Here is a 144,179-nt window from a genome sequence, read left to right on the forward strand (position 1 = left end):
TTGGGCAAAATAGGCAAACGTTAAGGGCATCGTGGCCTGCAGGGGGCGCTATAACATCAAGGGGAAAAACTTCACCTTGATTATAATTGTCATTCTATTTATTCATGTACGTCCAGCTGCAAATTGAATGTGGTCTTCATTATCTTTCAAACATAGTGACACATAATGCTAACCTCTCTACCCAAGTGACTTCATTGATATGGAATGACAGATAATGGCAATAGAATTAAGGATATGTAAAAACTATGCCCTTAATTCTAGTTTCAGGTAGATAACGTTTAAAGGGGCCAGAGGCCGTGTTTGGGCCGACCCTGACGGGCCAGGGGGTGAGGTCCCGGCCAACACTGCTTGCAGCTTAAATTTAAGTTGTAATTTGTTTGTAGAACCTGCCTGGTATAGCTCCCTTTGCACCTTAAGGACTACTCTCCGTTTTTTTGTTTGTTTGTTTGAATAATTCCTCATTCAAAAAGTCCATTCAAGCAACAAGTTTTTCCTCATGTTTTTGAGAATACACTGCTGGGATGGGAAGCAGCAGCTGGCTACTAGTGTGGACTGAATGGGTGGCAACAATAGAGAAATGCCAGTATTCTGAGGGTCATAGCTCAAAGCTGCATAAAAAAGAACTATGAACTAGTTCATTTTTGGAACTGTGAATTTAGAACTATGAACTGAACTAGTTCATTTTAAATTTTGTGAACTGAACTTTGAACTAGTTCATGTAGAAACTGAACTTTCCCAACAGTGAATGCATACATACATAAATACCAATCAATAAATGAACAAATAAATAAAATAAACACAGACAAAAACATAATCTTCACCTCAACTTTTGTTGGTGAAGGTAATAGATATATGTTAAAACAGCTTGACTTGACTTACCAAAGAAAGAAGACTTGACATGAGTGACTTGTCTGGTACTTGGTATCCTGCTGCTTATCGTTTGAGATCAATAACCACTAAAGCTGTGGTGAAGTTACTGACTAAGTGGGGTTCGCCTTAACCCTTGGCTCAGCCACTGAAGAGGAGTGGACCAACATTCCACAGGCCACAATCAACAATCTGATCAACACGAGGAGATGTTTTGCACCGCGGGAGGCAAATGGTGCTCACACCAGATACTGACAGGCTTTCTGACCCCCCCCCCAGTACGGTAAAACTGCACATTATAGAGTGCCAGTCCAGTGTGAGGCTCACCTGGTCAATAATCCTACTGTCTACTCAGCATCTTGAACTGCGGGGTGGAGGGATCATCTCAGGAAAAGAGAAGTGCTCACTAACGCAGATTTAGACAAATTTGTGAACACTATTTGAGAGAAGTCGTCCTTTAGTGTAAATAGAAAAAGTCTTAGATCTTTGAGTTAAGCTCATGTAAAAAACTAAAGTGCTGTCTTTATATTTTGTTCAGTGTTTATTTGTACTTATTTAAATTCCTTTCATTTCAATTCAAGAAACAAATTATTTACACTGGCAGACTGTCATACTCTTTCCTACTCAGGCAGTTTACAGGAAGCAGGAGCCTATTGTTAGTGTAACCTGTACCGGGCGGGTTGAGTCAGCCTATGAGGAGAATTAATACTACTGCTGCTGCTGTAATGTCCTCTACCTCCATCGCCTTGCTGGAGTCCACTGTCAGGTTTAAACTCAGAAATGCTGACACAATGAACCTTCCACATTAATCAATGGCCCCGTTTCCACGGTGCCCCTTGGTGCCGGTACGGGTCAGGTCGGAACCGGTTGTTGTGCGTTTCCACTGACTCAGAACCGTTACCAACCGGTACCATTGGTAACCATTTCTCGCTACCCCTCCACTTGGGGTACCAGGCACAATGTGCCGGATATGAGGGGGAGGAGCTTCAACACTGCCGTCTGCTCATTGGTCCGTGACAACCGCTGTTCTCCCAGCAAGCAGCCATTTCCAATCAGTTCTGCAGCAATCAGGAAACTTTTTTGAAAATGTCCTCCCGTTATGGTGTCGTTATCCTGCATGATTACGCAACCGTTCATAACCCCGCCTACATTTCAAACCGTTCCCCGTGTAATGGAAACGCGGCACTGATACGGGACTGGTTACGAATAGTCAACCCCAACCCGACCGGCACCGGTACCAAGGGGCACTGTGGAAACGGGGCTAATGTGGTAGCCACAACATAAAGTTTGCAAAAAAAGCAAACTTTGAATCAAGTTCCATTTTACACAAACAATTCCCCGAATGCCTTTAAAGAAGCAAACTATGCAAGAGAACAGCAACGTCATCAATAGAGGACAACCGTCACTAGATGGCGCTAAAGGGTGAATTTATATTAAACACCCCCAACTCAATAAAATACATTGATGACAGAACACCTACCCTTGATTATACTACTACTACTACTACTACTATCATAAATAATCCTAATATCATAATCATCATAATAACGATACTATACAATAAAAACTTGTGAAATATTTGCCACTGAGCAGGTGAGTTTCAGGGTTTGAAGGTGTGTGCTGATGTTAACATCTGGTCGTCGTTCCAGAGTGGAAGGGCAGAGCAGCTCAAAGATCTCAATCCCATGATGGACAGATGTGGAAACAACCTGATGAGAAGTAAAACCTTTGACTCGTCGTAGAGCTGCTGAAGTGTCTTTATTCTTTTGCCGGAGAGTGAGAAGTGTGACAGAGTTCTGCTTTCTGTGATTCAAACGCCACATAGTCAAACACTGCTTTTTAACTTTGAACTGTGTAAATCATCTCCCTCGCAGCAACTGGGGTCACCTTATATAATCATGAAGTCACTCAGGATATTTCATTTCCTGGTATGGAGGCAGGATTATAAAGTCAAGAGTTCACTACGTTGTAATTCAGACATCTCAGTCATCTTCTGATACAACAGAGAGGCAGCGTCAGTGGAGAGGAGGACCTGAAGGGAACCATGAAGAGCTTTGATCAGCTGCCCGTCATCTTATTGCAACACTCATGCAGGATAGTGTTTCATTGTTCAAGGTGCCATGTGACAAGAGAAATGATCAGTATTGAAATACTGTTGAGAAAGTGATGGAAGGAGGCAGTGGGTATTCTGTGTGGAAGTATGTCAACTGGATGATGTTATTAATGTGTGTGTAAAATCAGAGGGTGAGGAGACATAGTGACCTTTGTAGAGCATGACCTGTAATCATGGAGTCATGAAAAGCTGTGAGGGTGGCTGCTTGATGCATTAAATAGGGTCCAAGCACGGAAAGTGCCAAAGGATCCTATTGAAATTGTAAAGATTATTATTATTATTATTATTATTATTATTATTATTATTATTATTATTATTATTATTATTATTAACTCTTATACTTTTTTCTAGGGATGTCTCGATCCGATCGGTAGATATCGGATTGGGGCCGATATTGGTGATTTGTGAGTGATCGGGATTCGGCTATTCCTGCCGATCAACCCGCCGATCTAAAAAAAAAAAAAACCGCGGTCCGCAACGTCCCCTAATAACCACAACAATCAGGGACTACAAGCTCCGGTTGAGCTGCAGAAGCTAGAAGAAGGCAGAGCGGGGCCATAGACCTATAAACTAGAGTTAAACAGAGTGGTTTATGTGTTTATGTGAAGAAGTCTTGTCTTCTTCTGCTTTTTTATTGTGTTTGGTGAGTCACAGCGCCCCTAAAGGCCTGGCATGTGTACTACATGTCCTGAAGCCTCGTGTTGAGCCGTGTTCATAGTGAGGTGTGGACGGTTTTTTGGGAGAAGGCCAGGGAGGAAATAGATAGTTTTTTCGTCGTGTGGATGTACACTCAGTTTACAACAACTACAGAGAAAGAGAAGAATTTTGATTCAATAAGTGAGTTTTACAATAATTTCTAGCTAAACAAAGCCCAACAACACATATGTTGTTTACATATGCCGATTTGCACTCACTGCTTGTTTCATTAACTGGGTTTATTGAAACGCCGACGTGCTCCACAACGTCGCGCTTTTCAACGAGGTGCAGACGCTCCTCTCAGTAGCAGGAGAGGAGGAGATTCAGCAGGAGCTGGACGCTGCTGTTCACCATGACAAATTTAAGTTGCGTCACGGAGAACGAGGCTGAAGGATTTACTCGGACGGCCGTTCACTGCCAGCCGCTTCCTCGTTTTTCGCCTGACACATACCCTCTCGTCACTCACAACCCGCCTACATTTTAACCGTACTATCTGCGGTGGGACAGCGCGACATGATTGTGTCTGGGTGCGCTTTGCCGTACCGTACCGTCCCTCATCGCCCTGCTCAGGCACGTACTGCGGTGGGACCACAGCTGTACAGAGAGCAGTACACATATGTCGACTGACATTCTCGGTCGGAGTCCCGCAAGAAGCGAGGACCCGTTCAAGGCTGCTTGCAGCTTTAATTCAAATTTTACATAGATTTTTTTGTTTTAGAACAAAAATGACCCAAGGGGACCCAAGAAGTGTCTAAACTCCTCACATATACAATCCAGCATATAAAGCAGTGTAAATCAGAAACACAAGAAAAGGTTCTCTTGATTTTAATTAGGTCAACATTAGGTTAAGACACATTCAGAAGGTCTCTCACAAGGTTGCCACTGTTCTTAATGGTTACCTGGTTAAATAAAGATTATATAAAAGAAAAGACAAAAGACGATTTAAATGAAATAATAAATGAATCCTGGCCTGGTTCATCGAGACGGCTGAAGGTGTTTTATTTAGCAATCATTGCGTGAATAATTACTGTTGTTCGTTTCTGTTGTTTCACTGTTTATGATTCAGGTCCTGTTCCTCTCTGTTCCTCACATGATTATTCTTGTCACTTGATCAGACTAATGAAACTGTAATAAAGGCTCCATTCTGTATTTTCCCTCCAGGCTCTGGCTCAGACAGAAGCAGGCTGCGTTGCTCAGGTTTTACCGCAGTGTGAATGTCATGTGTTCTTCACAGAGGACTGTAACACAGCAGCAGCGTGAACCAGAGGAACATGAAGTTCACCTTTAAGAGAGAAAGCGTCTGCTAGCGGCACTGCAGATGGACTCCAGCACACTCAGCTCCTCGTCAGCATCCTCACTCCTTCTTCATCCCGCCACCCCCTCCATCCAGGCCCCCCCCTTCATCCCTCCTCCCCCCTCTCTCTATCCTCCCCCCTTTCTTCACTAGCTCCCCCTCCTCTCCATCCTTCTCTCTCTCCATCCTCCCCTGCACCCTGCGGTCGCTGCGTTGCACCGCCACAGACGCGTCCTTGACGACAGAAGCCTCCTGATTTATTTGTCCCGGAAAACCTCATCAGGTCGTTTTTTTTTCCCCGGCTGCGGAGAAGAGAATGAAGCGCGTTTTTGTCACAGCACTGCGGGACAAAGCCATCAAACCGTGGCTGCTGCTGGCGCTGCTCGGGCTCTGGTAAGTGTCTGTGGATGAGAATGAAAAGCTGCTGGTCATGATGATGCTGATGATGATGACAGAGGGTTGGTGTGAAAACATGCAGATGTTTTTTTTAACCTTCAGTCATAACGGCTGCGTCGTATTAATTTAGGCTGCACGTTTTCATCAAGGCCACAGGTCATTTAATAAGGATAATATATCCTCCGTCTGATCAATGCACGTGTGTGTGAGTTTGCTTTGTGATGGACTGGATACCTGTCTGGGGAAATCTAGTGTTTCAGGGGCTGATCTTTGCCATGAGACACATGAAGCCAGGCAGTGTATTCAGTGATGAACATTTTTGAATGGCAGCAACTATTTGACCACGAGATGACTCTCAACCAAAAGTATGAAAAAAAATATATAAATTTGGCATCATAACTTTTGGGTAATCAGCCTTTTATTTTTTTCAAATTTAATATTTTCATTGCGAATAACCAAACTATTAAAGAATAGAATATGATAGAAAATATTAAACGATAACACAAAATAGTACAATAAGATTGCCCGAGTTTATACAGTAACAAACAGCTGTTACCAGCTGTCATCTTGCATTAAGATTAATAATAATCAATCAGCATCATCGGTAAAATTTTGATGTTGACTGATTAAAAGTGCCCTTTCTTGCAAAATTTAAGACAGACAGACAGACTTCATTGTCTGCCCCAAATGATGACAGACATTCCTCTTTGACAAGGTTACGCAATCAAAACACAACACATATTTAAAACACATTTCTGACACAAGCTTACAAGTACAGACATTCAAACGAAATGTTAGACGGAGGCAGGAAACAGCAGTTGGAAAAAAAAAGTGGGGCTTGGATCAACATACATGTAATAAGCTTACATTTCACCCTGCCAGATTATTTCAACATGAATATTTTTGTAGATGAATACATTCCATTATAGTTAGTATAGCATCTGGTAAACGTGTGGATCACTGAGTGTGCTCTGTTTCCACAGTTCAGCTTTTGGGCCCAGTAAACAGGAAGACGAGGATTATGAAGATGTGCCCATAAACAAAACTTGGGTTCTATCGCCAAAGGTCATTGAGAGTGATGTGACACTGATCCTGAACAAGTTGCTGCAAGGCTACGACAACAAACTGCGACCTGACATCGGAGGTAACTCAAGCATGCAGGAGTGTGTGTGTGTGTGCGTGCGTGTGTGTGTGTGCGCGCGTGCGTGCGTGCGTGCGTGCGTGTGTGTGTGTGTGCGCGTGCGTGCGTGCGTGCGTGCGTGCGTGCGTGCGTGCGTGCGTGCGTGCGTGCGTGCGTGTGTGAGATGATGATGAAAGGACATACAGTAAACGAGACGTAAGTGAAAACTTTGGTTCAGTTGAAGCAGTGCGAGTTCTCCTCTCCAACTCAACACAGGAGGCTGCATGCTGCGCTGCCGTGCAACAAACAGTAAAAGCTGGGGAACCTTTAAAGATGGCTCTCTGCCATTAACAATTAACCAAAACAATTATACATCTGGTGCAAAGATAAAGCTGCAGAGCAAATAAACCTGGTGCCACTTTCAGATGACACAGGGTCACAAAGAACAGGGGCAGTAGCAATTGATTTTATTGAAGGCCTGATGGATTTATTATCTGCTGTATGATGAACTAGGCAGCCAACATATCAAGTTCCTCAACATACAGAAGTCAGATGGTTATTCAAAGATAAAGTGTTAAGAGTTACAGAGAGCTGCAGCTCTTCCCAAAGGACACACATTTTCATAGTTTTGATACTCTTTGGCTCTGTTATGTAACGATTTGTCATCTTCACACCTTTTTCTCAAGACGGCGGTGAGTTTTCTGAGATGTTTCTCATCAATACAAGAAAGTTATTTACGGTGAAAGATGACTATATCGTCTGCTCCTCAAGGAGGAAACAATGCACTGGCTGCAGCCAAGTGATTGTGAAGCCGGAGAGGCAGAGGAAGGCCCAGTATGTACGTATTCCCAAGGAGCCAAAGACTTCCAGAGGAATGAATTTCAAAACTAGAAAGTGACAATTTTTCATTATCTATCAATCAATCAATCAATCAATCAAGCAAGCAAGCAAGCAAGCAAGCAATCAATCAATACAACAATTAATCAATACATCAATCAATCAGTACATCAATCAACCAATCAATCAGGGAATCATCAATGCCTCCTGAATCAGCTCGGAGAGGTAGGGTGGGGCAAGGCGGTTGACTTTAAAATGGATCCTAAAACGTGCAGTCAGCTAAAACTGGGGAGATATGTTCATGTTTATACGCTCCAGTTAAAAGACGTGCAGCGGCGTTCTGACCCATCTGGAGGTGACCGATGGAAGCCACACTCACCCCCACATAGAGTGCAACGCAATGGTCCAGCCGACTAATAATAAAAGTGTGGACCCCCGTTTCAAGGTGTTGCTGTGCAACCAGAGGCTTTATTTTGGCCGCCGGAAGTGGAAAAAGATGGTCTTTACAATGGCACTGATCTGGGTGTCCAGTTTTAGGTCCGGATCCCGAACTTTCACACATATAAAACCATAAAACAGAACCAGACAAAGAAGCTCCAGGAGAATTTACATTGGAATATGTGTCTCTCTTAAAACTCCAGTAACTCATATTGATATAATCTCTTATAAATAAACTGCTACAACAAGAAAATGGTGTGACACTCGGTAGGGAATATGACCTTATTTATTTCTGACTTCAAATTCAAAATAAATCTTCCATTAAACATTCGTCATGGAATTATAATTTAATTATTATATTCAAATAATAAAGTTATTGTTGCCAGACATGTCATGCAGATCGAGAATAAAATATGGGTTAATTTAAATTATTTTATCCTTCAATTGCGTTTTACATTTTTGGTGAAATTATTTAAAATTATGTTTTGTATGAAAAGAAAACCTTTAGTGTGGTGTCCAAGAAAAAAAAATAGAAAGGTTATGCTATATTGTACCACAATGCTGTGGGACGAACTAAATACAACATATAACTATTGTGGTAAATTTACCTATGAAAAACTTTCTCATAAAGGACCATGGTAATTCAAACGCCAATAACTACGTGAGTTAATAATGTTCTTTTATACCTCGTGTCGCTTTCGGACTTTAGTCACACTTGAATCGACCAGAACCAGAGGACTTTCACAAACAAACAGCTGCTCTTCTAGGAAACTCTGTTTCATTGTTTGGTGACTGGGAAACAGTGTGAATTATGTTGTCAACAATTCACAGACAAAGTCTTAAAAACCTTTCTGTTGACTTATGTGGTTTATTCCATTATTAACCAAAATGTTCTGGATACCAACAAGTTTGATTCTGTTATAATTCAATGCAATAAGTCTCCCTTTATGTTTGCAGTGAGGCCGACAGTCATTGAAACAGCAGTGTATGTCAACAGCATTGGACCAGTCGACCCCATCAACATGGTGAGATTTACTTTGCCGATCCGTTTGATCTGATATACCAGAAAAACATTTTGTTGTCTGTTTGTCTGCTGTTTGTGATCGTGAGCTTCAGCTTTCGTAGTTTTAAGAAGTAAGTAGTATTCATTTACCAGGACTTTTCTGATGTCAAAGGTTGAATGTGTTTCTGAATTAGACTTTTTTAAAACGTTGTTTTCGTAACTTCTATATTTCCGTTCCAGGAATACACCATCGATATATTCTTTGCCCAGACGTGGTACGACAGCCGGCTGAAGTTCAACAGCTCAATGAAACAGCTCATGCTAAACAGTAACATGGTAGGCAAAATCTGGATCCCTGATACATTCTTCAGGAACTCCCGAAAGTCTGACGCTCACTGGATTACGACTCCCAACCGCCTCCTGAGGCTGTGGAGCAACGGCAGAGTCATGTACACACTGAGGTAGGACAGCCATGCCCATTGGCTGCTCACAAAGCTCTCGGCCCTGTAACAAAACCTCTGTGGTCCATGTATTTGCATGTTTGTGTTATGTAGTTACTTTTTAAGGTCCCACAGGTTGACGAAGCGTTGTCACATGATCAAAGTTTTATCAGAATGACCCGTAACTGTCTTCAGTCACATGTGGCAGGGTGTAAAAAAAACAATGCTGAGACTTGATTTTTGTCATGATTCTGTTTTTGTCAGGTTGACTATTAATGCGGAGTGTTACCTTAAGCTGCATAACTTTCCAATGGATGAGCACTCGTGTCCGCTGGAGTTTTCAAGCTGTAGGTGGTTAAATGTATTCCCCATTCATCTTTTGAACCCGTCATCTTGACTTCAACTTCCATAGCTTGCCAGAGAGAGGGGCTCCTATGCCTGCTAGCATAGTGGCTGAAACCTTTCCTTCCATCCTCGCCGTAAGGCTCATCTGCTTGAGGTCGCCCTCACTAAGCCACGATCACTGCTCCACCAGCAGTAAAGTCACATAGTCCCATTGTTTCTGAGAGAGTTAGTGAAGTGTGTATGCCTTACCCGTTTGGTTCATACACTGAGTGCTGTCGTCCATTTGCATTGTGCCTTTACCAACTCATTCTAATCATGGTCGGACAAATGTGGAACATAAAAATCCAATTCAATGGGACAGACTTCAGATACAGTGGAGTCACAACTGGGGATGGGAGTTGAAAACCAGTTGATAGTGACAACCGGTTCTCAGTGTTTCAATTCCTTGGAATCAAATTTTGCAAACGATTTCCTGATCGATTCCAATGGGGCGAATGAGGCCACCACGCACATTACATTGCTTACACAAGCTACGCAAAGTGTATTGCAACGTCACTCACCAGTGCAGCCAGCAGGAAAGATGGCATCCAAGCAGCACAAATGCTAGGAAGCTTGGTTACGTTTCAGGATAAAGGACGACAACAGGGAAACTTGCAATACTTTCAAAGTGGATATTTCATCAAAGGGAGAAAATACGACCAATATGCAGAAACATTTGCACACACAGCAGCAGTAACTCTGAATAAATGTGACATTTTTGATCCGCTCCGGAGTGAATCTCAGCCCAGCAGCAACGTTAGCACGTCCTCTGCTGTTCATACTGCAAGATAACTCCAGATCTTTCTCCAAATAAGAATCGATACAGACCGAATCGTTAAGCAGAATCGAAAATGGAATCTGAATCGTGAAAATCTGATCAATTCCCATCTCTGGTCACAATAAAATCAAATCAGCAAATTCAAAAACAATGTTTTCCTAGTGGGATCAATCCATTGTGCCTCATAAAATAATTCTGCCTTCTAACATAGTAAGTGATGAAAAATATGTAAATGACAACAACTTTGAATGTTTGGCAGTAAATCTTAAATCTTATCCATGTCTGCAAAGTTTTCATCAAAGTGGTTTCATATGCTGAAACGTCTCTCCAAACTTCAGCACACCTCAATCTAATGGTGATGTCATCATCAAGCTTGTAAAAAAGCCCAATAACGAGTCCCTTATTGCATTCAGGGGTGTTGTAACCTGGAGAGGCCTAAAACATGCAGGACACCGGCCCTCAAGGCCCAGAATTGAATACCCCTGAGGTAATATCTAAAAACACCACCTCGTCAAGATAAGGAACGTCTGTCTCCAAATGAGGTCATAAAGCTCATTTGAAAAGAAATCATGACACCAGGTGGTTCACCTACATTCTGATATGATTCTGTTTCGAGTGCCTTGCTTTGTGCGTTGAATGATGAATGTGAGGTTTAGGGTGGACTTCTTCTAATGTGCCTGTTATGTACCTGTGCTGTTGTCGCCGGATGGTTTTCAGATGGTTATCCCAAGAATGAGATCCTGTATCGGTGGCAGCGACGGGCAGTGGAGGTGGCGGACCAGCGCTATTGGAGACTCTACCAATTTGCCTTCATTGGCTTAAGAAACTCCACGGACGTGGCACACACTCAATCAGGTCAGATACTGTTGAAAGTCTGCTGACAGTTTTACACCAATAATCCATCAACTACTGGATTGTGTTCTGTGGAGATTTTAATTCCCGATTATATTGGTTGAACCCTTCAGGAGAATATGTCATCATGACCATCTTTTTTGACCTGAGTCGGAGGATGGGTTACTTCACGATACAGACCTACATTCCGTGTAGCATGATCGTGGTCCTGTCCTGGGTTTCCTTCTGGATCAACAAGGACGCCGTTCCAGCCCGCACATCTTTAGGTTTGATACGTTCCTTCTTTTTCTTGACATATTTCGTCTCAGCGTCCAATTGGTTGTTTTGTGAATCATTTCATTGTTGGTCATTTTTTAAAAACGTTCAATGTTGCTCTGCTTTGGGGGAAAAATCCATCTTTACCAAAGTGGAAGAGGAAATACCCAAAAGTGTTCAGTTATATTTTGGTCTCTTATCCATGTATATAAAGAATTACTGAGATAAGGTAGTAATTCTATTGAAAATACTCCCAAAAAGTACTTCAAAATGGACTGAAATAAAATGTAACGACGGAAACTGTGTGAGTTTGCAGACACGCAGTTAATTAGCTGTGATCAAGTCTGTCGTCAGACACTCAGCTCATTTACACATTCAGCACCGTTTGTTCATCAACACACTGCGAGGAATATTGCTCCACAAAGATTGATCAGAGTATCATTACTTGCTGAATCTATCCAAACTATGGATCGATGCCGTTTCCACAGCAGTCAGATTCAAATGGATGTAGTTGGTACTCTGTTGTGTGGGAACTCTCTCCACTTCCATTTCATCAGAGCTTTTCTCCTCCGAATGATGCTGTCAGTACTAGACAGTAAACAAGGAGACGGCTCACAAAGAGATAAAGGAAATGTCTTCGAAGTCGGTACAAATGTCTACGACTTCACATCAAGTAACAAAAACAACAGTTAGTCTGTGTCGGCCTCCCGCTCTCTTCTTTCCAAACAAATGTATTTATAACAGCTGAGCGGTTCCTAAAATAACACGTCAGCTAGAACAGACTTTAAGGGTCTTGAGTTTAAAACATTTTATCATCACATATAAGCCAGTATATTCCACAAACATTTCGCTCAGGAAGAAACCTCCTAAAGGAGCATCTATTGATTTAAATGAATTCTACTTGTGAACTATTAACTGAAACAAAAGTGAATTGCTTCAGAAAGCCTTTCTGTCACGTGTTCAGGACTTGGTGAAGAACAATCATCTCTATTGTTGCCATTGGAGTGTTGGACTGAAAGGGAATGACGATGACTTCTTGGTGTAGTGACCTTCAATTCATTGTGCTGGAGAGACTCAACGACTGAGCAGCTCAACAAACTTCTTCACTGTGGATTGACATCTTCCTCTCTGGGCCTCTTCTAAAGACAAACATCTCTCTGGCCTGCTGACCCTGACAGAACAACACACGGTGGCGCAGTGGTTAATTGCTCTTGCTCTGAGTAACACCCTCGGATCCCACCAGCTCCCCCCTGAGCGCTGCTTTGTGTCACTGCTACCGATAGGTCTATGAGCCTTGGTTCCCCGATATGACCCAGACTGGCCGGAGATGGGTTGGATCAGTGGGTAGAAAAAATTAGATGACAGGGCAGCTTGAGGGGTCCACAAAATAGTGCATTAGAGGATATAGGAGCGACGCTTCTCCAGCAGCAGAACAGAGAATGATGGTAACAGGCGGCTTAAATACATTCTACCCAGTTGGATCAAACCATTATAAAGTACAGAGCTGATATCAACAACATTAGCTTTGTTAAAACTAAGTTCAAATCCTCAATTACAAAACCACGACCATGTGTTAATGAAAAGAAAACCCATAATAACAAATACACCTGAAAACTAAACACCTAAATTATAAACTAAATTATAAACCCCGCTAAAATAAAATGCAACACCCCCTGCTCCCTCCTCCTCTTGGTTCAGCCCGGAACCATCATTAGCAGTGTCTGTTCCAGGGGAAATCTTTTGCTGAGACACAGGCCTGAACACAAGAGGAGAAGGTGAGTTTAAACCTTCCACTTGTACACTGCAAAACACTCTCACCCACACCTTAAAACATTCTGCACATGTGCATCAACACCAACAGGAAAAAGCTACTCTCATATCACATATATTGCAGCACGCTCAAATAAATTAGTCACGTTGACTTCACATATGGGCCGCCTGACTGGTGATGCCCCCTAACCAGACCTATGGCAACAACAAAAGTTTCCAATAAATACTTTAAAAATGACAACCATGTGCAATCTCTTCATATGTGCAAAATGTAGCATTATCCTTAAAATGCTGTGTGCTCCAGTGCTTTGTGAATAACTAAAGTGCTGGTTGTAAGGAGCTGTGATCCCATCGGTAACAAATTGGCTGTTTGTTAAACTACCCCCTCCCTCCCCAAGGCGAAGCCTCCATCTTCCGCGCTCCTGGAGAGACAGTCCACAACCAAATTGGACTTGCTGGGCCGGTATTGGGCTGTGAAGCCGTATGGCTGCAGGAATAAGTACCATCCAGCGACGTGATTGGTGGCATCCATCTTGTGCTGGAACTGAAGAGCACAGTGGTCCATCTCCATCTCCCATCTCGTCAGTTGCGGTCACCACATCTGCCCGGTCGGCCTCAGTCGCTATGTCCGCCTGGTCCTCCATCCTTGGTCGCTTTGTCCGCCCAGTGGGCCTTGGTCGCTTTGTCCACCCACCCAGTAGGCCTTGGTCGCTGTGTGCACCTGCCTGGTGGGCTTTGGTCTCTAGCCTTCTGGTTTTCAATCAGTGACTTAACCAGGGCTGTCAGATCCTCCACTTTGTCTGTTGGACCATGAGTACCTTTGTTCGAGCCAGGCGCTGCAGCAATCCCCTCATCTGGCTCCTCTGGTCTCTTGCTTGCTCTTGCAGTCATGTTGCTCTTCTACTCAGTGAGGCAGGGCTGGACTTCTGACACCAAATGTTAGCCTCGGGTTCCCCGATGTGGCCCAGACTGGCCGGAGAGCGGTTGGATCAGTGAGTAGTCAAAAAGAGATGACCTTGTTGTTGATGAGCTTGTTGGGTGGGCCACATCACCCACGTCTGGGCCACATCGGGGAACCCAAGGCGAACAGGTCATTCGGTCAATATTGCCCCAAGGGGATCAATACAGTTGTTAAAATAAATGAAATCAACACTTTACAGGTTACACCTCAAATTAAAAGTTTCAGAGAAAGTCTTGCACTGCGTGACTATCCAAGATCATCCCCTAAGATCATCCAATTCTAGTGTCTATAACAAGCAGCCATGTGTAACTTTGTAAAATACTCTTCTACTTCTGAGGAATTAATGCATTTCTTCCAATCCAATCAGGTATAACCACAGTGCTGACCATGACGACCCTCAGCACCATCTCCAGGAAGTCGTTGCCTAAAGTTTCCTATGTGACTGCGATGGACTTGTTCGTCTCCGTCTGCTTCATCTTCACCTTTGCTGCTCTCATGGAGTACGGCACGTTGCACTACTTCACCAGCAACAGACAGACCAAGAAATCTAAAGCTAACAATAACACGCAGGTACAGGACCCCTCTTCTCCCTTTCTTTTTTAAAATTGTCTTCATTTGCAGCCACGTATAGTGAATATTACCATTCTGAAGTAACTGTGTGTGATATTCCCTCCACAGCAGAAAGTGACCAGCCTGGTGAATATCCGGCCTGGCACGTCCCTCTTACAGATGAATAATATTGTGTCCTATCATGAGGAAGATGACTATGCGTATGAGTGTTTAGATGGAAAAGACTGCGCAAGCTTCTTCTGCTGCTTCGATGACTGTCGTTCTGGCGCCTGGCGTGAAAACAGGATGCATGTGCGAGTTTCCAAGATTGACTCTTATTCACGGATCTTCTTTCCCACTGCATTCGGACTTTTTAATCTGGTGTATTGGATAGGTTATCTGTATTTGTAACATCAACACCTCAAATAGAGATAATAGACGTTTGATAAGTGCAAGTGTTTTACAGAGAAATTGATACCTTCAGAAAAACTTATCATTCACTCCTTTTCAAACTGGCCATAAAGAAAATGCCTGATTACAAATTGTCATACTTCTCTGTACATAGTTGGAGGGTTTGAGGCAGCATGGCGGCTGCAGTGAGGAACAGCAGTTTATTGACGGCGGTCACTGAAGCCTGCAGATGTGAGGAAATAGGATCAAAAGTAAGAAATGCTGGTAACTTTACCTGCAAATGGATTTCATTTATTTTGCGCTTTCCCACCATTTGATAGGTGACTCTGTTAATCACATCCGCACTCAAGGACACTTCAACACGTGTACAGGGTGAGATGGGGAATCAAACCAACAACCTTCTCATTGAGAGCTGACCACTCTACCAACCGAGCCACATGTACCCACAGCTGTGCACACACCTGATCACTCACAATGTTTGCACAGCACTCCAGTCCACAGTAAAAGTCCAAAGCTTTTGACACTTGAACCGAGGAAAGTTTGTATCTGAGATTCTGGAATTCATTTTCTGTCTTAGAGAAACGTAGATTCCTTGGAGTTTATTGAAGGGCCAGTTGCCTTTATGACGTAAACCAAACTGAGTTGTAGTGATTTGAAAACAATCGTGAAGGATGGTAACCTCAGTACTAACATTTCTTTAAACAACTCAATGGTTTCTATTTTTCTAGGGAACACTTCACCGCCGTATGATTTGTCAGGTTGAACTGGTCCAGTCACTGCTCAGTGTCCGGCACGGCTCTGCTGTTTTTATAGCGGCGAGGTTTTTATACTCACATCTATCATAAGTGATCCAGTCGTTATTGATAAAATAACTGAAGTTGTGAAATGACTTTCACAACTCTGAAACATACCGTTCGGTTCTGACAAGGTGATGAGCTGTGATGAAGATGATTTATTTGTTAAAACGTCCACCTATCCACTGTCTTTTTCATTGAACAGCGTGGCTCAAATGTGCAAAAATACATAGAGGAAATGCAATTTAAATTGTCTCACTCCGCACAATATCTGTCGATACCATATGACAACAGTTCAATTCGTACAGTGTATGTACACTCACCAGCGACTTCATCATGTTTTTCAACAGCGACGCTCCCGCTCTGATCTGCTCGAGGTTTCGTCCTGGTGAAAGTGACTTTTTCTTTCCACTCACATGGATTTGATGGGTTTTTCTCTACACTTGAAAATGAAGTGCCATGAGATGGTTGATCTGTTTCCAGAGGCACTGAGTAAAAACTGAAAATTAAATTGAATTGAATTGCTTGGCTTGAAATTGTCGAGGGGTTTTAATTTTGCTGCAGAATTGCGTTCACTCCTGGAGTGAGTGTTGAACTCTCTGACTCCATCATGTCGTTTTAAATATGTTTGCCACCTTGTTAACAGACTTGAAGGTCAGTAGAAACACATCTGGTTTACTCTGAAAACCTCAACCTTTAAAAACGAAGACATGATTAAAGACTGTCCTTGTGATCTGAAGCAAAACTGAAGGAAATATTTTTGTCACTGATAAGACCACAGTACATCACAAGTTGGACTACTGAAGTGTATGGGTTCAGCATCAGTATCCCACAATGCACTGCGGCGGAATTCCGTCACGTCATCGTCATTATAGTCCATGGCTAAAGTCTATTTGCGGGAGACGAGCAATTTAAGCTCCTATTTAACATTCTACTAATTTGACCAGACATAGGCCCCGATTACATGACAACGTGTCATGTGACAAAAACCGAATCCGTTTTTAAAAGAGTGTTGCGTTTACGCTGCAGCAGCAGCGCAACTGACAACGATGTAGTTACGATGCCGGGCCAATGGAGGGCACTGATGCTTGTTTTTGTAATGAAACCACACAGACATGTGTGCAGAGAACTATACGCTATGAACGTGCACAAAATCGATCGCGGGATCGCGCCCGTAAAGAAAAGTTCCCACTTGGGAGCCGGTATAAAAAAAATGGATGCACTCGTTTTCGTTGCCATGGAAACGGTAGACACAACATACAGTGTTTCACTTTGATGAACCTGAACGACGTGACAACATGAAAACACATTAAATACAAGAACATTGAAGGATTCTATATGGTCATACCAGGAACACGGTTACAACAGTCCTCAGAAACATGACTGGAAACAAAGTGAATCCACTACATAAGGAAGATAGAAAACATGACATCATGGCCATAGTGAAAACATAGATGAGAAGAGAGATTTTACAAAAGATTAGAAGCTGAAATTAGTTTTTCAATGCAGTAAAACAAATTTAAAAAATCACAAAATTATCCAGACCAAGATTTGTTAAATCAACTCCAGTTTTTTGGGAATCTCGAAACATTGAAGCATGAAGGCTAAACTAACCACGTCCAAATAAACTTATTGTGCACTTTGAGTCATCTGAAGCATTTAATGTAAATAGTAAGGAAATATTAAGCTTAGAGAACTTTTAGAATATACTAGTCAAACAGCAAACTGTGCATCCATATAGATCATTCTACATGTGTATTTTGAAGTAAAAGACAGGTGAATACTGCTTCAGATTATTTTATTTAGGTACTAAAATGTCTGTGTCCCTTCAAAATCCATAGATAAAGATTTCTTTCAGAACACCAAAGAAGTTGTTTAGTGTATTTTATTGCATATTCAGCATCAGTCGATTCTCATGTAACACCAATAGATAAATAATAGTTGTCATTCTAGTAAAGAGACTTTCAAGTTCCCAGTAACATATATTCTCCTCACGTAGCTGTTTAAGTATAATAAATATTTCACATTTCGGTAAAATGCCGCCTGTTCATTCAGGAGCTGATGTAGGAAAAGAGAGACACAATCTATGCAAACATGAGCGCTGTCATTATTTCTCTTCAACGGGTAACGTCATTTCATCTTTAAAATCAAACAAACTATTCTAGAAGCAAATAGTATTTTCCAAGTATGCTTTGGAAAATGTGAGTTATGAAAGTTCAAATTAAAAGTTCAAATGAATTTTTTTTACTAAATAGGAGGATTCGTGTCATATTTAACAGAAATATTGACGCTGTACCTTGTAGCTATTGGCGAGGACTTTCTACTTCCTGAAACTAATTACTATTACTATAATTGAAAAACTTAAATTAGTCTTTGTTTCACTTTGCAAGGTGCTGAACATTTTCAGGGAATAATCAACATTTATTTGTGTCTTTATCTTCTCAAAATTCGAGCTGAGAATTGAATGATCAAATATTTAAATTCAAAACACACTCGTATTACGAAGTCAAAAGATTAAACGGGGTGTTTATAGTGCAGATTGCTCATGTATGAACATGTTAACCGGAGAATACACGTCCTCGAGGCGCTCCGAGGAGTCGCTCCCCTTCAATCAGAACAACCGAACAAATACTTTCGTCTTTAACCGACACAGAAACATCTGAGCTGGGACTTTCATGCATTTTTTTTAAAAGGTTGCATCAATTTTTTGAAAGTAATATTTTCATGATTTACTTCATTCATACGTGAGAGAAACCACCACATTTTTCACATTTTCTTTGTTTATGATCAGCTAAATGAATCCAAACCAAGTTCTCTATTTGCTCTGGACGATTACATCCAAGATCTGAAAACTGTTCACTGGTGGAACAAGACACTTGTTACTGAAGCTTATTACGATTTATCAAATACAACATTTCAAATTGAACACTACAGTGCTTTGATCAAGACCAGCATAGTAGTAGTTACGTCCTGTGCATTGATAGGAAACTTGCTTAAAAGAACAATGATCAACGATGATCTCCTTTGTGTTGTTGACGTCTATTCTAAGGTTGTTTCCGCCACAGCAGCTGATGAGCTGCTTCACCGTCTCCTATAGGCCAGGTCGTCGTCGTCAAGTACAACCTTGTCAGATCCTCGCCGCGGTGGATGACGTGGCGACGAGTCGTGGACCTGGGAGCTCCGTCATCCAGGTGAAGCTCAGGATGTAGCCCTGAGACATTTTCCTGCTCACACTAACAGATCCAGAGACAGACACGGGCGCCAAAGCTCAGAAGTGCAAGTTTGCTTTGCAGATGTTTCAAATGGTTGTATCAGTGCTAAGTTAGAGTCGACGGACAGCATTCCTCTTCTGCGGCTGGCGTAAGCTCGGGTGGAGAACACAGGAGATGGAGGCTTCTGTGGAGCAGCTGGGGTAGGAAGCAAACTGGCACGAGGAGGAGGGTAGTTTTGAGGTTGTGCTCTGCTGCTTTAAGAGCATCTTGAGGTGAAGAACTGGACAGAAAGCATCACAACAGGCTGGTTTTGTGGAGGATTGGGATGATTGTGGCTCTAACGTCATGAAGGAACCTGATGGAGAGACGAGTGGAGAATGTGTGGGGCCGGCTGGGGTGCACGTGCTCCATCCAGGCTGTGCTGCCATTCAGACTATGATTTACAGTGTCTTGCTGTGGGGATGAACTCCTGCTCTTGAGGGGAACTGCCTCCCTCACTCATGTTATTCAGTGCCTCGAACCCGCCAAAATGCCTGCTCACTTATTGTCGGATGTTGGTGTCATAGTTGCAGGGCGCCTCGGTGACCTTCTAGTTGGTCCTAATCCCAACGCCCCGTCACACGTTCTGGTTATGAGTTGGTTATATGTTTCCGTAGGCATGTTGTCCTTCCTCGTCATCACCTGCTCATTGGCTCCAGCAGCCATAACAAACCCAGACGGTCACACTTAAAGACAGTGTTTCATCCTTCAGTGTGGCCCGTGGTCATCCAGGGTGTGGACTGATGACCACTGGATGTCTCCTGGCACAGATGTGGCGTCACTGTCCATACTGTTGTATGTTAATGCTGCTGGACATGTCCCACCCTGTATATTGTGTCGCTCCGCACCCTCACGGCTCTAACAGATGCAAAGTCAGCAGTTTCTCAGTTGTCATTGCACCGGCAACCCATTGACTCGCAGCTTCTGTGAAGTTTCCCGTCCCTCCAGGACAGTGTCGCCGTGGTGAGTTTCTGTCAGCAGTCTGTGTTTCTGGCGAGCAGGATCAATGGAAGGAGTGTTGTGGGGTCAAGCGCTCCACTTTGCCTTCAGGCCTCCGTGTCAGCGATGCTTTCACGTCCTTCTCCACTGGATGGGCGATCCAGCGCAGTGGTCAGGTCGTGTATCTGCTCCACTGTAGTCTTATTGTTCAAAGATAATTCCAGTAAAGCCCAAAGGACCAAACGTTGACCTCCGGCAATGCTAGTAGAATATTCTAAACTACTTTATTGGACAGTAAATTCACACACACATCCTAATTAAAACAGAAACGCTTTTGTTTTTATTCACATTTATATCAAAGCTGTATTATTATTATTGTCTGGAGACACATCTTGTATTGTCTCCTGCAGTGTTAGTGTACTTTGTGTCGTGTACCAGAGGTAAAAAGATGAATGCTTCGTGATCCCTGTAACCAAGCAGAATATATCATAACTCCATTACTCTGTTGTCTTAATAAATGAGTCGTAATGTGCATGTCCCCCACGTCAGCTTTATGATTACCGACCAGTGGCGTTCCTGTTGTGGACACTAAAGGCTTTTTACTGGAGAATTAACTCACACTGCTTTTTCTATGCAGTTGTTTTTGGAGACCTCAAACAGTTTAATCTACAGTAATCATGCACACGTAGCTTTGAGCTTTATTGACAGTATTTTAATCAACACAGGCTCTCCAACTAACGTTTAACTGTAGTGCATTAAGCTGCATAAAGAAAAATAATAGTACATTTGATTTGTTTGGTTTGTTTGGATGCGCTCAGTTTTACCTAACAACCAAACTGAGTATTTCCAGGACTTTTAGACGTGTTCGCACACATAGCAAGGCCTTTTATATCAAAACTGTATATGGTTTTCACCTCGTTCCAAGTCTCTACAACCAAAGCGACATCTTACCGGTTTTTTTTCCTTCTGCAGCGATTCAACACATCCAGCCAGTTTTATCGTCACATCGGTCAACTGCTGACAAAACCATGAATCTAATGTAGCATTTATAGCGAAACATTTGACTGTGCCAAAAGGAAACCCTGTAGATACTCGGGTTGCACAATGCACGATTTGATCATAGTCGAAATCACATATCAATAAAGTCCTGATGAAAGAATAATCCTCAGACAAGGTTTCTGTCCACTGCTTGTGTCTGTTTAGACTTGGAATCAGTGTTACAGATATTTTCTGAACCTCTGGCTATTCACAGCACAACTGATACAAGACCAGGTGGTTTATCTGCTGAAGTATCTGAGGTATATTAGTGGCCAATATTAACTACAAGTGTAGAACTTCAACCACTTTGTGTTTTTTGAGCTCTGCTACTTCAGGTTCCATCGTTTGTCTCAGGTTTAATTTTACTGTTGTGTTTATGCTTGTTGAAGACAGTTGTTGATTTTTGTCAACTATTTGTTGAAATGGATATGACCATTTATTTAGAACCATTCTTTTTCCAGACAGGATGTACCATAACTTCTTTGTAAGTAGCTGAAGAAGTCGAGATGTAATGCAGTATTTGTTGAACAAACACAGGACACACTGTATATTTACTGTATTACTGATGGGCACGGAGCATTAAACTCAAGCCATATGAACACATCTACCATCAAAGTGTGCGGCGTCATTCTCTGTAAATGTACTTCATATTGTATTGTGACGACTAACTCAATACACTGTGACAAAATAAAGCAGTGCCTGAAAACCTGACTGGTGTTGGAAGTCTTCATGGAACACAAAGAAAGAACTTCAAATGTCTTCAGTCATCATAAGGAGCTGATGTGGCGCAGCAGGAGAGACCGTGGAGTCAAACAGACACGGTCTACAGAAAGCTTGAATTTTGATAAGCTTGGGTTGGCGACTGTTGAATGTCTCCGAGCTGAAGAGAAGAAAGCCGCTGCTCCTGAAACGCCTCCGGACAGACAGACATGCCAAATGTCCACAGCCGCTCATCTCACTAGTTTATATCCTCCATCAGTTAATACTGATGTTGACGCTCTGCACCTTTGGGTTTGGAGAACTTTCAAAGCATCGCTCCCTGCACCTGACTTTATTTATACCCACTTGCAACACAGCGGAGTCGCTGGGAACTTTCACCTGGATGCGACTCGGTAGTTTTAAGGTTGAACGCAAATAAGTTTGAATGTTTATCTTTGTCTCACTGAATCAGTTAAACCGGGCAGCAGTTTTCCCTTTCCTCCTCCAGTGAATCCTCTCGGACCATTCAGGTAACGTCCCTCTGCCATCAGCGCAGCCAAAACGCAGAACAAAGAACTGTTTTAATGCTACATGTGTGATTGGTTTATTTTTTCATGGAAACTGGGGGGGGGGGAAACTTCTCTCGTCTCATCTTCGCTGGTCTAAAATACCAACTGTTGGTGCTCGCATGCTCATTGGTTTGCTTGAGTGAATCCCACTTTATTACAATCATCACCCGTCATCAGCAGTTCCTGTGCCTGAGCTGCGTTCATCAAGACCACCGGAGGAAAATGTCTTCCCATGTTCATTAAAGATCATGATTACGGTAGAAATGAAGCTGACTTGACCTGAATTAATCAAACATTTATTGAACACAGAAACGGTGCAATGCAGAATAAAAAGACGAAGGTTTATTTAAAATTAATTACAGAAAACAAAGTCATCAGGATTACATCTGGAAAACTCAAAGTCTCTCCAACAAATTTGATCTTCATTTTGTGGGGGGGGGGGGGGGGGGGTCCACAATGTTTCCATCATTTCAACTGTAACACCACCTGAGACACCAAAATAAATACAGATTAAACACATCAGCATGTTGTGTCTGATATATAAAATTAACCATCATAACAAATATAACAACATGGGAACAGAATCGTCGATCCACTTGTGAGTGAACCCTCAAAACTCACAGTGGTTCAATCTTCACGTATATTACGTTAAAATGACTGTATAATGTGAAATGTGTCACTTATACTAATATTTTTCTTCAGTTTCCTCGGTTCTTTCAGTATGTGCAGATTCTACTTTAGATATCTGTAAACGAGCTTTCTCATGTTGAATTGAGTTCGGCCACAAAACGAACGCTTTCAACCTGTGTTTGACTGATTTTATGATTTTAACATTAAACTTTCAACCACATGTGAATGTTTAATGACTATTTGAAGAGAAATGAGTCTGGAGCGATCACAGTAATCACAGTAACACATGTAATCTCTCTTTAAAAAAGAAGGAATTTCCAAAATGTGAACTCTGCGGCTGTGCTTAGTTTGATTACCTTATTCGCAGCCTCTAAGGAACTGATGAGAACGGCCAACTCCTCTTTGTTCATCTCGACATCGACAGAGCGCAGGACTCCGTTCTCTTTAACATCCAGACTGAGGCTGAGCAGCGGAGAGTGCAAGGACGAAATCTTATCACTGGACAGAGCCAACTGGCGAAAGAGCGAGAGAGAACCACGATTACAACATGTAACATTCAATAAGGCCAATTTTTTTAGAAAGTGATGTTTTCTTTTTGTTTGGTTTCTTTATGTGTGGGTGTAGTAAACCAATTGATCCACAAGGGGGTGTAACTGCATTGTGGGTCATCGGTAGTGGCGAGAGGTAAGAACCTTTAGCCTCGGTCCCACTACACAGTATGTCCCGCAGCGGGGCGGGGCGGGCCGGACGGTACGGTAAGGCGAAGCGCACCCAGACCCAAATCTGTTGTGCGGTCCCACCATATGTGTTTGTAAACAACAATCGGAGGGCTTACAGCAGATGAGATAATTAAATATTGCGGGCTTGTCGAGAGTGAGGATCGTCACTACTAATCGGCAGACGGCTGCGTTGTTGCTTCTTCATATGGGAACCGTTCCTTAGTGCTCGGTACCTCAATGGAGGGGTGAAGAAAAATTGTAACCGTTAAGTTACGGTTCCATCCACAACTTTTGTCAATGGGGACGCATGACAACGTGTCCCGTCTCGCCCCGGCACATAGGGTGCGGTGGGGCCGTGGCTTTGGTCACATCAGGTGTTGATTGACGGAGCACAAATATTTTCTGAAGCAGCGAATCCACGACATCCGGCAATTTCCTGCATCGCATTCATTGTCTATGTGAAAGGCATCGCAGTGCATGCTGGGTGCAGCGCCTGTCGAGCGGCGTTGGGTTGCGTCCTCTCGGAGCTGCCCACAGACACTGGCCTCATCGTCTTGATGGACCAGGCAGCATTTAGCTGGACCAGCGACCGGTGGGCCTCAGTGCTGTTCTCTGATGAAAGTTCATTCACGTTGAACAGAAAAGATGTTGGAGACGCGAAGGAGACGATCTGCATCGGCCACCGTTGTCACCAGATAGACCTCTGGTGGTGGTGTTACGACGTGGGCAGGTGTGTCCAGTCCACGGTGGGAATTCCTGGTCCTGGAGGACCACAAGTCCTGCAGGTTTTCAATGTTGCCCTGCTCCAACACGCTTGAATTTAATAAATGTGTGTTGATGAAGCTCTGCAGAAAGCCTGAGAATGATCCACTCGTGACCATCAGGTGTGTTGAAGTGAGGACAGATTGAAACATGAATTTTTTTTAAGAGTGTTAAATATGTCAGCGAGTCACACAGCGAAGCTGTCCACGGCTGTGAGTCAAGAGATTAGTGGATAAACCGACACAGTGTCTATAATTAAAAAAAAGTTACCCCAAGCTGCCAGTCAAAGTCCTGCAGGGTGGCGGCGGAGATGAAGTGTGTTCTGTCCCGCAGAGCTCGGTGAATCTCCTCCTGTCGGCCTCTCAGCACTCCCAGCACGGCTTCGCCACGACCGCCGCCTGCGTCGCACAACCGGGCCAACACCTGGACACAACCGGCAGACGTCATCGACTGCTCCAGAGTCGCAGGTTACCACACTTATCAAATCTCTTTCCGCGCTGCCACAATGTGATGTCACAGCTTTAGTGTAACGCTTCGGACGTCAACATGCACTCTCTCACGGCCTCTGTTCTATGTTAAAAAGGTCACTCCATCCAGAGAGCACCGTCCTGGCCCACTTCACCGGCTCACCGTCTCATCTGAGAGTTTATTTCCCACTGCTTCGCGGAACAGGGTGGTCAGGGAGTCCAGCAGTTCCAGCCACTGGTGTAGAGTCCAGGCGCTGCCGTAGTCGTCCCTACGAGGAGGCTGCTGTCCACACACACCGTCGACCACCCTGTGGCACAACTGCACATCACACAACACTGTGAGGAAACATGACACGTCTCAGCACTTTAAAAAAAAAATAAAAAGAAGTGGGAATTCAAGCTTGTGGGTAAGTAACTAACTTTGGCTCGATACTCCAAATGATTGTTCATTAGATATTATTAATGACACAAATCTGCATCCTATGGTTTGCAGTTGGGCTGCGTAACATAAGGCAAAGGGAGGTTTAGAAATCCATGAAACTGATTTCAATTATTACAATTATTACTATTATTATTACGATTAATATTAACTATTTTTTTAACGACACGTAGATGCAGGAAAGATTTTACCTTTACCTAATATACGTGTCTAGAACAACAAAATGAACACAATTAAAATTATTTTCTTTTAAATGTATTTATTAAAGTATCATCTGCTTGAGGATCCTGTTATTTTTTATATTAGTAAAAAATAAAAAACAATAATGGATGTATTGTTAAAGTTGTATTTGTTCAGAAGGTTATTTAATATTATTTTGTTTATCAATTTATCGAGAAAAGATTGAGAAGGGCTGTAGTATTAATTTACAGCATCGATAGAAAGAACATCTGAGAAGACAGAATCTGAATCTTTGCTTCGATTTTTTTAATCCATAATGAGGGGATATGATATACATCTTCTACAGCATCTTTCAGTAAACGTTGCAATTCACAGTGCTTTACAACCAAATGTAAAAGAATCTTTTATACAAAGCATTTAAGAAATGCATGAAAAGGAGCACAAATAAGGTAAAAAATGTTATTAAGATAAAGATAATAAATTAAATAGAAGCTATTGTTTATCAGAAAGCCTCAGCAAAAGGCCTTATTAAAGAAGAGCGCGTGTCAGCAGTCCTCTGGTGTTCAGGAAGTTTGTTCCACAAGTGAAGAGGTCGGAACTAAAAGGTATTTCTGACCCTGAGAACATAAACTTCTTCCTGAGGACCTCGGGTCTGGATTTTTTCCCATTTTACAAGTCGATCTTAGATGTATTTAAAGCTTTCCTGAGCAGATTCTGAAGATGATTCTTCGGCACACAGGCAGCCAGTGCCGAGATTGAAGCTCAGGTAGAATGTGCAGCACCCTGAGTGTTGGAGAGACTGGAGCTCAGGTGTGACGGTCTCGAGTCCAGGTGAGGACTGGGGGAAACTGATCACACCGATACAATAATAATACAATAATCCAGCCCGCTCGAAGTAAACGTCCCCGTGGAGAGACACCCCCTCCCGCCCACTCATATGAAGTTAAAGTGTGAAGAGGAAACGTTACCTTCACACAGTCTGGGAGCGGCAGGGCGCCGAGCAGAGCCGCCGCCATGTTTTCTTTTTTTTTCCTGTCAGCTGGTCCAGTCAGCTGACCGCCGTCACGTGACGCGGTGTTTACTTCCTGTGTTGAGGAGAACCAAAGCGGCTCTCTCTCCGCTCTCTCTCTCTGTCTCTCTCTCAGCTTCAGATGAGAAGGAGAGTTCCTCCACCAGCATCGGACGGCTGGACCAGCATGTCCAGTAAGTGTCTGAGATTTTCTACTCAAGTGAGGCCTCACATCCAAGAGTTCAATAATTCACTCACCAGCTTTACTCACACCGACTGGTCTGTGGGCAGCAGTAGATTGTATATCTGCCTTGTAACTGGTGCTGATGTCCAACTGAAGCTCCATTAAGCTTTTGTTAGGCTCAATCGTTCATTCACAAGAGTTCACTGACACTTGCTAGAGGTAGACTGTCACGTCAATGTACTTCAATGTATCATTCATTCATCAGAATACCAATTAATTTGATAGTAAAAGCATATATTGATATAACTATTTAACTAATTTTGTTATGGTCCGGCATTGCAGTGTTAAATAAAAAAAAAATTCTGTAAAAACTCACCCCCCAAAGCCAGTGGGTGGATCCTTACACCTGATTGGTTCCCCTTCATGTCAAGTTAAGACGGATCGCATTGAAAGGGGTGTTTGGTTTTTGTGTTGGCTAAACTTCAAGCAAAGAAGTCACATTCTTTAAAACATTAGATGGGGAAGAGGAGGTGCGGGAACCGCTGGACAGATCACAGATCGACGGCCTGAAAGGTCCTGGGGGCCTCATTTATAAAGGTCGCTTACGCACAAAACGTGTCCTGAAAGATGCGTACGCCACTTCCCACGCAAAGCTCGTGATCTAAAAAAATAAACTTTGCGGGACAATGTGCGTACCGGTACGCAAACTTTGAACCTTGCACACGCACATTTTGGAGACTGGGGAGCCTGGCAGCGCTGATTGTGAGGTGGAGAATTGAAGCCAGATTCATCTCATACGTTTAATATCTTCATATATCAGACTTACAGATCCACGTAATCATAAACAGCCAAGCTGCAGTGGTATAGATGTTTCTTTACTGGGACATTACTACTGGATCAGCAGCTCCATGTTCATATGTCAAACTTTCATCTTCAAATGATCCAGAGCGGTGGATAGAACTGATTGATCCAGAGCGGTGGATAGAACTGATTGATCCAGAGCGGTGGATAGAACTGATTGATTATCAACTGTGACAAAGTGTGTAACAATCAGTCTAATTTCAGAGTAAACACATAAATAGTGTGGTGACAGCCGTGTGTAAAGCTGCACTGTGGATGAACCGGTGTTGTGCAAAAACTGATTCCCGTCCACGAGAGCTCAGACTGACTGGCTGTCGATGGGACGTCTGTTCTGTTCCAGCTACTTTTATTAGGATTTACAGCTATAAACACCCAGACCTACACCTATAACGTACAAATATACTAAACTGTATGTACACAGTAACAACTAAAGTGAGTCTCTGGGAAAGTCTCGTGCAAAAAAAAACTGCAATTGAGATGATTGACCAATGGGTTACATGTAAAATAAAGAAATTATAGATTTTATATTGCTTATTTTATTATCATACATTTGTGAAACATTATACGGTTTAGTATATTTTTACGTTATGACTGTAAATCCTGATAAAAGCTGCTTGGGGTACGGTCCTGCGCTCGGGACGCACTGCTGCTGCAGACAGACGACCTCCTCCACCCTCCGCCTCCACCTCTCTAGCGACTGAGGATAAAACACAAAGTCCACTGAGCCTTTTTACAGTCCCTGTTCAAATATTTAATTCATACATTAAATAAACAGATATAACAGAACTTTATGGGTCATTTTCTGCTTTTGGGCGCACGTACATATTTAGTTGGAATCCTACGGAATGTTTTATAAGTGGGGCCCCAGAACAGTGGTCTTACTCCGGTTCTAATAATCTCTGGCGAGAGGGCAGGGGGGGTGGAGACTGAGAGGGGTATCAAGGGAGGAGGTGACAGCCGGGAGAATGGCAGGGGAAAAAGAGGAAGAAGAGTAAGGATAGTATTGACCTTGTTGACCGAAATGAGAAGCGCTGCCTTAATGCATCGTTTTGTCACCTAACTTCCTTTTCAGGGTGGAGGAAGAGCTTTTGACACCGTGTCTGTGCTTAACAGGGCGGAGTGTCGTTTACCGCTTACAATACGGAGCAATCAGGAGGTCTTTGCTTTGCCTGGATCGGTGCTCTGTGGCTCACCAGCTGTGTGTGGCGTTGCATGTTCCGTGGTGAAGCCACAACAGCTGGAAAAAGAGGAGAAAGCAGCTGAAACAACCAACGTTCTGAAGATAAAGCAGAGACTCGGGAATGTTGTAGAGCAGCATACGACCTGTGCAGCCCTGTGTGACGCTCAAAGAAATCTAATCTCTGATGTAGAAGATTAGTAAGACTGCAGAGTTGTGCTGCTCATCTGTCCACTTGTCTTACAGTGTAAACTCATGATCGTGATAAAGAATAACAAGTTTGCAAGGATTTCCTCTTGGTCTCTTTCATATATTGTGAGTTGAATTCGTGAAACATGATGTCTTCTTGGGTTGCAAAGGATGTGCATTTTCAACCCGCCTGAAACTGATCGGACAGCTGAGGCCGCATGTGCTTGAAATAAAAGGCTTTAACATACACCTCTGGCGGGTGTTGGTGCCATCATGGACAACACATAGTGAGGATGAAGGTAGTTTTATTGTAGTTTTATAAACGAGGTAAAAACAGCAATGTGCTGTTTACCAGAAGCTACTTTATCCATGAGCAGAAGTCAAAAGACAAAATACGGAAGTCGTTGAGAATTGAAAGTGGATGGGGCGGAATTAGGTCAATAGACAGGGAGTCGGGCAGTGATAGTGTAGGAAGTGGCAGTTAGAGTGAGAGTGTGTGTGTGTTGGGAGCTGGTGGTGAGTTGTTGTGGGTATTGAGTGTCATCATCATGGTGAAGTGTCCATGCAGTTTGTCCCTTTGTCCAGTTGGCGCTCAGCTACTTAGCACTCAAGCTAGCGGACGGGCTCACCGGCAGGATGACGTCACTAGAGAGGTTAAAACATGTTTTTCTTTCTTTTCAGAAAAAAACGTTAACTTTTGAATGATGGGAGAGCAACGCCTGAGCCACCGCATCTTCAGCAATGGAAGGGAGAGGAAAATGTTTGTAGTTTCCAAACTGAATGGTACAAAAGGAAGGATTGGCTCTGTGGGTGTATGACCCCGAAGCAGCTGACTGGAGGACTTTTTCTGCCTTAAAACCCACAAAATCCTACAGCCGCAACAGAACAGACTGAGGAAGACTTCCATCAATGCTGTGATCAACAACTTTGTCAAGAAGGACAGACAAATGGACTTCTTCTTCAAATAAAGTAAGTCTAAATGCTCTTTCCGTCTCTCACATGATGGCAGCATCCATTGTGTAAGCTATTGAATGATTGTTTGTTTTTTTTTGTTACCATCATGATTTTGTTAGATTGAGCAAACCTCTCCACATATTGTCATGGGTGTGTCCGGTGGCGTTTCTAGATGTAAATACTTTCATTTAGGTCGAGTGACACTTTGAATTTCAAAGCAAAGTGTGTGCACATCCTTTAAGCCCCAACATTATAACAACCATATAGGAGTTGATCCAGTAAAAATGTTGAGCCTTGGATATAGCCGATCAAAAAAAAGATATTCAATTTAAAAAAAAAAAAAAAATCAATGATGGGGTATTCGAACCCAACGTTTCTTGCTGTGAGGCGAGCCCGCCACCCACTGCGCTGATTCCTCGACACATTTGAGTAAATTCCATGACATATGCAAATAGACGCCTCTTCGATCGCTGGAGCGCCTTCAGTCTGGCCATCATCTGGGATAAGGACCTGCCGTTTCTCCAGCATAGTTCATAGTAATATTTGGTGGTATATTAAATAACTTCACAGGATGACCAAGTGTACGAGCAGCCGTGAGTCATTTATTATTTGTCAAAAATTGAATCATGTGATACCGGAAGTGATATTTGTCTTCCACATCCAGTTACCTTTCACAATAAAAGAGCAGTAACACTATAACAATACTCTTCAAATCCCTTCTAATAAGAGATGGGGTCTCCCACAATTAAAAGTGTCTGGTACAGAGCTGTGTTGTGACATCCATCCATCCATCCATCCATCCATCCATCCATCCATCCATCCATCCATCCATCCATCCATCCATCCATCCATCCATCCAGCTAAAATAACCTGGGGCCTCATTTAAAGGTTGCTTACGCACAAAACGTGTCCTGAAAGATGCGTACGCCACTTCCCACGTAAAGTTTGTGATCTATAAAAATGAACTTTGCAGGAGAATGTGCGTACCGGTATGTAAACTTTGAACCTTGCGCACGCACACTTTGTAGACGGGGGAACCTGGCAGCGCTGATTGTGAGGTGGAGAATTGAAGCCAGATTCATCTCATACGTTTAATATCTTCAAATATCAGACTTACAGATCCACGTAATCATAAACAGCCAAGCTGCAGTGGTATAGATGTTTCTTTAGTGGAACATTACTACTGAATCAGCAGCTCCATGTTCATATGTCAAACCTTCATCTTCAAATGATCCAGAGCGGTGGATAGAACTGATTGATCCAGAGCGGTGGATAGAACTGATTGATCCAGAGCGGTGGATAGAACTGATTGATCCAGAGCGGTGGATAGAACTGATTGATTATCAATTGTGACAAAGTGTGTAACAATCAGTCTAATCTCAGAGTAAACTGTTGCCAGATTGACTGTCGCCAGTCGATGGGACGTCTGTTCTGTTCCAGCTGCTTTTATTAGGATTTACAGCTATAATGTACAAATATACTAAACTGTATGTACACAGTAACAGCTAAAGTGAGTGTCTGGGAAAGTCTCATGCAAAAAATTGAGATGATTTACCAATGGGTTACATGTAAAATAAAGAAATTATAGATTTTAGATTGCTTATTTTATTATTATACATACGTGATATGTAATACAGTTTAGTATATTTTTACGTTATGGCTGTAAATCTTGATAAAAGCCTCTCGCTGTACGATCCTGCGCTCGGGACGCACTGCTGCTGCAGACAGACGACCTCCTCCACCCTCCACCCTCCACCTCCAACTCTCAAGTGACTGAGAATAAAACACAAAGTCCACTGAGCCTTTTTACAGTCCCTGTTCAAATATTTAATTCATACATTAAATAACCAGATAAAACTGAACTTTTCCACCGTTAACTGAGCTAAGTGAGACTCACTGATTTCACCAATTTCGCACTGCCAGCGCTCATACAGGAACCAGGAGACGGACTGTATTCATCTGTTTGGTCCGGTATTCATTGGTATTGGTATTCATTGTGAATTTCTGCTCCTTCCACTTTATTTCTGGACGTGTCTGAATCAAATGCTTCAACATCGGAGGACTGGAGGTGTAGAATGATAGAACGAAGCTCCACAGTCGTTTCCAATGACAACCTACGTAAACACAGGCTGATTAAAGTTCTCTTTTACATGAAGCCATTAAAAGGCTCATTTTATGGCAAAAAAGATCCAAGCTTTCATTTAAAGTAGTATGTAGTTTGTTTTTTAGTTGCTGATGAACCAAAAGTATCGCTTCATTATAAAGACGTTCTGTGGGTAGAAAATAATATTTTAGCATCTCGTAGCGGAGCCAGCGTACCGACTGACAGGAGGAGCTCTGCAGCACTCTCGAGAACCGTGGCTCCGCGATCACGGATTAAATTATCTCGTTCCCTCGTATTATTAACTTCAGGGAGCGACTTTTTATATCATCCCCACGTTTTATTTTTTAATTCTTTCTCTATAACCACTCTGGGGCTCCATGTTCGCTGTAGATTTCAGAAAGCCGGTTCAGCATCTCCTCCGCCTTTTAGGTAGTGATAACTCCGCCCCCACCTGATGACGTGTCAGACCCCGCTCTGGTCCAGCAACAAAGTGGGGCCAGCGAAGCACCTGTTTAGCCCCTGATAGGCCGGGGCTCTATTGCCTGTCAGGAAGCTCCACGTCTCTTCTCTGCCACACACAAACCAAACACTCACATGATGATACCATGAAGCGGTGGAAAGACAAAGGACTGGTGCTAAATCTGGCCCTGGACCAGAACTAGCCCCTGGTTCTTTCCAGTGAAAAAGACCCCTCTGTGACTCTCACACTGTTTCCAGCGGTGACGATGAGCTGCCAATCGTTTGTTTTTTCTTTTACTAGTGAAGACACAACTGTGACACCAAATAATATCTTTTTCCTGGCCTCTATCTCCTCCATGACTATTTTGCTCTCGGTGAAATTCCTTTTCTTCGTCTTTTCTGTCAGGATTTAGCATCAAATGCCGGCGATCAACAGACTGATTGAGATGCCAACATTTTGGCGAGGCTCTTTGCATTGGCTATTTATGGTAGAAAGTGGGCATGTTGGATGCTGGATATGAGCTGCGCAACCTTCCAGGTAGACTGAGATCTGTAAAAGGAAAGTGCGTGCAGATCTGTGTACTCACGGTTTTATTGATCCGAATTTTTTTGGGCACATGTACATTTTTATTAGGAATCCTACGCAATGTTTTATAAATGAGGCCCCGTAGTGTTACTATATTCTTAAACTATTTTAATTTAAACAGCCGCTATTCATTACGTATTAATGTATTCCTGTTGTTTCATGTCTCCCGCCATGCCCAAAATGCGTTAACTGCACTGAGATCTGTATATTTTAATTGTATAAAGTCTTAGACAAACAGAAAAAAGAGGGTCCTCGTCCAAGATGGCGACTGTGCTTATGCAGCGAGCCCTCGGACGCCATCGTGGATAGGGCACTCGTGCGTCCCAAGTGCCTACTGTCTCCTGAGTTATTATAGTGTCTAAAGAAGAAGGTGTATGCCCAACTGCAATAATCAGTACTCCAAGAATTTGCACACATTAAAAGTACGTTCTTTCATACTAATAATTTGTTTTATGCTCTTTATCCTATTCCTGTAGTCTGTTTAACAAAGGTTGTATACAAGGTCACGTGATTTTTCAGTGAAACGCTTCGTGTGACACGCCCCGGGGAATGTGTGTGCGTGTGTGTGCGTGTGTGTGTGTGTGTGTGTGTGTGTGTGTGTGTGTGTGTGTGTGTGTGCGTGCGTGCGTGCGTGCGTGCGTGCGTGTCGCGCCAAGCGGGACATGACGGGCATGTAACGCGGATTGACACAGGTGACAGACACCAGTACAGGTGAGCCCAGTCGGACCTTTGACTCTGGTCTGGAAGTCTCCCGGAGAATGTTCTGAGGTGAGCTTTACCTTCTGTTTGCCATTGAGCTGCTGATCAGTTCTGCCGCCTCGTGCGGGAGGAGCGTGGCGAGGGTCCAGGCAGGGAGCACGTTGCTTTGTCTTTTTCAGAATGCGCAAAGCCGGAAGTCGCCAAATACCACATGCACTGCTGTAAATGGAGAGATTATAGCCCCCGTTATAACCATTTTATAGACCAATTTAAGATGTTCTACTCCTCATTGAAACTGATTAAAACCGCCTATGCCAACATGTGCTTCAGTGACACAACTCCTTTTTTTGAATTATTGTTATTATTGTCTGTGCTTCATCTTGCGTTCCATCATATTTGCTTTGTAAGTCTATAACCCTTAGGTTATGTTAATATCAATTTTTGCATTTTGTATAAACCTACAAGATTGTGTATTTGATTGTCTATTTAAAAGAAATGTGTGTGGTCGCTTCTGCAGGGTGTGGCTTCAGGCGGTAATGCAGGTCACTTCCCCCATAAATCTTCTTTGCTGTGGTTATACAATCAGAAGATTTGATTTAATATGACCACACAGATGACAGAAATGTTCATTGATGATTTTTATAGATAACTTCTGTAACTGTAAGTTATCATGATTTTCATGATTTTTATTTGTCACCAAACAGTACAATGTGACTTCAAAACTTTTCCAATAAGGTTAAAAAAAAAAGAATTTAGGGATAATATATCTGTAATTACAGAAGAGTTTTAGGGCCACTGAAGAAAAAAAAAAATTCGGAGGCTTAAAAAAAAAAAAACCTTCGTGGCCTCAAAAAAAGTCGAAAGTCAAAGTCGAGATTTATTTTTTTCACGGTGGAAAAAAAAAAGTCGGTCCATCCACATGCCAGCACGTGTGACTGCTTCCTCAAAATGCTTATCAGGCGGTTTAATGAAGTGATGAAAAGATGCTTCAGGACAGAATGTAGCTCATAAACACGGTGCAGTTATCATCAGTATCAGGACCAGAAGAGACAGAGCAGCCTGCTGCCTGGTTCTGGAGAGGAACACAGTTATCATCAGTATCAGGACCAGAAGAGACAGAGCAGCCTGCTGCCTGGTTCTGGAGAGGAACACAGTTATCATCAGTATCAGGACCAGAAGAGTCAGAGCAGCCTGCTGCCTGGTTCTGGAGAGGAACACAGTTATCATCAGTATCAGGACCAGAAGAGTCAGAGCAGCCTGCTGCCTGGTTCTGGAGAGGAACACAGTTATCATCAGTATCAGGACCAGAAGAGTCAGAGCAGCCTGCTGCCTGGTTCTGGAGAGGAACACAGTTATCATCAGTATCAGGACCAGAAGAGACAGAGCAGCCTGCTGCCTGGTTCCGTTGCGGCAGATTTGTCGAGTACGAAGGACAAAGGCTCGCATCCCGGGCTGCTTATTTAAATGTTCTTATTAATCAAGGAAATCCTGTGTAAAATCACATGTCCATAAGCAGTAAGCAACCCGATATAGTCAGAATTAAGTGATTTAATGTGAATTCACATCTACGGGCAAATGATGAGGGATGGACAGACGTCTCTCCGTGAAAAAAAAAAAATCTGGACTTTGATTTTCGACTTTTTTTGGGGCCACAAAGGTTTTTGTTTTTTTAGCCTCCGAATTTTTTTTTTTCTTCAGTGGCCCTAATACTCTTCCATACTGTAATAATTGAATCCACAGTCCCTGTAATGCCCCGTCCTCGCCACACGCTTCTGGTCTTTGCGTTCAACTGCGCAGTACAATCTCCATGATAGACCTGTAAAGGTGGACCATCAGTGTCAGCGGGAGGTGGGTCTTCCTCAGCTTCCTGATGAAGAACAGTTGTTTGAGGTGTTCGAAGAGCAGATGAGAGGCTGGACTACTTGACTCCGATGTCTCGTTTACACCGAGCAAAAACTGTGATATTTCAATGCGTTTGTCTTTCATTTACAAGTAAATGAAGCTATAATCTACCAAAAATGATTATATATGAAAACTTTGGCCAAAGTGGAGATTTGGAAAAACTCTGTCTATAGGTTTGCATGTCGCCCAAGGGAGACGGGCCATTTTGTGATTGTGAGCACATTGAAATCTAAAGCCTTTGAGGAGCTTCATCATAAAGCTGTCTGTAAACCGTTTGTTTGTTTTTTGTTTGTTTTTTTTTAAGAAAAAACAAGTTTTAAATCAGGCTTCCATGGTGGGACGGTGGACAGGAGGGAGAGAGGGAGGGTGAGCGGGCAAGTGAATTACTGCAAAAATACTCAAACACTGAGGGTTTTTTCTCTGTGGATAAAGTACTCGTTGATTGTGATTCCGAGAGAGATTTTTCGTCCGAGAAGAACGTTGCTCAGCCACGGAGCCCAGCAGGGCGGCGTTACGTGATGCACATGAAGCGTGTGAAATAAGACTTATAGTCCGGAAATTACCAAAAGTTCCGGTACGCGCCGTACGCTAGAAAAAACTCCCAGTAGGCTGAGGGGTAAAATTTAAACGTGCCGGTACCGGTGCATACCGGTTCAATTAAAGCACTGGTTATGGTTGTATTGGTACCATCCACTACTTTTGTCTGTGCGGACGCACGGAAACCCGTCCCGTCCCGTCCCGTCCGGGTGCTGTGGGGGACTGATGATGGTGGAGCTCTTCAGTGTGTAGGCCAGGAGGCTCCAGTCCTGGAGAGTCTACGTCATGCATGTTTTAGACGTCACCCTACTTGATGGTGTCATCGTCTGGCTTATATAAAAGCCCAATATGGAGCACCTCATTGCAATCAGGTGTGTTACAACTGTTGAGAGACCACAACACAGGCAGGACCTCCAGGACCAAGACTTGACACCCCTGGTGGAGCCAATGAGTTTTTTTGAGTGACTGACGTCAGGCATGTTGAACCCATGGTTTTGGTGAGATTTCAGGAGAGGAACTCCTGCTGCCCAAGTTCTGATGGGATCATATTGGTGACAAAACACAGCGAGGTAAGCAAAGGTCAAGTAACCTGGTGACCAGGTGATCTGCTCCTCGTGGATCGGCAGGAGCTCCGATCAGCGGCATTCTGCTGAATTCCCAACAATCTGCTCCCTAGTCAGGTTCATATGGGTAACTTCCATGTGCACATTGGAAGGACGTTTTGACAATTGAACTGGGTCAACAACTTCCTTGTCCACTGTTTGCACAAGTTCATGCACTCACACGCCGGTCTGAAGATCAGCTGCTGCTTGCCGGCCACGCCCCGGTCGGTCAACGTGTTATGAGAAGATAACACGTCTCATCACCACAATGCTCAAGCATCTGCTTCGTTTATTGATGCTTTACAGACTTCAGGAAGTTTTCAGGAAGATGTTGAGTCTGTTGAGACAGGCTGCTGGGAAGCTAAGTGCTAAATGCTAACCTCCAGAGTACTACAAAATGCAAAGAGCCTCCAACTTGAGCAGACTTTAGAATGTGACACAGAGGCTGAAGAATATCCTTCCGGGATTTATAAAAGTATTTCTGATCCTTTCAAAGTTGTGATTAAAGGCTTCAAATACATGTTGATATACACAGTGTATCTCGGGGCCAATGTTTAAAACGCTTGAATATAAATTGTGCTGAATGCTGACTTATTCTGAACTTCTTTTAGATTTAGTTGACTCTTAATTAAAAGCTTCGATTAGTCGACAGAAATGACTTGCCAGGAACTTCCCTAGTTTACAGTGTGCAACTCAACATAAGAGACCGTGGGGGAAGGGGAGGGAGGGAAGGAGATTGATTTGTTGACGAGGCACATTTGCAGACGTAATAATACAGATAACTGGTGCATAACAACTCTGCGTAACCAAGGCAACAGTGTGTGCCAACTGTTAGCCACCCCTCCCTGCCTGCTTTACGTGGCAGTGCACGGACGTCTGTATCGGTGCACTAAAAACACATTTATAGCTGATCAAGATAGCAGTGTGCCATTACCCAGCAACACATCATTTTAAGACCCCTTGTAAAGACATTTTTTTTCATCATCTCTAATCGTAACTAGAACTTTGCTGATTGCCTAGTTTGCACATAGGTTTTTCAAATATTGCACAACAGTGTCATTGTTGTTTTCAAGCATGACTACATGTGTGATGTGAACACTTGTCGGGACCAGCAAGCTCAGTCACACACACACACACAGCACAACCTGTAGAGGCAGACAGCGCCAGGCTGCAGTGTTTGTACAGCCGCTGTACATTTCTATGACACACAGAAGAAGTGATCCCGTCAGCCAATCAGCAACAAGGTTATAAATAGTAAAATCCCTTTCATATAGGATGAATTGAAAGACAAGTTGTGTGTATGTTAATAAATACTGTCTCAAGGTCAATCCTCTAACATGAAGTTTAACCTCAAAGAGGCACATTCGGTCTGGGATGTATCAATGTCTTTATATCGATCTGATCATTACTAGTGTGTGACGTCAAAGAGTGTTTCGTGAGCATCATGATGGAGGAAGACAGGAGAGGAACATATGCAAAAACAAGGACAGAGGCCTGTACTACGAAGCAGCTTATCATACTCGGGATATCTCATCTGGCTTGACACACCCAGAATTCTTGAATCCTTGATTGAGGATCCTTGATAGTGATCAGTGCACGTTCACATTAAAGGTAGGAGTGTGCCACCTTAGGGACCTTTCGATTAGATCATTAAACGATTATCACGAGCATCGTTTTTCGGATATAGGATTTCTTTTAAACGAGATATATTAGTCAGCATCCATTAAATGAACTAAACAAACCAATTTACCGCCATTATTTTTTATTCATATCAAACCAAACGATCCAAGACATTTCCCACAACAGAAAGCTGCTCCTATTCCATAAAGTGTAATACATAAATGAGATTTCTTTCAATCCAAAATTCTCTGCTGTTTTTACAGATTTTGGTACTAGCAAGTTTAAATCCATCACAAATACGTTATTTTATTTATTGTTTGTGACTTTTTTTATTGTATGTTCTTATCCTGTTTTTTATTTCAGAGACTGCTTTTATCCCTCTAATGTTTTTATTGTCTTTTATTGTGGTTTGTTTTTGTCTGTCTTGATTTGATTTATTTTGATCTTGTCTTGGTGAATAGTTCGGGTTGTGGCTCGACCAAGTATCTGCCTGTCTGGTTGATTGTGTGTTTTTTGTTTGTTCAAATACAATCACATATCTGCAGAAGAAAACTACCCACGGGTACGAATAAAGTAACCTTGAATCTTGAGAAATAATAAAGACAAAATCTTTGACAAATAATGTATTTTAACTAAAATCTTGAGCTTTTTGCATATTTTGCTTATTCAATCTGATCTTTTTATTTACTTTGAGATTCTTGTCGCCGTGTCAGAACAGAGAGGAAGATTTCTGAATCCTTCCTCAGTTGTTTGCTGGTTCGTGGCAGCGTGTTGTCCTGCTCCTCTAACTCGGGGTGGAAACACTTGAGGTGCCGTCTCGTGCTCGTCGTGTGCCCGCTGTACCTGATTCTTGTTTTATGCGCGTTACACATGGAGGAGATTTTGTCAATGCTCTTTCTGTCTTTGTGTTCATACAAACCAAAATGCCACCACATGCTGGATTTCAACCCTGAAGAGTGAACCTCGCGCTCGGTGAGAGTAGCCAGCGAGTGAGACTGTTACAAGTCTGTCCCTTTAAACTGTCCTCGTGGCTTTTTCAGTTAAAATCTGTGTAAATCTGCATTTTTAGTTTGTTAAGGGAGTGGGAAGAAGTATAACTTATTGAATCCCATCGTTTCTCCATAAGTAAATATACAGTATGTAAGCGCTATTATATAAAGACAAATGATCTATTGAAAAGGTATGAACACATTACTTTAAAAAAAATAATATAATTATATAGCACATATAATATACATAATAATGTACAGTCTTGATTATGGAATCACTATTTGAAATACAACAAATGAATATGGATACATGTATTTTATTACTATAGACTAAATTCTTGAATACATTCTAGACCTGTATATACACATACAGTACCCACTTACAGAAACAGTCACATCTGCTACACTACTGAACTGCCATTGACCTCTTCATCTTAGGTTATCTCTTGAAGTGCAGCGATTTAAACAATTATCAAACTCCAATGTCTATAAATTGATTAATAGAAATCCAACAGCTTTAGAACATTTTACTGCTCAGACATCTGACACAGAGTTTTTCTCTCCTTCTGAAAAGGAGGCGCATTATGACAGATAATGTCTGAACTGAATCTGTGCATGGCAGCCACGGTTAAATCCGGGTTGTTTGCATTTTGTCTTCTGGTGAAAAGCCAAATCATTTCCACAACGAGGGATGTGGAGTTTCTTTTCCGGACCAACTTCCTGTTTCGCTTTTAGCCACGCCTCCTCACTACATAACCAAAGCAGACATGCTCGTAATTCGCTGATTAGTTGGTCAGGCGCATGGGAAACTTCTGATGCGTGCATCAGCATAGAATTGCAACATGGAGAATGTGCTCTACAGACGATTCTACAATCTCTCAGCTTTGTCAGACAGTCAACACGTTCTAATCCTTTACGATCTAAAATGGTCATATCGCACACCTCACCTCCAGACCCAGGCCTCGATCATATGTGGTACCATATCATATACATATCTGATGTATATGATATGGTACCACATATGATCGAGGCCTGGGTCTGGAGGTATGTGGTACCATATCATATACATATCTGATGTCTTTCAATGTGACTGCCATCTGGACGGTCAAGTCACATGTATGTGACTTCCACATCATTGACGTGAGACTGAGTCATGAACCTGCACCAGAGGAATCACCAGAATGTTAAAAGCTGTGCTCGTTTTCTTTCTCAGTCTTCTTCTTTTTCCTCTTGTCATTTCGTCTGGATTTCGTCGGCTCCTTTTGCACAACCATCTGTTGAGCATCAGTTATCATTTATTGCAGCCCAGTCAATCTATTGCTCTATGAATATTGTGAATGTTGATATTGCGACGAGCAGCCCGACCTGAGAGTTCATTTCGATGTCATTTTCTGTCTTTAGGATGAGGACATTGTGAAGCAGAAGGCTACGGCGAAGGGGCCCCGATGGAGCGCCTTCACTGGGTGCGCCATCGCTGTCGACAGCTGCTGGGAGCAGACTCAGTGCGGGGATGGTACACGCCCCATGAGTCCCACAAAAGCCCCTCAGACACAAACTGCTCCCCACGGAGAGTGAAAGAAAAGCGAAGAACTGTGTTCGCTTGCCATGGGTCCAACCAAAAAGAGTTTGACGCCGTGTCTAAAAACTACAAAGGCAACGTCATACGCACCACCAAGTACAGCTTGTTATCCTTCATTCCCATGAACCTTTTTCAGCAGTTTCACAGGTCAGACTCACTTTTTTGTTTTCACTTCTTATTATAAGACCATCAACATGAGGATTTAATATCGGATTGAAAAAACAGTTTTATGATACAGAAAAATAAATAACCTGAAGAAGAAGCACATAAATCCGGGTGAAAGATTACATTTGAATTTAGAGTGTTCATTTGTGATTTGACTGTTCAGTGATTGTTTGAAAGACTAATTTACTGCTCTGATCTTGGTTTTGCAGAGCTGCTAACCTCTACTTCCTCTTCCTTGCATTGCTGAATTGGGTCCCAGTTGTTGAAGCCTTTCAGAGGGAAATTACCATGATTCCACTAGTTGTAGTTCTCTCTGTTATTGCCATCAAAGATGCTCTGGAGGACTACAGGCGCTACTTGTTCGATAAGAAGGTCAACAACAATGTAGTCCAAGTGTATTGTGGGTGAGTAGACACAAGACTTTCAGCCTCTAAAGTTGTTTCATTTATGATGGGAATGTCACAGTTCGTTAATAATAACGTCTATATGTATGTGACAGTTTTTCGTCAAACTGTTTGTCTAACTGATCTCAGAACAATTCAGACTTCAACTCAGTCCACATGAAACTGCTCAGAGACCAGAGGGTGGCGTTGTCAGAGGTTTTTGATCTGGACTTATTTATACCATCACTAAATATGGAGGCTTATCTTTGGTGTCCCTGACATGTGGCATTTAATCCAGTCCCAGAGGTTGACTTTCTTTGGTTCACGTTTCCCTTTATTCTCCAAAAAGTCCATAACATACAATATTTCTCTCATTTCCCTCTGCCAATGTGGTAGTGTGCGGCTGTCGCTGCGTGTCGGTGGCGGCGCAGCTACAAGAACCGTGTTGTTCCCACCTTCCACACCTTGTCCTCACCTTTGCTCACCATTACCTTTAGCCTAAGGGCCAGTCCACACCAGAACACCATTTCATGTAACTGCATAGTTTTAGGAGCCCAAAAACTGGTTGTTTTGAAAAGTATTACAGAGATTACAGAGTGGGGACATTTTAAAACGCCACCTCAGCTTCGAGGTGTGGATGAGCAAGATGCACATTTTCTGAAAATGATGATGTCATCTCCCCACCTCTCGACCTACAACAATGGCGGACTACATGATCCAGAATGTGCTGCAGAAAATACTACTGCTATTTGGATTAATAAGACTTTGGATTTATTGAATACGAGGATTATTTTCATGCTCCGTGTCTTCTTATTCTCTGTTATCGGTGTAATTATGTTTCAGAGTTACAGCGCCACCTGAATGCCTGGCATATGTACAACATTTTTTTTGAGCCGTGTTCATGACGATGTGTGGATGGAAAAACGACAGGGAGAAAAAAGGTCATTTTGGCTTGTGTGGACAGTGCCTAAAACCCATGTAATATGTGACACCACAGTGCAATACACCCCCAAGTGGCCAAAATACTAATAAACAAGATAAAATAAACACACTAAAGCTGTGGCTATAAATAGCTCCTACACTGAAGTTACTGCACGGTGCTAATGTTACAGCAAAGGACATGTGTGGTAACTGAGGTATTGTCAATAATCAGAACTTATAGTAGTAAATAATTTTATTTCAAACCTGCACACAATACAGCTTACATATCATAAACAAGTGAATGGTTTGAAAAGGGGATGGATGAAGCAAACGCTTATACGATTCCAATCCCCCCACTCACCCTCACAAGACACAACATCACAATATACAGTAAAACACAAAATCGTCACAACAAGACAACGACCAGCCCGAACACTCTCTGACCCCACACCCCTCTCCCTTAATGCTCACAGCTGAGGGCATCAGTCTCTCTCTTCCAAATATTTTATCGTCACATTTCTTTTAAACATTTTTTGAAATTGGATAATGGTAGAGCAAACTCTGAGCTCCTGGGCCAAACCATTCCACAAGAGAACTCCCCGCACTGAGATGTGCTCGGCATTTGCTTAGCAAATGTTCGAATCTCTTGGCAGCTTGGCTTTGATGTGAGAATACAGTTGGCTCACCACTGCATCTTGACCCTGAATGCTCGTGTTCAGTACGTTCAGATGTCGGGTTATGTCAACTAAAAATCCCAAATCAGCAAGCCAAACAGTATCGGATAGTTCTGGCGTCTGTTGTCCATTTTCTTCCAAGAATTCTCTGATTTCCTCTCTAAGAGAGTAAAAGCGCTGCAGTACAGACCCCCGACTGAGCCATCTTACGTCGTTGTGATACACAACAGCTCCGTATTTAGCCTGGATTATCACCGGTTTCATCACATGATCATATTTCAGATGTTTGGCACAGAGAACTTGTTGGTGAATAAGACAGTGGAGTTTGACAGCTTTGCCTCCTTCATCACTGACTTTGTTACAGACGACGGTTGCTAATCCACTTGGATCGCCAGCCAGGGCAGGTGCACCATCTGTAGTAATCCCCGTGACTTTATTCCACGGTAGTTTCATTTAATTTACGGCGTAACAAACAAACAAATAAATGTGTTCCTCTTGTTTGGTCCTTAAGGCTCTGGAGGTCAAGCCGCTCTTCACTGACGTTAATTTTATTGTCCATCCTCTCACAGAAATCAGTAACTGAGCGGTGTCAGATGCGTCTGTACTTTAGTCGCAGGCTAACGTAAAAAAAAGTGAAACTCCACTCCTTTTAACTCTAATTCTCTCTTAATGTCGGATTAAACAGCTTCAATCCTCCGTACCACAGTGTTACGAGCCAGGCAAACATTAGCAAACTCTTATTTCTTCTCAGGGCAAATTTCCTTCACAGTTTTCATCACGCAGTCTTTAATGAATTCAGCCTCAGTAAAGGGTTTGCTGTGTTTGGCAATCAGCGCTGCCGCCTCATAACTTGCCTTTGTGGCTTTTTCAATGTTAAAAAACACTGCTGTGCCGTTAAAGCAGCTTCCAGTTGCTTCAATTTTACGCCACGTTCGTTCCCAGCTAGCTTGTCGTAGTTCGCGTGTTTCGTCTGGTAGTGCCTCTTGACATTGAACTCCTTGTAAACAGCCACAGTCTCCTGGCAAATTAGGCAGACACAGTTGTTTCGTATTTTGGTGAAAAAATACTCCAATTTCCACTTGTCTTGAAAGCGCCGCTGTCAGCTTTCCTTTTTTTTTTTTTAGTTTCAGTCGCCATTTTTGAAATGTGCTGGAAAGGCTCACACAATGGTCTTTGACCCTTGTGACGAGTGTCAAAGTTTCCTGCAGTGAGAGTGTGTCTACTGACATCTTATGGTGAAATATAAAATAGCGTTTTGTACACTGTATTTTATACTGTGGTCAACAGTTATTGACTTTATGACAGAGGCTGCGGGCCGCTGGAAATTAGAACACGGGCTGCATTTGGCCCGCGGATCGGACTTTGGTGAAAATTCCTACGAAATCCATGTAGGAGTTTTGACGTGATCTTGCTAACAGACATACACACAGATAAATATACGCTGAAGATTTTATTACATCCTTGGCAGACGTAATTACATGATAAAGTACTCCTTCCCACTTCTGGCTCTGAAACAGAGGGGAAAGAGTTGGAATATGCAGATTGCTTTTTCCCATTTTACTGGTCTGAGCCATTTGAAATCAAAATTGGCTGTATGTGTCCTTGTAATAATATGCATTTGTACATAACTCAATGGAAAACAGTTGTTTTATTGGTCTGTTGAAACCTCAGTACTTGATTATGTTAGTATGAATGATGATTTTTTTTCTATTTTTATTCATATTGTCCGATAGCACACAGAGAGCTTATACAGACCATCGCTGGAAGGATGTGCGGGTTGGAGACTTTGTTCGTTTGTCCTGTAATGAAATCATCCCTGCTGACATGCTGTTGCTGTATTCCTCTGACCCTCGCGGGATTTGTTATATCGAAACAGCCAACCTGGATGGTGAAACCAACCTCAAACAGAGAGATGCGGTTTTTGACCTTCCACTGCAGGTATGACACAAAATGGTTGGATGTCTCAATTCGCATTCTAACATTTGATGTGTGTTGCACGTGGGCGTGCGTGCGGTGTTTTACAGGACTCGGACTTAACCCCGGAGAGCTTTCACAGTCGCATTGAATGTGAGCAGCCCAACAATGACCTGAGGAGCTTCAGGGGTTACATGTGAGTTTGTTTTCATCTTATGACGCTGATGCAAAATTACCGTGCCTCTTTTTACCTCTGATTTCATTGTGTGAGCCTGTTGGTGGCATCAGGACGTGAAGACAGGCACACATATCAGTGAATTACTTCACAATATGGCTAAAGAGCATTTGCCCACAAACGTTTGGCAGCACAATACACTGTGGACCTGACTGGAGAACTGACTGGACTCCTGGCTGGACACCTGACTGGAGAACTGACTGGAGAACTGACTGGAAACCTGACTTGGACACCTGACTGGGCACCTGACTGGACACCTGACTGGAGACCTGACTGGAGACCTGACTGGAGACCTGACTGGACACCTGACTGGAGAACTGACTGGAAACCTGACTTGGACACCTGACTGGGCACCTGACTGGACACCTGACTGGAGACCTGACTGGACACCTGACTGGACACCTGACTGGACACCTGACTGGGCACCTGACTGGACACCTGACTGGGCACCTGACTGGAGAACTGACTGGAGACCTGACTGGAGACCTGACTGGAGACCTGACTGGAGAACTGACTGGAGAACTGACTGGAGACCTGACTGGAGACCTGACTGGAGACCTGACTGGAGAACTGACTGGAGAACTGACTGGAGACCTGGCAGTACTCCCTATAAAGGAGGAGGAGTTCGAGTTCCTGTCCAGCTTTGGGCAACTAACTTAACTTTGCAAAACATGGCAGCTTCTGTCAGACATCGAAGCGGCTATCATGACTTGATATGGAAGTAATCACATAAGCAGTGTGTGTTTGTTTCATGTAACCGATCGTTCAGTCCTGATGACTGTAGTAGTGATCCATTAGTAATCAGACTACTGGGCTCTGACCCCCACACTGAGAGAGTGGGTGTGGGATTTCTATTAGGAAGTGAACAGCCCAAAGACCAGTTAAAAAAATCTGCTCCCATGGATAAAACAAATCATGATAAATTATAGCTCGCTCATCACAAGTTAAAATCAAATGACACGTGGGTTTTCTGCAACACTTCATCTGTGTTGATAATCAATAGTTGTGTCTTGTTCCATAGAGAACATTCCAGTGGGCACCGTGTCGGCCTCCATAACACCAACCTCCTGCTGAGGAGCTGCACCATCCGCAACACTGAAATGGTGATAGGCATCGTCATCTATGCTGGTGAGTTCAGACATGAGATACCTTTTAGCAGTATTTACATCCAAATGCAAATTCTTGGGGTATTCTTCTCTCAGTTTTGTCTTCAGCTAGTGAAATGCAGGCTGGATTTTGGTCTGGTGATTGACTTGGGCATTGCTTTGAGCCGGCTGTGGCTTGGTTAGTAGAACCTGGAACCCAATCGAAGGTTCCAGGTTCAGTTCCCCGTCTTCCTCTGTCAACATATCGCACTGAAAATGATAGATTGTGTTGAATAGCAGCCACATCCATCATTGTGTGTGTGTGTGTGTGTGTGTGTGTGTGTGTGTGTGTGTGTGTGTGTGTGTGTGTGTGTGTGTGTGTGTGTGTGTGTGTGTGTGTGTGTGTGTGTGTGTGTGTGTGTGTGTGTGTGTGTGTGTGTGTGGTTTGTCCACTGGGTGTGGCCGGAACTGTTGTGGGGGGACCCGTTATCAATGAAAACAAGAGAAGTACGTCGATAGGCATGGCAGCCTATTACCAAACTACACTACCACCTTACTACATTACTACATTATACTACCACACTACATTACCACATTATCACATTTCCACATCGACATATATACTGTATGTGGCTCACAAGCTCCTTTTATTTCAGAGTGGTTTATTACTCCGTGTATCCCAGTGCTGCTTCACGTCAAAGTGAAGATGGTATTTGTATTCTTCTGTTGACGTTACCCAGGCCACGAGACTAAAGCCATGATGAATAACTCTGGACCGAGGTATAAGCGGAGCAGCCTGGAGAGACGTCTGAATACACACATCCTGTGGTGTGTGCTGCTTCTGCTCATCATGTGTTTGACTGCTGCCATAGGTGTGTATTCAGTCACTCCACAGCTCATTCCACTGCATATCCAGTGTGTCCATGGAGTTAGTTCTGTCGAATGTTGTTAAACGGCTCAAAAAAGATATTGAGAAATCCAGTTACTATCGAAAGCTGTGGAATTCAAACCATCCTTAGGTGGTTTTGAGTGGTTGTTTTTGAATGCTGGGGTTTTGTTTAATTCATGGTTTTGTGATTCTTAGGTCACGGACTCTGGCTGAAGAACCTTCGAGACCCTCTGTTCCAGGTGGATGGAGAGATCTCTCCTGCGCTGGGTGGATTCTATGTATTCTGGACGATGATCATTGTACTGCAGGTTAGCTATTTTCTCAGCTTCAGTTCAATCGCAGTATTTATTTCGGAGCACCAGTGACCAGTCTCTTTGAAATGAATAAGAGCAGCAGATGGCTGAAATGTTGAATCCGGTTCAACCACTGCCCTTGCTCCAATCATGGTGTCATTTCAAACCTCGGCAGAAAGTCTGCTAATGAGCCAAAGTCTACAGGAGTGTCACTGTCAAGTGTATAATAGCAGGCGTCACATTTAATAACAGACGATCTGAGTCCACCTCTTCATACCTGTAACCATGGTGTTAATGTGCAGATCTACATGTATCAGACGGCTTTAGTGTTCCTCTTCAGACTGAGAAGTTCTACCATTTTTTAATGTGTATAGAGGGACCTTTTAGATTACCCATTGAGTTCAGATTTTCTTCTCATCTCTTCCTTCATCACAACAATGCTAATTTTTCTACACACACACACACACACACACACACACACACACACACACACACACACACACACACATAAACTTTGGTTCTTTCTCTTGGATCTTGAAGTATAACAACATTTAGTTTGTGGTGAAATTTTATTTATTTGATATTTTATAACTCACATCCAGTTTTCTCGTCTCTCTTGCAGGTGCTGATTCCTATTTCTCTATACGTGTCCATTGAGGTTGTTAAATTGGGTCAGATCTACTTTATACACAATGACTTAGCTCTGTACAACGAGCAGCTGGACTCCAGGATCCAATGCCGGGCCCTGAACATCACTGAGGACCTAGGTCGGATCCAGTACCTCTTCTCTGATAAGACCGGAACCTTAACAGAGAACAAGATGGTGTTTCTTCGCTGTAGTATCTTTGGGGTTGAATATCCTCATGAGGAAAACGGTGAGACATGAAGACTGCAACATTTCTGTCTCATTTATCTGTTGTGGTGAGAACTCCAGTGTATACTCACTCCACCCTGTGACTGTGCTGTTGTCAGCTCGCAGGCTACAGATGTATGAGGCAGAGGAGATTGATGGTGTTGGTCAGACCACAACTCTTAAATCAGGCTGCAGTAGAAAATCCCTGAGCTGTCGCTCCCTCAGCTGCAACCGCAGCTCGGTGTCTCTACACACTCTGACTGCCGAGTCTGCTGAGGACGACCAACTGTCCAACAGGCACAACACCTTCTGTAGCCACACGGTTAGCACACACACGCACGCATGCACGCACACACGCACACACACACACACACACACACGCACGCACACATACAAACAGCTAGGTATTCCTGTTTTATCTTTATGTCTGCTGCAGTTGTTATCATCTGTGTGTCCAGGAGAAGGATGTGGTGACTGACCCTGAGCTGGAGAGGAAGTTGAATTCTTCCGTGCTGCCTGACGACTCGACTGATAATCCGTCCAACGCAGAGCTCACCTACATCACTGACTTCTTCTTAGCTTTGGCCCTCTGTAACAGTGTGGTGGTCTCCTCACCCAGCCGGGATCCACAGCAGGTCAGTCCATATTATTTATTACAATACAATCAACTTTCCCCACCATAGTTATTGTTGAATGTACTCAAACAGAAATGTGTTCAGGTTTGTTAATGTTCTAATAATCTCTAATAAGTCCTCCATTACCTGTCCATCATTATCCACCCTCTCACTCCCCCTCACTGTTGTGCACATTAAAATCCCCACACCAAATGATGTTACTGTCTTCATGTCCCTCAACTCTTTCAAGCTCACTTATTTGTAATCTTTTCCACGGGTTATAATGAATGATAACGATCAACTTTTTATTATTTCCACACGCTTCTATTACGGTATACTCTCGCTCTGTCCCAGCCCGTAGCACCCTGTAAGGTATCCCCTGTTTAACAAACGAGTCACGTCCTCCACCTACACCCTCCCTCCTATCTCCTGTCCCCTTCAAACTCGACATAACTTAACACTTCGGGGCATTCCATATATGACCCCCTTGCTTCTGCCTTTCTGCTCACCTTCACCACTTTTACTACTTTCACCCTTAGCCCTCCTCACCTGGTCTTCACCGGCGCAGCCAATCAACAGGTTTCCATCCCGAAGCACTCGAGTATTCTTTACCTCTCTGACCTGCACCATCAGTGTTTTTGTCAATTTCAAGGGGTCCAGTTTCTTTACGCCTTCCTGTCCCTCAAACCCCACCACCACATTCATCACATCAGTCTTTCTCCTCCGCTCTCTCTCGCTCTCTTACTAGTTCCCACGCTGTCACTGCCCACCTCCCCGCCTATAGTATCCTTACTCTTCTTTTACCTGCCATCCTACTGGCTCTTTCCCTCACACCTCCGCTCCGTCACTATCCCTCTCACTATCCATTCTACCTCCCTCTCTGGAGATTATTGGCACCAGAGTACAAACCACCGTTCCGAACCTTACCGGCCGTCGGTCGGTGATCCGTCGAGCAGTGCCCACACCTCCTCCTCCCTGTCTTCTATCTCCTTTCCTAGTATACATGATTTGTTTGCTTGAGGATTCTCTTCAACTGCCACTGACGCTATAACCTTGTCTTCCACTGCTGCCGGTCACTGTGTCCCTCTCTCCGTCTTTCTGTCGCTTCTATGCCAGCAGGTCCTGGGAAACTTGTCGCTTCTCGCTCCTCCTGAAGCTGTTTGCTCCTTGTCGCTCCTTGTCGCTTCTGTCTTTTCTTATTTTGCTAGTTAAAGTTAATTTATGGAAGTTCTCACCTTCTCAACTTTTTCCGCTAGATGGCACCAGATTCAGCACAATTGCCGAAATTCTTCAGGCGATAAATGCTTTGTCATTGTTGTTAAGCAATGAAAATAAATTCTAATCTGAGCAATGATTCCAGGACGAGGTTCAATCAGTGACATCTGTGGATTAGACCGTAAAATAATAACAGGTAGACCCTGTTCTCATGCAGCTTCACTTAACTCATAGTTGGGTAGAGTATCTTTCCGAATAGTAATGATGTCCATGTCGGAGTAGCTCCAGCTCTGCATCATTCTTATAGATATCGGCGTTCAGCTGTAAACACAAGAACACATTAGCTAGAAGCAGCCTTGAACGGGTCCTCGCTACTTGCGGGACTCCGACCCAGAATGTCAGTCAGCATGTGTGTACTGCTCTGTGTATGTGTTGTACTGCCGCAGTGTTAACATAGATTAAACAGTCAGCCAAACTCTTTTGAAAACCAGGAAAGCGAGCAGCCTCGCTCCGTCGACTTGTTGCAGCTAATGGCGCTTTTCCACTAGCTCCTACTCAGCCTGACTAGCCTTGCCTCTACTCAACTCAGCCTGTGTTGTTTTCCATGACAATATATTACGACCACGGCGTGGGCCGAGTCATCACAGCCTTTCTCCGTGATGCACAACTTTTTTTTTTTTTTCTTTCCTTGTCCTGTTCGGCAGCTTGGGCCAACAATATGATGTGATTGAGAGCCTTCGGAGTCAGAACAGTTTTTGCTCTTGCAACAGGAAGAGACATGGAGTCTTCTCCTGTTGCTGCCTTTATTAGAAGCTGGCATGGCTGCCATACACAACCGGGGGGGAACGCACGAAGAGAAGAGAAGAGAAGTTGAGGGGGAGGGGGGAGGGGATAACATACAATACCCTTGTTGTGCTACATATATTATTTGCAGTTATCACACTGATCCAAATACTTTACAACTGTTAGTGGATTAAACCAGCCTGAGCAGCTCTATCTAGACAGTAAGATGATTTCTTAGATTAAACCAGCCTGAGCAGCTCTATCTAGACAGTAAGATGATTTCTTAGATTAAACCAGCCTGAGCAGCCCCATCTAGACAGTAACGTGATTTTCTAGATTAAACCAGCCTCAGCAGCTCTATCTAGACAGTAACGTGAAGCAGGAGCATGAATTAACAAAGAGGCAACAACAAAAGAGGAACATTATTTTTAGAGTTTGAGCAAATGATGACAGAGAACAAGCAACTTCAGAAGCACCTTTCGTGAGGAGTGGAAGTGTGTGTGTGTGTGTGTGTGTGTGTGGTTTGTCCACTGGGTGTGGCCGGAACTGTTGTGGGGGGACCCGTAGCGACCCCCCGGGGCCCGAGGCCATCGGCAGACGGCAGCCCCCCAGGCCCGGGGAGGCCCCAGCAAACCACCCCAGAGAGCCACGCCCCCGCCCAGAAAGCACCAGATGGAGAATGCAGAGAGGAATCCCCCCCCAGGCAAGAGGAGCCCACAAGAGAAGGATAAAGGGCACAGGGCCCCAGGCCCCGACCCAAGCCGCCAAGCCGAGAAAAGGCCGGAGCAGGGCCCCCGGGCCGAGCGGGCCGAGAGCCCCCCCAACTCCGGCGGCGATGCCTCTCGCCCCCCAGGCAGCCAGCCGGGCCCCCACCCGGCCACCGCGGTATCCCATCCCCCACTAATCCAACAGCAAATGGGGAAGGAGCACCGCACCCCGGCCCCCCCACGAGCGCCACGCCCGAGGGAGCGCGCCCCCCACATTCCAGCTGCACTCATATATTTCAACTCGTGGTGTAGTCCTAGGATCTATGCCAGAACTGAAAAAAAGAGAAAGCTGAGTTTCCTTTGAGCTGACGTTGACACTTTTACCCGACTTTCACCAAACTAACTTAAATACGTTGCATGTTAGATTACAGTTTTGTTTACACACCAGACTATGAGATGTATAAAGGCACAGCAGCTTCTGACTTCCTGCCGTAGCCAGTCGAAGCCCGTTTGAAGCTGATGTCATGTTCTTCTTGTTGTCCAGGTGTCCGAAGTACAAACGTCTCTCAGGTCACGGGAGGAAACTGGAAAGCTGAAACAGCACCTTGGCTTGTCTCCTTTGTCAGCTCTGTCCTCATCCAACAATCCTCTCAACCTTAGCACTCGGACGTTTACGCAGGGGAAGACGGGGGAGGACAGAACCATGGATGGTTTTGACCAAGACGAGCAAAGCAACCTAACAACATGCACTGAGAAGTCCGGGATGGACGTATCTGCTAGAGGATCGAGACCAGTGCTCGACTGGGAAACGGAGAATAACTTCAGGGATACCAAGACAAAGTCCAGGCAGAGTCTTGAGGACTTGATCAGAGAGGTGGACTCTGACAACGGCACTGATGATGAAGTCTTGTACGAGGCAGAGAGTCCCGACGAGGCCGCTCTGGTTCACGCAGCTCGGGCTTACCAGTGTACTTTGAGAGGCCGCACTGCAGAGAGTGTGCTGGTGGACCTTCCAGGGTCTGGTTGTTTGTCTGTCCAGCTCCTCCACACACTTCCCTTTGATTCCAATAGGAAGAGGATGTCGGTCGTGGTCCGACACCCACTCACTCAGCAGGTGGTAGTTTACACGAAGGGGGCAGACTCCGTCATCATGGACCTGTCTGAAACACCGAAAGGTAACGAGCTCAACCATAAACACACTTCGTCTGTATGTTGTATTTGTCCGTCAAAATATGAATCAGGTTTGTTTGAATGATTGGAGTCAGTAGTTTTTTGTCCATCCTACGCTTTCAGAGGCGGAGCTGACTGGAGAGATGTACAGTGGAGTCAGAGAACAGACACAAAGGCATGTGAACTTTTATGCCAGAGAAGGTCTTCGCACACTCTGCATTGCAAAGAAGGTAACACTAGAAGCAAAGAAATGTCATTTATTTAGAATCACTAAGGCCAGTGGCTATTTTTGCTTTCCAGAGATCATAAGTAACATGCTCATGTGGGTAAAGTCAGACGTTTGAAAGATAAACGTTCATGTTTCGTCTCATTTAGCATCAAAAATACCTGTATTTTATTGTCGGTTCAATTCCCATGACAACATTTTCATGCTTTTGGCTTGGTCCATGGGAGTAATGTTGTATGTTTGTGGTGGATAGTTTGATAGTTGGCTTTTGTATCTCATGCATACATGGTATGAAAAAATGTTTATATAGTTAGAACAGCGGTGGCCAACCCGCGGCTCGCGAGCCTCATGCAGCTCTTTGCCTGTCAATGTGTGGCTCTTTGTTGGCTCATTTTCTGACAACAGCAAGTGTGCTTCCTTCAGTTATAAAGAGTTATATATATATATATATATATATAAGAGCAGCTCGGTAAAGTTCCAGCTTCAATAAGTCTTTAACAAAACGTCATTAACACACACTAAGGCCTGTGGCTTTCCCATCGGTGTGACGTAGGCAATGTGCTACAGGCTCATTTTTGTCAAAAGTAGTCGTCTTTGCAGCAACAGAAACAACATCATTCACTGTGAGACCAGTATGCAGGGACCGTCTTAAAATTACAAACCGCTGCAAAAGTGAAGACAAATACCACAAAAGTACTTAATAATGTTACTGTTATTCACTGCAGCCTTCGCTTGATCACACTACAACACTTGGTTTGTCAGTGATATGTGGTTTATAGTATCTGTCTTTGCTGTTGTTCCGGTTTTGCAGTTTGCAGACGGTCCCAGCCCATTTGTGTGGGCTGAGGGGGTGAAGTTATTCCTGTTAATGCTGTAAATCCACACCCTGCCGATTGTCTAACTTTTGTCATTCCATATGGAAATGTATCATACATAATGTTTGTATTTTGACTTCATGTAATTTCGTGTCTGTGAGAGAGGGAGTTTATTTGTAAGCCCATATTTGTATGATGCGACTCTTTGTAGTACCACCGTCATTTTTGTGGCTCTTGGTCTCTGACTGGTCGGCCACCCCTGAGTTAGAACATATCAATATTGAGACAGCTGGTGTAATTTTCCAGTTTGGAAATGATTTTGTTGGTTTCCGTAAAATATAGATTTCAAAAAATGACAGTGACAGAGGAGTTTAGGCATCGCAGGGTCTTGTTTGGGCCTTGTTTATACGTTTAGTTGCATTTTGTTCATTTGTGTGACAATAGGGTCAGAAAACACTGTGGCTCCATGTGAACAGTAAATTTGTCTGAGAGGCCTGGTGCGGCATACGAGTATTTATGGTCATAGTGAATGTCTGAATGTGACTCAAGCAGTTGAAAAGTGCCATATAAGTGAAATACATTCATCATTTACTCAATGACGGCGTTGTTTGTGTGGTGCAGAGTCTGGAGGAAGGAGAGTACAATGTGTGGCTGAAGAGACAGCTGCTGGCGGAGAGGAGCATCGAGAACAGAGAAGAGATGCTGCTGGAGTCGGCTCAGAGGCTGGAGACCAATCTCACGCTGCTGGGTGAGACCGGCACCGGTTCTACTGTTTGGAGCTGGAGGCCGGTAGACTGATACTGTGTGTGTGTGTGTGTTGCAGGTGCCACAGGGATTGTAGACAGGCTACAAGAGGAAGTTCCTCAGACGATTGAAGCTCTTCAGAGTGCGGGGATCCGAGTGTGGGTTCTCACTGGAGACAAGCAGGAAACGGCCATCAACATCGCTTACGCCTGCAAACTCATCCACACCAATGACCAGCTGCTGACGGCCAACTGTGACAGCAAGGTCAGTGGACGAGGAACGACGAGCACCGTGTTTGGGCTTGTTTTTGTAAAGTGACTCTCCTTTATGTTGCTCTGCGGCGATTGGCCACTTTACCTGGTACATCCTGCCAGTCGCACCCACTTCATAATTTCTGGTGTCAAACATTGAACGATGGAAAACACATTAACCGATAACTTCACACCACTGCTGCACTTTAAAACAATCATGATGTGAATGTCCCGTTGCGCCATATCCCAAAAGGAGTGTGTTGTATTTGGCACGATACAGTTGAATTGAATTGTTAGCAGACAGCGGGGACGCCCACTGTGGTCGTCTGCTGCTGTAAACTATCAGCTTCAAGCTTCGTCCTGTTGGAAAAGCTCACAGAGGCTCTTTTGCACTATGCAGGTTAGAACTAGAGGTTCTTTGAGTTCCTGTTGTCTTTTGGTCATCTCCAACCAGACTGTCCATCCTTCTCCGACCTCTTTATATCCCTGCTCACTGGAGATCTGCTCTTTCTCACCATTCTCTGGAAACCCTGGAGATCTGGAGATGGTTTTCTGTGAAGGTCCCAGCACATCAGCAGTTTGTCAAATACGTAAACCAACAACCATGAAGGTTCAACGTCACTTAAATCCCCCTTCTTCATTATTCCCATGCTCACTTTGACCTTCAGCTTGACGACATGGGAAACTCTGCGCTGCTCACAGGAGCCTGGAGGAGCAATGGTTTGTGTTAACAAGCTGTTTAAGAGGTGCACCTAATAACATGGCCACTCAGTGTTGTTGTGAGTTACGTGCAGAGACAGCCATGAAGCCATAAGCACATATTGTTGAAAGAGGAGGATGAAGAATTGACATCAGTGTTGCCTACATGGTCCAAAGCTATGCTTCAGGAGTTGACGGCGCTGTCTTGCCTTGTCTTGCATTCTGCTGCAGGATGCTTGTGCACTTCTGCTGGAGGAGCTCAAAGTGGAAGTCCAGTCCAGTGCGGACACCTGGACACATGTGCCTGGAGGACAGGACTCTTCCTCCGGGGGGGTGACTGGCTTCATCCTCATTATCGACGGCCGGACTCTCGACTGGGCCCTACAGGAGGAGCTGAACAGCAGCTTCCTGGCCCTGAGCCGCGGCTGCAAAGCGGTGATCTGCTGCCGCTCCACTCCTCTGCAAAAGAGTCAAGTGGTCCAGCTGATCCGGACCCGGCTCGGTGTCATGACACTGTCTGTGGGTGAGGACAAAGCCTGCATTCGTTGGTTTTATGTAGTGTGGCTGTTGACAGACTTATACATTTAAACATGGTTTTAAAAGACAGAATAAACCTTTGTGGTCCATTCAGGTGATGGTGCCAATGATGTGAGCATGATTCAGGTGGCTGACGTGGGCGTTGGGATTTCCGGACAGGAAGGAATGCAGGTAACAGACCCTGAACACTCCCTGAACACAGACCCTGCTGCATGTAAAGTTTCTTCCGTTATCGTGTTTTTCTCTCACTTTAGGACAAAAGTGAAAAGACTGTGTGAGCCTAATTTGAAGCTTGTTGACATTGTAGGATTATCGTTGATTTTAGTTTCTCATATTTTCTCCTGATATAATCTCAGGCTGTGATGTCCAGCGACTTTGCCATTTCCCGGTTTAAACACCTCAGTAAGCTGCTGCTGGTTCACGGTCACTGGTGTTACTCCCGTCTCTCCAACATGATCCTTTACTTCATCTATAAAAACGTGGTGAGAAGTTTTCATCTGCTCTCTAAAATGTTTTTATTTTCCATTACATTGATAAGTTTGATTGATTGAAATGTTTATTTCGAATAAGGTACGAAAACAAATAAGGGGAAAAAAAAGAAAATTAACAACAAAGCTTTCCTCTCAAATAAATAAATAAATGAATAACAGTAATAATAATATAAAATAAATCAAGAAAAACATCGTCAGATGAGTATTCGAAAAGGCGTGAGAAGAAGTAAAACTTATTTACTCTCACCCCTTGTCCCAAGTAAATAACATAATTACTTCCTTCCATCTCTTACATACATACATAGATACACACACACACACACACACACACACACACACACACACACACACACACACACACACACACACACACACACACACACACACACACACACACACACACACACGTCCTGTGCAGCACATAGAATATATATACATACACGTCCATTCATACATACCTACAGACAGACATAAACACCTATACCCACACACAAGCCCACAGTGCAAGGAAAGAAACGAACAATAGAAATAACCAAAAAAAAAAAAGTTCAGATCTGAAGTCTTACCTTTGTGATCTAAAACCAAATACAATTCATCCGGAGCCACGTTGAAGCTTTAAAATGAGGATAAAACTGTGTAAAGCTTCTTTTTTGTGTGGATTCATCCATTTTAATACATTTAGTCATTTTTTTTCTTTTTACCATTCTATGGGTTTTTGTCATTTTATCCACCAATTAAGAGTCCCTTTGGGAAGGTAGCAGGTTAGGGTTGCAAATAAAATGAAAATAAGATAAAAAAAAATATTGGATTAAATGTAATTTCCTGAAAGTTTCTACCACAAGGACTTATGTGCATCATGGCAGCTAATTGAATAAACTCCGTAATTTGAAATAATTTTGATTCATGCATATGAAACAATCATTCGTTCATTGTTGAAGTGTGGTCGAGCACAAATTGACATAATTAAAAGAAAAAGTAGAAGGTGATTGTGTAGTGTTTTTTTTAACTTATTAAAACTGTCCATGTGAGCATCCTTGACTGCATTCGTGTGCATAAGCAGTTGATCTCAGAGAAATCTTCTTACGGCAGTCTGTCTTTTCTCTCTGCAGATGTACGTGAACCTGCTGTTCTGGTACCAGTTCTTCTGTGGTTTCTCTGGAGGGGTCATGACCAACTCCTGGGTGCTCATCCTCTTCAACCTCATCTTCACCTCCGTTCCTCCGCTCGTCTACGGCGTCCTCGACCAAAGCGCTCCCGCAGACGCTCTGATGCGGGAACCTGAGCTGTACCAGACCCCACAGACCTGCAAGGTACAGAGATACACGTGCCAATAAAAGATGGGGCACCGCTTCGCTGCCTCATCGCTGCACCGTGGAAAGTTTTTAATCGCAGAAGTTCAGAAATCTTATATAAAGTGTGGTTTTTTTCCCCCTCACTTTTACTCCAGATAGGACCCAATATGTGTGATTTGTTTGATCATTTATTGACTCTTTAGGACTGGACAAAAAGTGACTCCTTCATTTTACAGGGACGGGTTGTTTTTACATAGACATCTATTCTTCACTTGTTTTAAACACCAGTAGTGAGACGGGTGGACACCAGCTGGACTCCTGTGGTCATCAGCGCACTTTTGCATAACTTCTGAGATGTCTTTCTTGTTACATAAAGTCATATATGTTCCTCCTGCTCCTCCCACCTCTCGTCATCCTCACTGCCCGCCCAACCAGCTCGTCTTCTCCTTTATGATAACTCCCTCTCCCTCCTGGCTCCATGTTGTCGTGACGCAGGATCTGAAACGATGTTTGCTTATGTTAACTGTCCAAAACTTCCTGAAGTTAAAGACTCACGTTGTCATTATTGCTCTTTCTGCGATGTTTGTGTTGTTGCTCTCTGCAGTGTATAGTTCACATTTTAGGGACTGTTCCAGTTTACGATCATTGGTCTGTATGGTGTCTTTTTCAGTACTATCTCTAAATATGGATATTTAAATGAGACCACATGGCTCCTCAGTTCTGCTCAGTCATCTTAACGCACTTTTACAAATCAAACATGGGCAAGTAGAGGAGACGGTACAAAAGTAAATCTCCCTTTCAACAGGTAGGAACCTGCAGAACCAGACTCAGAGGTGAAGAAAAGTAGAGGACCGAGAGCAACAAACAACACAGGAATGACCATAAATTCACTCGCTGCAGATGTGACAGAGGCTCAGACCACAAACTTTCAGTTCCGCTGTCAGAAAACCAGAGAGAACAAACAGACAGGAAAGACAGACTGATCTCTCCTGCTGCTTCCTGTCAGGACTCTCACTGCCGCGTTTTGAATCAGTTGAAGACTTTTTAAACAGTTATTAGACATTCTGATAATAGAGAGTTACAATAGTCTATTGTGGAAGTATCAAATGCTTGTATTTAATTCTCTGCGTCACTCTTGAGTCAACATGTTGCTGATTTTAGAGACATTCCAGGTGAAACAAGGCAGTCCTGCCAACTTATTTAATGTGGGAGTTGAAGGATCAGTCCTGGTCCAAAGTAACTCCCAGGTTCCTCACAGTGGAACTGGAGGTCAAAGTAATGACATCCACTGTCATTTCTCTCTCAGATGTTTTGGGCCAAAAAAAATCTGTTTTATTCTGTTTTCATGATAGAAATAATTTACAGTGTATCTGGAAAGTATTCACTGTATTTCAGTTTTTCCACATTTTGTTATGTTACTGCCTTTTTCCAAAATGGATTAAATCCTTATTCTTCCTCAGAATTCTCCACACATCACCCCTTAATGACGGCGTGAAATAAGTTTTCAGGAGATTTTGACAAATTTATTAAAAGTAAAAAACTAGGAAAGTATCACAGCCTTTGCTCAATACTTTGTTGATGCACCTTTGGCAGCAATTCCAGCCTCAAGACTTTTTGTATATGATGCCACAAGCCTGGCACACCTCTGGGCAGTTTGGCCCATTCCTCTTTGCAGCATCTCTCGAGCTCCATCAGGTTGGATGGGAAGCGACGGTGCACAGCTATTTTCAGATCTCTCCAGAGATGTTCAATGGGATTCAGGTCTTGGCTCTGGCTGTGCCACTCGAGGACATTCGTCCTGAGAGTCGTCCTCCTTTGATATCTCGGCTGTGTTTCAGGTCGATGTCCTGCTAAAAGATGAACCGGTCACCTCAGTCTGAGGTCAAGAGCGCTCTGGAGCAGGCTTGCAGCCAGGATGTCTCTGTACGTTGCTGCATTAATCTTTCCCTCCATCCTGACTAGTCTCCCAGTTCCCGCGGCTGAAAAACATCCCCACAGCATGATGCTGCCACCACCATGCTTTGTCATAGGGATAGTATTGGCCTGGCGATGAGCGTGCCTGGTTTCCTCCAAATGTGACGCCTGTTATTCACACCAAAGAGTTCAATCTTTGTCTCATCAGACCAGAGAACTTTGTCTCTCCTGGTCTGAGAGTCTTTTAGGTGCCTTTTGGTAAACTCCAGGCAGGCTGCCATGTTCCCTCTGGCCACTCTACCATACAGGCCTGATTGGTGGATTGCTGCAGAGATGGTTGTTCTTCCCCTCTCTCCACAGAAGAACTCTAGAGCTCTGACAGAGTGACCATCGGGTTCTCGGTCACCTCCCTGACTAAGGCCCTTCTCCCCCGATCGCTCAGTTTAGATGGCAGCTCTAGAAAGAGTCCTGGTGGTTCCCAATTCTTCCACTTACGGATGATGGCGGCTCAGTGGGACCTTCAAAGCAGCAGACATGTTTTTGTTGCCGTCTCCAGATTTGTGCCTCGAGACAAAGACTGACATGCAGTCGACTGTGGGGCCTTATATAGAAGTGTGTTTCTTTCCAAATCATGTCCAATCAACTGAATTTACCGCTGGTGAACTACAATTAAGCCGCAGAAACATTTCACGGATGATCATTGGACACAGGAAGCGCCTGAACTAAATTTTGGGCTTCATGGCAAAAGCTGTGAATTTCTGAGTTTTTTTATTTTTAATAAATTTGCAAAACTCTTCCCAAAACCTTTTTTACGATTTCATTATGGGGTGTTTGAGGTAAAAACTTAATTTAATACGTTTTGGAATGAGGCTGTAACATAACAAAATGTTGGAAAAGTGAAGCGCTGTGAATACTTTCCGGATGCACTGTATGCTCCTGAAATGTGGCATTGCTGTTTTCTACAGATCATCTGGAGAATAGAAATGTGTTCCTAGGTATGATTGATGCTTTCTTGTGGGATTCGAACAGATCAGCTTCTGTTCCCTGTGTGAAGAATCTCTCACGGTGGTTTGTGTTTCTCTGCAGCTCTTCAGTCCTCGGATGTTCTGGCTCACAGTCCTGGATGGTTTTTACCAAAGTCTCATTTGCTTCTTTGTGCCTTACTTAGTAAGTTCTCACTGTCACTTCTGTCATAATAGAATCAATTTGAAACAACAATATTACATCAAAAAAACCTTTTTTTTTTTTTACTCTAACTAAATCTTTTCTATTTTGGGGCGAAAAAACAAAACCTCTAAGCTGTTCCTTGATGAGATTAGAAGCTGTTTTAGAACAGCTGAGTTTAGGTTTACAAGCTATTCCAATGTGTACAGTTAATGTTTGGAGCTGAGTACTATTTATATGGATTTCAACCCTTCTTCTGAGCTGTAAACTCAGTCTGGTAGTTTCAATCATGTAAGTAAGTAATTGAATCCATGAGCCCACAAGCTACTCATCAACCACGTCAAAGCTGCAGGTACGGTCTCTGTAGCCTGGAAGTCCTGCTGTTTGCTCACAGTGAGACTCTCGTGGTGTTTTTTCAGGCGCTGGCAGGATCAGATGTTGGGGAGCTGTCGCTCGGCTCTCCAATCAATACTTCAGCGCTCCTCATCATTCTGCTGCACCAAATCATCGAGAGCAACAACCTGGTGAGACTCTCTAAAACTCTGTAAACTCGACTTTGAGTGAATGGTTTTCTACTTTGAGCAGAAATTGAGTGACGTCCATGTGAAGTGTGTTGATTGCAAACAGAGCGTGCTGTGTTTTTCTCCTCACTGTGTTGTGTAGACATGGATTCACATGCTGGTGCTGCTGCTCAGTGGCGGCTCCTACTTCCTCTTCGTGCTGCTCTTCAGTTTGTATTGTGTGAGCTGCAGCCCCCCAACCAACCCGCTGGGGGTGGAAACACTCCAGATGTCTCAACCTCTCTTCTACGTCATATGTGCTCTCACTACTGTGACGGCTCTGTTACCCAGGTACTCACTGTTTAAATACTCACCACATGTACATCATGTTCATCGTCTGAAGTACAGATCTCTGCTCCTCTTAACACAAGCAACAATTCAAACTGAGCTAAAATCATCACGTTGGGTTATTCGTTTACAAATGTATTGTTTTGCACAATTATTGTGGGACGAGCTGTGAGTACAAGCAGACGGCGGTATATTAGAAGTATCAGACACTTCATGTAAAGACATGGTTTTTAAAGCCAAGTTATGGAGACACTTACACAGCATAGGGATCACTGTGAACCCCCACAGAGCCTCTAGGTCACTGTGATTGAGGTCAACATTTGTATTTGTCATAAACTGAACTGCCATAAATGTTCCCATTATCTTTATATTCAACATATTCTCCAGTCAGATGAGTCCCACTGCTCCAGTGTTGACAACTGATCATCTTTCACTTCATTATTTCACCATTACATCAAGTCTGGAGATCAATGGACAGAAGTCAGAAGAACTAAAATCAAGAAAGAATATTCAAAACAACAAAGTGAATCTGTATTTCCATCACGTTTCTTCAGTTTCCTCCAGCAAACTGTTGTATCTGTTTGAAATTGAGTCCAAAAAGACAAAAGCAATGGTATTTAATTCCCAAAGCACACAGACGTCGACATTATTTACTGAAAGGTTTAATTATCACAAATCATCACTATTGTAGACCTCAAAAAAGTTATTCCATATGATGGAAAAAACAGGACATGTAAATATGCTTTCCATTGTCATACATCTGTTGGGTTTTGTTTGGCTGAAAAAGCCCTTGTGGCAGGTTGAGAAAGACGTTGCAGTTATTGCTGGTGTTTCTTCACTCTGCTCTGTCGCCACAGAACTTACTGTTGTGTTGCTCTCGGCAGGCTGCTGCTTCGGGTTCTGCACAACACCGTGCATCCGTCTCCTCGCTGGGCGTCGTCTCAGATGGTCAGGGTGGACTCAGAACAGTACCGCAGTAGAATGCCGAGCTGGAGCCGGAAGCGGTCCAGAGGCGGCAGGTTACCAGTGAGTGCCGACAACCCGGTGCTGGAGCCCAGCGTGGCCTGAGCCCAGAGAGCTGCACCACACACTCCCAGAGCGCCTGGTCCCCGAGGGATGGGAACATGCCCATCATGCAATACTGCCGGGTCGACTCAATGAACCGCACTGACGATTATGATTTCAAATCATTCACAGAAGCTGTAAAAACTGACCCACATGTCGAAAATGAAAGTCTTAATGGTAGAAGTTCATGGTTGCGTGATGCTGGAGCCAATTCAGGAAGTGGATTGTAAATAGCCTGAACATGGTCCGTTCAGCCTCAAAACTTTATACATTGCATCTGAGTCTGGATCTGATCACAGCCATGTAAATCTGTTGTTACATCGTGACTCTATTATATTCTGATTGTTGATACTCTTAAGATGACTTTATATGTGTAACTGTTATGTGACTTTGTGTTATTTTAAGGCTCCTTTATACTCTTTTTCTAACGGTATTCCTCCTGTGATGAAAATCACTGGAAATTAAGTCCAATCAAGTCAGAGACAGCTGAGAGGAGAATTGTCACCCCCTGCTGGTCCATCATGAAAACTAATATTTCTTTCTCCCGCTGACGCCAAGCTGAGGCATGGCATCACAGTGCAAAGTTTGAGGCCATTTACACTGCACTTCCCATTTCATGGCGAATATCAAACTTGGGCTAAGCCCTCAGACTCCGACGGAAGATTTTCATAACCTTTGCCCGTGAATGCCTGTGTCAGCTGGCCAAGTTTCAGGTCATTTGAACCTTTTAGGACGATTTCGCTGCAGAAATTTACAGGCTATTTACAATGCACTCCCTGTTTCCAGCTGGTGGCGCTGCTATCGAGTGTCGATATTGTCAGACCCGCACTGTGCTCCGGTGTTTTGAGCCCGATCGGACCACGTTCAGGCTATTTCTACTGCACTTCATGTTTCATGGCGAATATCAAACCTTGTGGTTTGACCGCGGCCACAAACTCAGACTTTTGTCGAAGATTTTTAATAACTTTCCTTCAGGAAGGACTCTTGTATGCACTGATCAAATTTGAGGCATGTAGGAGCGTACCCCAAAGATGTGAATATGACAAAAAATCTGCAAAAAAATCACACAGGTAATACTAACCCACCGAGTTTCACAGATGTAGGAGTTATGTACTGCGCGTGCTTTTCGAAGACGTTTTTGTAGGGGGCGCTATATAGTCGTCTTTCGAGACAGACACAGATTGTCTGTCGTTGAGGGTTATCCCACCTCAATGGTGGAGCTGCTTTTCTCTCCAGATTGCCAAAGCACACAGAACTACTGGGTGAGACCTACCAGCAACGTCTTCCTCGTGTGGCACCAACGCAGTTGCAATACACGTCCACGGTAGTAGAAAAGTTGCTTTAAAAGAAAGTTTTGGCCAAATACTGGAACATCCTGATGATTTTGACGATGACTGTGCATTGTGCAGATGGGTTTAATGCACACCTGAATGACTGTGTTCTGTTTCCCACGTTTAACAGGATTTGAGTATTGAAATGTGCCTTTTGCAAACTAACAAACAAACTGACCTCCATCATCAGGGAGTATACTGTACATAGTTGCTGGGTAAAACCATCTCAGACAAGAGGTGGAAACACACGTGACAGTTGGCAGAACTAATGGTGGGAAAACTACGCCCCCGATCCATTGTCTGATCCACTGCCAAGCCTTTTTCCACTCCAGGAGGAGACCTCCCACCAGCAATGTGAATATGTGTGCGCTCCATTCAAACCATGAAAGACAAGAACAAATAAATGAATTATAAATCAAATAGTTTCTGTTGTGGTCGTGAAATGTTTGGGGTGTGACTGTCTGCAAATTAAGCGGGGAAGTGAGGTGAGTGTGTGAATGGCATCACCTTCCGATTTGGTTTATCCTGTGCTGCTCGGTGCTGTGGGACGATTAACTCTTCCACTGCAGAATTTTTCTCTGCTGCCTTCGACCAGCTTTGGTACCTGGTAGAGAGGAGCTCCGTTCTTGGTTTCACTCCTCCTGCCTCACCATACTGGACTCTGGCGCCATTGTGACCTCGTCGACAGCCTGAAGCCAAACCTGAGCCGTGGTTCAGTGACGGAACCTGGGCGGTCGGACGGGAGTGTTGCACAGCTGTGCAGAGAGAAGAAGGACAAGCTGCATGTTCTACTACAAAAAGTGTTGGTGTCAATATCAGAACACCATGAAAGATGCTAAGAGAGAACACTTATTAAACATTATTGTGGAAAACCGTAATGACCCACGTGTGCTTTTTAAAATCATTGCCTTTGTTCTTAGTACCCCAGTCAGTTTGCTGAGAATCATCCCCTGAAATATCTATTTCTATTGTTAAGGTTGTTGCCACTTAGGCCCTGATTCAGGCTCCTGCCTCTGATCCCTCTGGTTCTGTCGCTTCTAAGACCGATTTTGATAGATTTGACCTGTGACTTTATCCTTTAGAGGACGTGATTGCTCATATTAAGTGTTCAGGTTTCCTCCCCGGTGCTCTCCTTCTCATCTCTTTACATCTTCCCCAGCAGAGCAACTGCTTCTCGCTCTCATAAACAGCAGTCTGTCCTCTGGTGTCGTCCACCTAAATGTTAAACTTGCAGTGGTACAACTCCTCTTTTAGAAACCAGACCGTTCAGACTAATTCTCTCCAGGGTACATATTTTGAAAATCATCAAACAAAAGGGCTGGGGTCAGAAATAGTTTTTTAAATAATCGTGTGACAAAAGTTTCAGTAAACAGTGTAATTTGTGGCTCCACCAGAGAACTCACACAGGTGAGAAGCCATATTCTAGTGCAACATGTGGGAGAAGTTTCAGTCGGCATGGTTGATTGCTTCACCGCATGAACGCTTGCAAAGAGATGAAGTCATGAGAGACTCTGGGAGATCCCATTCAGGAAGTCCAGTTTGAGCTTAAGTTTAAGGTTGAAATAAATTTGATGTCCATTTGTGTTGAACTGCACAGAGGCTGACTGACGGTCTCCCGGTTGCATATTGACTCTTACAGAAGCACATTTCATTGTTATTTCAAACCCAACTGCCTTTTTGTGTTTTAAAAAAATGTGATGTTAAACGTCTTTTATGATCAGATGTGAACTTTAAAGAAATAAAACATAAAATGTTGATATCAATCTATTAGTCTTTTTTGTTATTCAGTATTTATTTTTTTAATGTTTACCATGAATGAGTCTTAATTTAACTTTTTTTATTACTACTTCAGAAAAAATACTTTTTACTTACGTGATAGTAATGATGCATTTTGTTTGTAGTGTATTTTACATTTGTGAATCTCAAAGTGTCTAAAAACAACACGACTAAAATACTTAAAATGTCAATGAAAACAAGAGCAATCTGAGATTTCTGACCTCCGCCACACACACACACACACACACCACACACACACACACACACACACACACACACACACACACACACACACACACACACACACACACACACACACACACACACTCTGATATGGAACTTTCGGTTGTATTTGCTTATTGGAACTTCCTTCTTTGCTCCTATAAAGAGTTGGAACTGTGGAGTCCTTCGGTGCTTTTCTTCACTTTGGCTTCTTCTGACTGTTTGCGCCTTGAGACGCCTCAGACAGTCGGGGTAAGACAGAAAGAGGAACGCACTAGTTCTTGAGAGGTGTGTTCAACTGCAGCTCACAAGTCCAGTTCTGACTGGCTGCTGCCACAAATCACCGAACACTACAGTCAGACATGAGTCTGTGCAGCTACGAATCCACCGAAGACACAAGAGACGAATTAGAGACGCTGGGGTAAGACTCGACCTCTTACTTTTATAGATATGGACAAGTTGTCCAAAACATGCCTGTGAGGTGTTAATCTGTGACCCTAATTTTTGTGTGTGTGTGTGTGTGTGTGTGTGTGTGTGTGTGTGTGTGTGTGTGTGTGTGTGTGTGAAGAGCGGTTTGGCCAATAACCCAGTGAATAATGAACTTTCACATCCCTTTACTGCCTTCCTCTGCAGCTGCCAAACAATCTGACATTTGTTTCTTTGTTGAGATTTACTGCCGATATGGTGGCAGGGAAAATTTATTGAATACACTCCTCTTTGCATATCACCTGAAACACACCTTTGGTAAATCCATCTTCCTCATTCTGTGTCATGACCACAGACAGGAATGCACACAGAAGTTTCAAAGCCATGTTGACATGAGCCCTCGTGGTTCCTCGCAGACGTCAATCGAGGATTTCAGAGGAGCAACAATTATTATGAGGCTTGTTTGGATCATCATCATGTCACGTTGCCTCTTGTCTTCTTCGGCAATGTGGTTGTTATTGAGAATTTTAAGTTGGTGTAAAGTCGGTGCTGTTGGTATGAGCCTAGATTGATATACAGGATATATTTACTGGTTTTTTGAAAACAGCCTCTGATGTCCAGAATCCTGAACAGTGAACAAAAACAACCATGACAGGAATTGAGGCTCGGACTGAGAGAATGAATGAACAAACACTTGTTCAGGATTTCCTGTGACTGCTGCCCCTCTGTTGGACTCCACTACTACACATCACACTTGCAGACAAGACTTTTTTAAAAAGGGTGAAGGTCCACATGATGGCGCATTGGACCCGCCTGCGGTTCCTTGTGTCTCTGGATGAAGTATTTGCATTGTGTTTTCAGGCTGTTTCTGGTTCTGGTTGTATGGTTCTTCTTCTTTGGTTCTGGTCATGTGCATGTGTTTAGTTGCTCCACCCTTCACGAGTCTCATCTGTGTGCCCCACCTTGACTGTTTCCAGCACTGATTTACCAGCATTCAAAACATGTGATTAAGTATTCAGGCCTCGAAGGCTGCGACGAAAATGGTGTACATCTCTGGATAACGACGGCGAGCGTTTCTCCCAGCTGATGACTGCTTTGTGTACAGATGGTACCATTATGACCTTTCCCGGCACGCTGCGGAGGCTCTGCTCCTGTCCAACGGCTCTGATGGAAGCTACCTGCTGAGAAACAGCAACGAAGGGGAAAGCCGCTTTGCTCTGTCTGTCCGGTCAGTGCGTTCACTGTGCGATGATGACGGGGGATTCAAAACGCCACAGGCAGAAACGTTTTGACAGAAGAATCACAAAAACACAATCATTGCAGCACACGCAGCAAAACATGCTAACCTCGTGAACAGATGTTTGGATTCCTTCGTTAGTTTATTGGAGGAAGCCATCAGAAATACCAGCAAACAGGGAAAATGGCCAACTGTCAATGTTTTATTTTTTGGGGGAAAAAGTTTGGTCATTGTCAAATGTCACAATTTTTTTATCTACTGAATTCATATTGGCTTGCAGCATGCTGCTTTTTTTTTTTTTTGTTATTGTAGGTTGTTGTTGAGAACTTCCCTTTGGTGTTTTAGAAACAATGAAAACAAACCGGCCAAATGAGAGTGTTTGGAGGAAAAAAAAACTGATGTCTTGAAGATCTGTTATCAATTATTTCGGTCCTGTTCTGAATATTTGACGGTGCATGCAGATTGAATGATCTATCTAAACTCTTCATTAGGTTTTCTCATGTGGCAGACAGCTGTGTCTCATGTGGACTTATCAGTCGCAGCAGCTGTTGAAGTTTGATCCCGATCACTGCCCGTCCGTGAGTTATAGTGATTTGCAAACATTTAAAGTTCCTCTACCAGGATCCACACAGGAAAAATTGAAGACCCAGTTTTAGAAGTTGATGTACATCTCTAATACGTTGTCAATATCTTTCTGAAGGGAATTCCTCCTCACGCTCATACAAACACGTTTTTCCAGCATTTAAATTTCACCGAACATCCCCGGGTTTGTTGACATCTTGTGGTCACTGAAACTCCCAACGAGAGCCTGGTCAAGGAACCGGGGAGAGTCCAGCCCCCCCCCCCCCCAAAAACCAGCCCACACATCAGGAATCCTGAACATTCTTCACTGCATTAGTGATATGAGCATGAACAGATTTCTGAATGTCCATATTGTTGGTTTGTCTTGTCACACTTAGGGCGAAGGATTCAGTGAGGCACTTTCACGTGATACGGCGAGACAGCGGCTACGTCTTTGGGTTCAATCAGTTTGCTACTCTTCAGGACTTCCTCAACCACTTTGCCAATCAGCCTCTGCTGGGCAGTGACGCGGGTACGCAGGTCCTCGCTTTTATACTGTTTGTGCTTTGCTTATTTAAATACAGGTGTTACATTTAACAAGATGTTGGCTCATAAGGTGGATTAGAGCTCTTTTATTAAAGGATCATGAAAAGCAGACAGAAGGTTAGAAACAGCCCGTCACCGCAGTTCATATATACTTTGTCGTGCATCCATCTAATGTTGTTATGGGCTATTTTTATGAAATAGATAATCATTATTACTGAAGGTCACTAACAATATTCAACTGAAAGATTCTTTGAACGTGTCTGTACGTCACACACGGGATCTGGTCCTGATCAGATAACAACGCTGACGTGGGCTCTGTGTTTCTGATCCAGGAACCCTGATTGTGCTCAAGTGTCCATACCCATGGAGGGTGGAGGAGCCGTCGATCTACGAGTCTGTGCGTGTTCACACGGCCATACAGACGGGTCGAACCGTCAACGATCTGGTGGCGAATGCAGCATCAGTAAGATACCATCCTGGAAACAGCTCCCATCACAATACGGGTTGTCAGTCAGCGTTTAAAGAAACACATTGCATTTTTTTTTTTACTTTTATGGCCGCTACTCGCTGCATATTAGTGAAGCGGTGACCATTCAAAGCTCTGTACAGAGCTTACACGATTCGTTCAGCTTGCATTGGTCCTCTGGGTTCTTACCACAGTCTGAATATGTGCTTATGAAGTTGATGAGTGACTTTAAATGTGTTGTGGTCTGTGTGAAGTATTGTTCATCTCCCTGATAGCACGGCGGAGAATTTGGATTTCCACTGAAACAAAGCATTTATTTTTTTTTCAGCTGGGCACAAAAGAAGGCTTTCTGATCAAACAAGGCGCTATTATGAAGGTAAGAGCAGTGCTAGTGCAAGACAGACACTTTGGTGAAAATGAACTCTTTGACAAAATGCTGTTCATTTCATCAGCTATTTTTCATTTTAGTATCAGTCTTGGTCTTGTTTCAGTCAACCTTGTTAGTTTTGATCACATTTAGTCGGCCTCATCCCATTTTTATTTGGTCTAGTGACACTCAAACAAAGGTTAATCTTTTTAGTCTTTATCGTAGTTCAAGATTACTGTAACTTCAGTGTCGTTTTAATCAGCAACAACTAAAATAATTATGACATTTTCGGCCATGGAAATTTGACATTTCAGTATTCATACTGAACATGTTAAAAAAATGTCGAGGCTATTTCACATTATTGCTCTCATCCTTTTGTTAAACAAAACATAAACGTTAAATTAGAAATAGAATAAAAATCAATTAGATTAAAGCTGCAAGCAGCATTGAACGGGTCCTCGCTCACCCATGCACGTTGGAATGTGTCACATGTTGAGGTTTTGTGCACGTCTCCCCACTTCCTGTTACCAGCAAGTGGCACTATGACCGATCGATTTAACCATCTTATGGCTGTGATCAGATGCGGACTCTCATTCAGCGTGTAAATTTTCCACCACAGCGGAGCTTGTACACCTCACTTCCTGTTTCCAGCAGGTGGCGTCATGCTCGATGGTTGTTATCGTCATATGGCCCTAATCAGATTGGGACTCTAATACAACGTGCAAAGTTTGAGCCAGAGCGGACAAGGGTTGGACTGATGCAACATATCAAGTTTAAGGTCAATCTGATCACGTTCAGGCTATTTACATTGCACTTCCTGTTTCATGGCGCGCTTGACCCCTGCCACGCCCCCAAATGGTGTTCCGACTGAGAGTCATCATATAGTTGTTTTAACTCTGATGCACTGTTTCAACTTTGAAGCCGATCTGACCGTGTTCAAGGTGTTTACAGTATACAGCAGCAGTTTCATGGCGAACATCAAACTTTGCAGTATGGTTGTGGCCACGCCCCCATAGTTTTTGCGAGAGATTTTGATCAGTTGTGCTCATCGATACCTTTTCTGTCACCACACCAATTTTCAGATAAATTGGAATTACCGTCTCGGACGAGGTCGCTCTCCAACATTCCATGGTATTTCCATGCACTTCCTATGTCCAGCAGGTGGCGCTATGGCCGATGGTCGTTCTCCTGATCTGGTTGTGATCAGGACCAGACTCTGATGCGATGTGTCAGATTTCTGGCCGATCTGACCACTGCTCAGGCGATTTACACTGCACTTCCTGTTTCATGGCGAAACCAACTTTGTGGCGTGGTCACAACCACACCCTCAAAGTTTTGCAAGAGATTTTGAGAACTTTTGCTCTTCAACCGTTTTTCTATCAAAAGAGCCTAAGTTGAAGTAGATTGGAGTTTCCCCCCCGGGACGAGTTCGCTCTGGAAAATTAGTACATTTGAGGACAAATTCACAAAAATCCACCATTTTCCTCAAAATATCCAACTTCCTGTTGAGTTTTCAGTTTGGCTTTAAGAGAGTTTTCTGTTCGTCTTGGCCTGAATTATACTAAGATGAAATATATGATCTGTAGGGAAACAGATGTTTTTTTAATTAACCTCCGTCCCACCAGTCAAGGATATTGCACTGTAAACTTCATTTTGGTTCATGCATGTCTGATACAGTATATATTTTAAGTTACACTCCTTGGTCTGTTAGGACGGCTCCTAGATTTCTCTATAGATGTCCATCTTAGAATGTTAAAATACAAAACAAGTGAGAATAAAGAATAATTCGATAAGTAAATAATAACATATAAAAGGCTTAATGGTGATTAAAAATCCACACAGAGAAAAAATTATTTACACCTCAAATTAAATTGATTAGTACAGCACTTTAAAAACAACTGCAGTTGAACCAAAGTGCTGTTCTTAAATAGACATATACACTTAAAACATTGCAAACAATAAAACAATAGAAAATACCAAAAAAAAAACGATAAAATGGCAACAAGTGCTCACAGGAGTATCTGGGGCCACTCACCATCACCTGTTTTTTTTTTATACATTACATATATCGTCCATATAGCAGTGAACCGACATGCCAGGTTGCGTAAGAATAGAATCAGAGGCAGTAGGTAAAGTGAAGAAAGCAGGGGCCCTAAAACAGAACCCTGTGGAACCCCATGTGAAAAGCCTTGTTTCCACTGTGCAGTACAGCATGGTACGGTAAGGTAAAGCGTACTCAGACCAAAATCTGTTGCGTGGTTCCACCACAGAGAGTACGGTTAAAATGTAGGCGGAGTTGTTGAACAGCGGCGTGACGATGCTGACACTGGAGATCGTACACCGGTAGAGACCCGCCCAGTAGACTGCCAAGTATTAGAGACGCTTAACCACAATCCGAAGAGAGAGCAGCAGACCCCAAGCCTTGTACACCGGCGCCACCTTGCTGCTAACTCAAGGAGGAGTTATAGAGTCTGGTGGCCACAGGAAGACAGGAAGGCTATCCTGTGGCTATGGAGCTCTCCGGTGGGATTAGTCAATCCCTCCAGTCTCTAATCCAGCTGTGGACCAGGACATCATCAAATGAATGAAATCATGTGTTTCATGATGTCTGTGGTTGGTCCAGAAAAACAAGCGACATTCCATCTTAGTTTCAATGGCTTTAACACCAAGTGTTATGTGGCTGAAAAGAGAAATAATGTTTAGACTGTGAGAAGTCACGCGTTGGACTCTTCATGTTGGCAGAACTGGAAGCAGAGATGGTTCACACTCAACAGATACGACCTGAAGTATTTCAAAGAGAGAATGGTGAGTCTTCTTTTAACTTCACATTGCGCACGACTTCATTTTGGATGTGTGACGTTGATGTTTGCGGCTGAAGTCCCTGAATGCAACTTCCTTTCTATTTTTCTTTGAACTTGTGTGTAAACGTTCATATTCCTGTTTCAGAGTGAGGAGCCCATTCGAACCCTGGACCTCAGAGCCTGTTCTGCTGTCCAGTTTGACTATTCTCAGGACAGAGTCAACTGTTTCTGGTAATTGACCCAAACAGACCGAGTTCATCTCATGACAAATTACAAACCATCTTGTGTATCCCGTAATACTGTAAATACTTTTTTGTCCAGATGGCTTTGCGGTTCTGTTACCACGTTTTTCTCTGGATTTTTATTATGAAATGTACAACCTGTTGAAGTAAGTTGCTGCACCTTTCAGAATAGAAATGTGACTTTTCGTAGGAACACATACACTAACATCAAGATTAGGAAAGTAAGCGCAATGAAAACTGAAGACAGGAGTATGCATTGTGCATATAAAGTACCGACAGCGCGTTAATGTGGCATAGTTATACATTAGTGCATTAACAGGACATTTTTTGGTAAATTACAGAATGTTTTCTTGCCCAGACACTGAACCTGCTGCTGAGGAATAGTAGCCCCTGAGCTTGTCACGCTGCTCCTTTGCATATGCGGTGGCATTTCGGTCTCTGCCAGCAGCCACTGACTGACCGGCTTCACTTCGACAGCTCCCAGGGATGATGCGCTGGTCTTCATCCTCTATGTCTACCAGAGCAGGGGGGGGGGGGGGTCAGTGTCTGTGGCCTGTACTCGCAGGTAGTTGTGCAGGGACAGAGCCGCCAGGATTATCCAGGACACTGTCTCTGGTTCCACGGGAAGAGTTGTCAGGAAGACTTGCCATCTGTTGGCAAGTATGCCAAATACATTCTCGACGACACGTCTCGCTCTCGACAGCCAGAAGTCGGAGACCCGCTGCTCACGGTTGAGATGTCTGAAGGGGTTTGAAGCCTCGCCTGCAACAAACATGAAAGGCATCTGTGCCTGCTGGACTTGGCGCCGCTTTCTATTGCTGCCTTCAGGTCAGAGTGGGCATGAACACATCCATCACACACTCTACCTTGTGTACCAACATGTACATACAACAAAACAATATGGGGCATCAACAACAGCCACGAGGACCTCAGAGAAACCAGACGTAGAATGTCTGAAGGTGCCATCACTGTTGCTTGGTGGAAGGATGGGGATCTGCTTGTGAAAGTGGGGAAACTACCATTTGTTCTGAAAACTGCTGGCCGCCTCTCTCCAGCCATCCTTCGTTGTTGGTGTCTATAAAAACGGACACAACCGAACAAAATCTGAACAATGACATCAGTTTATATTCATGTGATTATTATATACACAACAATGATGTCATGTAAATTGCATTCTACCTGCTTCAAAATAGATTTCACCTTCAGGTAATCTTTCTTCAGGACATGGTGCAATATCCTGCATGCCTCCTCAACAATTACACCAACAGTACTTCAACCACTGCAATACTGCAAACTCAAGTCACTTTGATCGTCTATCACGAGCAGACTTTTAGTACTTTGCATTTAATCTTTTTGATACCACACTGTCCATCTTCAAACATCTTGATATTTCCTGGCAAAAACAGAGAGGATGAGAAGGAGCTTCTTCCCTCATGCTGTCTGCCTGCTGAACTTAGAAAAATAGAGTCAAAAGACAAACTGCCTCGTAGATAGATGTTTTGCACTTTGCTTATGGCTTCAAGGTCTGAGTTACATTTCACTGGCAATTGTGTGAAAAGAATTCTGCATGTTTAAGAATCGTGACTTTTATTGTTGCTGCACGTTATTTGAAAGCCCAGAATGTGTACTTTCTGATTTGATGTTTCTCAAATAGTATTTGAATTACAAACAAAATGGTGATGGAAAACATGCAAAAATCACTGTTTTTTTGGGGGTATATCTTTCTTTTGGCTTAATGGGTGTTGATATAGTTGACAACATGTCTTGGTAAACATTTTATTGTGTTATCTGCTCCCCGGCAACCAGAAGAGAGAAACAATGTTCACTAATGGGGTTGAAGGTGGAGTGACAAAATTGACACAATTTGGTTTACCACTGAGCGAATCATCAAGAGATGCATACTCATGTTATAAATCATTTTAATCTGAATTTTATTGTGAATAAAACATAATCCATCAATTGCAGCATTTTAAAACTATGTAAGCATAGTTAAGGCATAAGTAAAGTGGGGAAAGACATTCCTCGCATTGTGAAACAAATAAGTGGTGTTATAGGAAAAAATAGCATTTCCCAAATTTTTTGCCAAAACACCATGGAAATATATCTTTGATACACCTATTATTATTAGCTACAGCAAATTAACCTTGATTAAGCCATGTTTCTGGTAAATAAGCCTTTTTTTTTTTTTAACACTGCGAGATTCACACAAGCGTTTTTTTCCCCCTATGACAGAACTGTGGAGGTGTTGACATATTCTATTGGAATCAACTTGCCAGTCAAGCATGGAAGGCCATGGTTTTGTTTTGTGTGGGAGCAAATTGAAATGAGTGATTCCAGTTCGTTTTTGCTGATCACTCTGACCTACATGTACGTAAGACGTCTGGGCCCAGTGTGGCCGACATGTAATCATGTAAGATATACCATAAAGATGTAATCTAAGTGTCTTAGTGAAACTTTACAACTGAGATAACATTTCTAAAATTTGCACACGCAGATTTGTTGTCCATCTGAAGTTGCATCTTGTCAGTGATTCAGGCATTCGAAGGGATTTTGCATTTCGACCTCAGATTCAGAATCCTGATGATTTTTTGCTTTATGTCTGTACGTTTTCAGATTCATTAAGCAAAGTTGATGTTTCACCTAAAATGGCAGTGAAATGTAACTCAGATCTTGAAGCCTGTCTTATTTTCTACAATATATATTCATGTGAATTATAACCTCTGATGTAGGGCAAGTGTCCCCTGAAGACAGGTGTCCACTCTTCAGAGGGTCATGAGGACAATGTAGGACCAGTTGATACTGAATGAACCAAACACCAAATATGAGATGGAAGAAACATACTTTTATTTAAAAGCACATAACTGAACCAATACAAGGAAATGTATACAAAAAAACATATGTACATAATAAAGGTAAACAAATGTTGAAAAATACATATTTAAACAAAGACATACACCTGAAATCAAGACAATATTATACAACAATGAATTTGGCAAAGTAAGAAAACATTCAAGTAGTTGTCCAATAAATAACTATGCAATATTGTACAAATGTAAGCCTGAAAAGGAAAGAAACATACACAACAAAGCATGTGGACTACAATGGCAACCATTGTCAGAGATAACATAACACAGGAAATATGCATATTATAGGAAATGATCACATTCAACACCCGATCTTATTTACATGGCATTTTTTACAGTTAGATAAATTACAAGGAGTCAACCTGAAACAAACGCTGATGTTTATCAGTTCTACATCATGACACCGTGTCGCTCCACCGACCGTGAACCAAAGAAGTCAGTGACATAAGATTCAACACCAATCAGTAGATTAAGATTTGTGACTATTTTACTAACTCCTGTGAGACCGTGCTGCACCGCTGATGTTCTGGCCTGCTGGAGGCAGCCTCTGTGCTTTCTGTATGTGTTTGGTAATCTTTGGTTTTCCAAGATGGCGGACATCCTGAAGACTAATACTGAAACGTATAGTATTTTGGCCAATTTAGTGTCTGCTTGCCTTGAAATTGACCAGAAAAACCTGTCCGTTGTCCATGTTTGGCTTCTTGTCTGGTCATTTAGGTGTGGAAACTATCATCCGTTCAAAGGTATGCTACTACTGCCACTCTATGTACGTATGTTGTATGCTACTGTTAAAAAACATTTATGCACTTATATCGTTATATGGAGGGCAGAGCAGTGTTGTATCCAGGGAACTTATTGCTGCTATCACGCCAGTTGTCCCGTCTTTGTGACGTCTGAGACGTGACTTGAGCTGCTTTTCTTCCATGTTGGATTACGATAGAAGCCCGTTCCTTTATTCATTCCATGGTGGCTACTGCAGTTTGCAACGCCGCAAGATGACAGTATTTCTTAACTCTGTAGTCTGGACTGGATTCAATCTAATCTGGACTGGATTCAATCTAATCTGGACTGGATGGGAGTCAATCTAATCTGGACTGGATTCAATCTAATCTGGACTGGATTTAATCTAATCTGGATTGGATTCAATCTAATCTGACGCCTCGCTTCTACTCTATGTGTTGTTTTTTTTCTTGTTTTACCACAATGCTTTGTGTTCAGCATGAGGAAACTTCATTGATGACGACACATGAGCAATCTCTATAAAATAGAATAGAATAGAATAGAATAGAATAGAATAGAAATGCTTATTAGCATTAATTCTGCAGGCAGATGTGGGATTAGCAGAGGGTGAACACAATGATGGTACAGATAATATGGCCTGAGACCGACAGCAAGCAGTTCAGGGTTGGGACAGAAGATCTAGTACTTATTTTAATGGTAATCTGAATGGGATTACACCAGTGGTTATTAACAAACACGAAGAGCCCGCCCCCCTCCAGTTTAGCGCTCTCTGATGGTCACATTCTCATCAGGAACCTCAGAGTGCAGCCACGTATCAGCGAAGCATGTCACACTACGCTCCGTGAGGGAGCTTACGTTCTCCAGGGGAAGAGGCTGGAGACGCTTCTCTCCTCCTCCAGTCGCCCTTGTTGTAGCAACGCGTCTCTAACATTTCGCAGCTTGTTTCACTTCTTCATCTCCTATGGCTCTTCTTCCAAACCTCCTCCGGGAAGTAAATGAGTGAAAAAAGTTCCAGTTCCCTTTAAGTCTGATAAAAAGGTAGAAAATGGAAGTTGGATCGAACGGAGAAAAGCTCACCAACACATCTGAAAAAGGAAACAGAAACTGATTGAAAAAATAAAAAAATTCAAATAAAGCAAAAAGAGAACGACAACGGGAGCGAATGCTTCAGACAGCGTCTGTTGCATAAGCAATGATTCAAAATTCATGTGTCTGTATGTCTTCATGTGTCTTTATATTACTTGATATATCTTTGTCTGTCCTTGCTTGATTAAACCTTGAGTTCCTCGGGACGTGTATGTTGAGACATGTACAGTATGTTGTGAATGTTAAGATGTGTATGTTGTGATGTGTATGTTGAGACGTGTATGTTGAGACATGTATGTTGTGAATGTTGAGATGTGTATGTTGAGATGTGTATGTTGTGATGTGTATGTTGTGATGTGTATGTTGTGATGTGTATGTTGAGATGTGTATGTTGAGACATGTATGTTGAGACATGTATGTTGTGAATGTTGAGATGTGTATGTTGAGACGTGTATGTTGAGACATGCATGTTGAGACATGTATGTTGTGAATGTTGAGATGTGTATGTTGAGATGTGTATGTTGAGACGTGTATGTTGAGATGTGTATGTTGTCAATGTTGAGATGTGTATGTTGAGACGTGTATGTTGAGATGTGTATTGAGACGTGTATGTTGAGACGTGTATGTTGAGATGTGTATGTTGAGATGTGTATGTTGAGACGTGTATGTTGAGACGTGTATGTTGAGATGTGTATGTTGAGAATGTTGAGATGTGTATGTTGAGACGTGTATGTTGAGACATGTATGTTGTGAATGTTGAGATGTGTATGTTGAGACGTGTATGTTGAGACGTGTATGTTGAGACGTGTATGTTGAGATGTGTATGTTGAGACATGTATGTTGTGAATGTTGAGATGTGTATGTTGTGATGTGTATGTTGTGATGTGTATGTTGTGATGTGTATGTTGAGATGTGTATGTTGAGACATGTATGTTGTGAATGTTGAGATGTGTATTGAGACGTGTATGTTGAGATGTGTATGTTGAGATGTGTATGTTGAGACATGTATGTTGTGAATGTTGAGATGTGTATGTTGAGACGTGTATGTTGAGACGTGTATGTTGAGATGTGTATGTTGAGACGTGTATGTTGAGATGTGTATGTTGAGACATGTATGTTGTGAATGTTGAGATGTGTATGTTGAGATGTGTATGTTGAGACGTGTATGTTGAGATGTGTATGTTGAGACATGTATGTTGTGAATGTTGAGATGTGTATGTTGAGATGTGTATGTTGAGACATGCATGTTGAGACATGTATGTTGTGAATGTTGAGATGTGTATGTTGAGATGTGTATGTTGAGATGTGTATGTTGAGACGTGTATGTTGAGACGTGTATGTTGAGATGTGTATGTTGTCAATGTTGAGATGTGTATGTTGAGACGTGTATGTTGAGACGTGTATGTTGAGATGTGTATGTTGAGACGTGTATGTTGAGACGTGTATGTTGAGATGTGTATGTTGAGACATGTATGTTGAGATGTGTATGTTGAGAATGTTGAGATGTGTATGTTGAGACGTGTACGTTGAGATGTGTATGTTGTGAATGTTGAGATGTGTATGTTGAGACGTGTATGTTGAGACGTGTATGTTGAGATGTGTATGTTGAGACATGTATGTTGAGATGTGTATGTTGAGAATGTTGAGATGTGTATGTTGAGACGTGTACGTGGAGATGTGTATGTTGTGAATGTTGAGATGTGTATGTTGAGACGTGTATGTTGAGATGTGTATGTTGAGACGTGTATGTTGAGATGTGTATGTTGAGAATGTTGAGATGTGTATGTTGAGACGTGTACGTTGAGATGTGTATGTTGTGAATGTTGAGATGTGTATGTTGAGACGTGTATGTTGAGACGTGTATGTTGAGATGTGTATGTTGAGAATGTTGAGATGTGTATGTTGAGAATGTTAAGATGTGTATGTTGAGATGTGTATGTTGAGACATGTATGTTGAGACGTGTATGTTGTGATGTGTATGTTGAGATGTGTATGTTGAGACATGTATGTTGAGACGTGTATGTTGAGATGTGTATGTTGAGATGTGTATGTTGTGTATGTTGTGATGTGTATGTTGAGACATATATGTTGAGACGTGTATGTTGAGACGTGTATGTTGAAACGTGTATAACTGAAGCAGAAAGGTCCATCTGACTGTTGTTTTTCTGAAATGTTCTTTCCAACAGCAGCAACAAGTCTTGTTTGTGTTGCATGAGAAGAAGGAAGTGTGATCAGACCAATAAACAAAGGAAATAGAGACGAGAAGGAGAAGTTCACATGAGCTGACACACAAGTTACAAGTTTCACAATGTGTCATTCGGTTCATCCATCTTCTCCCACTGATCGGTTTCCGGGTGGCGGGGGTGGCAGTCTGTCACCCAGATCACATTGCATACATTAAGAACCTTTCCTGCAGGTGGTGAGCCCCCAGAAGGTGGCACCCAGCATGGGACATGAACCCTCTACCTTGAGAGTCTCATGCTCTACCGACTGAGCGAGCCGGGGTGGTTCATTCAGTTCATCTTTTAAAAAAAACTCTGCCTAATAACATCTGGAAATTAAGAAGAAATCATTGCATCCAGGCTCCATTTCCATCTGAATGACGTTGAGATCTAAACATTCTGAAGTCGTCACTGTGAGACAAGAAACTACACGTGCTACATCAGTGTCTGTCCTCTGTGTTCACAGTCTGGTGTTTCCTGAGCGGACGTTTTACCTCTGTGCAAAGACCGGCGTGGAAGCAGATGAGTGGATCAAGATCCTGAGGTGGAAGCTGGTGAGTTGGTTTGTCCATCCATTCCTCCCTCACAGCCAGCAGCACCTCCACCTCCTCCACCCCACCCTCACAGCCAGCAACACCTTCACCTCCTCCGTCCCTCCCTCACAACCAGCAACACCTCCACCTCCTCCGTCCCGCTGCCACAGCCAGCATCACCTCTACCTCCTCCGCCCCTCCCTCACAGCCAACATCACCTCCACCTCCTCTGTCCCTCTCTCACAGCCAGCAACACCTTCTCCGCCCCTCCCTCACAGCCAACAGCACCTCCACCTCCTCTGTCCCTCTCTCACAGCCAGCAACACCTTCTCCGTCCCTCCCTCACAGCCAGCAACACCTCCACCTCCTCCGTCCCGCTGCCACAGCCAGCATCACCTCTACCTCCTCCGCCCCTCCCTCACAGCCAACAGCACCTCCACCTCCTCTGTCCCTCCCTCACAGCCAGCAACACCTCCACCTCCTCTGTCCCTCCCTCACAGCCAGCAACACCTCCACCTCCTCCGTCCCTCCCTCACAGCCAGCAGCACCTCCACCTCTTCTGTCAATCCCTCACAGCTAGCAACACCTCAACCTCCTCCGTCCCCCCCCCTCACAGCCAGCAGCACCTCCACCTCCTCCGTCCCTCCCTCACAGCCAGCAACACCTCCACCTCCACCTCCTCCGTCCCTCCCTCACAACCAGCAACACCTCCACCTCCACCTCCTCCGTCCCTCCCTCACAGCCAGCAACACCTACACCTCCACCTCCTCCGTCCCTCCCTCACAACCAGCAACACCTCCACCTCCTCAGTCCCGCTGCCACAGCCAGCATCACCTCTACCTCCTCCGCCCCTCCCTCACAGCCAACAACACCTCCACCTCCTCCGTCCCTCCCTCCTCAGCCAGCAGCACCTCCACCTCTTCTGTCAATCCCTCACAGCCAGCAGCACCTCCACCTCTTCTGTCAATCCCTCACAGCTAGCAACACCTCAACCTCCTCCGTCCCCCCCTCACAGCCAGGAGCACCTCCACCTCCTCCGTCCCTCCCTCACAGCCAGCAACACCTACACCTCCACCTCCTCTGTCCCTCGCTCACAGCCAGCAACACCTCCACCTCCTACGTCCCTCTCTCACAGCCAGCAACACCTACACCTACACCTCCTCCGTCCCTCGCTCACAGCCAGCAACACCTCCTCCGTCCCCTCCAGGTTCAGTGTGTAATCACTGTGTAGTTCTCAGTGCTGAGTGGAGATATAAAAGCTGTTTATCTAATCAGTCTACAGTGTGGACGTTAAAACTGTGAAATTCATCTCTAAATAACAGTCTCACCAGGAGGTGAAGACTGAAACATCTTTGGGCCTTTGTATGTTCAAAATCAAGTGAGCACTCAGTTACAGCTGCCTCAGTGTTTCTTTTTTAGAAGCAATAACATCTCTATATAATTTTTTTCTTCTACAACTGTTCACACACAGTTCATCTATGATAAAACCACAAACATCCCACTAATCGAGGTTTCTTAATCTGGTCCATCATTGTTTTGTGCGTCCAACATATTAACGCATTAATGAAATGTGAATATGGGTATAATTTAATACACATATAACAGAAACAAATCACAGTTGTTGGATCCTGAAAGCATGAAATGTTTTCTTCACAAAGATGAAAACAGGGGCTGTGGTGTGAAAACAGGGAAGTTACTTTTTAAATCTGATAAAGATGCAGTTTGTTTTAATAACCGCCGTCACATGTCACACTGTTTTTCTCTCCAGTCACAGACCAGGAAAAATAGATGACGTCCGACCCTGAAGAACTGAAGAAACCAGCATGTGAAAACTTTCATGAACATTTGTGTAATTTACTGTTTTAAACATGAAACATGATTGACCTCTATATGTTGACGCTCTACTGTGTCGCGTTTCATTTTAAAAGGTAAACCTATTGCTTATTGACAGATTTAGGGTCACGTCTCAATCACCGAATCCTCTTGCGGCCCATCAGTCCGCCTCAGTGGGAGATACACACCGGTGTTGCTACTGAAAAGGCTGACTCAACGGTTATCATACATTTCAATTTCACCACATGTAACGTGGTTTCTCCAACCGCAGCAGTCTTCTCTGTGACAGATCCTGGTCTGTCGGTCTTCAGCTCAGCATCAGACATCAGACATCGACTCCTCCTACTCTGTTGCTGCCAACAGCACCAGTCCGGTGGATTCCTTCCTGAGCAAGTGCAAAGAGAGGACGCTTGTAAAGCAGTCGTCCAAGAACAACCTCTGGCTCTGTTGCTTGGGTATTGGCTGGACCAGGCGGAGGACATTTCCACTTGCTCCTTCAGAATCGGCCTTGACAAAGTATTTTGAAACTCCATTTATTTCGTTTAGCTGGACGGTATTGCTTTAACTTGCTTTTTGAACGGTCCGACTCCAGCAAGCTTCTCACTCATCGTGATGGTTTTTAACTTTGACGTGAAATGATCTCCCAGTGGCCGGACCCGGTACCGTGGACCTGGACGAGCGTGTGCTCCTGCTTCATTGTGATTGAAGAGCAGAGTTCATTGATGACTTCCCATCTCTTCAGACTCATGGTGTCACTACCTGGGACACTCGGACAGCTTCATGCTAGAACAAGCGGAGGTCTGGTAATCCATACAGTGACCTGCAGACCACAGTACCCAGGAGGTGCTCCAGGTGTTTAGCTGGGAGGATTAAGGATTTGTTGTAGTCTCGCTGTAGTATAAAGGTTTGGCTGCTCTTAAAGTAATTCCAGCATTTAAAAAAAGATATAAAGGCCAAAAAAAACGTTACAGAAAGGGGTTGAAATGTCGTTTCTTGCCAGAGCTATGCTGCAGAGGGTGAAGACTAAGCTTCTTTTCTCAAACCTTCATCAGCCACATTTAACCAAAGCTGCTGACTGTTAATAAACCGTTAAAATGTGTTTACATATGAAATGCTTATTTTCATTTAAGCAGCTTTGGCTTGTAAAAAAAGTGATGAGTCGTTGTTGGACCTCTGGTGTTTTGTGCAAAGGTTTCAGGATGGTCTTCCTCACTTGGCTCTTAGGTCAGCTTCACACAGGAATGCTAATCACACATTGGTGAGGAGAGACGGGCGGTGCATTTGCTCATACTTTGAATATCAGTGACATGTTTACACCTCGAGTATCATTGACGTCAGGATTATGAAACAATAAGAGCCGAGAACTCAGTCAATTCAGAACCACAATAAACTGGAAATCTTTTGGACCGTGGGGAGAAGCCAGAGGGAACCGAGCTCACCATTCCAACACCGTGTCATGTATGAGGAACAGATTAACTGCAGTACGTTGCTTCTGCAGAAAAACCAGTGAAGCAGACAAGATTCATCCAACAGGTTGAATTAAGATACAAACAACAGGGGAGTCATAGATGAAGCTTTATTCAGATTTATACAGATTAACATGGAAACAAGGAAAGAACACGATCCATGGGGGGGGGCATGGTGGGACTCTGCTCAGACACTTTGTGTCCCAGGTTATGTGACCTCCACCACCTGCCTCAGATCATCTATTAAAGGGGCCAGATCTTTCTCCAGGCTCATGATGAGACCTGAGGACAAAGAGAAGACTTCGAGTCAGAAAGGCAACCTGAATCCCATTAATGAGGGGGTGAGAGCCGGACCGGACATCTCTAAACAAGTGTTCTAGTGTTGTTGGTTCACATAACAAAAATGTCTGGTAAACGTCACAAGCATGTCTCAGTTTGAACTGCAGCCGTGGGAATAACGGCAGAAAACTCGAATAAGCAGGTTCTATTAATCATGGCCTGAATCCATCATTTAACTTGCTGAAGACAAAAAACATTTTCATTAGTCATTATCTATCTGATTATATCTCCCGCTTTAACGGGTGGAAGGCACAGATGAGTGTCGTAAATCCTCCACTTTATATGTGATCGGAGTGTAAATATCCTCAAATTAAAGCTCACATCTCCAAATATCTATGGATCCGAGTGTAGCTCGTAAAAAGGATTCCTCACCGACTCATTCTTCATCTTGAAGCTTTAGCAGTATGAACATGATCACAATAACAACAGAGCGACTTCAGATAAGTTTAGTTTCACCTGTGTTGGCAGTGCTGCTCGCAATGAAGCTGATGACCAGTGGCAACCGATTGAACTGCACGATCTGTTCATAACAGAAACGGTACAGGCGGGTTAGAACAGGGAGCATTCAGTGTGGCAGCCGCTCAGAGACGCACTGGCTGTTCTTATACAACAGTCTGTGCTCGTATTCACGAAGCGTCTCAGGGTCTCTCAGAGCTCCTAACTTAGCCTAAAAACTCCCAGAAAGGAATCTTAACTTAAAGGTGATTCAGGAAGTTTCTAAGAGCAACTCTGAGGAAGGTGTTGACAGAAACTTTTATCTTTGTGAGGAGGTGTGGTCGACCCCGTTGTTATGTATGATGCAGTCTGCTGAAAGCTGATTGGTTGTTAGAGAAAGGAAGAGAGAAATACGCCTCTGCTCCGCCTAATGAACGGAGAATAAAATAACCCATCAAATATTAAAAATGTGTAATCATGAAAGTGATTTTATGTCATGATGATTAAACTCAGAAAAAGTACATTGCTTAAAAATGATTGAACTTACCTCGTTAACATGCCGATTATTATATTGATTTGATTATTGTTATCTTTTCTGTCCATGATGGTTATTTTTTACCTCTTAATGTATTTGATAATAATGGTGGACGCGACGCAGCGTCACCAATTCCTGTGATTGGTGGAGCTCTTGTGAAAAGAGATTTGATTGGACAGAATGATGAAAACAACAAATAGAGTGGATACAAAAAAAACAAAGAACTAGAAAGTCCAACTGGACAGAAGAGCAGTGCTGTGAGCTCGTCCCTGATGAGGTCGACCACAAACATTCTTTCTGTAGTGTGTCATTAGATCATTGTCCTTAAACAAATGGAGAACATCTTTCTTTTCTCTTCGTCTTTCCGTCATCTCGTCTGTTTAAGAAACTCTGAGGCTTCTTAAAAGTCCTCCTCACTACTTTTAGTGGTTTTCCACCCGAGGAGCTCTCTCAGGGCTGAAGATGCTTTGTGAATTACTTTTAACTTAGTAAGGGAACATTCTGAGAAAAATCTTAGAATTCTAAGATTTCTTTTAAGAGTGACGTCACTAAGAGCTACTTTTAGTCTTAGGATGCTTTGTGAATACGGGTGCTGGAGTCGAGCTTCAAACAATCCGTCATCCAGATAATCACACGTCAGCAGACCTGCTCGTGGATCTGCCGCCTGTGACGAGAACTGGAACAGGTTTGTTCTTTTATCAGAAGAGCTACACATGCAGTTTACTGGACACATTGGAAGAAGAGGAAATCATTGAAACGCTGCAGTTTCCATGTGAAGCCACTAGTTGGTGCTGTGTTTTAGCTCTGTAACCACACTGAGCAGTTCTATCTGAACCCGTCCGCTTCTTTTCTCTGTCCTTGCTCATGTTATACGTCAGTGTCTGTATAGAATAGATACTGCTCACATATGCAGACGACGGTGTAGTAAATGGTAGGAAATGTTCACTTAGTGGGAGAAGAGCTGTTAAATGCTAACAAACACGCCGACTCCTCCATTGTTGTTGTTCATCTACTCACACAAGAGCAGAGAACTAGTGACTGAAACTGTACACCAGGTTGGCTTTTCTTCATTTGCCTTCTGATATGGCTTAAATGGCTAAAACGGGTAACTTAAACCCAATAACAAGTCATCAGCTGGACTGAAGAGGTTTTGAACTGCCTGGTCAGTTTCAGTTCCGGCCCATTGTGGACAGGTGAAGAACGCACACGAGGAGTGAGCGGATGGAAAAGAGGAGTTGTGACTTGAGCCCTGACCTGGTAGGTGTTGTAGTAGCAGATGATGCTCTTGTTCTTGGACAGGCCCAGTTTACTGCCCTGATCGGTGGCCAGAGCAAACGTGGACAGGAAGCCAGGTCTGAGCGCATGAACCGGAGCGTTGTCGTTGGCAACTGCAAGAACACAGCAGGTCAGACGTGCAGGGAGTTTACAACTTTGACACAGCGAAGGAACGTCCACTTCTAATAGGAATGTATTGAAAAACAGATTGTTTCTTGCTGAGTCATCGGTGTGTCTGCAATCTGATGTCTTCATGATGCGCCACAAACCCCGTGAGGCCTCCGTACGTCCTCCAAACCTGGACTAACAGTGTGTAGTACCACCAGAATGAAGAGCAGGACCGCGTGCGTCCCAGTGACAGGACACGAAGGCCAGCTCACCTGTTACTGGTTCACCTCAGGTAGGCTGAGCATGTCTGGTCCAGACCAACTCTCATTTTTACATCTGGTTCGAAACCAGTGAGCTCCAGCTGGTTACAGGTTTCAGATACGTACTGTATGTAATCCGTGTACTGCACCGGCTCAATAAAACGAGTCCGCGTTGTTACTCTGCTCACATTTTAGTCTCATTGCTATAACAGATCTAGTTTTAACTGAATGTGCAGTAAGCGTACTGCTGTCGGACGTCAGAGTGTGTTGCACATTGCATAGTGACCCTGGTTCAAAGTGAGCAGACAGAGTGACAGAGGCTTAAATTATTGTTCCATATGTGAAACGGAGCGCGCTGCACAATAGCTGCGTCTTAATGTTCAGGTCCGCCCTCGTTGAGGAAACTGATTTAGACAGTGTTCAATTCAGTGTTGAGTCTTCTCTAATATTTATAGTCGTGGCGGATGTGGAACTCGCTTGCGGGAGATGGCGGGTAACGGCCGGGTCTCATATTGATGTTTACGGGCGCGACTCATGCCAGACTCTGATCCGAGTTAGGGCGTAATGCCACACTCAACTATTTGGACGACAACATGAGACGTTTGCCGTTGTTCTCAACACACAGTGCGAGAACAGAGCGGCTGGACGGAGCCTTCTCACCTTTGATAACAGGAACACCGTCGCGGTCTGTCACTACCACGGCATGCAGACCTTCAACACTGAACAACAACAACACCGTTTACAGTCAGAGAGAGTCTCACTGGACACACAGAGGTAAAACAAGCCTGATATCTTTGTGCCACACACACACCTCTGTAACTGCTTGTACAGGTATCGCTTCAGATCCTGCAGACACAAACATGTGAGACGTTACACACAAGAGATGTAAACACAGAATGAATGCTAAAAAAAAAAAAAAAAACCGGAACCAAGCAAAGATAATACAACAGTTTGCCAGTGGAGCCCAGAGAGAGACGAGCTGTACTCACATCAGCCATGTTGGATAAAGAGAATCACTGTGGAGAGAAAACACACACCATCATGTTGTGTTGTGCTGCATGTCAAAGCTCTGCGACCTTTACGACCACAACAGACCATCGGTACCGGATAAAAGTCATCTGGAGCCACAAAACATTTTTTTTTACTTTTAAAATGAGGAAACACAAATACAAATACAAAAACTGCAACTAAGAAATACTAATCTATCAAGTCCCATAAAGACATTTAGGACAGTAGGCATTAGTGCAATTTGTTTTTTTTAATTCCATTCAGTTTTTTCCTTCAATCTTCACCAGTGGTTGAAGCTGTTTGTGCTATTCTGGACATTTTAGGATTTTTTGTTGTTGTTATATTGCAACATTATTTGGATGATTTGACATCGACTGATGATCATGCAATCATTGCAAAATTATCATTTATCAGCCATTTCACCAAATTCAGTAACTTCTGCATTTCTTCCAAACGAATAAATTTTTATGGAAAACAATCGTGTTATAGATAAAGTGTAGTGCTATTTCTAATCTGATAAATCATCTTTTCTTCCAGCTCAGTCCACTGGATTAAAGCGTGTCTTTCATAAACATAAAGCTTCTCGCTTGTCATTTTTTAAAGCCCCTTTTTGTCGCATATAATATATCATATAGTTAGAATACACGTGGTTAATCTTTTACAGCAATCAAGTTACACTTTACAGACTTTAATGGTGAAAGTTTAGATTTTAGTCCGCTTAAAGCTTTTCAACATATTTGATCGCGTGTTAACAGCTCACAAAGATGTTTTACACTTTAACGTGTTCAAATATCGTTAGAAAACACTTTTAGAGTGGTATTTCATTATTAATCATGGTTTATCTGGTCACCTTGTCACTGCATAAACTTTTGTTTTCAAGTTATGCTAAAGATATCACAACCCTTGGGGGTAAAGAGAGATGCGTCTTTGTTAGATCGACTGTGACAAAGAGACTCCATGAAAAGATAAAAGTGACTTCATGTTTGTGAAGCAGAAAGTGAGCGATGTTTGACTTGCCTCTCCGAAGCTAACCTGTTAGCTCGGCTGTCAGCAGGTCTCGCGGCGGATCAACCGGGTTTTTATCGCGTCTCCGTCTCAATAAAAACACAATTCCCGTTTTCGGGAGCCGAAACACGCTCAGAGTGAACTCACCTTTAATAAAACTCCCCAAAGCAAACCGCAGACATGCGATCGCAGCCAGGAAACTACAGCACGCGACAAGGCGTCACATGACAAGAAGCCGCACGACAACACGTGACGTAGGTTCCGCTTCTCTAATCAGCGGGCAGTGCGCCACCTGTCGGAGAGACTCCACACGGACTGCTTTTTGTAAGTCACCGTGGGCGCCATCTTGGATGAGGACCCTCTTCGCTTCCAGTACACTGGAGATGAGGAAGGGCATTTTGACAGCCATAAAAAGAATAACTATTAATATTAAAAACAACAACAATAACAATGATATAGAAACAACCTGATAACCGTTGGCTACATTTTACAATTATGTTGATAGTAATTGGATTGAAAGTTATTGAATAAATGAATAATGTATATTGCACACATAACAGTAGCTCCCCGGACAGTCAGGGTTCCCCTAGAACATGGCTGATGCCACCAGAGAGTCATGGAAAGTCTTCATTGGCAGGACTTTTCTCTCAGAGCTGGTCTTCCTCCTCTTCTTGACAGTAGCTCACAGAGCCTCCTCTGGAATAAAACCATGACCATGCAAATATTCAGGTGCCTCGTGTACAAAGGGTGCGTATGTACAAAAACATGGCATACATACTTTTTCACGATAAAGTTCAGATGTATCAAGAGTGTGGAAATGTGCAGTGCCTCACTCAGACCTCATGGCATATGCACCTTTCTACAGCTGTTGATCTTTCGTCGACACTTAGAGGTGATGCTGGGAAACTGTTCTAATAAATAAATGTGATTTGTTCATCAGACACACATGAACAATTAACATTGATGATGAGCAGTTAACACGCCCACATGTCTGCAAGTATCAGAAGACATTGTAAATGGTGCGACATGAAAAAAGTGTGTTCAGAGACAGAGAGGATTTACTGGTGCATGATGATCAGCTGACTTAGGTTCTCCAGGACGATCCTCCTCAAACTGTCTTCAGAGTTCCTTGGAGCGCGACACAGCGAGGAGCCATGCGCTGTCTGTTTCCACTCAGGTGCTGACCGCAACGGGGCCAGTCCAGGTGAAGCAGGCCAACCGATCGGGACAAATTGAGATGGCATGTTTCTGAAATGAGTCTAGACATGTTTCCAGCACGTAGTTGACATGATGTTGATTGTTTACTCAGTCTACAGAATGAGCACAGCTTGAGGTCCCAGTATTATGAAGTGTGGACATTTCTGAAGGCATCAATTAACCTCACAAGAATATTTGGGAACTGCACACACACACACACACACACACACACACACACACACACACACACACACACACACACACACACACACACACACACACACACACACACACACACACACACACACACACACACACACACACACACGTCATAAGAGCCACCTGAAGCAGCTAAACTACAATTAAGAACAGCTTTGTAGGGTTTAATCAGCCTCTAACCTTCCCAGAGGACCAGAGGGACGGAGACAAGTGAGGAGTCAAAATGAGGCACACCTGGGAAGAACAAGTGACAGAGGGGAGACGAGAGGAGTGAGAAGACAAACTTCCCCAAGGAAGGAAGGAAGGAAGGAAGGAAGGAAGGAAGGAAGGAAGGAAGGAAGGAAGGAAGGAAGGAGAGAGAGAATGTCTCAGAGCTGTGGAGGTGAGCTGAAGTGAAGACATCACCTGAATGTGTTTCTAACACGCACACACAGACACACACACAGACACACACACAGACACACACACAGACACACACACAGACACACAGAGCCGGGATAACTGCGGAAGTATGTCAAAACCAAGCAAAGGCGGCTTTGTTGGTGTGTTGATCCTGAAGGTGTTGAGCCTCTTCAGACCTGCAGATGGCAGCATTATGAAGGAGACAGGAGTTACGGGGCTTCTTGGTGACTGATTTATACTTTTGAAAAAAAAAAAAAAAACCGTAACATGTTTCTGGTGTTTTGCACCTCATCTGACATGGTAACATTCATCAATTATATCACGTCTCTTCATACCCCAACATTTCTATAGACTTTTATTTTGTTAAAATTGAGGAGTGTGTGTGTGTGTGTGTGTGTGTGTGTGTGTGTGTGTGTGTGTGTGTGTGTGTGTGTGTGAACTCGTTGGAATGGAAATTTCAAACTCATTCCGTGGATTTGTGTGTCAGTAAATCTGACTGTTAGAAATTCAGCTCCTCACTGGTCATAAACTTCACTGGAGTCACAAATGGAGGGAATATTTTCTGTTTTGACCAACTGGTGTATTTTATTTTTTTAAATTTCATTAATCATGCACTGATCACAACTCAATCTCTTTATTCATCAGTTTTTAAATGATCCAATTCAACGTGATGAGAGTTGGTCAACAGCATTCAAATGGAACACACACATACAAGTATGAAGCCTGACTACATAACACACGTCGCCACTTCTCATGGAAGGTTTTGAAAAGTTTCCACATGATCACCACATCCAGCCGATGGCAGAACTTCTTGCAGAGTTGAAGTCTTTCCGGAAAAGTTTCCCGGCATTTCCTAAATCGCCCCACATGCCTCTAGTGTTGCCAGGTTTGCTCGACATAAGGTAAGGTTTTGGGAAGATTTCCACAGCAGGATTCATGTGGTTTCACCATACACATTGCACACTTTAGAGCTGAGCTGGTACTAGGAACTGGGCTTAACATACTAAGACGTGTTGTCCTCGATGAGCGATGCTAAGCTGGTAATCAACTTTTATTCAACCCAGGGTTTTCTAATCGTGATCGGTTTTGAAAATTTCCAGAGTGTAACATGTGATGCCTCAGTCTGTAGAAAAGTGATTTTCCTTGTACAGAGTTGGTGTTCACCTACTCACACACAAGCTGACCAACTAACGATGGAGGATTCTGAGTGTTTGTTAAAATCTAACAGCTCGTCTTACTGAACTATCATCTGCATACGTGGTGACGCATTTCTTCCATCCAAACACTGAGTGGACCAACAACAGAGAAAAGCTGACAAAGAAACAAACAGTCTATCATTTTAATGGTTGGATTATTCACACAGTGAGAGATAGAAAATCCAGGGAATCATTTTAAATAAAAGACATAAGCAGACTTGCATTTTATCAAGAGGTAATAGTATTTGATCCCCTGGCAAAACATGGCTTAGTACTTGGTGGCAAAACCCTTGTTGGCCTGCACAGAGGCCAGACGTTTCTTGTAGTTGATTACCAGGTTTGAGGAAAATATCAAGAGGAATCTCGGTCCACTCCGCTCTGCAAATCATCTCCAAATCTTTAAGGTTTCGAGGCTGTCGCTTTGCAACTCGAAGCTTCAGCTCCCTCCACAGATTTTCTATGGGATTAAGGTCAGTCCATTACCTTAATATGCTTCTTCTTGAGCCACTCCTTTGTTGCCTTGGCCGTATGTTTTGGGTCATTATCGTGCTGGAAGACCCATCCACGACCCATATTCAGCGCCCTGGCGGAGGGAAGAAGGTTGTGACTCAGGATTTCACGGTATATGGCCCCGTCCATCTTTCCATCAATGCGGTGAAGTCGTCCTGTCCCCTTAGCAGAGAAACACCCCCAAAGCATGATGTTTCCACCTCCATGCTTGACGGTGTTCTTGGGGATCATAGTCAGTTTTTTTCTTCTCCTCCAAACACGGCGAGTCGAGTTGATGCCGAAGAGCTCGATTTTAGTTTCCTCTGACCACACCACTTTCTCCCAAGACTTCTCTGAATCATTCAGGTGACCAATGGCAAGCTTCAAACAGGCCTGTACATGTGCCTTCTTGAGCAGGGGGACCTTGCGGGCACTGCAGGATTTCAATCCATTGGGGCGTAGTGTGTTACCAATGGTTTTCTTGGTGACTCGGTCCCGGCCTGCTTGGCCCGGGAGCTCTACGCTCTGTCCGGTTTTGACCTGGTGGTTTAGGTTGGGGCATGGGGGCCTGTGTCCCTTCTTCTTCTCCTGCAGACTCTGACTGGGGGTGGTCTTCTCTATGTTCTCCATCTGGGGCCCCCCGGTGGGGGTGTGGCCCTCTCCAGGATGATTCGTTGGGTCCTCCTCGGGTCTGGCGGGGTACTGGGTGCTCGGGTGACACTGCCTGTGCCCGTTTGACCCGGGTGACTGAGGTGGTATTGTGGGCCATCAAGTTCCAGCCACACCCAATGGGAAAGCCGGACACACGCACGCACGCACGCACGCACGCACGCACGCACGCACGCACGCACGCACGCACGCACCCACGCACGCACACACACACACTTTTTCATCCAACATAAATAAAATACTGCTTTTGCTGGCTTTCTGCCGCCATTCTTCAAAATGTCGTTCTTTAACTTCCGTATCTGTCGGTGTTCTTTTGTTGTGGTTGTTTGATACTCAGTTTATGTTTATCAGGAAAATTCTACTAAAGCTCATCTAGTTGTGCAACAGTTGTTTGTTGGGAGTCGTTGGGCTCAATGTGTTAACTGTAACTGTTCTACAGTCTGTCAAACCCTCCAAGTGTTAACACCCTGGTAATTTTTTTGTACCGTCAAACCTGCACTTGCTAAAAAGTCAAATATGCTGAAAATGTTTTTCCCCCTTTATCAGTATACCTGCTTTTTACGTTTACCTTCACCAACAAAGTTGAGTGACCAACGAAGTTAACCGAGAAGGTTATGTTTTCATCTTTCTATTTATTGGTTTGTATGTATGCATTTTACCAACTTTATACAAAAACTACTCACTCGACTTGCATAACATTTTCAGGTTTAATTTGTCATCATCCAAAGCCCAATCTATTACATTTTGAGACATTAACGGCTAAACATTTCTGAATAATCCCTGAAAAACTGAGAAAAAAAAAATTACAAAGCAGATGAGAGAGGTACCTCATGGAGGAGATCAATGGAGATCCGTGTCTGTTGCCATGGAGATGCTTCCTGCTCTGTGTTTCACATCGTGACGTAGCTACCTGACCTAGCTAGTTAGCGACTATCATGCTTTTGACACTGTTGGGAAAGTTCAGTTTCTACATGCACTAGTTCAAAGTTCAGTTTTATGTAGCTTCGAGCTACGACCCTCAGAATACTAGCATTTCTCTATTGTTGCCACCCATTCAGTCCACACTAGTAGCAGCTGCAGCTTCCCACCCCGAAAGTATATTCTCAAAAACATGAAGAAAAACTTGCTGCTTGAATGGACTTTTTGAATGAGGAATTAATAAAACAAAAACAAAAAAACAACGAACAGTAGTCCTTAAGGTGCAAAGGGAGCTATACCGGGCAGGTTCTACAAACAAATTACAACTTAAATTAAAGCTGCAAGCAGCGTTGGCCGGGACCTCGCCCACTGGCCCGTCAGGGTCGGCCCAATCACGGCCTCTGGTCCAATCACAACCTCTGGCCCCTTTAAACGTTATCTACCTGAAAATAGAATTAAGGACATAGTTTTTACATGTCCTTAATTCTATTGCCAGGCTTGATGAGCGTGCCAAATTTGCTGAGTTTTTGAGTGTGTTTAGTGGGTCAAATCTGGGCTAGTAGCCGAATTTTCAGGATTGAAAGAAAAAATAATAAGAAACACACAAAATACAAAAGGGTCCTTGTTTTGTGCAGGCAGGCAGAGTTCCTTATTGAAACAGTACATAAATGGCTGCCACACATTATAACATTTCTTAGTACAGCAAGAACATGAGACCACACACCCCACCCCTCCCCGACCAGTGCAAAGGAACGTGTTTTTAAGAAAATAAAACAGGTTAAAAACATTAAATACTGCTGCATGATGAGTTTAGGTCTGGGATACCAGTACGTGATTTTTAGGTCTCGATGAGACGAACAATCAAGTTCTGGTTTGATTCCTCTACGACATTTCTACGGGCCGTGCTGGCCAGTTTGGTTTTTCTAGGTGGCGCTAGAGAGACATTTTAGCACTCTGGGGTTAGTTTTTACATTTACTTAATTCTATCACCAGTCTTTACGAGCATGCCAAATTTGGTTGAGTTTATGTGCAAGCTTGCTGCAAAAAAAGAATAATAATAAGAAACATTACAAAAACAATAGTGCCCAGGCCTTTGGAGGCGTCGGCCTTTCTGCTCCGTCCCTAAATAGTAAAAACCTCAAGGAATTTTTTAGTTACTGGCACATACCTTGAAAGGCTCGCCGGGTTCAATGTGCTGTCTCAGGTTTGATGTTGAAGTTGTTGAGTTGCTTCTTGAAACCCAGTGGGAAAAAATTTATACAAAACAGTAAGAAAATTTCCCACCTGGATCATCACTGAAACTTTTCATAAAATTTTTTCAAGTACCGTGATTTCCGGACTATTGAGCGCCAGTGGCGGGCCGTGCATTTCAGACCTCAGCCTTCACTAGTGCTGGTCTGACTCAATCCACCCCTCAATAACTTTTTAATGGCAACAAAAACCATGTTTCCATGCAGAAATGCAGTATAAAAAGCCTTTGCATTACAGATAGATACACGTGTAGCCAGAATAAAAACCTTTATGAATGGAAAAAAAATCCAAGTTCAGTCTCACCTTCAGCTGCAGCTGTATAGAATAGCGGCTGCTTTTCCCCAAAACTTCTGAGGGTCGAGGACGGTGACAAACGTCAGCTTTTCGTTGTCTTGAAAATAATATAATGGCAAATAAAATAATCCTGAATCCTGCCATTGAGTTTGTAGTGAAGCAGATAAATTGCAATGGACCTCTGAGCTTGAGTGCTGTGGTGCGTTCAATGACCTCTTGGAAAAGTCCCATTTGAAAACTGTTTTGACGAAAAATCTGCAACCAAATGTCTTTATCTTCTCCTTTAGTCATTTTAAGTTGACAAAACCGCCATTAAATCAACAAAACTATATTTTTGTTCATGCGGCTCGCTACAGATGCAGTCAGCTAGCGCTGGAGAGTGAACTCTGTGACTATCCAATCAGAGGGCTTGAATACACTGACATCATGCAAGGCCTTCTAGAAGGCTCTGAGTCGCCAATATCAAAATCTGATTAGTTGAAGCCGCAGCTTGACCGAGGCTTGTTTTACACTGCAGACGCCTGCAGAATTGAAAGTGAAGGCCTCAGGTAGATTTCTTCACCAGGCAACAGGTGATGGGGGAAATGTGATTGGTTAAAAGCTTTACTATGGAAGAACACGTCTGGAAACAGCAGCCAGGGCAGAAGCTATGAGAGGAGGCAGACAGACCATTTGGAATTATTTTATAAGTATTCATGGACAAAATATAATCTACATCAGTCTGTGATTCTGATCTTTTTCTTCGGCCTTCAGAGAAAGCCTTGCAGGCCCCGATGGCCCGCCACTGTTGAGCGCACCGGAATACAAGCCGCACCCACCAAATTTAAAAGGTTAAAGAAATATCGGAGCTACATGATGCACCTGAACGCATCACCCATGTATCAGTGGCATGAAGCTCTTAACCCTTAAAAAGCTGAGACATCCGCTGCAGGGATCAAAGCATGTTAAAAAAAGAAAAGAAAAGTAGCGGCTTATCGTCCGGAAAGTACGGTAATCACACGAAGATAAAGTATTAATCATGGAGGCAGAGTCTGAGGTCGTGCTGCTGTCTTTCATTTGTTTTTGCCGGGATGCTTTGCATTTTGATGACTCATGCGGCGGCGCCACTCTGTGGTGGCTGCTGTTGCCAGATTGGCTGTTTTCCCCCCACATGATAAGGCCCGTTTACGGTGAGCTTTAGCCGAGTTATTGACTGGAAGGCTCAGAAATCTGGCACAACGTTGAACTGTCAGAGCGCCGTTCACAAAAGCCAGAATGAGCGCCGCTCACAGTGAAGTTCATCAGGCAGAAATACAGAACGTTCAGTTCACGTTCGCCTAAAATATGAACGAGTTCATGAACGAACGTTCATTGAACTATAGTCTACACTCTGACTGTGTCTAAATAGTAATATTGCCGTAAGCTACTTGTTAATTAATCCAATGCAAGTCATAACAATAAGGAAAACTTTCTTTGAATGTCTTCTGAGCTTGAAATGACTTCATTTTGAGCTGTTATAACAAATGTTTTCAAGCTAACATTCTTCTGTCAAGTGGCAATAATAGTGACCAAATGTGATGCAGCCGCTATTTTGTGTTAATTGTATTTTCTCCCCTCTGACCTTATTCATTTGCATTTGATTTGTTGCTTTTTTCTTGTTTATAGTCTATAAAGGGGTATATGTCTTTCCAAGCATTTTGTGAGCCTCACTTTTAAGAGGTTGAACAATTAAAGTTATGAAAAACTAAGAAATTCTGGTGACGAAAGACGAGAGGATCGTCCACCCCGGTGCAGCCTGGTGGAAGTGTCAGAGAAGTGTCTTTGTTTCAGACGAGTGCAGCTGTTATTTTCCCACTTGGTGTCCCTACTGCTTGAATAGCAAATACTTAAAAATACACAAGGAAACACATCTGTGCAGCCGTGAGCATCCTGGGGGCTCATTCCTCATCAATACATACATACAGATCTGTGCAGTAGTAGTGCTGTGCGATACTGCAAGATATGGTATTAGTCCAATACCAAGTAAATACAGGGCTAGCATAGTCCAAGGTTAATGCATCATCAAAGTGCAAAATCTGGATGAATTGTCATGACTTTGGTTTAATGATTTTTCCTTTGGTTTATTAATTAGTTAGTACCAAGAACAGAATTTGGGAAAAGTTAGGTAAACACAAAATACTTTATCATAACAATGTTTGTCCAAACTACACTAACAAAACATTTGTTTCCCCATACATTGTGATGTCTGGATTTTTTTTCTTAAACACAGTGTACAAAACTATCACTCCAGAACAAATTATAACTAAATATTATTTCAGGTAGAGTGTTCAGGATGGAGTCGCATGCATACAGTGTCAGGGTTGTGCAGGGTGGGCCCAAACGCAGACTCAGCCAGAAAACCAGGTTTATTGAAAACAAAAGTCCACGAGGAAAACGCAGGGAACACAAGGGCGACGAGACGAGAGGAGCGACACGATGACAAGATGGCGAGAAGACAGAAGATAAGACATGTTGATGAGACGATCCAACAAGGACAACAGAGGGAGAGGAGTTCAAATACACAAGGAAGGGGCGGACACAAGGGGAACATTGGTTAATTGGAAACACGAGGTGAGAAACACAGAGGCAGAAACAGAGACCTGACATACAGTAGGAAAACTGAAACTAAGTATTGGTATCATTCAATATCTTAACGTAAGTATTGATATTATCAATACTTCAATGGATCCACCCGCCATGCAAAGTATGGAATTCAACTTGTTCTTATACTCGTGTTGAATTATCGTCACTTGGATGTGCGTGACTATAAGCTCACCTCTGAAAATGCTTACGCACATAATCTAGCGGGATAAAGGTGGAACTACAAATTTAAAGCATGAAAGTGTCACATCAGGTGCTCAACAACCTGGAACGCCATATATGTCCCCAGTTTCCTTTCATTGAAAATACTCAATTAGTATCTTCGAGTTAGGAATAGACGTATTGTATGTGGATTTGAAAGACAGCAGTGACAGGTATTTGAAATGTACATGAGTGCCACAACTTATCTTGGACTGTTGGAAGATTTGGCAAATTGTGAGCTGCGCAGGAAGCACGTTTTCAAAGTGCCCTGATCTGTTTGCCGAGAACACAGAATGGCGTATCAGTAGGCATAGCAGATTATTTTTTTTGCCCGTGGGTTCTGCCAGGTTCCGTTTGCTCCCTTGTCAGCAAAAGCCTTGCACGAATCCGTGTAACATATGGAGTTAATGGTAGTCCAGTGGTAGAATTGTTGGCTGTCATGTGGGAGGCCGGGGTTGAATTTACAATCTAGAATTCTTTTCTGGTTTTTGTTTGTTTAAATTTATATTACCGAGTGAAAACGAGAACCTTTTCAGTGATCAGCGCTTATGTCAGTAGGTACTGCTAAACAAACAATAATGGAATACGAATGTATGTGGGTGTAAGTGTAATAAACTAATTGATCCACATGGGGGTATAATTGCATTGTGGGTCATTGGTAATGGATCTAGGGAGGAAACTTTGTGACTTCAGGTGGTTGCTTGACAGAGTGGAGCACAAATGGTTTCTGACTGCAACACTGAGACGGAACTGTATGAAGTTTATTTTTGTCCAATTGTGGATTGTTTGTTTAAATGGACCCTGGATTTGGACTCAACTGTGTGAAAAAAAACTAAAGAAAATACTTTTACAATTCACAAAGTCTGAGGTCATCTACTCCGAATAAGTTGAGGTGTTCATGGTGAGCGTGTCAGTCACTTTAGTACTCAAGCAAGGTAGGTTGAAGCGTCGAGTTCAGCTATTACATCATCATGGCAAAGAAGACGAAAAAGAAGAACTTTTCTGAAACTGAAATCGAGGTACTTGTCAGTGAGTTTGAAGCAAAGCAGAAAATATTGTTTGGTTCATTGAATGTTGGGAGAACAAGCAAAAGGATGGGATAAGATAACCACCGCATAATTCTGTGAGGTAAATGGGGCGATATCCAGCAGAAAATAAAAGAATAAAATGGTTTGACGTTAAACTCTGTGCCAAAAATCCCACAGTGGACAGTAGCTGGATGTGCACTAGGATGACTTTGTTTTCTTCTTGTTTGTCGCTCCAGTATAGGGCATAAATCCACTAATATTTGTTTTTGGAAGCGTTACCTACTGACATAGGCCGATCAAAAACAAAACAAAAAGTTTGGCGTGGGAATTGCACCCCAGCCTCCTGCATGATTGGCGAGGATTCTAACCACCGGACGAGCACTTCATGAGAGAAATTGATTCTTAAAAGGCTTTTATAATTAAACTGAGTGACGCAGAATCCACGGGCAAGAAAGTAACTTGGTGCCGACTGGGAAGCTCCTCTGTGTCCTCGGCAAACAGATCAGTGCACTTTGAAAACAGGGTCCCTGCAGAGCGCATGGTTCACCACAGCTTCCAACAGCACAAGATGATCCATGGCACTCTGGCACATTTCAAATACCTGTTACAGCTGTCTTTTATAGCCTTTCACACCACATACAAAACGTCTTTCTAACTTGATGGAATTACTGAATTGAGCATTTTCAATTAAAGGAAACTGGACATATGTGACATTTGAGATTGTTGAACACTTGCTGTGACACTCTTAATGCTTTCTGTTTGTAGTTTCACTATTCTACCACTCGATTATGTACGTAAGCATGGTCAGAGTTAAACACAAATTGATAAATTCCATACTTTACATGAGTGTCTGTACGCACTCACTATGCACAGATCTGTATGGACAGACTGATGACAAATGAGGCAAAGACAGTGTCGGTCTTACAGTCTTCTCTGCTGCTTGCTCTATTCTGTCCTCCTCCAACAACCAAACATGTCCTGATCCTGTAGAGACGGTCTCTTCCGATTTTATCTAAGATTAACTCAATTCCACAAGAGAGACCAAAACCAAGCGCAGTAATGAAATGTATTCCACATAATGAAAGTGATAAGATGAGAAACATGAGCAAAAACAAATGTACGCAATCTTTACAAATTAAAATATAGACAATTAACAACCTCCATTTCTATGAACACTGCTTATATTTACATACGAAGAGCTACCAAAATTCTAACCGTCCATTGAATGTGTCTCTGACATGCTGAAGACGACAGGACTGGGCTCTGTGGTAAATGTAAGCATTGATGAGGACATGTAGAGGAAATTCACTAACGGCTAGAACAAGAACTCCTCATTAACCTGCTGGAAAACGTCAAGCTGTTGTTATTGGATTCTCAGATTCCCTAAAGAAATTAGTCAGGATCTTTATATAGGCCCCTGGCTTTTTGCCAAAACAAACAGAGTCCAACCCTCCCACCTCCACCACTGGTCCTGAAGTGAAGCTGTTGGTTTCACAGTTGGAGCTTCACCAGCAGCAATAATATCCGGAACATCTGGAGAACGTGGTCGTTTAAACAGACCAAAGGGCTTTGGTGCAGCAGGTAGCTGTGCAGCATCTGGGAGGAACGCTGCTTTGCCCTGCAGACCCCAGGGAACAACAGAACAAATGTAAATATCGTCAGGATGTTTGAGGGGAGGGATGGATCAATAACGAAACTTCAATGAAAATTTTTATTAGTTTCCCGTTCGAATTCATATTGTAGTGCATTACTGCTGGCAACAGTCTTTATAAAGCAGATTAACATCATTTAAACACTATAATGGTGACTTCTGCTGGCAACAGTTTACAAAGATTGATCAGATGATGATCTACCATTACTATTTTCTTGTGACGAACGCTCTTTCAGACACAGTGAAATGATAACGGGACAGTAGAAAAGGAGCGCTGTCACTGGCTGAAGCAGGAGTAGCAACTCTTCATTGTTTGGACCTTTCATGTAATAAACGACTGAGCTGATTCCTGTTTGAGATCATTTCAGGAGATCATTTCTGACCCCGTTTCTAACACTCTCACGATCTTGTCTTCTTTTGTTTTGTCGTCTTTCTCCTGGGATATTGAAATGTTTATTCATGTCAACACAATGTCTCTGTTATGTGTTCACTGATCTGTGCTCACAGGTACTTTAGAGGGTCATGTTCCACCTCCATTAGAGAACTACTTGGCATCAAACATTTCATGGCCTGAACTGCCTCCTGGAATACATGTCATTCTATCCGGTCACCGACCTCCAACCAGCCTCCTTGAAGATAACACCACGAGTCCCGTTGTGTTTGTTACTCATGGATGAGAGTCTTATGTACAAACTGCTGTCAGATGGTGAAGTTTGTGTTGAATCTCGTGTTCTCAAGCCCAATGTAGCTTTACTTTCATCGCTGTCGATCCCAAAGAGATGTCCACCCAGCATCTCCTTCAGCTGCTGAGAAGCTGATGTCAGTTGTTGAGCTTCAGGTTTGGGTGTGATGTATCAGGATTGGACCCGATACTGGTATTGGTGCAACCTAGACATGTACGTCCCTTCTAACCCTGTCACGTGTTTGTAGGACTTTGAGTTCTGAAAACTCGGATCCACTGCGTTTGGACTCCCTCAGGTTTTGCTTCACAGCTTTATTCTAAGCAGACTGTCACTGGTCCATTTTTATCACTCCTTCCAGAGAGTCTGGCTCTCTGCCCAGACTTTTCTACTCAGACTTGAGTGTTTCTTATAAGCTGGCTCTTGTCTTCATCGTGCCTTTTCCTATCTGAACTGATCATCAATCTGGCCTGTCTGTCTGTCCACGCCTCCAAAACCCTGTAGGATTCACCCAAAAACCAAGCATGGGAGCGCTCGGTTTCTGTTCTCCAGAGCTTTTAAATCATCTAAATTCAATATTGTTGATTAATGCCTTCAGTATAATGAGCGGATTGAACATTTTTCAATAAGTCGCACTGCTGCTGGTAAGAATGGCTTCTGGCGTGTTGGCCAGAATTGTTGCAGAATTTGGGGTTTTTGCACTATAATTGATGAAAAATATAGAGATCCAAATAGCTGTAGAGCATACCACATAACTACAGTGCCTCCAGGTTAATTCCTGAAAAGCAGCCTTTGTCCATTATTCCCTGTCGGTCTCTTTAATCTGTACATCGAGATGCAATTTACCGTAAACATAAGACGCAAGTTATTCTCACATTTCAATAAAGATAAAAAAAAAAATTCATACTTCTACCTGATAAATCAACAGTTCAGTTTGTGCTGGACTCTGTCACAAAGTCAAAACATTAAGAGGCATTAGAAATACATTTTGTCCACATGGGCTGCAGAAAGGAAGTGCTGACAGTCTCACCTCAAAGATAAAGATAACAAATATTCTGTTTCTCTATTCAAACACAACGGCTGCTGCTTATTCCCACAAAAATAACAAAACATTCAAAGTGCTAATAGAAAACACTTGACATAATGTACGGCCTGGAAGACAACCACAGACCCATGGTGTCACTTGTCCCGGCCAAGGCAGGTTTTGATAAATGGAGCTCTGCACTCGTTCTCGGTGAAGAAATAGTGGTTGTTGTTTTTTTCTCTGCTCTGGAGCTCAACACTGTGAGTTAATTGCTCCCAGGACACGTCCATCTGCACGCTGCACTGAACCCTGCACCTATAGGCGACTACAGCTCTGACCTTCAGCCTCAAACATTGTTTAAGCGCCATCGAAGAACCGTCTCGCTGCTAAAACTGAAAAATTAGGTCCCGTTTGGGCACAATAGTCGCTGTCTGCAGAACATTTCAATATATTTTCACATTGCAGTGTGTAGCTACATCACTATATGACATTTAAGAAAACTTTTGAACTATATTTGATTTATCAAGTGAAAAAAATTATTTATTAAGCCTTTAAAAAATGTTTTCTGGAAGTACTGATATAAAAAAACGATGTGTCTGCGTATTTTCGGAAAGATTTTACCTGAACAGAGAAACTGAAAACCCAAAGTCATACTTAAGCTCAGGTGTCACTATATTGAATCTATAAAGTGAAAAAATAAAACCACAAGTTTCCCAATGATCCTTTTGAATGAATGAACATCATCAATAACACATTCAGATATCAGTCTGGTGACACTATGGGATGGTCAGCTTGAGTCTGTTTGATGAGACGATCCAGAGCCTCTGGTCCTGGTCCACGTTTGGATTGCAGAACATTAACCTTCTAAGCAACAATCGTTTTTCTAAGAATATTGGTAATCGGATTACATTTCTTACTGAAACAGATTGCATTTACAATACATTTTGTTGTATTCTGATTACATAACGCTGTTACATGCTGTTGATCAACACAGGTGGTGCTCACGTCCATGATCCCACCTGAGATGGTTGATCATTAGTGTGAACAACCAGGGGAAGCCATGTCCTGACAGCCATGTGAGGAAGTTCTGGTTGACCTCACTTCCACAGTTAGGAACCGAATCTCTCACAAACTGCTCTCCAAGCTGTACATCTTCACTCTCACATGCTCTCTGTTTGCTTGCATCATGTCCCCGACCCTCACCGGTACACTGGCTGCGTGCCGACTCCATCGTCAGCGACACTGCTTCAGTGTGGTAAACAAGCTGTACAGCCTCCATCTAGAGAAGTCACCTTCACATCCTTCAGCTCTCAGCTTCCTCACACACACCCAGACCTCTTGGCACTTCGTTAGGCACAACAGAGAAACAGAATCAGAGAAACTATCCAGTGAGCAGCAGCTGCATACTGTGAGCGTGTTCATCCCTTTATCATCACAGTGGAGCATCTTCTGATGCAGACGTCCAGCAGGAGAACTCGGAGATCAAACCTTCTCAAACTGGTTCAGACTGATCTCAGTCCAGCAGAGTTCTGTTGGGATGTGGATAAAAGAGACATTCACATCGCGGCTGGTTTAACCTGCAGTAAATGTGAGTTGTTATGTCAAAATGAGCAAAATCTCTGATGATGGTTTACAGAACTTCCTTCTGTCTGTCACTAAGAATGAAGCAGGAGGTCCAGCCTGGTACCTGATAAAGTGGCCTATGTGTATTTCAGATGCAATCTCAGATTAAACAAAGTCTTGGGTGTGAAAAAGTAATGTAAATGTGTGTGCTCCAGTGTACGGTATATTTATTATCCTCTGACTTAGCTGATGACCTGAAATCTACACAAACACCAGTTTGGTCTGTGGGAGCAGATAAAAGAAAGCTATTCTAAAATGGGTTGAAGTCTCCTTCAGTGAATACTTTAGAGTTCCTTGCTTTTGTGAGGAAGCTGATAGGATGAACAGAAAGTTAATTCTCAAAGTGTGTTCTACTTTTAAAGGCAAAAACAGAAGAAAATGCACATGTTCAGTGATGTATGAATGGGTTTGTTGCAGTATCTACATTTTTCTTTGCCAACTGCAACTTTTTCTTTTTATGGGCGGGTAGCTTTCTTTGATATTGCAGGAGCATAATCTCAGTGCACAGTGATTTCTTTTTTCTTACAGAGGTATCTATCTGGCCTGAACTTGCTGTGTAAAAAACACTGGCACTAGCAGAGCGATCCATAATCCCACACCACAGGATTACCACATCTCTGAACATCCAGTCCTGCGTCTCAAACTCCTGACAGCAAACAACAGACTCCATCAGCAGCCTTTTTAAACATGTGTTTGAACTTCTGCTTCTTAACACAACTTTTCTTTCCAGATAGAATCTGATGAGGGTTCAGCTGCTCGCGTTCATTATGATTATTATTGTTTCAATCTGGAGCAAATTGCGTTGCCAATTATCAGGGGACGGATTTTATAAACTGATGAGATGTGATCCCCAGTTTCATTCCATAGAAGCTCCTGAGACTCCAACGGTCTCATGATGATACTCAGTGCTTCGCTTTTGACCTGCCCAGGTGGTGCAGGTTCACACAGGACCCACAGACACACTATTTATTCAACCACTCTAAGTTACACACAGTGAGACTCAGCAAATCTCTCAGTGGCTCGCTTAAAAAAAATTGTTCGAAAAATGCTTTCCAGTCAGGCAGAGACGACGTTATGGTTTCAACATAGTACTGTATAATAAAACACTGGACCAGATGAGAGCTTGATGGTATTGGCCATACTTTCACTATACACTCCGCTTAGCTAAAGTAAAGTAGTTAACATCAGGTACTTGCTTGTAAGCTGAAAACATAATACCCTGATGCAAAGCAGCATTAATGTAAACAATGTTACAAACAATGTTTACCACCTAAAATAAGTCACAATAGAATGCCAGTTTGTCAGACATTAGGGGCTCTTTTTCTATCCTTTACAACAACAGCAGAAAGTCTCCACCTCTGTGTCTGGTTCTGCAAGATTCTTCCTGTTAAAGTTTATTTTTTCTCCTTTCCACCATCTCCTCTACTTGCTCCTTGTGAAAAGGTAAAAAGTGCCTTTAGATGGCTGTGTTGTATTTGGTGCTATATGAATAGAACTGGGTTGAATTGAATATGAATGCAGGCTGTAAATCTCACCTGCAACAGGACTGAGAATCATCAAACCCGAATCACAAACAGTAAGACGACACCATTGGGTTAGAAACACAAGGAACCACATGGAAAAGGACTCGCGATGAATTAAGAGACAAAACATAAAACAAAGCAGTCTTGTGAGGACACACTCCAAACTATCCGGTGTCAGGTTAGTTTCAAGTTTAAGTTCAAGTTTATTGTCACGTGTACAAGTTTCCCTGCACAATGAAATTCCTTCTCTGCTGTCCAGAGAGAATACCAACATTAAAATAGCATATACTGTATAGGAAAAGAATAAAAGAGTAAAAGAAGCAGTGCAGATATTACTCTCAGTATTATTAAAGAGTATGTACTATGTGTAAACACACATAATTTTACATTACTCTAAGAAGAATGGAGGCAGCTGCTCTGTGGACTCTGCGGTGGTACATGCTCTGCAGAGAGGGCAGTGGAGTCCTGCTGATCCTCTCAGGAGTCTTCATCACTCTGCAGGCACTTTCCATCAATGGCAGTAGTGCTGCCGGACCACACGGTGATGCAGCTGGTCAGGATGCTCCCGGTGTTGCGGTTGTAGAAGTTGCTGAGGAATTTTGGAGACATCCCAAACTTCTTCAGCCTCGTCAGGACGTGCAGCCGCTGCTGGGGCTTCTTGACCAGCTGCCTGGCGTCCAGTTTTCGTGGAGATGTGGAAACCAGGTACCTAAAGCTGCACGCCCTCTCCATCTCAAGCTTCCGGATGAAGCGTGGCCGATGAGGCCTCCTCTTCTTCCTCATGTCTACACTGATCTGTTTGGTCTTGTCGGTGTTGAGGAGGAGGTTGTTGTCCTCGTAGCAGGACACCAGGCTGGCCGCCTCCCTCCTGTAATGCCAGTGACACGTCTGATCACTGCAGTCTGCAAACTTCAGGATGATGAGTACCTACTTCTTTCAGCAAGTGTTAAGACCCAGCGGTACACACATACACAGACAAGCGGTTTTGGTTTTGTTTATCTTGTCTTTTGAACAAACATGCATTTGTAATAAGCAAACAATGATTTTCCCTCTTCTGCCCGTCCGGCTGGCTCGTTCAAAGTGTGTCTCAAATTCATCCTGTGAAAGAGACTGAATCCACTCACTTTAATACCAGCAGTTAGAGAAGCAACGAGGCCCACAGCCTCAGAGATATTCAGTGACTCACACCATTCAGCTTGAGCTGTGATGAACTGTTTGACTCAGTGTCCTTTACAGCTTTAATGAAAAGATGTGAATAGAAATATAACGTATAAACTTTACACATGAAACTATTGAACTGAACTGAAGGAGAGCTGAATGGATTACCAGAAAGTGGCCTTTTAAAAAAACTGTGGCCATAATCTGTTTATGAGCAGTTGAGTTTAATCACAACAAGCATACGCAGAACATCCAGGAGGAGAGATGTTTTCTAGAACTCAAAGTTCACAAGTGCCAAGCACGAGTCCTGGAAGACTCAGCTGTGGAGCTGCTGGAAACAGTCCGACATCGAGGCATGTGACCCTTCAAATGGACGAACAGCTTACAGATGCAACTGAAGAAAACAAAGGCCCTCTAAATTCAATAAACCTTTGTAACATCTGCCGACAGATACAGCAGACACACAGGGAAGGAGCCGCTGTTTGAGCGGGAATGTGACCAATGAGAAAATAAAATAAACGGCAGGAGGGAGGGACGCAGCGCAGGGTTCGGACCCCTCAGGCACACGGATGCTCTGGCCTCTGGATTCAAAATGTGTCTGTGGACGTCCACAGCTGTGTTTTCACTGTTTGTCCCTGATGGACACATGGAGAGACTCCGCTCACCACACACACACACACACACACACACACACACACACACACACACACACACACACACACACACACACACACACACACACACACACACATGCGTGGGGGGTGAGGGTGGGGTGGGCTGGGGGGGGACAAATCAGCATCGACAGTAACTGTTAACAACTGTAAATAATGTCTTCTGTGAATTGTCGTCTGAGACCCTCTGATGAGCCAGTTCTCGCCTCGAGGCTGTATGTTTGACACGCCTCATATAAGCTGTTTTCCTAATCATTGGATGGTGGAAGGAAAGCAGATTATTAGATTGTTAACTGATTATAATATGAGTCAGGCTCCGACTCGGTTTGGTGTCTGTAGAGGTCATCAGAATAACCCACAGACTCGACGCTCATCCCACAAAAGTTTCTTATAAAAGTAAAAGGAACTGAATATCCATGGCATATGATTAATTGCCAGAAAGAAATAATCCACCAAACACAATTTCTGTCTTAAAGTCTGTAACTATTAGCCACAGGATCACTGTTTCTCCAGTCAGGGAGTAAACCAGCGTAAGGTCTCCTCTTCTTATGTTATATACAGTATATGTACGTTACTCATGGTTGAAACTGTAAAAACAGCAGTGAATCATCAAAAATACTAATTTCAAATACACAAACTTTCCATTGTCTGTGTAAAATGTTAAAATAGGATTTGTCATCTATAAATGTTGAGTTCCCTTTACTGTACTCTATTGCAAGTGATCAACATACAACACTAAGAGTGACTGCTTTGGACCTGAGGTCTGTATTTCAAAGCTGTATTTTCTCTTATTGAGGTAACTTCGGGGATTAACCCTGGGTTTTCTGTCCTAAAAACAGGCTCACTTCTTACTGGGGTCAATCACCTCGGCAACTTACGCTGAACTATTAACGTGCACTGCAGCAGGTTATGTTCTGATCAACCAGTATAAAAGCTCCGCCTCCTGAACCAATCAGGTCTCCTGGAAAATGACCTGCCCATTCTTAGTAGATCCTGTCGATATTGGATCACGAATCGTGTGAGTAGCTCTTAGGAGAGAAACATCTTTCAGGGAGAGATGCAATCCTTTTGACATATAACAACATAAAACAAGAGCAATCAGATATTTCTGACGTCCGCCAAAGGTTGCCCGAGACTCAGAAAAAAAAATGTTTCCGGATCACTGCCAAACTTTAATGGAATCTTCCATGGCATAATGTCGATTAGTGCTGAAAATCTTGACAAAATCGGCGCAGTGGTTTTGACATAATCTTGCTAACTGACCGACAAATACATAAATATATGCTGACGATTTTAATCCGTCCTTGGTGGACGAAATAAAGCCTCGTCACTGAGCACTCGGAACTATGTTTTTGTTCTTGCTCTTGACTTGTTCCCAAGTCCGTTTCTGAGCTCGGGTGTGTCCGGTCATACCGGTAATTTTCCATAAATCTAAAGACACAGATATTCTTTATACGTGCTTGTTTCCATAGTTTCACTTGTGGCTTTTTTTGCTGGGGCTCCTGTGTGGACTAATGAGAATTATCTGTCTACATAAAAGGTGTAGGAACTCTTAAAAACTTGCTTCTGTTTCTGCAACCTATCTTTTAGCTGCTGTTTTAGTGGCGCCACATTCGTCCTCTCCTCCTCCTTCACTGCTGATTCTCAACGTGCAGCAGATGTTATCTTTAAGCTGGATGTACTCTGGTTCCCGGTTCCCTGGTTCTCTGATGTCCTATAGTGGTCACTCAGGAGGCTTCAGTAGAAACCATCAGAGCTGACAGGTCATCTCAGTAGAAACCATCATAAATGAAGACACTGCTGAAAAATGTACTGCTTTATTTGATGAACATGGCCTGTCAGACTGTGATGATATTAAACCCTGGTGGAGCTTTTTCACAGCAGGTGCTCCTCTGTTCTAGACATGGTTGCTCCCCTCAAACCTAAAAAACATCCCTCAGTAAAATCCTCACCTCGGATTATAGGGTCAATTCTCTGTCTCAGGCGTCAGTGGAGGAGGACAGAGCATTTATGGAAATCCACTGAACTACAGGTTCCCCGGCTGCATCTTAAGGAATTATTACTGGAACTCAATGAAATGATTCGAGATGCAAGAACAGCATATTTCACCAACCTCATTTCTGCTAACAAAAGAAATTCAAAAGTTCTCTTTAACACCATAAATGCGATAGTCTCTCCTTCCACTCCACAAGTGCCCGTTTCCTCTCACACTGAGTGCAATCATTTATTAAAACATTCTGTCAATAAAATCAGTGAAATCAGATCCAAGATGTGCCAGACATCTCTCATCTTCCTGCAGCTGCTCCCAACATCTCAATTTTAAACTCTTTTCCCGTCTCCTTGGAGGAAGTTACAGGTCTGATGATCAAAATTTAGCCTTCGAATGGCCCCTTTGATTTTCTCCCTCCATCTTTGTTTTTTTAATGTTTTTAAATCAACTAGTCCCACAATTGCTGATGTAATAAATCTTTCCCTATCAACAGGCTCGGTCCGGACACTTGTTAAGCAGCTATAATCCAGCCTCTGCTGAAAAGACCCAATCTGGACCCCACCCTTCATATGAACTATAGGCCTAATCTCCAAACTGCAGTTTGTCTCAAAAATACTAGAAAAGGTTGTAGCCACGCAGCTTCCATCTGCTGTTGAGGTACATGGTATGTTTGACCCGTTCCAATCTGACTTCCGTAAACTTCACTCCACAGAATCTGTTCTGACAAAAATCTCTAATGACCTTTTGATGGCAGCAGATGATGGGAAATACTCCGTACTGGTACTTCTGGACCTCAGCTCTGATGTTGACACTGTGGATCACAGTGTTCTGCTGTTGACACTGTGGATCACAGTACTCTGCTGGACAGGCTAAAGCAGGTTGCGGGTCTCTCAGGTTCTGCACTGGACTGGTTCTCATCCTACCTCTCCCACAGGAGGTTGTCTGTTTCAGTGGGCCAGTTAATGTCTGACACAGTCCCTCTGTCCTGTGGTGGACCTCAGGGATCTGTCCTGTGGTGGACCTCAGGGATCTGTCCTGGGCCCACTACTATTTTTATTGTATTTATTGCTTCTGGGTCAGATTAGGATTCCCAGATTACTGGGAAAAATTAGCAGTTTTAATGGGAGTTCTTACTGGAGGCACCAGGTGGTGTCCTCAAATCGAACCCCAACCAAAAGGACGTTGCCATCAACAGCACTGATCTGATTCATCAAGGGATTTTAACACCTAGTCTTGGTAAGAATAACATCTGTATGCGGATGACATTCAGTTATATTATTCTTTTAATCCCAAAGAGATCCATAAACTTTTCATTTTAAATGACTGTTTGGCCATTAAAATGTGGATGACTGACAGTTGCCTTCAGCTAAACACAAGCAAAACAGAGGCTCTTATACTTTCCCCCCGACATGGATTCCACCCATTGGGCAGCACATTGGGCCATTAAATGATTATATCAAACCCTGCCTCCGTAACCTGGGTGTGTCTCTTGACCAGACTCTGTCACTATACAGCCATGTCAGCCTGTTGACACGTTCCTGCTTTTTCCACCTGCTTAACATCGTCAAACTTAAAGGAATGGTATCCAAGGTGGAGCTGGAGATGATTTTACATGCTTTTATCTCTTCTTGTTTAGACTACTGTAATGGCATTTTTACATGTTTAAATCAGTCATTTTTAAACCGCCTTCAAACCGTCCAAAATGCAGCTGCTCGTCTTTTAACAGGAACAACCCGGAGAGCCCACATTAAGTCCTCTCCTCCCTTCACATCCCTCCATCCTCTCCTCCCTTCACTGGCTCCTGATCACATTCTGTGTTCATTTTAAAATACTAGTGCTAACGTTTAAAGAATTACATGGCCAAACACCGTTTTATATTTCCAACCTCCTTCACCCATATGCCTCAAATGGAACGCTCAGGTCTGGCCAACAAATGCTGCTTGTGGTTCCACACACCGAGCTCAGAACCCGTGGTGATTGTGCATTTGAAGCTCTCCTACCAAAGATGTGGAATGCTCTTCCACTCCAGCTGAGGTGTGTCGACTCCTGTGGTGTTTTTATGAAGCAGTTACAAACATATTTATTCAGGCAGGCCTTTCACCTGTAGCTGCTCAATTTAACTTTTTGTATAACTATGTATGTTTTTTTCTTGCTTCCGTACCTTTAATGATCTTATCTCTGTTTGATTTATTTTTAATTTTTAAAATTTAAAAAAAATGTTTTTCTTTTCTTCAGTTTTTTACGTTGTTAAACACCTTGTGTCACACGTCTGTGAAAGGTGCTATATAAATAAAGTTCTATTCTATTCTATTCTATTCTATTCTATCAGCAGAAATAATTTGAAATCATCAGAGCTGAGAGGTCACTCTCTGGACACATCCTCTATGTTCTGTAACGCATTTACCAACCCAGGAAAAATGTTTGAAGTGTTTCTGGTTAAGAGTGAAAATCAGATATAAACAGAATTAAATCTGATGGCAGAAATTTAGATATTTCAGTTTTATTAAAAAATTCTGACATTTGAATGGCTATTTAAGAATTTTTTGATGAAAAACCGTTTCTTACAAAATGACATCGATTGATCAGTTTTATTTTTATTTATATAATCTAATGCTCACACAGCGCAGGTTAGCTGTTAATAATTAGCCCTCTTAGCTGTCTACCTTCTCCCATGAATGCAGATATTTCATACAGAGTGAAAGAAAGAAATCCACAGAAGTCGATCGGCAGTACTTTTCCACCGCTGTGTGAAGGCAAACTGTGACATGTGTAGTTCTCATCATGAAAGAGAAACAAGTTTGCTCAATACCAATGAATCCTCAACAGTATGTTTGGCGTGTAGAAAAAAGAAAACGCAATTTATCTTTTCTTAGGAAAGTTCCAAAGCCCTGGAATATTACTCAAAGTTAATGAATAATAACGTTTGTGAAATGAAACAACTGAAGTCAACAGGAACCTTTTAAGTCCGTCCAGGAGAGTAAATGTTGAATCAAGTTGTGTGCATTGCGCTGGGCTTTACTGTTGATCAGTGCTGAGTGTTTGCCTGCTGGTCCCTCTTCAGGGAGGTCGGAATGCTTTGTAATTGTACTAATTTTAAAGAAGGAAGCATAAATAACACAATCATTTACTGATAAGTACTGTGGCTGAACACAGGCTAAAGGTAGCTGGGTATTGTGTTGAGGGATGCTGTTTCTGTGGTTCAGACTTTGAATCTAAGAAACGTGTTTTCAACTCAATCCAGATATGAGTCAGAAAGAAATTCATCATAAGAAAGTGGCTAAGTGATTGTTTTATCAAGCCCGACTGAAGCTCCTGTGGCTCAGGCCAGAACTGCATGATTTCATGTGTCATCGACACAAGTAGCACCAGTATAAATGTTTCTAACAAGTTGGCTTTTGGGTTCAGATACAGGCGCTGATACATACAGAATTCAAAGGCATCAGAACAGCCTCCTGAAAAATTCAATTCATTTCAACTTTATTAGCATTGCACCAAATACAACAACACTCATTTCAAGGCAATGTTATAAGAAAAACCAACAATTCCACAAAAGCAGTCAAAGGAGACGGTGGAAAGGAAAAACTCCCTTTTAAATAGAAGAAAACCTGCAGGCTCAGAAGTGCTGACTTTCTGGTAATTGGGGTTAAGGAATAGAAGTTGACGAAAGGATAGGACAGAGACAGAGACATGGTGATGGAGCCCGAGCGTTTTCAAAGAGTTGCGTTTTCAGTGAATCCGAGCACCGTTGCGTCGACCCCAAAGTATTGCATTTTCACATGAAATGGTTATCAAATGGACAATAACTTTGCACTTTAATACTGCACCTTACCATAGACTACTTATTTATTTGACTGTGAATGTGACATGCCGCTGCTGCTATAAGAAAGATGCAACCAAATGGAATTTCGCGGTATTTTGTACAATGACAATAAAGCTTCTTAATCTAAATCTTGTCATGTAAATGGGCCGTGAACCAACATGTTCCTGCTTTTCGAGGTGACAGGAAGCAGTCCTCTTGTTTAATGTGGAGGTTGAAGGATAAGTCCTGGTCAAAAATAACTTGCAAAGGTCAAAGTGTCTCAATCTCCAAATCCCGGGTGTTCACGGTGTGAAGGAGAATGATTTCCTGAAGAGGTGGTGACCTGTCCACTGTGGGATTTAAACCTGTGAACTTCTGATGGTCTGCTTCTCTAGCCTTGGGGTCTTCACCGTCCCCTTAACATTTAACTTTACATAACAGATGCTTCCTCAGTTATTTCCTGACAAAAGTCCCAGTCGTCTAACAACCTGCAAAATGTTGGTATAATATGTACGTTATTCCAAAAAGCTCCTTGAGTGATTGTGTCTTGTAATTTACTTCTTCACCCAATCTGACAATAATAATGGTCATATAATCTCTGAGCCTGAAGCTGTTTTTAAAAGTGCTATATATCTGAACTTGATGATGAAGAGACAAAACACTAATATATCTCACCAGGCATGTCGACGCAGGCTGTAGTCATGGGGAAGGTTGGGTTCTTTGAACTGATTCTTTTGAAGTTATGGCCTGTCTCTCCAACCGTGTGATGCAAGTGATTTATCATTTATTTATTTATCCTCATTCCTTTGAAAGGTCCAGATTTAATAAAACCATTATGTGCTTTATAAATATTTGCTTTGTCAAAATCAAAATATCTGTTGGTTTACATGTTAATTGTGAAGCAGGAAAAACTTCACAAAAGTAGATGTTAATTCAGTCCAAACGGTTTTCTTTATACCCTTTGGTCAGAATTAGAAAATACACCAGACACTACTGATCCAGTCATATTTCACACTTCATCTTATTCCATTGCATTTAAACTGAAAATCTATTTTGTTATTTGCTCTTGTTGCTGTAAAGCTTCCTTTGTCATTGTTGACTTTGTTCAATTGGAACTTAAACAAATGATTTAAGAGTGTTTGTCCACAGCCTGCTGTCATTGATTTCTCATTGAGGACTGAGAGCGAGGTGTGTGCCAGGTTTTTTACAGGATATCTATGGTTGGTTATAGCAGTGAGTGAGTATACTAAGTAAGTACACTGAGTAGAAATGAGTAAATTACAGTAAACATTATGTCATGGACATCACAGAGACTCTGAGATTCCATTCATGAATACATTCATGGGTAAAAGTAACAGTAACATCTGCGGGAAATGATGATGTCATCTCCCCCGCTGCTGTCCACGATTTCACCAAAACAACCACAACAAGTGTGGACTACTTGATCCAGGTCGAGCAGCAGGAGCTACTGATACTAGTCTGTTTAATCAGGTGATATGTTGGATTTCTCCAGTATCTGAGATGATTTATATATAAGTCTATGAGCAGGAGTCTACTTTTACATTTCTATGAGCTCCGTCTCTTCTACTGCATTTTTGATGTGTTTGGTGAGTCACAGCGCCCCTAAAGGCCTGGCATATGTACGACATGCCCTTTGGCATGTTGAGCGTTGTTCATAGTGACGTGTGGACAGATTTTTTATTTTTTTTAGAATGCCTGGGAGTAAAAAGATGGAAAAAGTTTTGACTCGTGTGGACAAGGCCTGATTAGGCTGATCACAGACTATTCAGAGACTTGATTTGAGCGATACTTCATTTTTGCCAAATAAAGTGACCGACACAGATAGAGTGGACGTCCTATGTGTCATGACAAAACGAATACCATTCTCTGAGAGGGCAAAGGGATTGCCAGCGCATGCAAAGAGAAAGGAACTCTCAAAATATTTCAAGAGTACGTTTTCCACATCTCTCAATGGAAGGGTCAGCTGGCCTGCTGATGGTGGAGACATCCACAGCTTTAACAAACTCATCAGAAAGACAGGTCACGTGGTGGGGGTGGAGATGGACTCTGTACAGAAGGTCTCAGAGAGGAGGATCCGGTCCAAACCGAGGTCCATCCCAAACAATGACTCTCACAGTCAATGTAGCAGCAGCAGCACAGCAGCACAGCAGCACCAGCAGCACAGCAGCACCAGCAGCGCCTTCAGTAACAAACCATTAAAGTGTACAGGAGTTCTTTCTATTTCTATTTCTGTGACAATAAGACTCTATAACTCCTCCTTGTAAAGAGTGTTAATTGTGATCTCTGATAATTTCATTCTGTTATGCTTATAACAGTCACACCTTTGCCCGGTGTATATATCAATATCTAATATTACTTATTGAACTTTTGTCCTGACATATTGATATTTTAACTTCTATTTATTCTGTGTGGAGCTAAGCTACAAATAATTTCTTTCTTAAATTATTTCTATTCTATTCTATTCTATTCTATTCTATTCTATTCTATTCTATTCATACCGAATTAAAATCACTTGCATGTTCAGCATGAACAGTAACCACCTGCCTCACACGATCTGGCCGTGTGCAGGAATTCAGACTCCTTGTGTACACAGTCCCCTATTTCAAACAGTTGCTCACAGAAAGAATTTCTTGTCAAAACAGAAAAGGTTTGTAGAAGGAATCTGCCGGATGTTCCACAAGTGTCATCACTTGCCAGAAGCTGTGTGTCAGATTTAAAACAGGCCTGTGTCTACAGGGGCTACATGTACATGATCAGAGGGGTTGTCTTTATACTCTGCAGCGGGAGTGTCAGCCCCTCTGGGCCGACAGAAAAGTCTATGGATCATGAAATGTTTCACCACAGAAGTTTTTGTCAATATTTTGCAAGAGGTATACCCAAGTAAATGTCATTTACAAAGAGAGAAAAACAAAAACAACCACAAAGAAACACATTACAAAATCACAATGACATCTGACATACATGCCCCTCCCTCTTCTGTGTGGAGTTTGCATTTTTATGAAGGTAGTTTTTCACCAGATATCTCAGCTGAGAGCTGCGATGTTTGATTTGTAGTTGAAGAAAACAGAATCTGTGACTCGTGGGGAACAACTTCACATTGATACAGGTGCACATATATGTTTTTTTACAAAATTTACAAAAAAACAATTGTAGATAAAATGTGAGCTTGTAGGTTTTTTAATCTGTGACTTGTGAAAAAAGGATTTGTGCCCCTGTAATTAAAGAATTTGTGACTGTGTAATTGTGGTGTTGTATTTGTGGAGGGACAACAATTCTACAGGTACACAACTCACGGTACACAACTACAAATTCACAGTGCACAACTTCAAATTCCACTTTTACAAGAGCTCAAACCTTTTTCACCAATAATACCTCCATGCATCTTCTGCCCGTGTGTGCAGGGGTTTTCTTCCGGGTATTCCACAGTCCAAACACATCCATGGTTAACTGTTCACCTACAGCAGGTCTGCATGTGAGTGTGAATGTGTGTGTTTGCCCTGTGATAGACTGGCAACGTGTCCAGGGTGTATCCTGACCTCAGGATCGGCTTCAGCACCCCACGACCCTGAACAGAATGAGCTGTATAGAAGATGAATGGACTGACGGACTGACGGACGGACGGACGGACGGATGGATGGATGGATGGATATCAGCCCTTGGGTGGAGGAAAAGCAAATAATCCTTAGTGGGGGATTTCTTTGAGATACATATGACATCTGTAGAGTTATCTTGGAGCCAGTCATTTGGAAGAATTTAAAGTAGTTGTGTTGTGGTAGCAGGAGAAGTACAAGCACCACGCAGCAGGGGTCAGGAATGAAACGAGGCGAACTGACACTGACAACAGAGGGAGAGGGGAGGACACACGTGAAACTCATAATGTACAGATTGGAGCACACAGAGGACGTGATGGGAGACACACAATAGCTGTGTGTGTGTGTGTGTGTGTGTGTGTGTGTGTGTGTGTGTGTGTGTGTAATAAGAACAGATTACTTCTTTACTGCTAGATCTATTATTTTGTAATGAATTAATTAACCCTCCTATTATCCTCAAATCTTAGTCACACCTTTTACCCTCAGGGTCAATTTGACCCCACACATGTTTGCCTCAAGAAACTGATTTACATAAAATTGTTGACCAAGTTTTTGTGTCAGGCACCTTGTTTATTTGTTGAATACATAAATAACCCCTTGAAAATGAGTGAGTTGACCTGTCCTCTAGCGCCACCATCAGGTCAAACTTTTAATTTTAGAGGTGGTGTATCCTGACAACATATCATCCATTGTAAAGCAGGGGTAAACGTTGCACCCACTTGACCCAAACATCCATTTTTCCTGCATGTTTGCCATGCGCTGGTCGACCCTGCCTTGTCTGTTTGTCATCAAAGCGTACGACATGGTTGGTAAAACTTGGAATGTCTTCAGAGGCATGGTGGCTGGATATATTGTCCTTCCAATCTCAGTTTTACAAAGGCTTGCTGTTGCTTCACCTTTTAATTGGTAAACCCCTGCCACAATGAACAAGCCATTGTAGGCTTCCAAGTCTTTCCAGCAGTCTCCTTACACATGCTTCCTCTCTGAATTTGTTATCGCGAGTACAATAGTTTGAATCAATGGTGTCATGAGGAGCTCTAACGATGACTTGATGTCTTCAACGTGGCTGATTGTAGATCTGGTGGTACTTGGAGCCATTTTAATAATATCAGTAGCACTAAGTCTACCCTGCTGTTGAAGTGGGGAAAGGGGCCATATTGTCTTTACAATCTTGGAAGAGGTGGTGTCTGCTGGTGGTTGAGGTTCAAAACTCTCATTTATGCCATTTTCAATGTCAAAGAGTTGTTCCAAAACCTCATTGACAGTAAACTTTTCCAAAAGGACATTTCCAAGGGAGAGAGCAGTGCAGATTGCAGTACACTGAGCACAATGAGGAATGAGTGGGGATAGAGGGCTGCCAGGCAAGCTTTTATATGTTCGCTCCCCCCTTATTTTGTATGAACTACCACTGTCATTGTGGGAACACCTCACCCTACACAGTGGGGGATATATCACTTCTACCATGAGAATGGTCAAAGTTCTTGAGGGAATAGTTGTTTTTCCAGTCAAGTTTTACACAGCTAACATAGTGTAGCAGGTAACTGCAAAATACATTCAGAATACTTTGGTTTGTGATGCAAGCGTGAAATCTGGCACAAATACTCTCTTTTGGTCTACTGTGATAAAAAAAATGGTGCTGGCTATGAGAAATGAACATTTTCCAAGATGGCCACCATCCAAATTAAAAAGTATTATTTCCAAAGCAAGTGTTTGAATTCAACGACATATTTCTTCAAGGTCAGAGGCTGCGCTGGATCACTGTACATGACCTGTGTCACTGTTTGGGCCAGGAGAAGGTCAAAGGCATATTATTCCATCATGCCTTCACAGGTTGTGACACTGTATCAGCTTTCCACAACAAGGGCAGGAAGCTGCCTGGCAGACATGGGACATTTGTCCAGTGGTCTCTCCTGTCTTCCCCAAACTGAGTCAGTTCCCTCTCGCAGTGGAAGATGGCGACCTGGAGATACTGGAGAAGTTTGTCATACTAATGTATGACAGGTCCAGCACTGCTGCCACTGTGGGGGCCAGGCTTGACATGTTTGCCTAAAAGCAGAAGCCTTACGAGGCCATTCCACCAACCAGAGCAGCTCTGCTCCGACACAGCAGACGTGCTGCCTACCAGGCTGGCTGTGTGTTGGCCCAGGCAACCAAATGTCAGCCAGAAGCAGAGAGCCCTGCTGACAGGGGATGGCAGTTTGATGAGGAATGGTAGGTCTTCTGGACAGCCAACTCTCCTTTTACTCAAAGTCGCCAACAACCGAATGTGGCTGTAAATCAAGCTGTCATGGCAGGTGCAGGTGCTACAGACTGGGTCTGAATTATACAACACTATGCAGTTGCAGGTTTGAGGTATAACAGCTTTTCACTTGTTTGAGTGGATAGCTGCATGTGGCGACAGCTCATTGGCAGGTAGCATGGTCTGGAGTTACGTGCTGCACCTGAATGAATGACTCAAGGCTGTCAGCCCAGTAGTATGTCTCTGCATTCTAGAGGACAGCAGACTGAGGAACCACAGAGTGAGGAATCGAAAATTGAGGAACCTGCACTGCTTTTTATAGTAACACCAACCCTAAAAAAGTACACATAATAGTTCAAGAACATGACTTACTCTTTTAAAGGATAATAAAGAACGATTTATTTATACTGTTTTGAGTGATGATTCCACTCAAAACATACCTATATTTTCCAAGATGGCCACCATCCAAACTGAAAAGTATTATTTCCAAAGCGAGTATTTGAATTCAAAGACATTTCCAAGGTTTATTTAAGGAGTAAAGTACTACTTTATGTCATACCTATAATGATGATCAGTGAAGTTGGCATGCGTGCATGTATGTATGCATGTATTTTATCAACTTTACGCCAAAACTACTCACCCGAATTTCATGAAATTTTCAGGGGCCAATCGACTAGATATTGGAACATTCCCCGCTTACAAACAAAGCCCAGAAAACAGTGAAAAAATGTCCCATACAAAGCAGATGCGGGTTGCTGTAGATATTGCCAATTTTTGTTTGGAATAATGAAGACTGAAGTGGAGCTGTTGTGGGTTTGAGAAGTTTGTTTATTGTGGAGAACAGTGTCTTTGGGTTGCTGCAGCCAGAGTGTATGAGGTGGAAGTAGAAGGTAGACCTGGTTGTGTTAAGAATATTCTTGTATTTTTGCAGGTAGTCTGATTAGGCCTGGAGGTGAACTTATGACCACAGTGTATCCTCTTCTGATGGAGACTTCCAGCAGGATAACTACAGCAGCTCACAAAGATCAAGTTATAAGATCAGTCTCTTCTGTATGTGTCTCAAACATAACTATTCATCTCTAAGCATTAAAAAAAAAAAAAAAACATCATTATGACACTGACGCTGTTATCTGCAGTGAAAACATTTGGGTGTGTGTTTTCAATTGGCTTCTTTCAACATTGCATTCCATTGCAGTGAAACAGCTTAATCACAATGTAACTTCTGTTCTCCAGTAGAAACAAAGGAGGTTAGTTCTGTCTGTTGGGAGCACTGCTGCAGGTAAGTACTGCATGCTGCTCCTGCACTGGTATTGTTTATACAAGTACATAGAAAATAACTAGATATGACACTAGCTCATTGTGTGGATTAGTCTGTGTGAGCAAGCAGCACAATCCAAGTAAAACATTTATTAATGAAACAGAAATGTCACAAGAGGAAACTGGGTCTATTGGGGTAGATTACATTTAATAATAATGTGTGATGGTCGTCAGCATTTTAGATACTTTTAACATTTTATTGAGGCAAGATGACGTCAATCTTATTTATTGGGAGATTCCAGACGAAGTAAAGAAGTAAACAACATCATGTTTCCAGACTGAGACTGAAGTGGATCTCTTGCCCTGGATTCAAATTATTAGACCTGGTATAAATCTAGCCAGAAGCAATCAGGAGGCATTATAATCTGTCTCAACTTGTTTTTCTCAGCATGGACGTTCCATCGAAGAACCAATACACTGATACCAGAAATTAGTCATCTACATAATTGGTTGTGAACTATGGCCATGACTCAAAATTCACAATCTGAGGTTGAGGTTGGGAATATAAAGCAGTAGTTAAAACCTCAGAGGGAAACTGGGGGAAACCAGAAAAATCCCAGTGGGCTGTTTCAAATTTGAGATCATCTGCATTCATAAATATACGTCCCCTCAGTTCATTTTTTCTTAAAGTTTTGCATTCAGTGTTTGACACATGGTGGTCTGCACACATGGTGTTTGATCAGTTTAACCACCTCAGTGAATTCTGCAGCAGGTAACATTCATTAGAGTTGTTTTGGGGAAAGAAAAATGGTCAGTTGTTCTCGGTGCACATGTGGCTGCCAGAGCCCTTGATGATTAAGATTTTTGTGATTTTACTCATCGGTTGATTTCATCCCATGTTTTCTGCGTGGTTTCCTGAGCACTGTGTCTTTTTGGTGCTTTTGGACGTTTTATGTGCACATCACGCAGCACTGGTCGTGGAGGTGGTCTGTCTGTCCTCTACCACAAAGACCTGGGTCTAGCCCAGAGGGTCGGCAACCTTCAACACACAAAGATCCATTTGGACCCGTTTCCCACTGAACAGAACACACTGCTTGCGTCGTTACGTGGCATTCATAACCCCGCCTACATTTTACCCCACTCTCTGTAGTGGGACCGCGCACCACAGTTGGGTAGGTCTGGGTGCGCTATGCCTTACCGTATCGTCCCAGCCCGCCCGTTCCGGAACGTACTACAGTGGGACCGAGGCTCAAGGAGCTGCAGCAGAGCAACCAAATAGCCACGTGTGGCTCCAGAGCCGCTGGTTGCTGAAACCTGGCCTCGCCGCTCGACCTCTTCCTGAACTATCGGTTTTTGAATGTCTAGCATCAAAAACTACACCACCCACTCCAATGACATTTCATCTCATCTATCGGCCACCGAAGGCAAATCTAATTTTCACCCCAGACATCTCGAACAGTCTTTCTACATTCTGTCCAACATCTGCAAACATTACAATACTCAGAGCCCTGAATATCCGCATCGACTCCCCGTCCTGCCGTAATGCAGCAGGGTTCTTCCATCTATTGAACTGCTTCAGACTCAGTCAGCACATTGAGGTCCCCCACACACCTCAAAGGCCACACTCTGGACCAGGTCATAACAGACTCTGCCCCTCCTTTGCAACTTTCAAGTGTATGACCTGGGTGTCTCCGATCACATGGCTTTCTCTCTTGAACTGCCACCACAGAGATCAATCCTGAGATTCGTGTGCAGCTGACCTCCAACGTCACCTATCTGCAACCCCGCCATCAGTCGATGAGTCAGTGGAAAGCTACAACAAAAAAATTCACAGCTTCTGGCTTCACCGTCCATAAACAAGCCTACTGTGAACACAAAAACGCCTATTCTATGGCCTTGAAAAATACACAATCATCCAGACCAGCCCAGGAAATCAGGTTTTCTCTTCGATCCACCATGTCTTCAGACCACACGTACCATCTAATTCTGACTCCACAGATGATCACTGCAAGAAATTCCTGGACTTTTTTATCGCTAAAATCCACAATATCCTCTCTGCCCTGTGTTCTGCACCTGGTCTCCTTGACCTGATTACCAAGCCACCATTTAGGATGTTCCAGCCTCTCAGCTCCTTCCTCCATGTTTCCAGGGAGATCCAGGAAAATTTAGTATCACCAATTGACCTCACATGCATGTTTTTGGACTGTGGGAGGAAACCGGATCACCCTAATATATTTTCTGTTTTAATCCTGTGATAGACTGCTCACCTGTCCTGGTGGAACTTACCTCACTGTCCGCTGGGATCAAATTAGATGTCCATGTCAAGTACACAATTGAAGACGCTATTAATGCTCTAGATCAGAGGTCTCCAACCTTTATTTGCACCAAAGACCGGTTTCAAGAATCTGCACACCGGCAACAAGGACTTAACGAAAAAAACTAACTGAGTTAAACGCTGGTGTCAGGGTGGACCCAAACGCAGACTCAGCCAGTTCAGTGAAAACCAGGTTTATTGAAAACAAAGTTCAGGGAACATGAGGAGAGCGAAGGGAACACAAGGGCGATGAGACCAGAGGAGAGGAGCGACACGATGACAAGATGCTTGATGACGAGAAGACAAGACATGTTGACGAGACGATCCGACAAGGACAACAGAGGGAGAAGAGTTCAAATACACAAGGAAGGGGCGGACACAAGGGGAACATTGGTTAATTGTAAACACAAGGTGAGACACACAAAGGCAGAAACAGAGACCTGACAGCTGGACAGAAACTCAATGCAGACTAACGGAAATTTAAATATACATGTAAATTGTTTTCATACACTCTTTGTGGCCCGGTACCTAATAACCTATGGACCGGTGTCAGTCCTGGGCCTGGTGGTTGAGAACCCCTTCTCTCGACAAACATACCAATTACTATTATTTGTTTTCAAATCAGAAATTCACTTCAATGTTATAATCCTCTCTATAGCCAGCATATTTAATTTCTGATATTTTAAATTTCATCAACATTTTGTTAAAATGAAATAGTTCATTACTTACAGAACTAACTAACAGAAGATCTGGGAAACTATTTTGTTAACTTATAAACGAGTGTAAGTTGGGCATTTGTTCCAATGTTTTGTTTATAAAAACTGCAAAAGTGAGAACTACTGTGCTATTCATCTGATTTCCTCAAAAGTTTGGCTTGCTTGACGATAGCTGTCATGCAATGTGTTTGCCCACCTTTAGGAGGTACATGGGCTTTGACTAAAGGTATTTTAACACACGGTGAGGTAGCATTGGACATGAAAAGCTTATCGGGAAATTCCAATATAGCCACCCCATGAAATGAACATAGACACCTGGAAATATAAACTAAGAAACTAAACTAATTATAACTCCTTTTTGAAAACAACAGAAGAAGGTAAAATAAAATAAAATAAAAAAAAATTCAAAATGGAAGCATCAGAACTAAATACTGGAACAACGGACCGAGTATATGGCCAGCTTGGAAAAGCCCCCACATTTGAAAAACACGTTTGCAGACCTGCCACCCCCTTTTGTCTTTAATATAAGTGGATGTAATGCAGTAAATTGAAAATGTGCGAACAAATAAATATTTGAACAATTCAGAAAATCTTTAGGGATATGTACTGCACGCAGCGGTTTTCCTGCACGCGATTCGAGTCTCTGTGTTTTCTCCTCCGTGATTCAGATAGTCTGGGTGTTTTCTCCTCCGTGATTCAAGGGGGTCTGGGTGTTTTCTCCTCCCTGATTCAGAGGGTCTGGGTGTTTTCTCCTCCCTGATTCAGAGGGTCTGGGTGTTTTCTCCTCTGCGAACAAATAAACATTCTGACAAAAGGCTGTAAAGACAGCAACTTCACAGTTTAGTCTGAGTCCAACGTACACCACAGTTGTCCTCCTCTATAACGTCTGCCTTTTACACCAGCCCAGACCAGCATCAACATTTGGCTTATGGGCCAAAAACTGCCCAACAGAGCATCCGTTCCAGCTTTGTGAATATTCAGTGAAAGTTACTGCTCTTGCTGATGTACTCACTGGGGATTACAGTGTATTAGTAAGAACATCAGACTAACATAGTTCAGCCCAGAAATCAGTGACTGCCAGCAGATTAATATTAGAAAATGCCACAACCTGAGGTTAGGTTCATTCATTTTACAGGTGGTAACTTTGTTGAAAATCACTTTAGGTAACACAGATTGTGAAACCCGGGCAGGTTCTACAAAATTAATTACTTTAAAATTGCACAAATCCACTAAAACAAAGAAAAACATTAGTTCTGTTGAAACATTTTCTGAAGTTTACTAAGCTACCAGTTAACTCGTTCGGCCTTATAAAGATCACATGAGGGTGTATATGGCTTCTGAATGATATGAAAATAAATTCAGCAAGTTGACTCTAAAGGCCGCGCAGTGGAGCAGTGGTTCGTTTTAATTAACTATGAAATAAAGACGGATTTCACAGGACTCTGCTCTAACATAGCCTGAGTCTGCACTGAGGAAGTCAGTTCCTTCTGCACGCTCACGCCAGAAACAGTCAAAACTGAGTCGAGCAAAAAAAAAAATATTGTCTCCACCTGTCAGATGTCTGGTGGAGGATACACACCTATGCAGGTAAGTTTGAGCCAGGAATTCTAGGAGTTGTCTGATGATCCTCTGTCTTAAAATAACAAATATCTGGAGCTGCTACATCAGAGCACAGCAAAGCTAAAAACCTGTTTTTCTCACAGCTTCTTTTAGTGACGGATATATGCATGATTGAACATGCCGACTCCTCCCAACAGGTACGACAGAGAGATGCTGGCTTCATGCCAGACAGCCGAGTCTGCAAACGCCTCTGCTAACAGCCAGCGCCATTGTCTTCTGACATATCAAGAGTCCTGCCATACAAACAAAGGTGTTCTTTAACAAATAACTGCAGAATTCACAGTTAATACCTGGAAATGATTGTCAATGAAGTGCTGTAAAATTTTTTTACGTATATTACTAGATGTATCAGTTTTGCACTGTATATAGATTACAGTAATTTATTGTTGTATACCAGAAACAATGAGTAATTGTATTTAATTTACAACATTATCTTTGTTTCTAATCAAATTGCACGAGTTACTTGGCAATTAAAGTGGCCAGTAAGTTGCTATTAATTACTCACACTACAATATGGTATTTTTTAATGTTTTTACAGTGAAACAGTGTTGAACATCTTCAGTATGTCATCCACAATGATGTCCCAGAAAGCCTTAAAGAATTCCACAGTGAGGTCTTCAATGCCTGGAGACTTTTGCTTTGCATCAAGGAGCTCTTTCTGTGACAGAGGCCTTTCCAACAGTTGGTCTCTTTGAATTTGTGTGCATGGGCTTCCTCTGGGTAATCCAGGTTCATGCCACAGTCCAAAAACATGTATGTGAGGTTAATTGGGGACTCTAAAGCCTCGGTTCTACTGCACAGTACGTGCTGGAGATTGGGTCATGGCTCTCCAGTAAGGCAAAGCACACCCAAACCCACCTCTGTTGCGCGGTCCCACCACAGATAGGGCTTTTCCACCAAAAAGAACCAGGAGTTAGTTCAGAGGCGGTGCCAGGGCCAGTTCTTAAATGAGAACCATCAAAGAACCGGTTGTTTTTCCATTGTCAACAGAGCCAAGTGAGAGCAATGTCATTGCGTCACTGCAAAACGTGATACGTCACTGACTTCCCCAATGTAGCGCTCATACAGGAGCGAGGAGACGGACTGTATTCATTGGTGTCGTCCGGGTCGCTCCGTCAATTTTGGCCTGAACCTCGGATGCAGACCAAAGAGCCAGAAAACATTGCGTCTCCTCATTGCTCTCTTTGTGTTTTTTCACGTCCGTCTTGCTTTAGTATGGAGCGCCGGAGTGGCCAAAGAGAAGAAAATAAATAAGTAATAATGCGTGAATGAGTTTGGTGCTTATTTTTAACATTTTAAAATTTCAGCATTACATTGTGAATTTCTGCTCCTTCACTGTATTTCTGGATGTGTCTCAATCAAATGCTTCAACATCAGAGGAATGGAGGTATAGAATGATAGAACGCAGTTCTACAGCTCTTTCCAATGGCAACCTACGTAAACACACGCTGATCGACTCCAAAAGTTACCTTTCACATGAAGTGCAATTAAAAGGCACAGCTTTCATTTACAGTAGTATGTACTTTGTTTTGTAGTTGGTGATGAACCAAAAGTATCGTTTCATTGTGAAGAAGTTCTGTGGGTAGAAAATAATAATGGGGCGTCTCATAGCGGAGCGCAATTCAGCCTCATGCAGACCTCAGCCTGCGATCATAACACCATACAAGACCTGGAAGTGAAGTTAGTTACAATTACGTTACTATGAAAAGTGTGAAATAAACCACAATGGAAAACTGCTTCTAAATTATATATCCAACACAGTTGACAGCGGAGGAGCTCTGCAGCGCTCTCGAGAGCCACGGCTCCGTGACCGCGAATTAAATTATCTCGTTCCCTCATATTATTAACTTGAAGGAACAACTTATTCTATCGTTCCCAATAGTTATTATTTTTTTCTCTATAACCACTCCGGGGCTCCGTGTTCGCTGTAGATTTCAGAAAGCCGGTTCAGCGTCTCTTCCACCTCGTGAGTAGCAATAACTCCGCCCCCAGCTGATGACGTGTCAGACCCCGCTCTGGCCCAGCAAGCATGTGGGGCCAGTGCAGCACCAGTTTAGACCCCGATAGGCCGGGGCTTCGGTGGTGGAAAGACAAAGAACTGGTGCTAAATCTGGGTCTGGCTCCGAACTAGAACCTTGTTCTTTCTGGTGGAAAAGCCCCCAGAGATTACGGTTAAAATATAGGCAGGGTTGTGAATGATGCAGGTACCTAACATCATTTTTCAACCGTAGTCGCGGGACCAGCGCGGAGGAAGTTGCAGCAGCAGTCAGGTGACCATCCGAGTGAAGCTGTGAGCCACTATTCTCGCTGACACAGCTTGCAAAACTTTCTCATTCTGAACAGCAGCATCCAGCTCCCGCTGAATCTTCCCCTTCTGATATGGAGAGGAGTGTCTACACCTCGTCGGAAGACCATGGTACTGTGCAGCGCCGGCTTTTCAATAAACCCAGTTAACAAAACAACCAGTGTGCGCAAAGCGGCGTATGTGAACAACAACGGGAAGGTTTACGGCCAATTACCAATTTAAATATTGCGGGCTTGTCAAGAGTGATGATTGTCAGTGTGTTCTGTTCAGTGGGAAATGGGTCCAAATGGCTCTTTGAGTGTTTAAGGTTGCCGACCCCGTCCTAACCCAATTACATGAGGGCGTGTACGTCTCCTGGAAGATTTGTCTGGGCTATTAGAAAACAATCCAACACTTTTTAGGAGAAATGCAGACTATTGCTTCACTTAATAAAGTCCTGTTGCACATTGCACATAATAAAATAGCTGAGAGCAAACCTACTGCAGAAGATATGTAGGGGATGCACAGGGGGGACTAAGCTGCAGAAAAAAAGATGCTTTGCTACAATAGAGACAACAGCAACTGCTGGAGGAGTTTCAAACTGGGTCTCCCATCTCTCGTCATCTGTCGCACGATGCTGAAAGTATTCTATCAGTCTGTGCTGGTGGGTACCAACGCCATGCTGTTGCATGCTGGGACAGCAGGCAAGGGGTGGCCGACAACAACGGGCTCAACAAACTCAATAGAAGGTGACATGTTGGGGGTGGAGGTGGACTTTGAGCAGGTGGTCTCAGAGAGGAGGATCAGGAGATCCATCCTGAACAACAACTCTCAGCCCTCTATGATGTCCTAGTCAACAGCAGAAGCACCGTTAGTAACAAGACTCAAACCACCAAAATACTCTACAGAGTCACAGGAGGTCCTTCATTCCTGTAGACATCAAACATCAAACTCTTCTTTGGAACTATTGTTGTTCTTACTGTCAAGTTGTTTCTGTGTAAATATTTAATCACTATATGCCTCGATATTAATATTGACTTGTACAGATTAATAATTACTTATTCTATATTTTAATCTAATGTATTTGATATTTGTATTATTCTATTCTATTCTATTCTATTCTATTCTATTCTATTCAGTCTTTCACTTTGCAACCTGTTTGAAACCTGTCACTTATGAAAAGTGACACTCCTTCCTCATACATCCTCATACAGTTCATGTTTGGATATTCTTGGAGTTTTACAACACAAAGATTCAGTTTGAAACAAGATGCCCGCGTTCTAACACATTAAACTTTAACATGCAGTAAATGTAAGTTTGTGAGACTTTTTACATTCAGTATCATACCTGGGTAATGAGCTGAAAGATCTTTATTCTCATTAATTGACAGCTGCTTCTGTTGGAATAAGTATTCTAGTATCATTAGTGAAATTGTAATTATTGTGATATAAATGCTTTTCATCCCCTTACCCCATCCTCTGTGTGGATCTAATCTTCTGTTTATCGATGAGATGAGGAACATTGTCAGACAAAAGCTATATTGTCCACCTCTCGCAACAAGCAATCCAAAAATGTGCCAAAAGAACGAAAGGTGTTTTCCAGCAGCATCTCTGTGACAATGAAGCATTGTTTTATATTTGGCAGCTGGAGTTTTGTGAAGGATTCCACCATGTGAAACAGTTTCTTCCTGTCATCAACACCAAAAATGAGCTCCAGCTTCTTTCATTATCACACTAATAAATCTTTGGTGGCACGTACCCGCTCTGACAGAACGGCATTCAGTGGTGTTTACCGTGTTTGTGGATTAATTTACAAACTGAGGCTGTCTGTCCACTGAAATGTACATTTAGTCTCCCCCTGAACCTTACCATTAGTGCCTCGATTGATCCTCATCACAAGGAAAGAAACATAAACTCTGAATCTAAATTATTGAGCTGCAGATCAGCACACATCAGAGATTTACTGAAAGAGTAGAAGAAACGTGGTGTAAATGTCAGTATGCCTGTTGAAAACCTGTAGGACCTGCTGACAAGTGAGTAAATACTATATCGGGTAATAAGATGTGCTCCCCACTCTTCATATATCCAGCTTCTCATATTATGATGAACAAACGATCTCTTTCCCATTTTTAGATGATCATTTACAGGTCAAAGCCATCCTTCAACATCGGAACAGTAGCAGTGTTTTTACTTCATTTTTCCAAATGTTAATTCTCGCACACAAAATCGGGTCAGATTTTTTAAAGGAAAGACTCTCGTTCCCGGGATCTACTTACACACAGATGCAGAGTCAGCTTTAATTGTAAGGTTCTTTATTTTAACCACACCACATGTATGTTGCCTTTCCAGCCTCCGGCCGGCTCCTCCCGGAGATTCTCCCCCTTGTAAAGCCTTCCCAGCCGCTACTTTCAGGGAGGAGAGACACATTTAGACATTGATAGGCATGAGGTGTGTCGCCTCCCTGTTCAGCGCTTCCTTTGAGCCGCCTCCCACTCTCTCTGCTGCATCACTGCTCGGCCACACCTACGCACAAACCACCACATACCTCCATCGCCCGACTTGGGCCGGGGAGCCGTCTGGCCTAATCAACTCCCCCTCCCGCCCCTCATGAGAGCGAGAGAGAAAATCGGCCACAGATATCTTCGCCCCCAGCCTATGGACCATCTTGAATTTAAAGGGCTGTAAAGCCAGATACCACTGGGTGATCCGGGCGATCCGGGTGTTGGCATCCTTCATGCGGTGGAGCCACTGTAGGGGAGTGTGGTCCGAACAGAGGATGAATGAGCGCCCCAGTAGGTAGTACGTTAGGGCAGTGGTTCTCAACCTTTTTGGTTTCCTAGACCCCCTGCATATTTAAGATCAACCCTGAGGACCCCCCGCCCCCACCCCTCTAAATGTAATAGGACAGGGGTCCTCAATTATTTACCCCCGAGGGCAAAAATCAGTCCAGCAGGTCAAACCAAGGGCCGGAACAGTCGCGGGTCAACAATGCTGAAGGTGCGTAACGACTCTCGATGATCCGCCACTGTTTCCTGCTCTTACTTGTAACTCATGATAAAAGGTGGCGACTGTCCGTGACGGCGTGACGCCTCGACCCTGAATTATAGAATTCAGGTCAAAATGTTGATCCGTGGTCAGGAATCGAGATTCGTGCCAAACTTGTCGTCGTTATGTGTTCTATCATTCTACACCTCCATTCCTCCGATGTTGAAGCATTTGATTCAGACTCATCCAGAAATTAAGTGAAAGAAGCAGAAATTTCTAATGTAATGCCGAAATGTTGAAACACAAGCCCCAAGCTCATTCACACATTATTTTTTTTCCTCTTTCGCCACTCCAGGGCTCCATGCTAAAGCAAGAAGGACGTGAAAACACAACAATGGAGCAACGTAATGTTTTCCTTTCTCTTTGGTGCATCTGAGGTTCAGGCCAAACTAGATGGAGTGACCCGGACTAAATCGATGAATACAGTCGATCTCCTCGTTCCTGTATGCGCACTGCCGACAGTACATTGGTGAAGTACAACATTTTGGAGTGATGCAATGACGTGGCTCTCACTTGGCTCCATTGACATTGGCATCCATTGGCATCCTATATATAGGCAGTTGAATTAATTTAACTTATTTAACATTACTTCAACTTTCTGTTTCCATCTATGTGGAGTTATGTCGAAGAACTTTGAAGATTAATAAAGTGATATTGATTCGAATTGGTGCATTGATGGTGAGAGGAGCTTATGAGAGAAAGAGATGCACTCTTTTTGAAATAAAAAAACAAAGCTTCACTAAGCGCTTTGAAAGATGCTTTTCTTCTTGTTCTTCTTGTTCTCGACTTGTTCCCGTCTGTTTAGCTCCATGAGGGTTCATCTGTAATAATGAGGTTGATAATTATGGTCACACATGGTATAACTGCAGAAACATGAATCCATGGACTGCACAACGACTTGTGCCGTCTCAGTGATTTATAAATATTCCAACACAAAACGCATTCACACGTAATGAGGAAGCTCTTGCCAAAATGTCTGTGCCACTATACAGTGAAACTGAGTGATCATAATGCCGCTTATATTATTTGATTAATTAGTCATGTATAATCTCATGAAGTTACGCATTAGCAGAGTTTTCTGAAGCATTGCTTCCTGGGTTTTGCTGCAGCAGCAGTGTTGCTTTTGGCCCGGATGATGTGTTTGAATTCTTCAGCAAGAAACAACATGACAACAAAAACAGAAACACAAGGAAACAATAAAGAAAAACATGGAGAACAACTCCTGAAGGCATCAGAGACTCAGAAGCGTGTGACAATCGTCCAGAACCATATTATGTTGTTTGTTGAAGAATGTTGAAGCACACTGTTTCTATACTCTTTGCAATTCCTCTGTATAAACTGTGACTTCACCTAAAACCCGAGGCAAGCGTCACAACTGCTTCCCTTTCACCTTGTCAGGGTGTCTTGTGTTTTCTGTCTGGCCCCCGGCTAGCTCAGTTGGTAGAGCATGAGACTCACAATCTCAAAGTAGTGGGTTCATGTCCCACACCAGGTACCACCTTCCCGTGGGCTCACAACCCACAGGAAAGGTTCTTAATCAGTGCAATGTGATCTGGGTAACAGTGCTCAGACTGCCACCCCTGCAAAACGGATAAGCAGGAGAAGATGGATAGATTTTTCTGTCTGTTACGGTTTGTTTTTTTTGTCTTGACTGCTGGCTTACAATTCTCGTGCCTATGTATGTGTATGTACTGTATACATGGACACACTATACAAGTTAAAGGGATAGAAGCCCAGATGTGCTATTTCAGAAGGCTCTAATTTTGATATGTCACATCAGATTGCACTGGTATTTGGTGAGTGACACTCATTGGTAAATGGACTTCACTTATATAGCGCTTTTCTACTGGTTGAGCAGTCCCAAAGAGCTTTACATCGATAATCACATTCGCTCATTCATTTACCAATGGAGGCTTCTGCCATGCAGGGCACTGTCAATCCATTGGGAGCAATTTGAGCATCAGTGTCTTGCTCAAGGATCCATTGGCATGTTGACAGGCGGAGATGGGACTCAAACGTGCAACCTTCTGATTGGGAGACGACCTCTCTGACAACTGAGCCCCGCCGCATATGTGCAAATTATAACCACTAACGCATCTCATAATCTCATATCCCAACATCAGATGCTTTTATTGCCTCTTGGTTGATGTCTAGTCCGGGTCCTGGTGCTGCGATTCTACTGAAAGGCTCCTTACTGGGGGTTTTTAGGAGCTTGGTGATAATTCAGGTCTGTTGAGACATGGCAAACATGCAGGACTGAAGTTCTTCAGGACCAGGATGGACGCCACTTTATCAAAGATTGGAAAGCCTGCTTATGCTATCTATCTGTCGGATCGTCCATCCGTCCGTCCATCTTCTGTACCGCTAATATCTCGTTCAGTGTCGTGGGAACCTGCTTATTTAAACAGTGCCACATTTGAAAGGATGAGTAGGAGAAGTTCCATCAGTGAGTGTTACACCGATGAAAAATTTGCCAAAGATCTCTTATTTGGTTTGTTTGTGGTTTGTATTTACTTTCTCTCAGTTTTCTGGTCTAGTTATATTTTTTTAAGGCTGTTTAATTTAAATACTTTATTTTCTTGATTGAAAAACTTGGAATAAGTCAATTAAAATACCTAATTTTCTTAGAGTTTTATGCAGGAACTGTCATTTCTTAGCCCAACTTAATGTTGTGTTAAGAAACATGAAGGAGAAATGCAGGAGAAGGGAATGTGTATTCAGCAGCTCCATTTTCAACACCATGATGTGGAGATGAAAAGAAGAAAATGATTTCTCAGACCTCGGTGCACTCACTAAAGATGATATTTGACATGGGTCCTACGGGTCTGACTGCTGTTGTGTTTGGCTGAGGAGAGTCTGAAGCTGCAGGGCAGCTGAAGCCACCTAAGGCTGCTGTGCGAGAGCTGTTTGACCACCCGCTGACAAAGGTACATACAGCAGAGCAGAGGAAGGTGTAAAAAAGCTTGACGGGAGGTTGGAGCAAAGGAAACAGATGAGCTATGTTGGTGTCAAACGAACGTTTGTTTGACATGAGTAATAATTGATACAGATAGCTTCGTGCAATAGAAATATACTTTTCAAACTAATTTAAACTTGGTTATTTTAATAAGCCCATCAGTAATGCAAAATACGCCAAGTCCTGCGTGGTTAGTTGAACATAGGATTTAACTGGATTCAGCAGTATTTTCCAAATATTTACGAGGAAAGAAATTCCAAGTCCACATTTCACTTTTTCAGATAAATACCTTTCTACATGTTGTAACTTCTAAACCTGAGAATTTTCAGCGCCAGATAACCTGTTTGATCTTTACAACAAGGTGCAGATTATCACGAACCAGTGCTTTATGAAACAGTGTGGAAGAGCTGTAAGTGTGTCTAACATTATCAGTAAAACCTTTAACCTTGTAAAGACATAATATGCCACAACCCAGCTTCTTAACATGGGTTGTTTTGTCGCTACATTGTCATGTACCACCAGAGAGTTGTTGAAGCTGCATTACACACAGGGCAGAGGGGAAATGCTCTTTAAGAAGACACATACACGGTCATATTTCACTACTGTGGCCCCTGGTTATGTACTATGAAAAGGTTTTCTCACCAAATGAGAGGCACAGTAAGTGGTCTCAATAATCCAGATTAGCACTTTGCTGGTGCTGATAACTGCAGGCAAGATTATACTCTTCACTAAAAACTATTTTGATTAAGATAATTCACGTCTTTGTTGGTCTCTAATTTCCATTTCATCCACTTCCAGTGGGTAAAAAGCTGTCCTTGTCTTAACTACATAGGTTTTGTGGGAGTGAGGCAAAGTGTTCTGAGGAGCCGGACATGACAATGAAGAAAGCAAAGTAGAGTTTGGTTGCTGATGAGACCTCAAGCTATGCTTTCAAGCAAGAGAGGGACCAGAGCAAAGTACCCAAGGCATATTTTGATTTCCCCAATGTTCATAATTAAACATCTTCTATTTGAATAGCCAGCAGGGAACTCCTCATCTTGTGTTTTTCTAGCGGCTATTGTGTTTATGGAGCCAAATATTGGAATCTTTGATACTGAATCCCCTGGTGTATGTTAACTTTGGCAGCAGCGAAAGGATTCTGGGAATGCTTTCCCTGCGCATTAGTGCACCTCCACTGTCCACCACCCACCATTTCCTCAGGTCGTGGAGTTCCCTCCTGCCACTACTCGCTGAGCTGAGCAGGAAGACGCACAGGGAAGACATTGTGATGCATCTCAGGGTGAAAACCTATCTCAAGTGTCTCAGTAGTTTTCAGAGAAAACACTTCATTGTGGGAGCTTTTTCGGAGTGTCCTATCTTCTGTTAGTGAACTCTGCTTCATCCTGACTCATGCTTATAGCACTGTTTCTCATTATTCAGCTACCTCCAGCATGCAGCCTCCCCTGACAGCGTGCACAGCACATCAAGCTCTACCTCCTGCCCAGAGATCAGTGGATGTTCAGACTACTGTTAGAAAAAGGAACTCTGTGGGTAGCACGGGATGATCCTGGCTGGGAATGTGAGCTGAAGGCTACACAGGAGGAACGAGAGAGTCAGCAAACAAGCTGCAGAACAAATAAGCCACACATGCTGTTTGTTATTAAGTTCTCTTTTTACGCGTGCATGTGTTTAAACTGATACCAACATTATCTGGTACGGCAGGGCTCTTCTTTTCTCACTTGTTTGGGGTTGCCCATCTTTGCTTCCACAGAACAGTTGTTTGGACATCACCAGAAACATTTTCCATTTAGAACTACAGAAAAAGATGTTTGTTCTGAATCTTTTCACAGTGGACGTAATCAGCTCCACATTTTCTCAAAGAAATATGAACCCCATGAGAGGTCCGGAGGTTCTGTTAACATCTTTCAGCTTCATGATGAGCAACAGGACACCCAGCTGATCACTTCACAAGTATAATGCACAGGATTTTACATTTAATAATAATAATAATATTAATAATAGTTGTTGTCGAACAGTAAGTTAACTAATCAAAAATCAACTTGACTGTTCCATGTCAAAAGTTCAATGTCACCTCCAGTCTGGATATCCATCCATCCATCCATCCATCCATCCATCCATCCATCCATCCATCCATCCATCCATCCACGGGGAAGGTGGTGCCCTCTACCTTGAGAGTGTGAGTCTTATGCTCTACCGACTGAGCAAGCCGGGGGTTCCAGTCTGGATAGTCTGTCTGAACTACTGCATGTCCCTGTGAATGTGGTGAGGACCTTGGATTGGAGTCAACAGTTTTGGGGGATGAAGGAGAGAAATGTGGCTCAGGTGGATGGACTGATGAAGATACAAAGGTCATCACATCCTGAAAAACTATTTGGTTGAAGAGGAGGAAGAGTCGGAGGGAAATACAGAAAGGATGATGAAGAAGCAGCATGTGGCTCATCAACCTTTCTGCAGTGGCACTTTTGGTCTACATTTCAACTTCATTGCACTCCAGATGATCTTATAGGGACTCTTATCTCATAGTACAAAGGTGGCTCCACTTAAATCAAACAATGGTTAAAAATATGAATTATGACTGCATCTCTCATTAAGCTCATCATGAATGAATCCAAATAAAGACATGTTTCAGAGGAAAATGTCCACAAGGAGGCTGTGGCTCTGTTGGTAGTGCAGTTTGACTTGTAACTTTAACCCCACATTTCCTGCTGTACTTAGGTCAAAGTAAAAAAATATAAGACCACTTCTCCAAGTGGACGGACCCTGCACTTTGTATTGCAGCTGGCACCATTGATGTGGAAGTGGAAAGTTGGGTGGATCCTCAAGGTTCTGCTTAACCTGAGCCTCACAGCAGAATCATTAACAAATTTAGACAATGAAAGGGATCAGAGGAGGTCGTGGGTGGAAAGTCAGATGCGTTGCTCCACCTTGTATTGTGGTAACTGGGAACGACGTCAGTCAGCTGCCTGCTTATAGATGGATCCAGTGTGTAGGAGAGTCAGGTCAGTTCCTACAGCAGATGCATTAGCTGCGGCTGACCGCCATGAGGGAAGATGGACCCCAGAAAATGAAATCAAGGGAGGCTGGTAACACTGGACATAATTCAATAGGGAGGGTCTGGTGGAAGCCCCCGGCTAGCTCAGTTGGTAGAGCATGAGACTCGCAATCTCAAGGTGGTGGGTTCATGTTCCACGACGGGCGCCACCTTCCCGTGGGCTCACCACCTGCAGGTGCAATGAGATCTGGGTGACAGTGCTCAGATTCCCACCCCTGCAAACCGGAAACAAATAAGCAGGAGAAAATGGATGGATGGATGGATGGATGGATGGATGGATGGATGGATGGATGGGTCTGGTGGAGGAGCATGGGACTGAGTTGTGGGCATACTCCACCCAGACCAGGTGTTTGATCCAAGTAAATGGATTCTGGGCCACCAGGTTCTGAAGGCCTGTCTCGAGCTCCTGGTGGAGCCTTTGTGCCTGACTGTTGGTCTGAGGAGGACAGCTGGAGGAGAGACGCACCGGCACCTCAGCTGCTCACAAAACGCCCTGAGCAATGAATCGGAGATCTCTATCCAACAGATCGTGCTGTCACGGATTGTGGCAAACCTATAAGTCTCAAACAAGACATTCAATTTGAAAGAGTTTCTGAAATGTTCAGAATGTTCAAAGGTATCCTGTGAGGCTAATCCGAGAGGTCTAAAAAGTCTCAAAACAGAATCTGAGTCCAAAAAAACAAGAAGTGTTGGTGGGACCGGACAAAAACAATGTAATGATGCAATGTGAACAGCAGGGGTGGCGGGCCAAGAGCGCCGCCCTCCCTTGGATCAAGGATTGTGTGTGTGTGTGTGTGTGTGTGTGTGTGTGTGTGTGTGTGTGTGTGTGTGTGTGTGTGTGTGTGTGTGTGTGTGAGGAGTAGTTTAGTAGTGGTCTTACCTTTTACTGACTAACACTATCAGTGACTGACATGAAATTAAATGGATCAACGTCATTTGATGTCCGAGACTTGGGGCGCTGTTTAAATCGCCCATAGCCAGTCCTGCTCTGTGATTGGCTTAAAGTCAGTTCTGGTTTGTTCTCATGTGTTTACACAAGATGTTGAGATGAAGACAAGAAGAGCTGAGTCTCTGATTATTAACTCTGTCACATCTCTTCTAATTTATTCGTTTGAAAGGAGAAATTTGGCTGAAAAGCTGCAGGTCAGGTTCAACTTTCTCCAGTATAGTTATTTTTAAATGCACACAAACAGAAATGCATTCAAAATTTGGCAAATGGTTTATTAATGGTTATACATTTTTAGATATGCTCACATTTATTAATGACTGGAAATCTAAGAGCTTAAAAAAAGCACAATTTATTTTGCAGTTCTTTTTTGAGGTTTCTTTCAAAGCATTCTAAAATGGTTTGAAAGATGGATTGATGTGTTGTTTGAAAATATACAGTACCAGATATACTTTTTGTTTTCCCTAAACTCAGACTAACTGTCATTTCAAGTAAACCAGCTAAAAAACACATTAACTTTCTAAAAGTGACTGATGGAGCTTCTGCTTGTATTTGTTTACAAGTTTGTTAATAAAAGAGTCATATTAATTAAAGTGCTCTCTACCCACGAGCTGTCAGTACAATGATGTTCATCACTGAGGGCCTCTCAATCTATTAAAGGTAAGCTTGTTGGAATGTGGTTTATAAATGCACTGTCTTGAAATGAACACTGGCTGAAACTGAATAATAATGAAGAAATTCACCACCTGCCGCCACTGGTGAACAGACTTGTTTCCATTCACTGCCACTGATGCTACTGCTGCATTTAATTTATCCACGTCCTTTCTTTTGCTGAATAAATATTTTCTCTGATGATGTAATGTAGTGAGCTACGGTGCAATGTTAAGAGAAAAAAGCCGGAATACGCCAATCTATGTGGGTTTTAGCCGTCAATACTGAGATGGATGCTGAATGAGCACCTTGCCTGGCAATAGCGACCTGCAGTGATTGAGTGTTTGCAGAAAAATGTGTGTGAATTGATGGTAGTGGTCAACATAAAATGAAATACAAGAAGACATATGAAGTCTACAAGCATCACTGCTTATGTTCAAATGTCCCACTTTTTTTTTGGTTCAGCATAAACTGTCACTGCAGCAGTGTTTTCCCAGAAAGTGGATCCAGAGATCACACAAGAATCGTTAAGACTTCCTCCACAGTCCAACAAAAAGTCCACAAGGTTAAGCAGAGGAAATACTCCAAAAACAACTCCAGAGTCTAAACATGAGGAGCGAACTAGAAAAACAGGAAAGAGTTCAACTGTCAAAGGCCCGAGTCAATCTGGTAACAAGATGGAGAAGTCAGGTCCCGAGTACGGTACTTCACAGGGATGAGAAGTAAAAAATATAATCTAATCAAATCAAAATATAACCGGACACATACAGCTGATAAGAAATGTTTGCTTTATAGTGCATGAATTCACATACATTTCTTTAATTTTTTTATTTTCATTTTTATTGTTAATGGATTGCAGTATAATGTAATAAAATATAAAGCACCACACCGATGTCTAGTTTTATGATTATGTTTGACAATATTAAACCCCTGACAGGGCAGGCCAGACCCACCATGACGGCCGGCCCATGCACTTTGCAGTATTTTCAGAATAAGAATACCAAAATACACAACTTATGATTTTTTTTATTGGGTTTTGAATTTTACGATGTGATTTTCTGCAATCTTTTCAGGCATGAATAGGATTTCTTTTTCTCATCAAATGTGAATAATTGCTAAAATTCACAACATGTGGGCAGAAAGCAATGCTGACAAATGAGCCTTCACCTAATCACCAGGATGTCCAAAGAATTATTGGAAAAATATGTAAACGCTCTGAAAACGAACTGACAGGAACCAGCAGGAGAGGTGAGGATTTCTCATATTGGTTTGTCTTCACTGACTTCTTGGGAGACTGAGGACAGAATTTCAAATTGTCCTAATGTACAAAACTTCTAATAACAACTCTCCCTCACATTTTGAAAAACAAACAAAAACTAGTTGGATATTCTCCCAGCAGAAGCCTTCATATGCTGCTTAATAGAAGTCTGTGAAGTAAAATGCAGAGCTTTCAGTCATTAGGCAAATTTCTTGTGTAAAGTGGGATCAGGAGGCTTGCAATGTAATTTAGAAAAGTCTGACATGAAGAATATTACCTACATATTGTGACTGCTGGTCACTCAATATGTTAAAATATTTCTGAAAGGTTTTTGCTTAGAAGGGCTCGAATTTCATGAAATTTGTATATGTTTGCATTTTTATTTTTATTTGATTTTTTTTTTTTTTTTGGTGACGGCATTATTTTCAAAAGCAAAACAAAGCTATAGAGACGTGAATAGAAAATCGAGGAAATGCAAAGATAGCAGGTCTAGTGTTCCCCCAACTTCAAAACTCCATGAAAGTTTTTTGTTTTTCCAAATGTAACATTAAAAATCAGTCCCTTGTCTGGTGCTGCACTTACCCTGGGGGAAGTAGTTTATCGAAAAGCCTCAACATAACAAAACCAGCATGGATGAAGAATGACAATGAAGGGCCTCTCTAAGGTTTGATCTCTCTCCAAGAGTAACTTGGGGATCATTGGAGAAACAACCCGCCCGCTTTTTCCTGTGTGTCCCTTTTCCTTCCAGAGTATGTGGACGAACCCGGGACTGTCTGACAGTAGATGGAGGGGCAATGGCCGGTAAACGCAGTGTTGTGGTCATGTCTTTTTGACAATGATGACCTAGATTTAAAGGCCACTTTTTAATGATCATGTAACTTGTCATCTTTCATGGTACTTTCATGTTCATTTAGTCTTATTCTGGTTCTTACACATTTTAACTTTTTGTTTTTTCAGTCTCTTGACTTTCCTGCCATCATGATGAAGTGATAGTGATCCCTGCTCTCTTCCGTCAAAAAGACTTCGGTTTTTCTGACCGAAACCTCCCTATTGTTAACACATTTAAATCCGAAGTTCTCTGGTGTCGATTTTTTTTTGTATTTTCGCCTTTATACTTTGTCAACTGGTGAAGCTCTGGCTCCAAGCTGGACGTGGTCCATCGTGGTCCTTGATGCTCGATCATGGCGATGGTGGTTGCTGGTGGTTGATCATGGTCAAAACTCCTCCAGGTCTGGTCAGTCTTTCTTGAATGAATGAATGAATTTTATTTCGAACATGTATAAAAAAAAATATGTACTTATTTGTACATACAAAAGAAAGAAAAAGTAAAAAAAAATAAAAAATAAACATAGAACCAATACATAACAAATCACCGCACATTGTTCGAAAAAGGAGTGGGAAGAAGTACAAAACCTTTTTAATTTCCCACCCCTTATTACCTATTTATTTCTTTGTACACAGATATTCCTATAATTATATAACACAGCTATATAAATATATACCATATATACATATACATTTCATAAATATCTATATAAATATATACCATATATACATTTCATAAATATCTATATAAATATATAATTACAAAAACAAAAATATACTACATACATATCCTTATAAATATAAATATTTATATTTTATACACATACACATACATATACACACACATTTATACACACACACACATATATATATAAAAACTGGGACTGGTTATTTTATGTAAACACTTGTTGACCAAAGCAGATTTATTGATGCTGCATCACTTCAGGCTATAACATACAGTACAAACTGTCTTCTGATGTATGGGGTGACACTTAATGCAACTTGTATCCAGATTATGAGACAATAATATTTTGTGCTGACAAATAATCAAGTACAATTTTGAAAAGGGGACGAGGAAGACTGCTTCATCTAACCTCTGACATACAGCCGATCTTCACTGTCCAACAGTATTATACTACAGGTGTCCATCTACATCCATTCATGCATATAAGTTCAACAAAAGAGAAAAACTGTGTTTAATGATCGATTTAATCTATGGGTGTTTCAGGGATCTCACTGTGGGATCCAAATATGTGTTCAGATCTTATTTTGGAAAGCAGAAAAGCTGGCTGTGTTTTGTTTTGTCATGATCATAATGTTCAAGGTAAAAAAACAAAATATAACCAGACAGCAATGTGGCTGATCTGCTTCAGTGTTTTAGGATTAACCACATGGAGCAAAAGGAAACGATGCTCCAGTATGACACACTGCCAGTGTTTTAGGGGAGCATATGGTTACAGTAACGGATAACAAACCCATAACTAAACAATGAAATTCTCTGTTAAACATTATTGTGTGGAATTCAGATAAGCGTTGCCTATTTTGCTCAATTTCATGAAGACATGTCCAGAAATTATATGAGTGCTAGTTTGTTAAACAAAGGCATGATCAGATTCAGTAAACCCGTTTCAGATGGACCCCCGGCTAGCTCAGTTGGAAGAGCATGAGACTCGCACTCTCAAGGTAGTGGGTTCGTGTCCCACGCCGGGTGCCACCTTCCCGTGGGCTAGCCACCTGCAGGAAAGGTTCTTAATCGGTGCGATGTGATCTGGGTGACAGTGCTCAGACTGACACCCCTGTGACGCAGAAGAAAATGGATGTCTGTTTCAGATGGGTCTTTTGTTCAACTGCTCCTCCATTGAAATAACAGCAGCGTAGCTCTCATCGCTGTCCAGCCAGGAATTGTCCAGGTTTGTTTGCCTCATAGCTGCTATGGAGCACACAGCAGGTTGATGCTTGGCTCATTCTTGTATCATGTAGCGACAAGGAAGGTCGTTACTAAAGGAAGAAACCCAGCAAACACAGTTCAACAAGCTTCTTTCTATTACAGCCTGTCAGGTCTCTGTTTGATCCCTGGGAAGTCTGTGTCTGTCTCCTGTGTGTCTTTGTGTTTGTTCATTTGTCCTGACGCCTGTACTACAAACTGATAAACAAATCCAGGATCTCTCTCTGTTTCCCTGTTTTTTTTATCCAGAAAAGTTTGATCCTGATCACCGTTACTACGAAACAGATTATCAATTGGTCAGTTCAACCCAGAACTACGTGTGCGCGTTCACATGAAGGGGCGGAGTTTGCAGCGTCTGACCAATCACACACATGGAGAAACTCTGCAGCGCAGTTTACAGATTACAGAAGGATCAGTTATTCCCTGAGAATACGAAGAATTAAAACATATCCATCAGACTAAAAACAATTCTGTTGCCGTATCCAAAGCCAGACCGATCCTGACTTGTTAATGTGTGACTTCATGAGATTATATGATATTAATTCTTTGGACAATATAAACGAACAGCACGCTGATCACTCGGTTTCACTTTATTACAGCAGAAACGTGTCGGGCTGAACTTCCTCACTGCTCTTCTTTTAGTTTGACGTTTCCATCCAGCTGTTTTGAGGCAGAGTTTCCCCCGTTTGTGTGTTTTGTGGTGGGATATTAATTAATCACTGCGATGGCATGATTAGTTCTGCGTTCCATAAATGTAAGTTCCTGCAGTTCTGTCAGGTGTGATCATTAACCTCATTATTCCAGATCAACCCTCATGAAGTGAAACAGACTTGGAACAAGTCAAGAATAAAAACATCCTTCAAAGCCTCAGTGACCAGTATTTATTTTGTTATGTCAAAAACATAGCTCTGAATACTTTCTCATTTCCTCTCTGCTGCAGCTCAGCGCTGAACCCGCGCACTTAATCATTTAAGAATGGGCAGGTCATTTTTCCAAGAGCTCTGATTGGTCAGGAGGCAGAGCTGTTACACTCGTTGGGATCTTGATGAGAACATAACCTGATCGGGAGCAGGTTAGACATTCAGAGCAAGTTACCAGGGTGATTTATCCCGGTGAGAAGTGAGAAGTGAGAAGTGAGAAGTGAACGAGCGTCGTAGTATGGAAAATGCAACCTCTATCAGACTGCCATGTGAATGTGGTCCGACCCGACGTTTTGGGGCCCCAGAGCACATGCGTAATGTTGGCATTGTGGCGTTTAAGAGAAACAAACAGTAAAGAATACAAAGAAAAGGGCATTTGTTTACAGTGAAGCCAACTCTGTTTTGAGTGCATTTTTATAGCCTGTTTAGGTCTATAGGTGGCACCTGGAACCCACAAGAGGAGTTCCAGGTAGTGTGTGTGTGAAGGCCGATTCATACTCCATGAGAACAAGAAGAACGTTGGGCAGTGCGGGGTCCTGCCAAACAAGATGTGTGCTGTGCATGCGTGTTCCAGCTCGCTAATGACTATTGGTCATATTTTAATCATATTTAGCTTGTAACCTCACTACAGTAGGAGCCTCGCAGCTCCTGCCGAAATTATAATTTTTTTCGGCAGCTGGGTGACGTCACAGCTGAACCTTTCTTCTTGTTCTTATGGGTTCTTATGGGAGTATGCAGGGGTCTTTAGTAGGGAGCTGACCAGTTTTTTTCTGCCGTGTGCTAATAAACTGCAAAAGTTGTTAGCTTCGCCTCTCTGTTGTTTCTTCACCTGAGGACCAATTCCCAACACTGTCTTTAGACACAACAGGCATAAAGTCACGCCGAGCGCTCTGTTCACAAAAGTAAATCTGGATGGCACACTGGTCAGCACCGGGGTTGCCAGATGTGACTCAATCACATCATGTTAAAACGCTAAAACTATTATATGTGTTATAAAGAACATGCCATAAGCACAGAAAATGCACAAAATAAACAAAGTTAAAATGTATGAGAATTTGGCTCCCCAATTGGGGGAGATCCACCATATCTGGCAACACCGGTCAGAGTGTGTAGATCTATTTTCAAGTGGTTGTTAAATACGAGTCGACACAATGTAGACAAAATAAGGAGGAAAAGAAGAAGAAGAATGAGGAAAAAAGAGAGCA

General features: G+C 42.9%; 5 protein-coding genes across 7 annotated transcripts; 3 read left to right on the forward strand and 2 right to left on the reverse strand.

Moving 5' to 3' along the window:
• Positions 1-5,286: 5,286 nt before the first annotated feature.
• Positions 5,287-15,164, forward strand: gabrg1 (gamma-aminobutyric acid type A receptor subunit gamma1; the record flags this gene model as incomplete). The annotated part of the gene is made up of 9 exons (XM_080479885.1): positions 5,287-5,363; positions 6,350-6,510; positions 8,719-8,786; positions 9,005-9,225; positions 9,469-9,551; positions 11,084-11,221; positions 11,332-11,484; positions 14,572-14,774; positions 14,883-15,164. The coding sequence occupies 9 exons, from the start codon at positions 5,287-5,289 to the stop codon at positions 15,162-15,164; spliced, it is 1,386 nt and encodes a 461-aa protein (XP_080336011.1).
• A 7,571-nt stretch (positions 15,165-22,735) lies between these two features.
• On the reverse strand, positions 22,736-26,686 carry commd8 (COMM domain containing 8). Its single transcript, XM_080479427.1, has 5 exons — positions 26,620-26,686; positions 25,196-25,351; positions 24,836-24,988; positions 23,441-23,596; positions 22,736-22,940 (listed from the first exon to the last, which is right to left on the reverse strand). Exons 1-5 carry the CDS (start codon positions 26,665-26,667, stop codon positions 22,920-22,922), a joined length of 534 nt encoding a protein of 177 aa, XP_080335553.1. The 5' UTR covers positions 26,668-26,686; the 3' UTR covers positions 22,736-22,919.
• A 71-nt stretch (positions 26,687-26,757) lies between these two features.
• Positions 26,758-64,795, forward strand: atp10d (ATPase phospholipid transporting 10D). 2 transcript variants are annotated; one of them, XM_080479454.1, is made up of 24 exons: positions 26,758-26,854; positions 29,753-30,040; positions 40,925-41,249; positions 41,477-41,671; positions 44,979-45,183; positions 45,270-45,355; positions 46,416-46,522; positions 47,220-47,351; positions 47,564-47,676; positions 48,284-48,536; positions 48,634-48,836; positions 48,973-49,149; positions 52,378-53,008; positions 53,127-53,233; positions 54,666-54,792; positions 54,868-55,052; positions 55,970-56,261; positions 56,370-56,446; positions 56,632-56,757; positions 57,876-58,076; positions 61,059-61,139; positions 61,556-61,660; positions 61,800-61,987; positions 62,869-64,795. In XM_080479454.1, exons 3-24 carry the CDS (start codon positions 40,969-40,971, stop codon positions 63,050-63,052), a joined length of 4,056 nt encoding a protein of 1,351 aa, XP_080335580.1. In that variant the 5' UTR covers positions 26,758-26,854; positions 29,753-30,040; positions 40,925-40,968; the 3' UTR covers positions 63,053-64,795. The 2 variants fall into 2 exon arrangements, with proteins under 2 accessions (XP_080335580.1, XP_080335581.1); XM_080479455.1 differs by having other exon boundaries at positions 48,976-49,149.
• A 1,622-nt stretch (positions 64,796-66,417) lies between these two features.
• dapp1 (dual adaptor of phosphotyrosine and 3-phosphoinositides) lies at positions 66,418-83,412 on the forward strand. Its single transcript, XM_080479440.1, has 9 exons — positions 66,418-66,799; positions 67,910-68,032; positions 69,001-69,134; positions 69,481-69,611; positions 69,943-69,990; positions 72,724-72,786; positions 72,928-73,013; positions 80,404-80,491; positions 82,239-83,412. Exons 1-9 carry the CDS (start codon positions 66,741-66,743, stop codon positions 82,260-82,262), a joined length of 756 nt encoding a protein of 251 aa, XP_080335566.1. The 5' UTR covers positions 66,418-66,740; the 3' UTR covers positions 82,263-83,412.
• A 447-nt stretch (positions 83,413-83,859) lies between these two features.
• lamtor3 (late endosomal/lysosomal adaptor, MAPK and MTOR activator 3) lies at positions 83,860-88,985 on the reverse strand. Of its 2 annotated transcripts, none has more exons than XM_080479444.1 (7): positions 88,882-88,985; positions 87,711-87,737; positions 87,533-87,567; positions 87,382-87,440; positions 86,333-86,466; positions 84,565-84,628; positions 83,860-84,051 (listed from the first exon to the last, which is right to left on the reverse strand). In XM_080479444.1, the coding sequence occupies exons 2-7, from the start codon at positions 87,717-87,719 to the stop codon at positions 83,978-83,980; spliced, it is 375 nt and encodes a 124-aa protein (XP_080335570.1). In that variant the 5' UTR covers positions 87,720-87,737; positions 88,882-88,985; the 3' UTR covers positions 83,860-83,977. The 2 variants fall into 2 exon arrangements, with proteins under 2 accessions (XP_080335570.1, XP_080335571.1); XM_080479445.1 differs by having other exon boundaries at positions 88,747-88,888.
• Between the last annotated feature and the right edge of the window lie 55,194 nt (positions 88,986-144,179).

Source organism: Lipophrys pholis (genome assembly GCF_963383615.2).
Source record: "Lipophrys pholis genome assembly, chromosome: 14".
In the NCBI taxonomy this organism is placed as follows: Eukaryota; Metazoa; Chordata; class Actinopteri; order Blenniiformes; family Blenniidae; genus Lipophrys; species Lipophrys pholis.

Bases quoted from the DNA above. Each gene is read 5' to 3' on its own strand.
- dapp1 (XM_080479440.1), top strand. From the start codon at position 66,741: ATGAGTCTGTGCAGCTACGAATCCACCGAAGACACAAGAGACGAATTA. The intron at 69,135-69,480 runs GTACGCAGGTCC...TTTCTGATCCAG, and splicing joins TCTGCTGGGCAGTGACGCGG to GAACCCTGATTGTGCTCAAG. The intron at 80,492-82,238 runs GTGAGTTGGTTT...TTTTCTCTCCAG, and splicing joins AGATCCTGAGGTGGAAGCTG to TCACAGACCAGGAAAAATAG.
- commd8 (XM_080479427.1), bottom strand. From the start codon at position 26,667: ATGGCGGCGGCTCTGCTCGGCGCCCTGCCGCTCCCAGACTGTGTGAAG. The intron at 24,989-25,195 runs GTGAGCCGGTGA...GGTTGTGTCCAG, and splicing joins ATAAACTCTCAGATGAGACG to GTGTTGGCCCGGTTGTGCGA. The intron at 23,597-24,835 runs GTAACTTTTTTT...CTCTTTCGCCAG, and splicing joins ACTTTGACTGGCAGCTTGGG to TTGGCTCTGTCCAGTGATAA.
- atp10d (XM_080479454.1), top strand. From the start codon at position 40,969: ATGGAGCGCCTTCACTGGGTGCGCCATCGCTGTCGACAGCTGCTGGGA. The intron at 54,793-54,867 runs GTGAGACCGGCA...TGTGTGTTGCAG, and splicing joins GACCAATCTCACGCTGCTGG to GTGCCACAGGGATTGTAGAC. The intron at 61,988-62,868 runs GTACTCACTGTT...TGCTCTCGGCAG, and splicing joins GTGACGGCTCTGTTACCCAG to GCTGCTGCTTCGGGTTCTGC.
- lamtor3 (XM_080479444.1), bottom strand. The intron at 86,467-87,381 runs GTGAGAAGGCTC...GTGTTCTTGCAG, and splicing joins CGGTGTTCCTGTTATCAAAG to TTGCCAACGACAACGCTCCG. The intron at 84,629-86,332 runs GTCAGGGCTCAA...TGTTATGAACAG, and splicing joins GCTACTACAACACCTACCAG to ATCGTGCAGTTCAATCGGTT.